General features: G+C 35.4%; 6 protein-coding genes and 2 long non-coding RNA genes across 48 annotated transcripts in view; 5 read left to right on the forward strand and 3 right to left on the reverse strand.

Moving 5' to 3' along the window:
- Nucleotides 1–1,022, forward strand: part of LOC125659843 (uncharacterized) — a 46,700-nt gene extending 45,678 nt beyond the window's left edge. For all 3 annotated transcript variants that reach the window (XM_056150259.1, XM_056150260.1, XM_056150261.1), the window contains one exon: nt 1–1,022. This exon is cut by the window's left edge and continues 211 nt beyond it. The gene's annotated coding sequence lies outside the window, so the exon portion shown is untranslated.
- A 1,637-nt stretch (nt 1,023–2,659) lies between these two features.
- LOC125659352 (mucin-2-like) lies at nt 2,660–16,105 on the forward strand. The gene is made up of 16 exons (XM_048891008.2): nt 2,660–2,807; nt 3,307–3,415; nt 3,787–3,900; nt 3,992–4,015; nt 4,156–4,197; nt 4,561–4,731; nt 4,989–5,098; nt 5,191–5,258; nt 5,678–6,429; nt 7,359–7,468; nt 9,169–9,236; nt 9,551–9,741; nt 9,979–11,397; nt 12,724–12,832; nt 13,370–13,512; nt 13,600–16,105. Exons 1-16 carry the CDS (start codon nt 2,781–2,783, stop codon nt 13,710–13,712), a joined length of 3,570 nt encoding a protein of 1,189 aa, XP_048746965.2. The 5' UTR covers nt 2,660–2,780; the 3' UTR covers nt 13,713–16,105.
- A 2,038-nt stretch (nt 16,106–18,143) lies between these two features.
- Nucleotides 18,144–34,109, forward strand: LOC125658179 (mucin-2-like). Of its 2 annotated transcripts, XR_007363640.2 has the most exons (6): nt 18,144–18,328; nt 18,810–19,161; nt 22,495–22,623; nt 23,152–23,178; nt 31,150–32,494; nt 32,779–34,109. XR_007363640.2 is itself a non-coding variant. In XM_048889344.2 (5 exons), the coding sequence occupies exons 1-5, from the start codon at nt 18,302–18,304 to the stop codon at nt 32,199–32,201; spliced, it is 1,587 nt and encodes a 528-aa protein (XP_048745301.2). In that variant the 5' UTR covers nt 18,144–18,301; the 3' UTR covers nt 32,202–34,109. The 2 variants fall into 2 exon arrangements, 1 of the variants encoding a protein (XP_048745301.2); XM_048889344.2 differs by having other exon boundaries at nt 31,150–34,109.
- LOC125658180 (pantothenate kinase 3-like) lies at nt 34,042–56,440 on the reverse strand. 2 transcript variants are annotated; one of them, XM_048889346.2, is made up of 8 exons: nt 56,379–56,431; nt 56,058–56,193; nt 54,169–54,521; nt 53,735–53,979; nt 53,154–53,330; nt 50,341–50,464; nt 44,608–44,733; nt 34,042–38,596 (listed from the first exon to the last, which is right to left on the reverse strand). In XM_048889346.2, exons 2-8 carry the CDS (start codon nt 56,167–56,169, stop codon nt 38,483–38,485), a joined length of 1,251 nt encoding a protein of 416 aa, XP_048745303.1. In that variant the 5' UTR covers nt 56,170–56,193; nt 56,379–56,431; the 3' UTR covers nt 34,042–38,482. The 2 variants fall into 2 exon arrangements, with proteins under 2 accessions (XP_048745303.1, XP_048745302.1); XM_048889345.2 differs by having other exon boundaries at nt 56,058–56,440.
- Nucleotides 56,441–56,460: 20 nt separating this feature from the next.
- LOC125659372 (spermatogenesis-associated protein 24-like) lies at nt 56,461–74,004 on the forward strand. Its single transcript, XM_048891023.2, has 6 exons — nt 56,461–56,656; nt 56,892–56,969; nt 64,899–64,961; nt 66,730–66,860; nt 67,676–67,746; nt 73,251–74,004. The coding sequence occupies exons 1-6, from the start codon at nt 56,462–56,464 to the stop codon at nt 73,478–73,480; spliced, it is 768 nt and encodes a 255-aa protein (XP_048746980.2). The 5' UTR covers nt 56,461; the 3' UTR covers nt 73,481–74,004.
- A 14,001-nt stretch (nt 74,005–88,005) lies between these two features.
- The window catches only part of LOC125658000 (leucine-rich repeat-containing protein 70-like), a 180,971-nt gene continuing 124,797 nt past the window's right edge, over nt 88,006–144,179 (forward strand). For 8 of the 37 annotated variants that reach the window (XM_056150269.1, XM_056150262.1, XM_056150266.1 and 5 more), the window contains exons 1-3: nt 88,119–88,637; nt 104,027–104,098; nt 121,263–121,334. In XM_056150269.1, the coding sequence (XP_056006244.1) occupies nt 88,465–88,637; nt 104,027–104,098; nt 121,263–121,334 (317 nt within the window). In that variant the 5' untranslated portion in view covers nt 88,119–88,464. Of the gene's footprint in view, nt 88,638–104,026; nt 104,099–121,262; nt 121,335–144,179 lie in introns of all 37 variants that reach the window. The other 29 variants (XM_056150270.1, XM_056150279.1, XM_056150275.1 and 26 more) reach the window with 15 other exon arrangements.
- On the reverse strand, nt 107,453–118,124 carry LOC130050370 (uncharacterized). The gene is made up of 3 exons (XR_008798797.1): nt 117,886–118,124; nt 108,345–108,429; nt 107,453–108,212 (listed from the first exon to the last, which is right to left on the reverse strand). It is a non-coding gene; the product is annotated as an uncharacterized LOC130050370 (long non-coding RNA).
- LOC130050371 (uncharacterized) lies at nt 129,400–141,060 on the reverse strand. The gene is made up of 3 exons (XR_008798798.1): nt 140,939–141,060; nt 129,864–129,948; nt 129,400–129,733 (listed from the first exon to the last, which is right to left on the reverse strand). It is a non-coding gene; the product is annotated as an uncharacterized LOC130050371 (long non-coding RNA).

Here is a 144,179-nt window from a genome sequence, read left to right on the forward strand (position 1 = left end):
TCCAATGTTAATGTACGTTAATACATTATACAATTATTGCTGTTTTTGTAGGTCAATACGATGATTTAGCCACCTGAGTAGTACAATATTCAGCGAGCCCGAAGGACGAGGTGAATACTGTACTTTGAAGGTGGCTAAATCATCGTATTGACCTACAAAAACAGCAATAATTGTTTTATTATATGATTAAATGATTAAAAAACCCTTCAAGATTGTTCTTTGCTTTAATTGTGCTGAAATCTTAGCCGAACCCAGTGAGAAACGCGGAATTTCATTGGACGGCAAAAATAAGTATAGTAGATCGCGTCAAATTGGAAGTTCCCGACCGATTTTTTTTGGTCCTATGTGGAAAAAATAATTCCTTGTGTTCACCTGGAAGGTCACGTGCAGGTAAACATAACGTAGTATGATTTCTACATTGTTGTATCTCAGCCAATTAGAGAGCTAGGAATTATTCAATCATATAATAAAGTGATTTGTTACAAGTCGACCATGACCTTCCTTTTTAGATATTTGCTTTCAAGAACAGTCTCTTTGTTCTAGATGCAAATCATCGCTGTCCAAAATGTTTACAAAACGACATATTTCAATATTTACTACAGTTATTTCAACATAGATGTGCAATATGTGCCAGTATTCTCCACCCCTTATCGAGGATATGGTACATGAGTATGTTCTCGCTTATCTAGGGGCATTAGAATACATGTATTCCGTCATTTTGTTGAAAATGCTGAGCTGTATATATCAGTGTTATTGGTAAACAAAACGAACTATGTGTTTTCCAGTACTGTATTGATACATGTAATGGCATTGTATCGGAGTTAATTTGTACATATATGGACTTTGTAAGGAATGTGGTAATATCATAGACTGTACGGGCGAACTATATCGTTTATTGTTGTTGTTTTTTTTTAATACATAATTATTTAATAATAATTGTGTTCCTGTCGTCTTTGTTAAAAGGGATGTTATATTCTTTTGCTAATTTTACTTTGTTTTTATGAAATTAATAAAAATGATAACGTAAAAGTATCTGATTCATTTATTTTATTACAGTGGAAATAGACTACTTGATTTTGTTATTTGTTATATACTTTTGATTGTACAAACGTAGACGCAATCTCTACTCAGAGTTATCGTTCCTTACATTCACATGTACATGTACGCAGTTTCGATGGTTTTGACGATTCTTGTAAAACGTTAAAATTGCTCAAATAAAATATGGTTTCGACTTCAGTTCCAAAAATATACGTAAATAATCAATGCTAAGCAAACATGAAGTCTTTCGGTGACGCAAAAAGTATTGAATTGTGTAGAAACGCGGGTATTGTTTGACTGCACTATATAGGTAGATAAGCATTGCAATGGGAAATAAAAACTGCAATAAGTTAATTGCCCTACAATTTCTTGATATTTCATAAACTAGTTCTTAGTGTTTTTTATAAACCGTGAAAAGTGGACTATATGAGTATATACGACAGCTTTGGGTAGAGGTTGACGTAGGTCGCTAAAGCGTTTTCGTGTTTGGATTATGCGCATGAAAACAGTCTCTCCCCCTCCTCCCCGGCGGAGGAATATATATTTTCTGAGGTGTAACATATATTAAGCTATTTCATATGCATGTTTATGATTGCAGTTTTTGCTCAATTTTAAGTCAGATTGGCAAGATGTATTTCGGGGAACGATACAAGTGGGGATGGGAGCGAGGAGACATGTTATTGCATTAAACACTAGTCTACATTTACATTTGTTTTTCAGTGGCCATTTTTGAGGTTCATGTAAAGTTTGAAAATATAAATTCAGAAGGGTTTTCATCCCACCTCTGGTGTGTCCAGGGGTCTGTGTTTACCCAACTATCCATTTTGTATTGCTTATATTGTTAAGGAGTTGTAAGACTGTTCGTTATCCTCACCTTTTATTAAGACAAGGTGGTACAAGGTCGGCATAATGTAACCATTTATGAAATTGACATAAGTTTTCATTTCATTTGGTTTACGGTTTCCAGATGTACATTTGATCCCCGGTATCCCTGTATAGGTAACCGATCTTGTTAGAAAGGTAATCCCCACAGAAACAGAATTCCAAATTTCTTTCCAAATTTAAAGGCAGACCGTTCCAAAAAAAACACAAAAAACCTAATGATGAGGCACTGCGTTTTGACATAAAGTTTTTGAGCAATCTACCTTTATAGAAAGTCGCTAATAGAATTGATCAATATGTAAAATGTTGGAAAAATATAAGGAGTGAAAGCAGTCTATTATCAAACTCTTCAAGACAACACCATTATGGAGCGAAGAATTATTTTATCCTTTCTACATGTACATTTGGAAAAAAAATTATAGGAAAAAGAAAACTGTTTCTTGTTAGCTGTTTGAAATATATGATAACTGTTTTATTTGTGTATATGTGTGAGAAAATAATGCTAGATGTCACTCCTTTTAAGGTTACATAATGCCTGATCACAGGAAAATAAAGTTTCATGAAATGGATATGAAATATGATATACACCGTCCTTATGAAGTTCTGAATTTGAAAAAAAAACAGCTGTAAAAGTCTTCAATGAGTAATGGGAACAACATTTTGAGAATAAGTATCAGCTATTATGCATTTGTTCAATGTGCGAGATTTAAAGCCCTTTGGGGTTGGCTGGTTGAGTGATTCTTGTATTACGGTTTACGATCATTCATGCTTGTTCTTGAAGTTTTCGATTCTTAAACCCATATCAAGGAAGGAATCTCACGATATACAGTTCATAGATTTCACGGAATGTGGAACTGAAAATGGCGAGACTAGAACGATATTCGTCGGTAAGTCCTGCACATGTATTGTGTTATAATTCTGTAATTTGCATTCTTACATTGCAAGAATTATCTTTAATTGTTGCAATAGAATTGAATAGATAAAACCAGACAACAATGATATTCAAAGCAATATAGTTTCAATACTATGAACACTCAGATCGATTAAGGCGTGGTAGTAACCCATAGTGCTTACTTGTTTAACGCAAAAGGGTTCTTGTATTCTGTGAAAATAAGATGGAAACATCTAGTTTGCGGATGTATATCATTTAAACCGAAAGGAGATTAGAAAAACTTTAAAATTAGCGTAAAATTTTTTTTCGTTAAGGCAAAGAGCGATTTCATATGTAACAAGATATATATGAGAATGTACACAACTTTTGATATGTTACATATACTGCAGCGGCCATGGCGGCGATATAACATTACTAATTATGCTCCAGTAAGCAAGCCTTTTATTCGTATTACAATAAATGAAAATATTTATTGTCATTTATGCATAATCCAGATCAATGACGCCAACCAAGAGAACGGTGTTGATCACTCCTATACAAATCCTTCCTATGACAGATATTTCGACGACATAGAAGAACTAGAAAGCAAATGGAGAACAGAAGGTACGTTTTTGAGATATAATGGTGTATTAATATCCATTTACGAGGCTGTCTACATCCTGAACATAAAGAGCTTGGCGTAAATCAATTCACAGATTATAGCATTTTTGGTAGAATGACACATACATCGTGTATGTTACTTCATATCACAGATGTTTAATTTATTTTCGAACATTAGATTAAATAAAACAAATGTAGACAAAAATGATTTTAAATTTCAAAACAAGATTTTAATTAGTGTGACTTTCCTTAGCAACTAAAGAACATGTGCTCACGTTATAAATAGATAAAGAGATGAAAACATGTCAATTGCATATCAAGTATTTTAACTTGTAAGGCGATATTGTTATTGCTTCTCATTCATCTTTCTCTAGATGGAGAAGTTTTCACAGCGCGCAAAAGACGATGCACGAAGTTCAACTTTGCAGTAGTCATTTTTATCTTGGCCTCGGCAGGATTAGCGATTTTCTTGATAGTCAAATTTGCAGGTACATCTTCCTGAATTATCGATAAAGTATGATTAATTTTGAAATCACGCTTTCATAACTTAACTTCTCATTGATTTCTCGCTTCTTTCAGATGACAATTACAATGTACAGCCAAGTAAGTCAGTCAATGTTAAACTTAATGTCAAATATCATAATTTGTATTGTTAAAACCCTGAAAATAGAATTAGAAAAACGTAGATTTTGAATCATACAACTTGACTTATTCGGTTTTAAACACTGCATAATTTTATTCAGCGCCGCGACCGAGACCCGTGGAACGCAGCACGCAAATGACGGGTAAGATAACGTACACGTGGTCACTCTATAGATATATGAATGTCTGCCTACAACGCATGGTTAAAAATCAGGTCAATAAGATATTTGAAATGTCTTTTTATTTCCATGCATATTCTAACAAAAATGTACTTTAGACTGACACAAAATGTGTGAATGAAAATAAATGACATCAAAAAATAAGTAAAGTGAAATGGTACCTTTCCGTTGAAATAATCACAAATATAAGACATATTTCGTATAGTTCATAAAATTTCAAAGCACAAATCATACAATAGCAAGAAACAAGAAAAATCATAAACGAAAGCAATATATGATATGAAAAATACATTGTAACAAAAGTGGTGTTTCATCTGATTTATTTAGCACCAACAGTTCCTGCAACAACGACATCTTTAGAATCGCCAGTGTCAACAACTTTATCAATGACCTCCGAACTCTCGTCATCAGCTACAACATCGTCAGTTTCATCGATTTCAAATATTTTAACTACAACGCCCACAGTGGCACCATCAACAACATTTAAAGATGAGCAAGGTAAGAGATACATGGTTTGTTGGTGTCGTTCTGGTTTCGTTTTCACCATTCTTGTCTCGTTTTTACCATTCTGGTCTCGTTTTCACCATTCTGGTATCGTTTTCACCCAATATTTACTATTGTTTGCGTTCTTTAATTTGTATCCAATCATGTAAATTTCAGTTTTCTCTAGCATTGCTATCTATAATTTTGTATTAAATCTTAAACTGTATGTACATGTATGTAATATATATTGAGCTGCTGTTTTCTTTCGAAAGCTTTTGTTTTTGACGTTACGTTCAGACTCTCAAATCAAACATGGACAAATGAATACCTTGACCGGAATAGTGATGTATATAAGAATTTATCAGACAACCTGACAGTACAGGTAAAGATTGTCGTTCATGAAATTATCAGATTATCTATAATGAACACAACGAGAGGAATTATTATGAAAATGAAATATTTGTTTTTTTCCAGATCTTACAAGGTCTAAATGACACGGAGACTGGTCCAAATGTCAAGGACATATCTATAATAAACATAAGGTAAAAGCACATTTCTTTTCTTTCATCTTTGATGACATTGATTAAGAATAGAACATAGAGGATATTCTAATTCTTATAATCCAGCTGTCCATTCGTGATTTGCAACGTACTAATTAGATACAAGTTGTAAATATTAGTTGTAAAGATTGTGTGCAGAACAGGCAGTTTCTTAAGATATGCTGACTGCAACATTAACAAACAAACAAAAATAGATAGAAAGAAATGCACTTAAGTTTCTTTTATTGAAAACTTCAATGGTATGGGAAAGGTAACATAAAATTGTTGAGTAAGTGAAAAATTAAAGAGGATTAACCTGTACTAGATATCTAATTATCTGTAAACGGCATACATTATAGACACTTTTATATCAGTTGATTCTCAAACCAGGATAGATATATAAGATACGCAATTAATTTCAGGAAAGGAAGTGTCGTTGTTGATTTTGCAATTCATCTAAGGAAGCCTTCCCTATCTTCTACAATACAGTCTGATCTAAATACCGCCATTGCAACTGCGAAATCCAATGGACTTCTACCTCTATTGGCGGATGTTGACACCGAAAGCATCCAGATCTCATTATCACAAACATCCCCGACATCAACAGATGTCACCACTCAAAAAGATATAACAACAAAAGCAACAACTCAATCTTCGTCTACAGCTGCACCGGACCCTTCATCAACAACACTGGATCAATATTCAACTTCAAGAACAACAACTCCAATTCCAACATTTACATCAATGACTCAACCTACCACAACATCTTTAAAAACATCTTCCTCTGCAACATCAACAAAGACCAAACCCTCCACATCATTCAGTTCCTTAACGTCAGCTGTATCGACAACTAAAAAAGATACAGCAACACCATCAACAACAATGATATCACTGACAACTACCAAAAGGAATATATCTACGACAACTTACCCCACAAACACAACCGAAACGCCCCCAGTGACTAACACGACGAAATCCCCCACTACGTTTAACGCATCCAAATCAATGTCCACGTCTTCTTGGAGCACGACGGGATCACTAATGACAAGAACACCAACAGCATATCCATCATCGACGACTCTGTGGACAGATAAATTAAGTACTACAACTTCAGCTTTGACTACTTCAACACCAATAACAACTTCAGCAGTTATCAAAAATAACACTGATGACGGTGTGTAGTATGCAAACTTTTGTCATGGTTGTCCTTTTCAACAATAACTAAATATACACTAAAGGGGCAGAACAAGCAGTCACATGACACGGTTTTACAATATCTTATACAAAGTGAAATTTCAATTTGAAAAAAAATTCACTTACAGTTAGAAATGATAGAATTTCAAATGAAGCATTTTACGAGTTCCCGAACATGAACGTGAGGAATTTACATGATCTTTAACTTTTTATCAGCTCGGAGGAAAACTTTCCTAATGCACGTGTACGATGAAATTGAAATGATCCACAACTTTGATGAAATTGATTTAAATGATATTCCGGACATATCGGATATTAACAAAACACAAAATATTCAACTTCAAACAGAAATGTGCCTCCTCGTGTGCTTGAACAAGTTCGGTATTATTAGTCAAAATCCAAGATGTCCGAAAGATCATTGAAATCAACTTCACCAAAAGTTCACTTCAATTTCATCACACATGTGCGTTAACATGAGGTGTTTTATGGATGATAAAAAGTTCATATATTTACAATTCCCCCACGTTAATTCTTGGAAACTTGTTCTCGCATAGCCTCATTGCTAGATTCAGGTGTCGTATGCTAATGTGTACTAACGTGGCCACCTGACAAAAAATAGATTTTTCATTAGGGGCAATAAACGTCGCGCAACGATCACTGGTCACATGATAGAAATTTTTTTTTTTTCTATTTCGTCATGATACAAGTAAGTTAAGGAATATTTGTTTCGATGTATTTATTTGGACGAAGTGTGGAGGCTTATGCTTCGAACTCATCACCGCCCTTCGTTCAGATAAATAAATATACAATCGAACGATTACTTAAGGCAATTTAGAATGTAGACCCATTTTTGAAATGGAAATATCGGATGTTTTACAACAATTCTATACATGAACGTTTTTTCCCCAGGTGTTGCATTCGTCGCTTCGATGACGGTAACTTCCATTACCTGGAGTGAGGATTATCGCAACAGTAACAGTGTGGTTTACATGGAACTTGTCGGGAACTTCACTAACCAGGTTAGCATAGGAAAGATCTGAAATCTTCAGCTTTTGAAATATGTAATGGCTCATAAAGAACATTTTGTTAATTAAGGATGACAAAGATGTATATAGATAGATAGATAGATAGATAATAATTACTTTTCGCAATGATCGGTAAAAGTTAGGTAAAAATAAAAAGATACACGAAGAAATTTCTGAAGATTTGAAATGAAAACGCTAAAGCTTTACTAAACGTCTTCGTGTATCTTTTTTAGTTTTACCTATATATATATATTTATATATATATATATATATATATATATATATATATATATATATATAAATTGATAATAAGGATGTACAGAATGTTGATGTATGTAATAATTAATAAAATATACATGTATATAAGCATATATATATAACGTAGAAAAGCAACTCCTCCGGCGCGTTTACCACTTAAAATGTATGATGGCCTCACTTCTGAATTCTTAATTTTTATTTATTGTTTATAAATCAATTGAAGTAAATTAATTCATTCTTATAATCAATTGGAATCAAACTTGAAAGTTTTGAAATAATTTGATGATACAAAAAATACAGTAGTAGTGGTAAACATTTACCGAAATTTCGGCGATTTGGCTGACCTTGGGTCATGTGTCGTCTTTTGAAACTACAGCTTCATTAACTTTGAAGTGATTTATCTGAAAAAAATACCATATTCAAAATGTTTTGTTGACATGATGTAAAAGGTGTGTTGTCGTCTGCTCGTTCGATGTTACAGAGATATGTACGAAAATGCATTCCATATTTATTTTCTTTTTCTGTAGTAATGTGAAACGATTCTCTGTAAGAGAGAATAAACAAACAATACTATATCAATATAATATGATTACACATCATTAGAATAAAATTTTAAACCAGGTACAATCTTGCGTAAGAATACGGACAACCATTGATACAATCATTGATACTAGTATGAAAGGTGAAGATAACGAACAGTGATCCATCTCACAACTCCATAAGCAATACAATATAGATAGTTGGGCAAACACGGACCCCTGAACACACCAGCGGTGGGATCAGGTGCCCAGGAGGAGCAAGCATCCCCTGTCGACCGGTCACACCCGCCGTGAACCCTATATCCTGATCAGGTAAACGGAGTCATCCGTAGTCAAAATTAGTGTGCTAAGAACGGTCTAACAATCGGTATGAAACACGTCAGACAGCATTTGACCCAATGCGAGGTTGTATTGACAAACGTTATAACGTTAAATTACTGAAATAAAGGTAAGTGCATTATGTATATGTTTAATAATTCTTTGCATTAATTGAATTGTAAACTACCGAATGATAAATGCTTACCAAAATATAGTGTGTCTAAACTTTTTTATTTTACGCCACAATATACATACGCGCGTTCGACGTCGCGTAACTTCGCTAATAAAGACGTCTGACGTCACGTAAACACAAGTAAATATAAAAGAATTTACAAACAAATAATTACAAATATGTATGAATTGAATTAGATTTGTCTTTATAACATATCTAACAAGGTCTTTACTGTTAAATTAATATACGTGATTTAGTTCAGAGAGTTCATTGTTTACTGAAGAACCTCGAGCAGCGAGATAATATTAGGCTACGGGGAGTTGTTCATCTCTGTTACATGTATATATGAAGTCTCTGATATAAGGAATGATTTTGAAGATTATACATTCCTCGTACTTCTATTGTAGGTAGAAGACGGAATACAAAACAGTGTTTTAGGTCCCGCATTCAGCCATATAACGATTCTTTCAATTAGGTAAAAACTAAAAATATATACTCAGGTATGACATATTGTTTAACATCATAAGATATTTATGGTCATTCCTTATACTTATCACGATTAAGTTCTAATCGAGTGGTTTTGCGCAGACTATATGACGTAAATATGTATAACTTTGTTGTCTGTCCTTCTGTTTGTCATTGGTCTCCCTTGGTGGAGTCGCACTTGCATTCAACACTCCTTTTGCTTTACATTTAATGACAAATTATAGAAAACATTTATGCACCGTACGATAACATTTCTTACATCTCTTGAAAGTAATCATTATATCTTCTATTTGTATTCTAAAGACCCGGAAGCGTGGTATTTGACATCAGGATTAATATGAAAAGCTCACAGTATCAATCTAACGGAGCGAATAATACTGTCACGCCCGCTATTGTTCGCGATGTTCTATCAGCAGCCTCCCAGAATGCAAGGAACAGTGGTAAACAACCATTGTTGGCAGGTGTTAATACAACCAGCATCCACGTCGACAGAGGTATATGCGAATTTATATATTGTATTTGATAATAGTATTGTTTATGTTAGATAAATGTAAAGATAGAGGTTAAAATATTCATAAACCAAATTCTAATATACATGTAGTTCAATTAGACCTGTTGACCTCCATTTTTAATTACGACAACTGGAAACTATTATAACGAGTAGTAACCATAACAACATCAAAAGCAAACCAATTATTCCATTACTTACGATGTTATTTGCTTTGCTGCAGAGTCAGTGACCTCTGCCTCACCTCCAACAAATCCATCAAGTATAATTTCCACAACAAAGTCACTGCTAACGACATCGCATCCGTCCAATATGACAGCAAACAAAACTACGACGGCAACACCACCATCAACGACATCGCATCCCTCGAATATGACAGCAAACAAAACTACGACGGCAACACCACCATCAACATCGCATCCGTCCAATATGACAGCAAACAAAACAACGACGGCAACACCACCATCAACATCGCATCCGTCCAATATGACAGAAAACAAAACAACGACGGCAACACCACCATCAGCGACATCGCATCCGTCCAATATGACAGCAAACAAAACAACGACGGCAACACCACCATCAACGACATCGCATCCCTCCAATATGACAGCAAACAAAACTACGACGGCAACACCACCATCAACGACATCGCATCCCTCCAATATGACAGCAAACAAAACAACGACGGCAACACCACCATCAACATCGCATCCGTCCAATACGACAGCAAACAAAACAACGACGGCAACACCACCATCAACGACATCGCATCCGTCCAATATGACAGCAAACAAAACTACGACGGCAACACCACCATCAACAACATCGCATCCGTCCAATATGACAGCAAACAAAACAATGACGGCAACACCACCATCAACGACATCGCATCCGTCCAATACGACAGCAAACAAAACAACGACGGCAATACCACCATCAACGACATCGCATCCGTCCAATATGACAGCAAACAAAACTACGACGGCAACACCACCATCATCGACATCGCATCCGTCCAATATGACAGCAAACAAAACTACGACGGCAACACCACCATCATCGACATCGCATCCGTCCAATGTGACAGCAAACAAAACTACGACGGCAACACCACCATCAACGACATCGCATCCGTCCAATATGACAACAAACAAAACAACGACGGCAACACCACCATCAACGACATCGCATCCCTCCAATATGACAGCAAACAAAACAACGACGGCAACACCACTGTCAACGACATCGCATCCGTCCAATATGACAGCAAACAGAACTACGATGGTAACACCACCATCAACGACATCGCATCCGTCCAATATGACAGCAAACAAAACTTCAACAACTTATCTACCAAATATGACAACCAATAAAAATTTCACAGCATTATCAACCACATCAAATCCGTCAAATATAACAACAAGCAGAATTTTTTCGGCAATATCGCCGTTAACAACAACACATACAGATATGATTGCAAACGAAACTTCCACAGCAAACCCACCAGGTCCATCAACAGTGACCATGTGGGCAGACAAATTCAATACTACAATCTCTGCCGGTAATTCTTCATCGGAATTGACAAGCCCAATGCCTTTGATGAATTCAACAGACAGCGGAAGCAATAATACCAAACAAGGTGGGCAATGTGTATCTGTAGTATTATTAGATTGCAAAATGTAACAGGAAACTAGTTTCACAATTTTTTTGGAAGGTGTGACAGATATTTTCTTTTGTTCTTATCTCAGATGTAAGTATAGTAATCCATTTTGATTTTGAGTAATGAGTCTTCTTATCCAATTAGATTTTAAGACAGATAGAAATTCTATGAAATCAGTCATTTTAATTAAGTTTTAATGTTTGTATCCTATATAAAATATTGCTACATGAATGTTGCATTAAAACCAATTTGAGTTAGAACTTAAGTCTACGAATAAAGTGAAATAAGGACACATTTTTGGGTAAATTTAACAGTCTTTGTTAGATGATGCTTAAAGACATAATCTATAAAATCTAACCAAAATAAAAAACCAATGTTTTATCGTACATAATCTATAAAATCCAACCAAAATAAAAAAAACCCAATGTTTTATCGTACATAATCTATAAAATCTAACCAAAATAAAAAACCAATGTTTTATCGTACATAATCTATAAAATCAAATCAAAATAAAAAACCAATGTTTTATCGTACATAATCTATAAAATCTAACCAAAATAAAACACCAATGTTTTATCGTACATAATCTATAAAATCAAATCAAAATAAAAAACCAATGTTTTATCGTACATAATCTATAAAATCTAACCAAAATAAAAAACCAATGTTTTATCGTACATAATCTATTTTCTAGTATCATGTCTGCAACAGAGATATATACCCCTTTGTAAACATTTCAAAGCATAAAAGGATGATACTCCTCCTAGTGACCTTATTCCACCTCTGGCCTGGAAGTTATAAAACTTTTAAGAGCACGTTTTCATACTCAAACTCCGTGATCTAAATAGTACTCATACCCAAAAGTGAAGATTATAAAACTTTTATAAAATCATTCTCATACTCAGATGGAGTTCATGCTCAAAATTTTCGAGTATGCTTTGGAGCTTCTTCAGAGTCGTACTCAAAGCAAACATGACTGAGTTTGAGTATGAATATCGTAAAAGTTTTATAACCTCCAAACCCGGTGTTTCCAGGGCTCTGTGTTTGTTCTACTTTCTATTTCGCATTCTTTATGATATTTATGAGATGAATCACTATTCGTGATCTTAATTTTTTCGTTTTCAGTTAATATCTGTGTGTCAAACACAGTTACTGGTTTAAAGAATAACGTTGATCAAGGAATTTTAGGATGTTAACCACATCTATCACTGTGCCGAGTACATCCCCTACAGGCTGTAAAATAATCGACCATATCGATCATCCTTAAACATCACAATTTATTCGAAATATCGAATTTCTTTTCAGTATTTCCCTGTACCGATGAAGATTATCTCTCGCAAACTTTGGAAAATTACTGTCTGAATATGAGCAAATTGACGGAGGTAGCACAGGCATCTGATGACGTCAAGTGCAGGTTAGTTTAACTATTCATGATATAGAAGACTTGAAAATGTTAAAATGAACTCTAGAAATACACGTAGATTAGACAACTAGATAATTGATGAAATTGAGACTCAGAGATACCTAAAATATTATGGATAAAATCGATAAAAATATACTTTAAACTGGAAAGAAAACACCTCAAAGTGACGAATTCCATGAAATTTTCTCCATGTAGAGAAAATGCAAATGTCTCGCTAGATCTCTAAACTTTTATTCTTAAACACATGGTCTTGTGACCGTGAATTATTATATCCAATATCATATCAAACCAAAGAATATAACTGCATTAATGTATACACACAGCTGTAAAAATGGATAGATCTATACTACAGCTGTATATAAAACCTCTGGTATATCCAGGGGTCCGTGTTTGCCCAACTATCTATTTTGTATTGCTTTTAGGAGTTACGAGATTGATCACTGTTCGTTGTCTTCACCTTCCATAGAACATGCATGCATGTATCAGTTACTTATATATGATGGATATTCGTCTCCTCTCTTTTCACAGCTTTGTCCTCGCTGCCGCAGATTGTGTATTGGAGCGAATACGTTCGGAGTTTGGTATTGTCTGTAAAGACGATCATATAAAGGCTGCTGTACTTCAGTTTTCTGATGAAGTTCAGCTCTTTCTCGGAATCAATCCGGAGACATGTAAGTAATCCACAGTTCACTTTTATAAAAAAAATTAGAAAAGAAAGAGTTGACTTGGGGCATTTTGATATGGTATCATACTTGTAGGTTTTACAACAACCACAACAGCAACAACAATAGAAAGAACGACAATAACTGAAAGAGCAACATCAACAACACAAACAACAACAACAAGACAAAGAACAGCAACAACAGAATAACAACTATAACAGAAAGAGCAGAAGCAGCAAGAGAAGTAACAGCAACACTAGCAACAACAGCAACACTAGCAACAACAGCAACACTAGCAACAACAGCAGCAGTGGTATGAATGACAAGAAGAAACAGAGGACATGGAAACCAATGTAAAACACTTCATTTGCTGTATAAGAGGCTATCCATGGAAATATCAGACAGGAGAAGTTCCGCATATCGAATTTTCAGCTCAGCATTTTAAATTCATCCATCTAATGTTTAAAAAATTAAACACAACATTGATTTTCAACACCTGTGCCATTGAGACGGGTTCGATCGCCGTTGCCAGATAGCTCCGTTGGTACACACATGTCCAGAGATATGGGGAGGGGTGGTGGGTTCGAATCTCAGTCAGGTACATTGTCCCCTTCTTGTTACACTCCATTAAGGTGTTGGCTTTGATACTTTAAACATGTTATATATTACGGTGGCTTTAATTTTACTATGTTGCTATTTGAAAAATTGGCCCGAACTTGTTGGCTGACAATAAACGTATATACCTACTCCGGTGAGTAGAATAAGTTTTAATCACTGTCTGCATAGGACAAAGAAGTACATGATTTTATCTACGGCCGGGGAATAACTCTGAAATATTTTTGTACATGATAAATCACGAATTATCATTCCTGTGCATTAATCTCTGTTACACAAATAAACGCAATATTGCAACGCAGGTGGAAAACGAAAGTAAATCATGAGGTGAGAAGTAAGTTACAGGGTGTATTTGTTTTAATTGATTTGAACATATTTTATTGTCTGGATGTTATAACAAAAGGATTAAGCACAAGTTCTTAAAACTTAGAACACCCTCTCCTAATTAAATTGTTTTAATTGATCTTCCAGTACTATGTTTATTGATAAATAATTCCATTACCTAATCTACTCTATAAATTAATACATTTTTTTTCTGTTTTCCAACTTTAATCAGTAGAGAAAGGTACACAAAATGAGCAGGGGTGAAACAGTTCATCTCGTGACCTACTATTACCCGATCACGTGACGAATTGTTTCCCAGTCACGTGAGAAACTATTGATTAGGTAATAAAACAAATATTTCATGGCTACTATGGAAACAGTCATTTCTATTGTCCTGAGGTCGGGGCAAGACCCGGGAAACTTGTCACAGGCCCTAGGAAATTAAAAGAGTAAGTAATCCTAATACTGTGATTAGTATTGGACACGTATACAGCACTCCATGAAAGTAATTTTATCAGTAGTGGATTTGGGGGGTGTTATGGGAGTTGCAAACTTCTCCCTTTCATTTGATTTAACACTTTAAGCAAAAATGTCAGTTTTCCCTATTTTTGGGTCTTCAGTCTCTTCTTTTGGGGCATTCATAATTCTTATTGCTAAAATACATAACAATCAAGCTAGGAATGGAATCTTGCATGTCAAAAACCACCTATACTATAGGCAGGGCCGGATTTTCACTGGACATTCTCTCGATATGCTGTGCCTTATATTGAATCTTGAGAACGCACTCTCACTTTTATTTTATTTACCACTTAAATTGTACATATTACTATAATACACATCGAAACAAAAGAAAAAAGCTTTTTGAGACACTATGATCTTAAGTAGCAGCTTGTAACTTTGTCCTCGACATACGTCTCTCAGCCTGACTAAAAAGTTGGCTACAAGAATCACAAAACCGATTGAGTATACTCGACTAGTTTATTCACTTCTTCAGGGATGTAATGAATATTATAGTAGAGTATACTCGACTAGTTTATTCACTTCTTCAGGGGTGTAATGAATATTATAGTAGAGTATACTCGACTAGTTTATTCACTTCTTCAGGGGTGTAATGGATATTCTAGTAGAGAATACTCAATTGGGTTTTTGATATTTTTATTATACTAAGTATTACTTGTGTAGATTTTTCTATACTATATCTGGATTATAGTTATATCATATTGTGCTTTGGAAAAATCTTACACTTTTAATTGAGTAAGTATATGAAAGTATTTTGTTGAATACATTGTATAATTCATGTAATCGTAATCTAGTTTATATGATTTGTTTTTTTAAAAAGAAGAATTTTGTGTTCTTGTTTTACGTTTTGAAATACCGGTGACAGTCTATATCTACCCTATATGTTATTAGTTTTGTCAAACTTTGCATGTATGCATATGTTTATTGTTTTCATATATTTTAAAACTTATAAAATCTAATATATTCGGTTCAATAAGCGTTATTTGAATTGAATTTTATCGTATCTTAATTCACGTATTTTTATTAAAAGTGAAAACAGTCGCATCTTATTCCATGTTTCTTTGTTTATTGGTTTTGTAAGCCTTACCCAAGAAGTGTTATCATGCCATGAATAAAAAGAAATCCAGCCATTTTATATCCGATATCTCCATTGTTTTGATTAATATGACTAAAGCAGGATTTACGAATGCTCAAAATGATCCGATTTAATCTTGCTATAGACCTTAGAGTCTTCGATAGGGTGAATTATGTAATTGTAATGATAGGTGATATAGACAGCACACTCAAAGCATATACCATGGTGATTTCTGTTCCGTGATAGCAGTGGGGTTTTTTGGTAACGTTAGTTATTGAAAAGACATCCCTAAGCCACGGTAGAACTAGTACCATTAAATGGGACATTTCTTAGCATTCTGAGGACTCTCTTCTCACTAGAAAGAGTCCTTTAGAACTGTAAATAATTGGCCATCTTTTTTCCCGAACTAATATTCGGACAGATTTCATTTGATAATAATTTTTTCTTTGTTTAAAAAACCGCACCCAATCAAGAACAATTACAGAATATTATAATTCAAATATGGATTCGTCGAAAGTTGTTTACTGTTCCTCGTATCGAGTCCCTACTATATACAATGTAGAAGTTGAAATTCAAATCGCACGAGGGTTTCTACATTTATAACGTATGTTTTTGAAAGCTTCATATAAAACTAATGAATGTGAGATTACGTGCTCGAAAAGTCTTTCATATATTCAATGCTTTTGCCTTTGATATTTTTACAAATTGTATTGATAGCCATTTCCTCATGAATGCGCTGCGATTGGGAACAATACGTCTGAATCTTGATAAATATAGTTCATGTACGTCTATTTCAACGGTTGGAAATTCCGGCAGAAATGAAAGTAGAACGTAAATGTAAAAAAAAAAAAAACAAACAAAAAAACAACTACATATCATTTTTCAGCATACATGAAGGTATGAACTGCAACGCTTCACGCCAATTTTTGTTTTTAAAGATAATGATTCCACAAGTGTATATTTCTCAAATGATGTAGTCAGTCTCGTCATCCACTGCGTGTTTGAAAATTGTCGCATCTTTCTAGGGGGGTTCGGGACTGGGGAGTGCGTTGGGGTAGTTGATCACTAATTCTGCGCCAAAACCGGCTCTCCTCCCACCTACTACTAAAGCAGGGGGCAGGTATTTCACGTGTACCCTCCAGACGACCATTAAACTAGGTCAAGGGTCAGTGGATATTCATAGAAAATACTAATTTCTCTCATAAGTTGCTAAAGTTTAATTCGTGGGGCTCTCAGCTAGTTCATAGCTGGGTCCCCTCCTACTAAGGGAGGGGATGCTACAGGCTGGTGCATGTTGCGACAACTGTAGGAGGGTCTACAAGCTTGCTCCGCACTTGCTAATTAAACCAGGTAGCACGCAGGAGACCGGTGAGATGCACAGAGATCTCTACCTCCCTTAGAACGTGGGGACTCGTTCTGGTTCGGGCACCTATGTCCACATAAGGCCCCCTGTGTTGCCCCTACTTTGGTAGTCAAACTGGCACACTGGCCGCCTCCCCAGTTCCCCACAAAAAGTTTGTATGCGACCCTTTCCACCATATATGTAAATTTGCATCCTGTTTCTGATCCAATTAATAAATATTAAACTTGTATCACTCTTGTCATTGCAGCTGCTAAGCAGCCTCAGAGGGATTACAGGGCAGCCAGTTAAGCTTCGACACACCTACTGGTCTATTAAGATATTAGGTTAAGGTCACTATTCAATTCGGGCAGTAGGTCAGATGTCTTGCGGCTGGTTGTGCTGTATATTAAGTTTATTTTAGCACAATGGCTTCTCTAGGTAAATTTAACATACCCTAGGTCAGGTCATGGTCATAAAGCCAATTCTTTTATTAATGATTCCACAAGTGTATATTTCTCAAATGATGAAGTCAGTCTCGTCATCCATTGCGTGTTTGAAAGCAAATACTTGGCACATAGGACAGTTTCCGTTGCATTTCATATGTGTGGATATGTTTGTAAAGGAATATATATACCGTGTGAAATATGACCGAGAAAAACAGGCAGATGTTGTGTTTATTCGTTATTTTGTACACGAAGTATGCTAATAAATATGTTGTGCAATTCCCGCTCCATAAAATTTAAATACCTGCTTTGGATCAGTGATCATTTACAATGTTTATTTCTAATTATGCGTTGTAAAATATGTCGCTTTAAAAGTGTAATACACGGGTAGCGATGATTTTTAGTTCCTGGATAACATAGCTTCTTCTTCTTTTGTGGCATGGCATTTTTTGGTAACTCGCATCTGTAAATGATACAAATATGGCGGATCGGAAACGTTTCGAAACAGTAAGCACTTCTATTTCACTTTTTCTTTCAATTTCTGAAAGGTCCATGTCTGCACATTGGTGAAATGGGGCGTTGCCCACCGCGTATTTTATGCAAAATCATCAAGAAATATATGCTTTAATAAGTATATGATATTCATTGTTTAAGTTATGCATTTTTATAGAATTAGTTTTTGAAACAAAATACGTAAAGGTAAGAAAAGCTGAAAATGATAGTCATTGATACGACATCCCCGTTATTATATTTCAATTTTAATTGCATAATATTCGCCACAAAAGAACACTGCATATCTTAGGGTGATTCTCTTTGCTGAATGCATAGATATTTTGTTTGAGATCACAAAATGTGGTCCCGTATGAGGCGGATACCATAATTTAAGTCCAAAGTCTGCATTATATACATGTAAAGCTGAGATCATCTGGATCTGAATGAAATATTTTGGATGGAACATGGATCTCAAATCAACATTAATCACTTTTAGTTCGGCGAAGGCGCCTCAGCTCACGCGTTTACGGACGGCAATGAGTATGTCCGTCACGGCATCCAAGGAGGCAGACCACCTACCATTCACGCTGACGTGGAATATCTTCTACCGAAAGATGAAGAACCGGAACCCGTGGACACTGACGAAATAATAATCATAGATGAGGAAGCGGGACCCGGGGGCCAAACAAATGACAAAATGGCATTCTTCCCAAAGACGAGTGACGCCGCGACCGGTCCGAGTAAAGAACCTGGTCACAGTGACATGTCCTTCTTGAACAGAGCTTACACGGATGGAGATGAGTTTGCTCCTATGAATGACTATCCGGGTGAAAGCTTGTCTCGTAATGGTAGGTATAAAGTATGATATGGGTTATTTCAACACAGTTTACTCGATTATGTCTCTTAAAAATCGATTGTCTCTTAAGGAGTGCTTTAAATGTCCCTTTCATGTCAAGAAAGCGCAATGCCCATTGCATGAAAATGAAACAAATAATGACATACCGGTACAGTGTTTTTCTAATTCATACATTTCACACTTTATTACGAATTGTGAGAACGTACCTTGACATTGTGTTTTATGTAAGAGTACAGCAGAGTTTACCCCTGACTGCAAATGACCCATTTACTGTACACACCGTAATTTATAGGTTCTCTATACATTCACACGCAGAAGTCGTAAGACATACAATAACACAAAGTAGTTGTGAATTTTACATTAATAAACCGGTCACGGTCGCGATTCTAGATCATGGTGTCAAGCCTAAAAAATTCTTTGATAGTGACTCTTCCCTCGCCCTGCATCCGGGATTAAAAGTGGAATTTACAGCTTTCGAATTTTTAAGATTGGAGATTAATTAATTTATTCAAACATAATGGTTGTATGTTATCCATCCACAAACAGTGGTTGTAAATTTTCCATTATAAGTTGAAAATTATCCCTTATAAGTTGTAAATTATCCATTTAATGTTGTAAATTATCCCTTATAAGTTGTAAATTATCCATTTAATGTTGTAAATTATCCATTATAAATTATCCCTTATAAGTTGTAAATTATCCATTTTAAGTTGTAAATTATCCATTATAAGTTGTAAAGTTGTAAATTATCCATTATAAGTTGTAAATTATCCATTCACACAATCAGTTCTAAATTATCCATTTCCACGCAGTAGTTGTGAATAATCCACTCCCATACAGGAGTTGTAAATTATCAATTCACCTTTACGAGGTCAGTTTCACCCACCGCAGCAGTTGTAGAAAATCTAGAGTTTTGTTTTCTCATGAAAGCGGGAATTTGTCAGAAATGAAAAATATTTTTTTATTCCTATGAAGGCGATGTATAGTAAGCGCAGTAAAAGGCAATCATTCCTGTTTAAACTTGCAAGGGATCCCGACTATGCCCTAATTTAAATGACTGGGGATAACGAAGTCATACGGTCACCAATGAAATAAGGAAAAAAGGTAGTTATATCGAATTACAAGATAACACAATTTTTCGTATCTGTAAATAGCATAATTATGCATAGACGGAACCAAAGAAGATGATCTGAACCGCATTAGACACGACGGCGCGTAACAAGACAGAATCTGAACCGCATCAGACACGACGGCGCGTAACAAGACGGAATCTGAACCGCATCAGACACGACGGCGCGTAACAAGACAGAATCTGAACCGCATCAGACACGACGGCGCGTAACAAGACAGAATCTGAACCGCATCAGACACGACGGCGCGTAACAAGACAGAATCTGAACCGCATCAGACACGACGGCGCGTATCAAGAGGGAATATGTGGACTTCCTGTCATCTTTCATACAATATTGCAAACATTATTAAATATAAAATGTATTTCATCTATCCCATCTATCATGATGTGAAGATATGTGAGACATCCTCTTAAAACAAAAACTAAAAAAAAACCCACCTTTTCACTACATTCTTATATCTGCTATTATCGTTTTGATTTATATACATTCACACTAGATCAACACTTTTACATCAATATCATTGCATGTAGCCTATTATTGAATTTCTAAGTTTTTGATATGATCATATTCTTATGTAGAGCTTCCAACACCTATTGAGACCACATCTTGGCCATGGGTGCATGTCAATTAATTCAACTATTTATTCAATCACTAGTTAGTGAACGTTAGTGCATGTCAATTAATTCAACTATTTATTCAATCACTAGTTAGTGAACATTAGTGCAAGAAGAGCAGGCAATACTAAAATATTCGTTAACAAAGTTTGCCATTGATTTTAAGTAATCAAAGACCTCAAGGGTATCAGAGTCAACTCTTCCACGATTTCCAACAAAGGGGGGGGGTGTATTTACAGCACCGTCTTATAAGCTTTAATTCTGAATCTTTAAAATATGGTAAAACAAACTGTACATGTGTAAGTATCATGCTTAAGTAGATATCTATGGAGTTTGAACGTCACAAAGTAAGAACACGACAAATCGGCTTGAGGAATTTACTCATAAAAGCTTCAAAAATTGTATTAACTTAAAAGTTCAAGATCAAAGGTCACTATTCAGGGTTCATCTGCATGAGATGATCACTTATCGGTACTTGTTAAATATCAAAAGCCTACCGCAAAAGAAAAAAGAAAAAAAAACTACCAGCAAAAATAAAAATTATCGGCCAGGCGAACACGGACCCCTGTTCGCACTAGAGGTGGGATATGTGTGTCGCACTTCATACCCTCACGTATTTTCAAAAATGAAATTTATTTGTTAATTGAAAGACACAATTAAAGTACATGTAACACATGATTAATGATGAATAGCAAACTTTAAAAATCATTTTATATCACTATCAAAGGCAGATCACTCTAAGCGGAAAAAGGACATTGAGCATGCCTTTGTGGCAATGATTGAATATATATATATATATATATATATATATATATATATATATATATATATATATATCAATGAAGAAAATACTTATTGGAACTCTTCTACGTGTAATGTAAAGAGGTTCCTTAATCATGCCCCCTTAAAATAAGAGGGACATTGTTTTGCACCTGTCGGTCGGTAGACCACATGTTGCCTGCTCAATATCTTGAGAACCATTCACTTGATTGTAATGGTATTTCATATGTGGGTTGGTTATGAGTAGAAGAGGACCCCTGTTGTTTTTCAGGTCAAAACGTCAAGGGTCAATCTACTATGGACATAGGAAGACACTGTCCGCTCAATATCTTGAGAACCCTTTTGCTTGACAGACATCACACTTGGTACACTGGTATCTTCAGGAGAAGATGACCCCTGTTGATTTTTAGGTCACATGGTCAAAAGTTAAGGGTGAAACTGGGCATAGTAACATATTATCTCCTATATTTTAAGAATTATTTGCTTGATTGACACCAAACTTGGTACACTGGTACAACACAAGGAATAGATGACCTCTATTGATTTTTAAGTCACGTGGTCAATCCACTCTTGACATAGGAAGATATTGTCTGTTCAATATTTTGAATTGGTGATACTACTATAAATTAAATGATGCATGTGTATAAACTTTTTCAATTTTGCACCAGGGGTGGGGGGTGGGGGGGGGGGGGGGGGTGGGGGGTGGGGGGGCATATATGTTTTACAAACATTTCTTGTTGTATGGAACATTGCATTAGTAGGATATAAAAATCATGCAGTTTCGACAACTTTTTACAGGTTATCATTCGTACTCATTTGGATCCCCGAAGAAGATAAACCCCAGACTGTCTTTAAAGCAGTTTCTCGTTATCATTTTGACTACAGTTGTCATCGCCGTGGCTCTTTTTCTCATCATATATTACACAGGTAATAAAAGCATCTTATGTACAGTCAAATCTGTTTCATCCGACATAAAGTTGTAGAGGAGGTTGTCGAACTACGCAGTGTGAAGTTCATGAAAAAAGACAACAGAATAAGAGTAGGATTTTACAGCATTCTAATTAAAATTAGATCATTTGATCCACTTATTTAATATCGCTACCTATGTGTAGCGATAGCAGATGAGCGGATCAAAGGATCTAATTTTAATTAGATTGATTTTACAGTGAAACGAATTATATACATGTCGGATTGGACAGGTTTAACTGTACAATACCCTTGTGTACAACGAAATGACCAACTACACAAAAGGTATCTCTTTAATTCACATTCAAATTTGTAATATCACTCACTGGTACATGCAGTAGAAACGTTACTTTGAACATATTGATTGTGCCGTCTTTGAACAGATGAAGATTTACTTTAATTCGTTTTATTTTTCATCCAATATTGCACGTTTTTTGCTGTTATCTTTGTGACATGTATTTGCTATTAATTATATTGTTCTTTTACCAGAGGGCCAGAAAGGAGAACCAGAACAAGGTGAGGGGTTTATGTTTTTATGCACATCTCTGATCAGTGAGAATAATTCATTTTTTTTAAAGATTACTATCATGAAAGGTAAAGATAACGAACAGCGACCAATCTCATAACTCTTATAAGCAATACAAAATAGATAGCTGGGCAAACACGGACCCCTGGATATACCAGAGGTGGGATCAGTGGCCCTTTTCACAAAAACATCTTACGATTAAGATGAAAATTTTAAAATACTGTCATTCTTATATAATTCTCACTCATACATTTCTAAAAGAGCAAAATTAAGTTTATGAATAGGTGATAAATCTGGCATTCTTACTCAGGGCATCAAGTTGTACTCAGTTGGGTATAAGGCAAATACGAAATTCTTATCTTTGTCGCAAGATTTTTTGTGAAAATGGCCACAGGTGCCTAGGAGGAGTAAGCCTTCCCTGTTGACCGGTCACATTATACACTGTATCTTTTTCACAATATCCTATTCCAAATCTTTACACGTTTTGAGAAATGATAACAACAGAGTCTGAGTTTGGAATATCATCTCCACGTAAACATTAATATATACCTTACAGGTTATTACCTTATCGACCCCTCCACGTAAACATTAATATGTACCTTACAGGTTGTTGTCTTATCGATCCCTCCACGTAAACATTAATATGTACCTTACAGGTTGTGGTCTTATCGATCCCTCCACGTAAACATTAATATGTACCTTACAGGTTGTGGTCTTATCGATCCCTCCACGTAAACATTAATATGTACCTTACAGGTTGTTGTCTTATCGATCCCTCCATGTAAACATTAATATATACCTTACAGGTTGTTGTCTTATCGATCCCTCCACGTAAACATTAATATATACCTTACAGGTTGTTGTCTTATCGACCCCTCCACGTAAACATTAATATATACCTTACAGGTTATTACCTTATCGATCCCTCCACGTAAACATTAATATATACCTTACAGGTTGTTGTCTTATCGATCCCTCCACGTAAACATTAATATGTACCTTACAGGTTGTTGTCTTATCGATCCCTCCACGTAAACATTAATATGTACCTTACAGGTTATTGCTTTATCGACCCCTCCACGTAAACATTAATATGTACCTTACAGGTTATTGCCTTATCGATCCCCCCTTTCTTCTTGAGATATGGAGGCGTGATTAGTTGTAGCTAAAAATCATCATCACCTTTGAAACGTAAGAACTACGAACAGTTGCTAGTGATTCGAAAGGGAAATGATTCTTTATCTAGTTTAAATATATTTTATTGAGAGACTCACTAGGATCTGGCAACAGGCATAGTCTATGTAGGCCCTCTCTTTATCTAATGTAATATCCATACCTTTTGTATTACGTAAAGTTATGATAGATCTGAAAAGATCTTGTACCCATAGGCAATACCAAAATAGATGAACAATTGTTTCTTCAATACCTTTACATTAACAACATGCATCGGTGTCTACTTCTCCTATATTTATATAGGAATAAATTTGTAGTTAAAATGTAGTTATTCTTTATATGTAATTGTTAATCACACCCGCACTTAATAAAGGGAGCATGGTGTTGTCATACTGGTCTATCCGTCCGTCTGTCCGTCACACTTTTTTCTTCCTCAAACTCCTCTTTTATTTTAATCAGTAACCAACTAATATTTTGGAAGATGATAGGTGGTGTCCTGTAGATTTGTAATAAGGTTTCGGAATTTTCAATTTTACCCTGGGGGCAAAATGGGTGTCAAAAATGACCCTCTCATAAACAATCTCCAGGTTCACAGAACTCATCATACATTTTACGTAATAGCCAAATCATCTTGGAATATGATAGGCGGTGTCCTGTGTAATAATGTTTCGGGATTTTCATTTTCACCCTGGGGCCAAATTGAAATAAAAAAAAAAACCCACGTTTTTCTAAAAACAAACCCATGATTCCCGGAACTCCTCTTACAATTTACGCAGTAGTTTAACTAGCTTTTGGAATATGATTGGTGGTGTCCTTTCAATGTGCAGTAAGTTTTCAGAATTTTCATTGTCACCTTGGGGGGCAAATGGGGTTCAATAAACGATATTTTGTCGACATATATATCTATTTGTCCCTCAAGGTGTAAATGAATATTCTGAAACCCTATTGCACCTGTACAGGACACCTCTTATCATATTCCAAGATTAATCGGCTACTGCTTGAAATGAGAGGAGTTATAGGAAGAAGAAAGTGTGACCGACGGACAGACCAGGGTAAGAGCAATATACCCGAACTTTCTCTAGAAAGTGCGGGTATAATAATCCATATCAGAATCCATCACCAGGTTAAAATCTCCGACGATTTCCTAAATCAATCGCTACTTTGGGGAAGCTTGTAATCATTTGGACTATATACAGCAATTAGATATATACATTGGTCCTCAATATCAGTTGAAGATCTAATGCAATGAAATTTCCCGAATCTATGTATTTTGAAATCAAACTTATTATTAAAAATTCTTACACCTGACTGTGTAAAAGAACTAAAGCACCTTACTTATCATCCCATATCCTCCACGCCAGACGGCGCACAACGCCACGACACAGTCTCTCTAAACTGCTCAGTCTATTGCTACCATCTTAATCTCATTCCAGCATCACCATCCTGCATCATTCTTTCTGCTGTCCTTCTCCAGTATATTTTGGTCTCCCACGAGCCTTTTCCCGTTTGATGTTCACCCTAGCGCCGCCTCACAGTCGTTATCGTCTTCCCAACGAAGCAAAAGTCCTACTCAGTTCCATCGCCGTCTCCCCAGCTCGTCGCTTCTTGTATTCGTATCTCCCCTGTCTGCCACTTCCCTGTTCATTACTAACTGCTGCCACCTCTCTCCAGGACCTCCCGCAAGCATTTGAACTGGAATGCACCTACTTGTAGTTTCTTCTCCTCGGTCTTTGTTACCTTCCATGTCTCACTTACATATAGCAGCATTGATCTCATTAACAACTTGAATTACTTTTCCCAGTCTCCAATAAGCTGCCCTTGCCTTGTTTTGTCCTGCTCTTAATGTCTTGTGATCCTCCACCTGATGTTGTCACTATTGCTCTCAAATAAACAAACTCTTATTCATTTTCCACCTTTTCAACCGGTCGCGGTATCGCAGTGGTAGAGCATTCGCTTGGTAACCGGTAGGTCGTGAGTTCGAGTCTCGCTCGTGCAATGGTGCAATGGCCGCGTCAAACCTAATACGTTAACAAAGGTAGTGATTGCTCCTTCGTCAAACGCTCGGCATAAAAAAGGAGATCTCATGTCGCGGCAGGCGTTATCATGTTAAAGAACCTTCACTGATCGACAGGCACTGGCACGTTAAAGACACCCCCCAATGATTGGTAGGCGCTGGCACGTTAAAGACCCCCACACTGATTAGCAGGTATTGTCACGTTAACGAACCCTCACTGATCGGCAGGGGTTGTCACGTTAAAGAACTCCAGCTGATTGTCAGGCGTTGTCACGTTAAAGAACCCCCACTGGTCGCAGGCGTTGTCACGTTAACGAACCCTCACTGATCGGCAGGCGTTGTCATGTTAAAGAACCCTCACTGATCGGCAGGCGTTGTCACGTTAAAGAACCCTCACTGATCGGCAGGCGTTGGGACTGTTAAAGAACCCCCACTGATCAGCAGGCGTTGTCACGTTAAAGAACACTCACTGATCGGCAGGCATTGTCACGTTAAAGAACCCTCACTGGTCGGCAGGCGTTGTCACGTCAAAGAACCCCCACTGATCGGCAGGCGTTGGGATTGTTAACGAACCCTCACTGATTGGCAGGCATTGGGACTGTTAAAGAACCCCACTGATCGGCAGGCGTTGTCACGTTAACGAACCCTCACTGATCGGCAGGCGTTGTCACGTTAAAGAACCCCCATTGATCGACAGGCGTTGTCATGTTAACGAACCCTCACTGATCGGCAGGCGTTGGGACTGTTAACAAACCCTCACTGATCGGCAGGCATTGTCACGTTAACAAACCCTCACTGATCGGTAAGCGTTGTCACGATAAAGAACCCTCACTGATTGGCAAGCGTTTTCACGTTAACGAACCCTCACTGATCGGCAGGTGTTGTCACGTTAACGAAACCTCACTGATCGGCAGGTGTTGGGACTGTTAACGAACCCTCACTGATCGGCAGGCGTTGTCACATTAACGAAACCTCACTGATCGGCAAGCGTTGGGATTGTTAAAGAACCCTCACTGATCGGCAAGCGTTGTCACGATAAAGAACCCTCACTGATCGGCAAGTGTTTTCACGTTAACGAACCCTCACTGATCGGCAGGCGTTGTCACGTTAACGAACCCTCACTGATCGGCAGACTTTGGGACTGTTAAAGAACCCTCACTGATCGGCAGGCGTTGGGACTGTTAAAGAACCCCACTGATCGGCAGGTGTTGTCACGTTAACGAACCCTCACTGATCGGCAGGTGTTGGGACTGTTAACGAACCCTCACTGATCGGCAGGCGTTGTCACATTAACGAAACCTCACTGATCGGCAAGCGTTGGGATTGTTAAAGAACCCTCACTGATCGGCAAGCGTTGTCACGATAAAGAACCCTCACTGATCGGCAAGTGTTTTCACGTTAACGAACCCTCACTGATCGGCAGGCGTTGTCACGTTAACGAACCCTCACTGATCGGCAGGCTTTGGGACTGTTAAAGAACCCCACTGATCAGCAGGCGTTGTCACATTAACGAACCCTCACTGATCGGCAGGCGTTGTCACGTTAACGAACCCTCACTAATCGGCAGGCGTTTTTACGTTAACGAACCCTCACTACTACGACCCTGAGCACTAAGCATAGGTATAAATCTACAGCTGATGACGTCTCAATAGGAGTAAAACTTTTCGACAGGACGTAAAACAATTAACAATCAATCTTCCATCTTGTCGTCCCCTACCTTTACCTTCCTGTCTCCCTTTCCATCCATCCTCATTGTCTTGTACTTTTTACTATTCAGCCTCAACCCTACTCTCTGCTTCCTCCTTCACTCTTGTTGACTTTGTCTGTATGTGTTCGAACGTTGATGACATAAGTGCTAGGTTATCCGAAAAATCCAAGTCTTCTAATACTGTCATGAACATCCACCTGATTCCTGTTCTCTTTTCATCATGTAATCTATTGTCATTAAGAACAGGAAGCCTGACATAACACATTTCTGATTAACTCCAGTTTTGATCAGGAACCTCTCCGACATCTTCCCCTTTTCAATCACGGCACAATCAAACCCATCGTATAACTCTCTAATAATCTTGATCATTTTCTCTGGAACCCTATACTATTCTAATATTTTCCACAAGTTATCCCGGTGAACATAGTCAAACGCTTTCTCAAGTCCATGAAATGCAAATACGATCCGGTGTTCCATTTGTGTACCTGTTCACTGACATTCCTCAGAATGAATATTTGATCGCATGTTCCTCTCGCTGGTCTTAATCCTGCTTTTCAATTGCCTTCCTCTTTCAAGTCTATCATCATTCTCACAAACACTTTACCAATCACTGAAAGCAGTGCCACTTCTCTCCAGTTGTTACAGTCTCTCATGTCTCCTTCTTCAACATCTTCACAATTAGCCCTTTATTCAACTTTTCTGGGACTCTTTCCAAATAATGTTAAACATGTCTGTGAGCCTTCTACTGGTCTTTTCCATATCCACATTCAGCAGGTCTCAATTCACATTGTCTACTTTATAGGCCTTACCCTTCTTCACCCATTTCAGCACTTTCATCACCTCTTGTTGACTAAACTGTCCGCTGTCTACTAAGTGTTTCCCCAATTTCTTTTATTATCTCCACCGTCATCTACTGTCGGGTGCTCTGGCTCTTCCATGTCAGCACTCCCATGAAATGCTCTACCCATTTCACCAATCTTTCTCACTTCTTGTCCTGAGAATTGCATTTGTATCCTTCACTCCTGGCTGTCTTCTCCTCCCTCCTGTCAGTACACTGGTTAAGTCGTACAGCTCCTCCCTCCTGTCAGTACGCTGGTTAAGTCGTACAGCTCCTCCCTCCTGTCAGTACACTGGTTAGGTCATACAGCTCCCCCCTCCTGTCAGTACGCTGGTTAAGTCGTAGAGTTCCTCTCTCCTGTCAGTACGCTGGTTAAGTCGTACAGCTCCTCCCTCCTGTCAGTATGCTGAATAAGTCGTACAGCTCCTCCCTCCTCTCAGTACGCTGGTTAAGTCATACAGCTCCTCCCTCCTGTCAGTATACTGGTTAAGTCGTACAGCTCCTCCCTCCTGTCAGTACAATGGTTAAGTCGTACAGCTCCTCCCTCCTCTCAGTATGCTGGTTAAGTAATACAGCTCCTCTCTCCTGTCAGTTAACTGGTTAAGTCATACAGCTCCTCCCTCCTGTCAGTATGCTGGTTAAGTCATACAGCTCCTCTCTCCTGTCAGTACACTGGTTAAGTCGTACAGCTCCTCCCTCCTGTCAGTATGCTGGTTATGTTGTACAGCTCCTCCCTCCTGTCAGTACGCTGGTTAAGTCATACAGCTCCTCCCTCCTGTCAGTACGCTGGTTAAGTCGAACAGCTCCTCCTTCATGTCAGTATGCTGGTTACGTTGTACAGCTCCTCCCTCCTGTCAGTATGCTGGTTAAGTCGTACAGCTCCTCCCTCCTGTCAGTACGATGGTTAAGTTGTAGAGTTCCTCTCTCCTGTCAGTACGCTGGTTAAGTCGTACAGCTCCTCCCTCCTGTCAGCACGCTGGTTAAGTCGAACAGCTCCTCCTTCATGTCAGTATGCTGGTTACGTTGTACAGCTCCTCCCTCCTGTCAGTACGATGGTTAAGTCGTACAGCTCCTCCCTCCTGTCAGTATGCTGGTTAAGTCGTAGAGTTCCTCTCTCCTGTCAGTACGCTGGTTAAGTCGTAGAGTTCCTCTCTCCTGTCAGTACGCTGGTTAAGTCGTACAGCTCCTCCCTCCTGTCAGTACACTGGTTAACTCGTACAGCTCCTCCCTCCTGTCAATACGCTGGTTAAGTCATACAACTCCTCCCTCCTGTCAGTACGCTGGTTAAGTCATAGAGCTCCTCTTTCCTGTCAGTATACTGGTTGAGTCGTACAGCTCCTCCCTCCTCTCAGTACGCTGGTTAAGTCATACAGCTCCTCCCTCCTGTCAGTACGCTGGTTAAGTCGTACAGCTCCTCCCTCCTGTCAGTACGCTGGTTAAGTCGTACAGCTCCTCCCTCCTGTCAGTACGCTGGTTAAGTCGTACAGCTCCTCTTTCCTGTCAGTATACTGGTTGAGTCGTACAGCTCCTCCCTCCTGTCAGTACGCTGGTTAAGTCATACAGCTCCTCCCTCCTGTCAGTACGCTGGTTAAGTTGTACAGCTCCTCCCTCCTGTCAGTACGCTGGTTAAGTCGTAGAGTTCCTCTCTCCTGTCAGTATACTGGTTAAGGCGTACAGCTCCTCTCTCCTGTCAGTATACTGGTTAAGTCATACAGCCCCTCCCTCCTGTCAGTACGCTGGTTAAGTCGTACAGCTCCTCCCTCCTGTCAGTACACTGGTTAAGTCGTGCAGCTCCTCCCTCCTGTCAATACGCTGGTTAAGTCATACAACTCCTCCCTCCTGTCAGTACGCTGGTTAAGTCGTAGAGCTCCTTTCTCCTGTCAGTACACTGGTTAAGTCGTACAGCTCCTCCCTCCTCTCAGTATGCTGGTTAAGTTGTACAGCTCCTCCCTCCTGTCAGTATACTGGTCAAGTCGTACAGCTCCTCCCTCCTGTCAATACGCTTGTCTCCTCTCTGGATCCGCCCTTGCTTACAGGACATTGCATTATCGATCCCTTTTTGTTGAGATATGGAGACTTGGTTAGTTGTAGAGCAGAATCATCACCATCATCTTTGAAATCCAAATAATGAAATTCAGACATTAAACTACAAAAAAAGGAAAGGAGGCTTCTGAAATCTGTTATACATGACTATGTTTTTTAAAAAGAGTTGAAACTTTGTTTCTCAGATACGACTACAACTACCAGACGTACTATTACTACACGACGCACGCCATCGACAACATTCCCAACGATTAGGACGTCAACATCAATTGTGGAACCGGAAACAACATCAGTGGAACCAGACACAACAGGCATGTCTTCTAGCACAGAGGAGTCATATAAGACATCGGTGCAATCAAATTCAACACCTCAAATGGCTATGACAACCCAAAACCTGAGCATGTCAACTCCAACAACATCAGAAATGTTTAGTACTGAATCGGGAAGTACAACGTCAATATCAAAAGAGACTATAACAAGTCAGCCATCAGATTCACTTAATTCAACCACTGAGTCTCCATCAACGAAGCTTACTACTACACAGTCGACATATGAACGGAATAGTACAACACAAACAATAATTGTAACCTCTGGAATTCCTGTAACAACATCACAATCGAGTGCGTCAACACAAGAGCCTACCACAGAAAAACTTGAAGTAGAAACAACAACAAATGAACCAACAACGCAGTCAAATAAAGAAACATCGGAAGGGCCTAAGTTTACTACAGAATCAACACAGGAAAACAGTACTGAAACTCAGTCAAGTTCAACGACAGCAACATTTAGTACGATCAGTCATAAAACGGAGGATCCAAGTACAGCACAAGTTTCACGTACTATGGCTACTACTCCATCACCTACAATCACAGCAGAATCATCTACCATTACAGTAACTTTGGAATCCGTCAATGGAACATCCCAAACCCCTGAATCCCTCACCACAGAATCTCCAACAGCAGTAGTAACAACAGCAGCATCTCCCTTAATAACAACACCAGGATTTCCAACAACAGCAGCATCTTCCATAACGACAACACCAGGATCTCCAACAACAACAGCATCTTCCATAACCACAACACCAGGATCTCCAACAACAACAGCATCTTCCATAACCACAACACCAGGATCTCCAACAACAACAGCATCTTCCATAACCACAACACCAGGATCTCCAACAACAACATCTTCCATAATGACAACAACAACACAAGAATCGCCCACTACAACATTGTAATCTTTCACAACAACAATAGCAACAACATTAAAATCAACAACAAAAGACTCTTCAATACACACAACAGAATCTTCTGATGAAACGACAACTACACATATTCCCATTACAACAACAGTGGCATCAACAACAGAGTCTCTCAGTATAACAACGAAAGTAGATGTATTGGCAACAACCACTGCTAGCCATGGAATACAAACATCAACAACAGCCCAACCATCCACTTCCACCACCACGCCTACAACAGTTTCTTTGACAATCACAAACCCTATAATATTGAATTAGTAGGATTTTTCGTAAGTAAATACCATAATGCATACGGATATTAATACATATATTGTACAAAACTAAAGAAAGTTCACCATTTTTTTTAATCCAAGTTACCTAGAATAAGGAAAGTGTTGGTGTTTTGGGTAAAGAAAACAGGAAAAAAAACATCGATCAATCGACAACAGTTACACATATTATAGAGTGGATGTCTTTCAGTTTTTCTTTGCCAACTTGAACACTGATCCCGAAGCAATAAGCGATGTGACACATAAGATGCTATTCATTTTGATATGAAAATTGTGTTTGATAGGGTACATGTGCTGGTTCCTATAATCACAGGAGTTCAATGGACAATCCTTAACAGAAACAGAAAACGAGGTTATGTTCGAAGAGTGATCCGTCCACGTCAAACACGACGTCATCAACACCAGTGGTTCTTTCAAGACACATCTATGATATATATTCAGCGGTACAATGTTGATATAATATATATGAATTTCACAGAAGGCACAAGATTCGCAATCTACATGTAGAACGAAGCTTTACCAAGTTCTAGAGGTGGAATTTTCCGACCCAACATGAGTAAATAATGGAGAATTTTTTCTCTCACATTTTACACACTGTTTAGTGCTTTAATTCAGTAGCTTTGAAGTCTTGAAAGTTACATTTACTAACATAGTGACGTTACGCCAAACAGCGGAATGTTAATAAAGTTTTAACTTTAACGTTCTGCTGTTTGTGACATAACGTCGCTATGTTACTAAATGTAAAACTTCTGAAGATTTGAAATGAAAGCACTAAAGCTTTACTAAATGTCTTTTTTTTTTTTTTTTTTTTTATCTTTTCACCTATACTTTTACCTATCATTGGGAAAAGTAATGATACGTCAGATATAAAATCTAATTTGCATTGTTCTTAAATGTGTTACCTCTTGCCAAACGTTGATATATTTAGTACAGTTATGTAGCTTAATTTATAGTTTTAGTATTGATATGCATTCTGCATGTAATCAAGCTTGTTTGAAAATGCTTCATCAATACAGATATCATACATGCAGGCTTATTTTCTCTGCTGTTTAATTTTTACTGTAGGAAAACAATTGTGAAATTAAACGTACAATGAATATAATTTTAAAGCTGTGACTTGAAAACTGTATGAAAACAAATAAAGATATGGAAGGTACTTTAAAAATAAATAGAAGTGAATTTAAACATGTGTGCATTATTTTATGTACATGTAATTGAATATGTCAGCTTGAATCAGATACAATGTAGTTGAATATAGTGTTGACTTACCAACAATCAAACAAGATAATCTGTAATGTATATACAATATAGCATGGGGTACCTGATTTAGATGATCTAAAGTAATTGTGTTGTTTTAAAATTTTCCTCCAATAGATATTTCTGCAGGAAACAGGTTGTTACCTTTTACACACAAAGCTAGTAAACTCAGATGTCAAAGAAGCTTTGCAATTAAAATGTTTACTAACAAGTAAATGTTCGATCTACATTTCATAGTGCAATATAATCAGTTTTATCTCATGTATGTATAAATTATATACAAAGATAGCTAAAATTCAGAAGTTTTATTCAGAGAATTTATGTACATGTATCAATAAATAAATGGAATGAAAGCACATCCAAGATTTGTCCTTATATATACTGCATCGGAACAACGGCTGTTTTACATTGAATGTAACAGGACGTGGAACTATAATAATAACATTCAAAATTATAAAAACATACATGTGAACTTAAATAAATAAAAAGTTTGTAAATACACAATAATAATAATATTCTGATTAATATATATATCTATATATTTATATACATTGTAAGTTTGAATAGAATTGGCCTGTCACAATGTTGTTGCATATATTTATAGGCTATATGAGAATAATTAAGATTAGTCCGATACACACACATTAGCCATTCAACTAACGTACTTATTTTATTCATATTGTACACTGTACATACATTGTAAATTCAGCACTACCTTGATAAAAACAGAGAAAGATACAATGAGCTTTTTACTAGAGTATACATCATCTACTTTGTGTATATCTAAAACCAGTATAACACCACTGCAAATATGAAAACGTGCAAGTTTCTAAAATATGAGCAAATTCAGATGACAATACATATTATATGTAATGTGTGTAGAAAATTTGTTCAAACTAGATGTGTTGGAACGACAAGAATGCCATTTGGGACAAATATGTAGGTAAATATCCACAGAGATGTCCTATACAAGTCTAAAACAAAAAATTAATTTTCTGAATGTTCTATTTTTCAATGCCATAAGAGACAAGTAGGCTAAAACTGCATGGAAATACACTTTGGAAAACTGAGAATTCTAGGAAATTTGCAAAGTCCAATGGCCATCATTCTGCTGACAGTGGGTCAATCAGAACAAAACTAAAACCCGATCTGTAACTCGTCAACATACAACTATAACTAATTATCAGATCAACATCTGCAAGCACAGCACACCAAAACAATAAAAAAAACTTAGTCCATTAAATCTATGAAGAAAAATTCTAAGAAATTTTCCAAGGTAACTCTCCTAAAGGTTTATAGTCAAATGGGACATTTCAAGTTAAGATCGATACACTTAATATGTAACTTATCAATTTACAGATAATACTCAAAAAATCAGTTCAGAATTTACAAGACCCGCAAAACCAAGTCTAGTAAGCTATGAAATCAATAGACATCTGATGGCATAAGATCAATAAAACTATAATACAATAAATGACATTGTAACTACATAGAGACAAGTAACACTATATCCTCTTCCTGTGGCAGGGACATAATCAACACTCAACAGAAGAAAAAAAGTTGGAATATTAAGTTCTTCACACCCTTAAGAAGTATATCATATCTGAAGGAAAACCCATGAACATGATGAGGATCTTGCACACAGAGAACACAGTCTAATGAGGATAAGCACACAGTCTGGTGCAGACAAGCACAGTCTGGTGCAGGCAAGCACAGTCTGGTGCAGGCAAGCATACAGTCTGGTGCAGACAAGCACAGTCTGGTGCAGATAAGCACAGTCTGGTGCAGACAAACATACAGTCTGGTGCAGACAAGCACAGTCTGGTGCAATCTGATCATGCGCTCATCCTTTTCCGTAACCGGTAAGAAGACTCGGACGTGGATCGGCGCAAGAATTACATCAAAATGATGCATTTCTTCACCAGAAGCACGCCAGTGGATGAAGTTAAAAGACCAGAACCAAATCCCTGTATAATGTATTATTTACATTTTCACCGCAGATTCAGTTTTGGTATCATTAACGTCTTATTCACTCTAATACATAAACATATAAGTGGAAATTAGAATACGTTAGATATGTATGATATCTTGGATGCATTTGAAAGCTCGCGCTTCATATTGTAACGTACGACTGTGACGTCATAGTTGCATTTGTGTGCACATGGCAACAGACTCTGATGCAAACTCCCCGTCGAGGCCTCATTACGTCACCTACGAATAGACCTCTCCTATGTGACGCACCACAATATACAGATTTGTATATTGTGAGTCCGCGATTATCACGCAGACAAATTACACTAAAGAAGTAGTTCGCAGTTAAAAGTTTGAAGATATTTTAAAATATTAAGAGCATTGATATAAAAGTATGGATTTTATTTTAAACATAAAATGATCAAAAGATCATTAAAAAGTAGGGAGACTCTGTTCAAATTATTGTGTAAAGTAATGAACTTGATGTTTACGTTCTTGTTTTGAAAGTTGTTTACGTTTGACGTTATGTTTTTTCGTCATTCTACAGTGACGTCACAGTATACGCGGCCTAAGAAATCGCTATCCCATAATGCCTAGGTGGAAGAGTTTGGTTTTGTGAGCAAATGAACTCTGGTGGAAGTTTGACTCTGATGGTCTCGATCCACATACGAGGTTCATTTGCGGTTACGGAAATAGCCGAGTAGTTACGATCGAGTCTGGTGCAGATAAGCACACTGCCTCATGCAGACTAGCATACAGTCTGGTGCACACAAGCATACAGTCTGGTGCAGACAAACACAAAGCCCTGGTGCAGACAAGCACACATCACAGTTTGGTGTAGATAAGCACACAGTATGGTATGGAACCTGGAATGTTATAATAAACAGCAGGTAACAGCATGGTTGAATATTATATTAATCTGGTAATAAAATCATCCATCAAATTAATTCAAACAAGTTCTATACTAAAACTTTGACTCAAAAAAGCTGTACTAAGCAGTTACAAGTTGGATGTTCTAAATTGTTTGAAAGAAATGGACTCATTTAATTTATCACAACCACCATATACAGTATATTGTGCAAGAAAATTGTTTGTGTAAGAGTTCAAATATCATATTTAATCCAAAACAAACAAAAATAAAAATACCCCCCCCCCCAAAAAAAAAAATCCAATAAAAAATTCAATAACTGAAAGCATTAAAAAAAAATTCATTACAACTGAACACAAAATCTTTCAATAATGCCTTGTATTTTCCAATGATCATGTACAAATCTAAAAATGAGGAAAGCTGATGAAAATTCTAATACAGGCGCATAATGGTCCCAAAAGTGATTATATGCACTGAATATGATTAATGTACATAGGCCAAATACACCCTGTAATAATAAATATGCACATCTTCAATTGAATGATAAATTCAAATTTAATACAATATATATATTCTGTAATTTTAATGGAAATAATGGTATGATTTCAAGCACATTTAAAATTTGTGTATTAAAATACTATAGTATTCAATACAATGTCACATTTTGTTCTAAAAATGAAGATAAAATAACCTCTTATGGCTAAAATTACTTGTGATCCCCTGTAAACCTCACCCTTCATAAAGCTAATTACTTATACACAAATATTTTTCAAAATAACTATAAAATCACTTATCATCCATTGCTTGTAGTCATACCCTGAATTCCACTCCAAGAAATGATAAGTCGATCTTCATCAACAAAATAATGTACAATCTCTCTATTCCTTAATCTATTAACACTTAAGTGATTTTACATACAATTAATCAAACAGCATCGTCAACATTCATATCCATCTCTATGGCATAAAATCTACAATTTTCATTTTATGTTTAACTTAAATCCCTAGTAAATCAAAACACCATGGGGAATCATTACCCATGTTTTAGCTGTGGTACATGGTGTTAACCATCCAATACAATTACTTGTATATTATAATACTTTATGTTCTTATGATCTGATACATGTATATACAAATCTTGTGGAGATTGGCACTTTTCTAATATAATGAATTTAGAGTTAATGGTGACTATAGGGCTGAAACGATTCACCGAAATATTGACACTGTTCAATATAAACACTCGATTCAATGTTCGATTCATTGCCTTGATTTTTGGTTCCATACATTTATTAAAAACGGGTTCAGTAAAATACATCAGGCTCATGCAGCCTGTACTTAATATTTTTACCTGCATGAGGGGCAAAATAGCGTCGAATAACTTTCAGACTGTTGTTTAATTGCCTTGAGTCTGATAATAATGAACTTTATCAGTTTAAACTATAGATCCAACAGGCATATCTTACCGTTTGGCAGTTTGGGAACACTGCTTTTGAAATTAAGATTTCGAATATTGGTAATTAAATTTTTCTTCAATGTCATTATTGGTTTCTTCTGTAAATTGTATCGTATTGAAGGTATTGATTTATGGCATAAGTATTGCAATATGTATCGTACTGTGGAGGAGGCATATCGTTTCAGCCCAAATAGTGACATATAAAAACTTTTTGCATATCATTTATACTATTTCATATCATCATATGATTAAACATAATGGTTTTCTAATACAGATTACACTGAATTACAATCTGGAATCATTGAAATAAATTATATAATTATGCATAACTTTGAAGACATATCCAATGACATGCAAACATTATATATATATTGTTTGTAATACTCTTAATGATATAATAACCACGATAGCAGGTGCTTGATAATGTTCAATATTCTGTGTTACACAGGATCCCTTTGGGATGCTTCATTGTCAGTTTGCTGAGGTTTGTCAAAGCTTAGTGAACCACTTGACCCAACATACTCCATTAGGCAACCCATAGCACCAAAGTAGCCCTGCAATGATAATGAAACCATCAGACAATCTTATAGCACCAACATAGCCAGGAGAAACTGAGTCCAGTTCATTGGGCCTAAATCAAAATATTTGATTCCAACCCACTATTTTGACTTATAAATAAAAGAAACTATCTATTTTTGCCAAAAATTTATTTGGCGTTTAGAGAACCTTGTAAATTCAATAATGAACAAGAGGTACTGTGAGCAATGCTCACTAAGAATACCCCCTGCTTACCCCAATCTCCCAAAGGGTGTTGTTAATATAGGTATAAATTACCTCTTTCCAGAATGTAAAAATATGGTATGCCTTTGTAGAAGAAAATGGAAGATATAGTCCGAACACAAATCCATGGCATCAACCTATAATTTTGACCTTGAGATCAAAGGTCAAGGTCATAAAGAGGTCATAAATGTAAATGACACATAGTCTCATGGTGATACACCCATGTCTTATGGTATGACTACATGTATGTCAAAGCCCTATAATCAATTTTGACCTTGAGGTCAAAGTTCAAGGTCATGAAGTTATCCGACACATCGTCTCCTGGTGATACACTCATGTATCAAATATGGTATGCCCATGTCAAAGAACAAAGAAGTCATCGCTCTGACACAAATCCATTGTAAAAACCTTTAATTTTGACCTTGAGGTCAAGGGTCAATCTCATATAGAGGTCATGAAAGTACTCGACACATCGTCTCATGGTGATCCACCTGTGTGCCAAATATGGTATGCCTAAGTCAAAGAACAAAGAAGTTATGGCCCGGACACGAATCTGCAGACAGACGGACGGACAGAGTGATTCATATATACCCCCCCAGAACTTCATTCGGGGGGGGGGGGGGGGGGGGGGGGGGTATAATAACAAGACTCCGTATTCAGATTTGAGGATGTTAATGCTGGTTTCATTATTGAATTCATGAAAAAAAAAGTCCAGGAAAAAATTTTCTTTTAGGAAATAACTGACGTATGTCTTCAGATCTGAGGAAGTTGATTCTGGTTTCATGGTCACACATTTTTACAACACATTAATGAAGTCAGTAAAATGTTAAACCAGTCGTTAATGTTTATGTTTGATATGTTTTACAACACATTAATGGAGTCAGTAAAATGTTAAACCAGTCATTAATGTTTATGTTTGATATGTTTTACAACACATTAATGAAGTCATTGCAATAAAATGTTAAACCAGTCGTTAATGTTTATGTTTGATATGTTTTACAACACATTAATGGAGTCAGTAAAATGTTAAACCAGTCATTAATGTTTATGTTTGATATGTTTTACAACACATTAATGGAGTCAGTAAAATGTTAAACCAGTCGTTAATGTTTATGTTTGATATGTTTTACAGCACATTAATGGAGTCAGTAAAATGTTAAACCAGTCGTTAATGTTTATGTTTGATATGTTTTAGAGTAATATACATGTACAGTGTATCCTACAACAAGAAGTCCATGGGCCACATCACTCACTTTCAGAGTCACTTTGGTCCATATATAAAGATTTTCCCTATATATTTGCATGTAAAACTTTGATCCCTATTGTGTCCCCCCCCCCCCCCCCCCCACACACACACACTCGGGCCATGATGTTAACAAACTTGAATCTGCACTATGTCAGGAAGCTTTATGTAAATTTGTACTTCTCTGACCCAGTGGTTCTTGAGAAGATGTGTAAGGCCACAATTTTTTTAATTTATTGGTTCACGGATTTTAAAAATAAAATTTAGGTTCGGTCAGAAGAAATAAAAATAAAAATAAAATAAACATTTTTAATATCTATCGTTGTTTTATTTTCAATAAATCATTAACATTATTTCGTGAGTACAAATAAACAATATTAACATGTGTTTAAAAAATATTAGATAAAAAATTCTTTAGAGTGACTAGTATGTTAATATGAATTTTGAAAAAAAATGCAATTTAAAATTCAGTGTATAACTATATATATGTATCTATGTTACACTTTGGTAGAACATAAGCGGAGAATGTATAAGGTCATATCTCTTTGATGTTGTAAAGTATCCAGTATTTATATAATGTTGTTCAGTAATTTTACTGTATAAGCTCAATAAAGATTTTACATTTACAAATTGTAAATATAAAGAAAAAAAATTAATATAAGCACTAAATTACAATTGTATGTAGTAATTCCATTTTTAATTTCAGAATGTTTATACCCTATGAAATAATTTTTAACCCCATTTTCCCCACATAGACATGCCCATGGAATTATCTACCATCTTTTTGAAAGAAATGTTTCTTGTTTTTCATTTTTATTTGATACTCAAATTCTTTCCACCACTACACAAGGTATACTAATTTACGAGAAATATGCATATTACCTTTCTGAGTTTTATCTGGTCATATTTTTTTTTTTACAGGCGTTCATTATAATATCAAAAGCACCTAACAATTTCTCACACTGTTAGAACTATTCCCTGTTAGGATTTTTGACGGCAGAGATGCACGTACATGTATTCAAATACATTTATTATGACATGTACTGCTCTGGTATAAAGTCACTAGTTAGAATAATCTAACTGTGTCTTGGTACAGGCCCTCACCACACTCAAACCGGGTCCGTAGAACATTATCAATTTAACGATAGAACATCCAGTTTAGTAAAGTCGCTAACAACCGTACCTTCCTCTCATCTTTAAACACCCAAATAGCACTGCATATTGTGTTATGTTAGCAGCAAGAATACTGCCATATGTATGAGAAATATATATTTCTATCAATTCCTTTTTTCCATGATGAAATGCCATCTGGCATCTGTTTCGTCGACAAGAACGATATAGGTATCGTTACTGTCATACATGTTTACATCTGTTTACAGGGTTTTTAAAAATACGGAATAAAGATATTTCGCAAAACGAATAGTGATTACCAAATACAAATCAATACATTTGCGTTTCACAATTTTTTATTCGTAAAATTGAAAATGCATTTTATTTTTATTTTCGATTTGACATGTTGGGTAGAATCGGCGGAATTTAAAAAAAAAGTAGAAATTTGCATTTTATTTTTTTTCCGATTCCCCAGAAATTAGGGTCGGCTGATCCGTAAACCAAGAAATAAAAAAACTGTGGCCTAAAGATTTTCCCTATATATTCGCATGTAAAACTTTCATCCCCTATTGTGACCCCAACCTACCCCAGGGGTCATGACTTTAACAAATTTGAATCTGCACTATGTAAGGAAGCTTTCATGTAAATTTCAGCTCTTCTGACCCACTGGTTCTTGAGAAGAAGATTTTTAAATGACCCCACCATATATTTGCATTCTATAGTGATTATCTCAATCCCCTTTGAAGGGGGCATGGCCCTTCATTTGAACAAAGTTGAAAGCCCTTCACCCAAGGATGCTTTTCCTAAGTTTGGTTGAAATTGGCCCAGTGGTTGTGGAAAAGAAATTGAAAATGTGAAAAGTTTACAGAAAGACGGACGGCGGACAATTGGTAATCAGAAAAGCTCACTTGAGCTTTCAACTCAGGTGAGCTAAAACGTTTACAGAAAGATGGACAGATGACCAACAACGGGTGATCAAAACAGCTCAAGTGAGCTAATAACAAGAGGCCTACAGGCCTTATCGGTCACCTGAATACTAGTGAAAAAGTATCACTACTCCCACAGGCTATAAAATCTAGCAAAAAATTTCCTGTTCTGAATATGTAAGCTAAATTCTAATGTTCAGCAACAGTATGAAACAAGATGTGTTCTTAAAACTTCACTGTCCTAAAAAGTGCATACACTAATGAAAGGCTTTAAACAATAGGTGCATTAACATTAAAACATCAAAATATATGACTAATTTGGACCCATCCTAAAGTCATAACTCTGGGTTGTGAAATTCACCATTTTTGTACATCTTTTTCTGCTATTCCTAAGTACATGTATGCATTCAGATTTTATAAAGTATCAGCAAACTTACATTATCACATAAATACTATATACTAATTTTGGCCCCACCCTGGGGTCAGAACCCCTACTCTGAAGATCATCAAATTTACAATTTTGGTAAAAGACTACCTGCTCTATATCCATTTAATTTCAATTTAGTATCAATAGCACTATAGAAGATGTTATTTAAGTGTTTTACACATAAACACTATATACCAAGTTTGGCCCCACCCTGGGGTCAGAACTCCTACATGTATCCCGGGGATCATGAAATTTACAATTTTGGTAGAGGCCCTCCTGCTCTACATCACTATGTATTTAGTTTTTCTTACATGTGTGTGGTTCTTGAGAAGAAGATTTTTCAAAATTGGTCTATTTTGGACAGTTCTTGCCCCGCCCCTAAGGCCCCAGAGGTGCAGGAATCCTGAAATTTACAATATATGTTCCCCTTGTTCCAAATATCTTTCATACCAAATTTGAGAAGAATTGGAATGATACCTGTAGTTATCAAGAAGAAGTTAAAAATGTCTGTTGTTCACACATTCAATAACTGAACATTTTGGCCCCAACCTGATACCAAAACCCCTACCCCTGGGATCATCAAATTTACAATTTTGGTAGAGGACTACCTGTTCTTTCTAAATATCTATTTACTTTCAATTTAGTATCAATATAGCTGCAGAACTGTAGCTCTCTGAAAAAATATTGTGACGTCAGAATATTTTTTCAGAGAGCTACCTACTGCAGTTCTGCAGCTACTTGGTATACTTCATGCATTACATTTTGCCTAAGATACGCAGTATTTAATGTCTTAATACATGAGTATATACAATGTATGTGAAGAAAAGATAAGTCTATAGTAGTTATCAATTTAGCAACATCAAGAATTGACAGGTGTACATGACTTCAAAATTTACGAGCACAGTCGTTAAAATTTGGATTACATGCAATTAAAAACATCCCAGAAAGCTACCTAGGAGTCAAGATAGATGCATTAAACAAACAAGAGTACCACAAACGGTACATAATACACTCATGAAAAGCTAATATAGGGTGTTTTTCTTACACCATGATTTGTAGAACTAGACTATCAGCAATCATCAGGGTGTGACACACTTTCTTTGCATAAAAAAAAAGACAAATCATGTACTCTCTATGTAATATTTTCAATTGGCATAAGATAGAGACAAATGATACAAAAATTTCAAATTTGGGGAAAGGACTAAATACATTTATTGACAATGTCTTTCATAAATATATATTATTATAGGTGTAAAATAATCAGAAATCATGAATGTGCATTGAAATGTAGCATCGTTTTTAATTTTTAAATTAAAGGTCTAGGAAAAACTTGAAAATGATAATTCAGAGGGAGTGGGGGTGGGGTGGGGTGTGTGTAATATTTATTAACTGAAACTGCTTCATTTTAATTGTACATGTACCAGTGCTCGTTCTTTGCTACATGTAGGGGCATGTATAAGGGTTGAATTCATAACTGCAGGCTCTTACATTCTTCTCTCATTCAGAAAGTTTACTTTCACTCTTACACACGCGTTCCTTTTTCCTTGCTATGGAGATCGATCCTTTTACTTTGGTGTTCCGAATGACAGTGAACGGTGAACGCACAGTTTGTGAATGCAAAACTGTAAATGGAGAGCGCACAGTGAACGCATGGAGAGCGCAAACTTAGCAAGTGGAAAAATGGTAAAGTAGAATATTTCAGGGACTGTATTTGCATTACATACATGACTTCATTAAGATTTTCATGTAAAATTACCTCCATGTGTATTCCTCCCATAGTTCAATATGTGATTTGTGGATGATACTGACCTTGTGTAATTAAACCCTACGTGTGGTATACGTTTAGCGTATAGGAAATGTGCATAACTAACAACACACCGACATATCCGCATTTACAGTATATGCATGGCCATTAAATTTGACATCTGTCAATGAAAGGGTTCTACGATATCAAGTGGACAACACACACTTAGTCTTGATCTACCAACCGACAGGTACAAATCAGTATGTCTCCTCTCCTTTCATAAACATGAAAATAAATTGATTCATTAATGTTATCATCAATTAATATATTTTTACCTCATGTTCCAAGAACAGGGCTTTCAAAGCGCCATTCGACCAATAGTCCATTGCCGTGGCCAGGAGTTTCATGGAAATTGTGTTCACACGTAGAAAGTTTCCCACAAATACTACCCTCTCTAAACCCTGAAATCCAGACATTAGCTCAATTAAATGGAGACAATACTACTCTCTCTAAACTCTAACAAGTGGATTAAAAAGAGGCAATATTAATACTACCCTCTTTGACACCTGAAATGCAGACATTAATTAGATTAAATGGAGTCAATACTGTAAATCATCTACTGGTAGTGCTTAATAGATGTAACAAGAAAGTTGGAACATAAGACGCAAGATTTCTACAGTAATCTAGGTGCACGAGGAACTTAAAAAAAATTGTGTCATATCCACATCCTTCTCTATACATTCTGATAATAGAGAGCAAACTTGTGATCCAGGATAGAAGAACTGGTCAACAGATTCCCATACAATTATAGTGTACTTCACCTTAAAGCATAATGATTTTAGATGTAGTTTTACCATTTATTTGTTATACGTCTTCGATCCACAAACTCAAAACGTGTAAAATGTCTAATACTCTTCAAGAATTTTGTTGATCTAAATCAAACAAGAGCAATGCTCACGCTACAAAATATACACATCCAAAATACATGACAATCATATTCAATAAAGCAGTAGTAATGAGAGCAAGGATATCATTCTGAAAATGGTCAAACAATGACTCAGACACGGCTCGCTTTTCTAACCTTTTCTCCAATATATGTGATGTCAGTTTTAAGATGGCTTTGTCAAGTATCCATTAATAGAAGAAAGATTTCATTCTACAAAGCATAACTTGAGAAGAACAAATATTTATTAATTAATTACTTTTCAAAATATTATATTTGGCAACAAAACCATGGGGAACATGTACAGCAAGTTTGATGACCCTAGTCTGATTCGAACTGTTTTCCTTCATGATTACCAACGAAAGTATGAGAAACAACAGGCAACTTCCTCTCACCAGAGGGGACATGTACCAGGTTTGATTATCCTAGCCTTATTAGTATCTTATCCTTCAAATCTGATGGATGAACAGACAGACAACAGACACACAGAAACAATGCATTACGATACCATATTAACTCATCTATAGTGGTTGAATCTGTACTGTAAAAGTGCATGGTTATTTACACATTTTCCACATCCAACATTATGTATGGGGGAAAAATATGCAATAACTACATGTAAATACGATATATATTATATCAAATATTTATAACTATACGAGTGTGGGAAATTTACACGCTTTTTAAGCGACCGCGTAATTAGTGTAAATTTCTTTGACCTTTTGACCTCAAAATCGATAGGGAACATCTTCGTCCCCTCTATGATATGGTGACTGTAGATGAAAAGGATAACGCTTAAGAGCCCAAAACCATATTGCTACTTCGATGTCCAGTGCACTTGATCTTTGACCTTTTGACCCCAAAATCGATAGGGAACATCTTCGTCCCATGGGTAGTCCATACGTATGATATGGTGACTGTAGGTGGAAAGGATAATGCTTTAGAGCCCGGAAACCATTGCTTCTACAGACGGACAGATAGACGGACAACCCGATTCCACTAATAATGGGTATACCCCGGCCCTCCTACAACTTTGTTGCGGGGGGTATAATTACTCTATTGTGACTTAAGGTATCACTACAGGCCCTTGGAACATCTCGGTCCCCTTGATATATATAAATAATAGAGATCATAATAATATCAATATACAGTGTTGTATTCATGTTATACCCATTCTATATATCTATTATTCTATATATCTAGCTATAATTCTATATATCTATTATTCTATATATCTATTATTCTATATAATATCTATCATTCTATATATCTATCATTCTATATATCTATTATTCTATATATCTATTATTCTATATAATATCTATCATTCTATATATCTATATTCTATCTATATCTATTATTCTATATATCTATCATTCTATATATCTATTATTCTATATATCTATCATTCTATATATCTATCATTCTATATATCTATTATTCTATATATCTATTATTCTATATAATATCTATCATTCTATATATCTATCATTCTATATATCTATATTCTATATATATCTATTATTCTATATATCTATCATTCTATATATCTATCATTCTATATATCTATCATTCTATATATCTATATTCTATATATATCTATCATTCTATATATCTATTATTCTATATATCTATCATTCTATATATCTATTATTCTATATATCTATTATTCTATATATCTATATTCTATATATCTATCATTCTATATATCTATCATTCTATATATCTATATTCTATATATATCTATTATTCTATATATCTATCATTCTATATATCTATCATTCTATATATCTATCATTCTATATATCTATATTCTATATAATATCTATCATTCTATATATCTATCATTCTATATATCTATCATTCTATATATCTATATTCTATATAATATCTATCATTCTATATATCTATTATTCTATATATCTATATTCTATATATCTATTATTCTATATATCTATCATTCTATATATCTATTATTCTATACATCTATATTCTATATATATCTATCATTCTATATATCTATCATTCTATATATCTATTATTGTATATATCTATTATTCTATATATATCTATTATTCTATATATCTATCATTCTATATATCTATATTCTATATATATCTATTATTCTATATATCTATCATTCTATATATCTATATTCTATATATCTATCATTCTATATATCTATCATTCTATATATCTATTATTCTATATATCTATCATTCTATATATCTATATTCTATCTATATCTATTATTCTATATATCTATCATTCTATATATCTATTATTCTATATATATCTATTATTCTATATATCTATCATTCTATATATCTATATTCTATATATCTATCATTCTATATATCTATCATTCTATATATCAATCATTCTATATATCTATTATTCTATATATATCTATTATTCTATATATCTATTATTCTATATATCTATCATTCTATATATCTATCATTCTATATATATCTATTATTCTATATATATCTATTATTCTATATATCTATCATTCTATATATCTATTATTCTATATATATCTATTATTCTATATATCTATCATTCTATATATCTATATTCTATATATCTATCATTCTATATATATCTATCATTCTATATATCAATCATTCTATATATATCTATTATTCTATATATCTATTATTCTATATATCTATATTCTATATATATCTATCATTCTATATATCTATTATTCTATATATCTATTATTCTATATATCTATCATTCTATATATCTATATTCTATATATATCTATTATTCTATATATCTATCATTCTATATATCTATTATTCTATATATATCTATTATTCTATATATCTATTATTCTATATATCTATTATTCTATATATATCTATTATTCTATATATCTATTATTCTATATATCTATCATTCTATATATCTATTATTCTATATATCTATCATTCTATATATCTATTATTCTATATATATCTATCATTCTATATATCAATCATTCTATATATCTATTATTCTATATATATCTATTATTCTATATATCTATTATTCTATATATCTATCATTCTATATATCTATATTCTATATATATCTATCATTCTATATATCTATTATTCTATATATCTATTATTCTATATATCTATTATTCTATATATCTATCATTCTATATATCTATATTCTATATATATCTATCATTCTATATATCTATATTCTATATATATCTATCATTCTATATATCTATCATTCTATATATCTATTATTCTATATATCTATCATTCTATATATCTATATTCTATATATCTATCATTCTATATATCTATCATTCTATATATCTATATTCTATATATATCTATTATTCTATATATCTATCATTCTATATATCTATATTCTATATATATCTATCATTCTATATATCTATTATTCTATATATCTATCATTCTATATATCTATCATTCTATATATCTATTATTCTATATATCTATCATTCTATATATCTATATTCTATATATATCTATCATTCTATATATCTATTATTCTATATATCTATCATTCTATATATCTATCATTCTATATATCTATTATTCTATATATCTATTATTCTATATATCTAGCTATCATTCTATATATCTATTATTCTATATATCTATTATTCTATATATCTATATTCTATATATATCTATTATTCTATATATCTATCATTCTATATATCTATCATTCTATATATCTATCATTCTATATATCTATTATTATGACTAAGTTTCATTCACTGTAGCAGATTTAATTTCACCGTCTTTTTATCGAAATCAATTTTCATGCAGTGTGTGTTAAATTCATGCCATTGGTCATGCAATCTATTTAATTGTCATGGTTAGGTTATATTTAATGCTATTTTAAATTCAAGGTTTTGAATTGCAGTGATAACATGGGTGTACACAGCATTATTTCATGGGTTTATTTTTTGTGCTCAACAGATATTTCTCTTCTTTGTGGTTAAAAAATTCAAGGATTTGTTTTCAGCACATTTTCATATTGTTTAAGTACTGTATATATATATAGCCTGGACTCAAGACCATAAACTGAGAATAGTCTAAATTTCAAATCCAGCTAGCTTTCGAAACATTTTTCATAAACAAATAAAATTTTCCAGACATGTTTGCATTTGAATTTTTTTTTTATAAACCTGCAGTTTTTTTTTTAAACATCTGTGCTAGATAAATCTTAAGATATAACTTATCAAAATTTTGACTTAAGTCTATTCTCAGTTTATGGTCTTGGGGCCTGATCATTTTCACTTTTCTGAATGAAAATCTCTTCATTCTATATGAACACCCATTCTCTGTAACCATACCTCGGTTACGCTATGGAGTCGAGTCAACAAGTTTGAAAATAATGTGAATTTTCTCATTTTATTTCAAGAAAGCTATGAAGACCAATATCTGTATACCTGAACTTCAGTTATCATAGCAATGGTACTTATTGTATACAAATTATATATGCAAAACATTTTTTTTTTCAATTCTGGCATTGAAGACCCTCTAAATATCATTAACTGTTCAATGGTATCACAGATACAAGTTTGGTCATAACCAAATATGATCACAATTGCACCCTTGAATTCATTTCTAATAAAATTTGCTTTCAATAAAAGTATTTAATATGTGTGCATTATAAATTGAAAAAGCGAGCCTTTATGTCAGTTTGAAATTTGTGTCTGTTTGTTTTTTATATGGTAATGCTTGTGAGCAGCAAAAAGTCACAAAGGCTAAAAGTAGCTCATAAACACTAGTTTCCAAAGTTTTTGATTCATTGTCATGGCAACCATAGGAGAGAATGGTTGTTTAATATTCACAAATTTTATTTCCATATTTAATTCATGTTAAAATGATTTTCCTTTCACAGTCATTTCAGTTTCATAGATTTATCCCTCAGTGATAATCAAACTGCAGTGACAAAACAAAAGGCTGCATAAAGAAACACTAGACAATGGGCTGGAAAACCATTGCTTATTGACTTAGAACAACTGCATTTGGGGACAAATTCTTATTAAACCTACCCGAGTCTGAGCATACATCCGAGCAATGGAGCCTAAGTTATTGGTCAGTGTAATCAGCATTGTTCTTATTAAACATACCTGAGTCTGAGCACACATCCGAGCAATGGAGCCTATGTTATTGGTCAGTGTAATCAGCGTTGTTCGAGCTAGATCCTCTTTACTAGCTTTCTCCCTTTTCTCAGCTTGATTCATGTGTCCAAAGCTGAAAATAAGTTACATGTACATTGTATAAAGATATTATATGCATTTCAAAGTATTTCATAATACTCGTTTAAAGATTTCAATGATAGCTAAACTTGAAGGTAATTCTTATCCATGTTCAATAAGATTTGAGCATTAAGGACTGACACAACTTTCCTCAAGAATATATGATTTTCATGACATTTCAGACACAATTCAGTCTTATTCTACCTCGATCCTTTCTACAAAAAATATTGGGGTATATTACCATGTCTGTTTTAGAGTTAGCATATTTTGATAGTTCCTGATTGTTGCAAGTAAAAATGTGAAGCAAGATCGTACGCATCACAATAAGTGTATAAAGAGACTAAATACTGTAGCAAAGAAGGAGTGATTTTGTTTTTGAATAATTGGGTATCGAACCCAAGATCTTTATAATACTAAATAGGTGATATATCCACTGAGCTGCCCAGGCCGACATACATAGTAGGGTAAAATTACTACATGTATAAGTAATAAAAAAAACTTAAATTCTTTTTTGGAAATCATACAAGAACTCTTCATATCAAGGAGATGAAAAAATAATTTTAAAGAAATTGTTAGAAATGTCAAATCCTTAAATGTAGTGTTCACAGCTAAGTATTCTAAGTCACTGGTCCAGAGGATGACAGCTTAGTATTCTAAGTCACTGGTCCAGAGGATGACAGCTTAGTATTCTAAGTCACTGGTCCAGAGGATGACAGCTTAGTATTCTAAGTCACTGGTCCAGAGGATGACAGCTTAGTATTCTAAGTCACTGGTCCAGAGGATGACAGCTTAGTATTCTAAGTCACTGGTCCAGAGGATGACAGCTTAGTATTCTAAGTCACTGGTCCAGAGGATGACAGCTTAGTATTCTAAGTCACTGGTCCAGAGGATGACAGCTTAGTATTCTAAGTCACTGGTCCAGAGGATGACAGCTTAGTATTCTAAGTCACTGGTCCAGAGGATGAGTACCCAAGCAACGTTACTGGTCCTCTACCAGATTTCTCTGTCTCTCTTGTGACTAAAGATTGTAATCTATATGTAATTTTATTATCAAACTAGATGTGTCAGCACGACACGAATGCCCCTGCTTGCAGTAAAGTCAAATGTAGGAAAGGACTTATATAGGGCAGTGGCTGCTGTCCAACCCTATTATGAATTACCAAAATAAAATATTGTTTAAAATAAATGTAGGAAATCCTTCGAATTATACACGTAGCATTGAATGTGGCATTCACATCAACGAACAGGAACAAAACTCATACTTGATCTGTAACTCATCAATATACACCTGCATACCAAAAATCAGTTCAATATCTCAAGGCGTTTAGAAAATAAGTTCTGAAAACTGGGTGTCTTGGAAGGACAGAAGGATGGACAAGGGTAAAACTAAATGCCCCGATCACTTTGTGTCAGGGGCATAAAAAATATTAAAATGAAGTTCAGATGAATGATTTAGATTTATTCAGAAATATTAGACAGTGATAAATCAGAGTCATAATGAGGAAAATCGGTCATCCTCCTCACCTGCTTTCTATAAATTTCTACAACACCAGTATGAGTGTAAGCCTCCTCAGTCATTCATAATTCATAATAATTCATAATTCTCTAAGGAATTTTCCAAATGTCATTTCTATTTCATGATTTCAAATTTTACCTTTTTAACCTGGTCTAGGTGAAGGTATGGGTTTATAAATACCACACATGATTTTCTACTAGCATAACAAATTGCCCATGTTTCAAATTTATCCATCCTACAAATTATTTGTCAGATTTGGGCCGACAAACAGGTATTACAGTCACACACACTGATCAAAACAGACATTACAGTCACACACACTGATCAAAACAGGCATTACAGTCACACACACTGATCAAAACAGGCATTACAGTCACACACACTGATCAAAACAGGCATTACAGTCACACACACTGATCAAAACAGGCATTACAGTCACACATACTGATCAAAACGGACATTACAGTCACACACACTGATCAAAACAGACATTACAGTCACACACACTGATCAAAACAGACATTACAGTCACACACACTGATCAAAACAGGCATTACAGTCACACACACTGATCAAAACAGACATTACAGTCACACACACTGATCAAAACAGGCATTACAGTCACACACACTGATCAAAACAGACATTACAGTCACACACACTGATCAAAACAGACATTACAGTCACACACACTGATCAAAACAGGCATTACAGTCACACACACTGATCAAAACGGACATTACAGTCACACACACTGATCAAAACAGGCATTACAGTCACACACACTGATCAAAACAGGCATTACAGTCACACACACTGATCAAAACAGACATTACAGTCACACACACTGATCAAAACAGACATTACAGTCACACACACTGATCAAAACAGACATTACAGTCACACACACTGATCAAAACAGGCATTACAGTCACACACACTGATCAAAACGGACATTACAGTCACACACACTGATCAAAACAGACATTACAGTCACACACACTGATCAAAACAGACATTACAGTCACACACACTGATCAAAACAGGCATTACAGTCACACACACTGATCAAAACAGACATTACAGTCACACACACTGATCAAAACAGACATTACAGTCACACACTGAACACCTCAAAATAAAGGCAAGACAAATAACATAAGTGTACCTGCTGGCCACGGTGTCGCCGCTCAGTTTGAACTTCTCGTAATCGCCCCCATAGATATCCCTCACAAGTTTATCCACTTTCTTGTTGTCACCTCGAGATGCCAGGTCGATTGCCTCCTCAAATGTTTGACATCCGGTCAATAAACAGCACAACCCCAGGAAGGTGCCTCCTCCTAAACTGTAAAAATCATCATCTCAACTTAATTACTGGAAATATCCGGATATACATGTCAGTACATCGTGTAAATTAATTCTATGTGACTAAATGTTTATTCTATTTCTACAAATTCGGTCATATTAATGTATTACAGTAAATCATTGTCATAAACGAACATCCAGAAGCAGTTTGCTACATTACCAAACTTCATTTATCAAATACAATTTTTGTTATTTTCCTCTCATTAGGGAATATATATATATATAATTTCGTGATAAGCATGAATTCGCTATATCAATGATGTAGCCCCCCCCCCCCCCCCCCCCCCCCCCCCACCCCCCCCGAAAAAAAGGGAGAGGGCTATATTATTGCAGCTAGTTATAAGCATGTTTTACTGTAGTCTCAAACATTCTCCAAATACTAACCTTGTTCCGCTGACTCTCTGGTAATTATTTGGTCCATGGACAGTCAAGATGCTAACTCCTGATCCTATATTCACGATCAAATAAGGGTAAGGGTCTCTAAAGTCAAATGGGACTTTTTGGCATTTATCAGGGTCCTCTGGGTACTTCCAATAGTAACACTCTTTTTCATTGTGTCTGTCTATGTAGTGTACTCCTTTCAAAAGACACTCTAGTTCATCAAACTTATGAAGACGAAGGCCTACTGCCTGAAAAGGATAAATTTGTTATGTACATTAAATATGAGTTGCCTGATTCATACACATACATGTAAACCAATACTACAGTCAATCCTATTGACATAATATCTTTTATACACGATGTCAACCTGCAGAGGTATCAGGGGTATACAGATGTGTTGGAAACTCTATGTATAGCAGTTATAATTCTTATGTAACCTTTATAAAGTCTTCTTCAAATTTGTATGCTCCTCCTCCTGTTGCACAAATCTCTGTCACTAAAGTGTTAAAGTGTTTAGCTTTGCACAAGTCTATGAACCCCTCCATGCTACTGGTTGGAAACCGAATAAAATGCAAACTTCCCCTGCGTCCCCCAATCAATTGGTCCTTCATTACTAGATGAACATCTCGTATCCCTGAGGTCCCATATGCCGTGTTTCCTACCAAATACTTTCGTATAGTTTTGGCCGTCTCTTTCTCCTGTTCCTCCTCCAGCTCTGTAAAGTCTTTTGGCTCAAAGTAGATCAACTTGGTAAGTGTGCCACCAATGTCTAGACCAAACCAAGGCATGCCTAAAAATTCAACAAGGATTAAATGTTACTATTATACCTCAGTATGAGAATTCTATACAACGCGTAATCTGATTGGTTTAGACAGTCATGTACCAGGGATGACAAAACTTCACATCTCCCTCTCAAACATCATATCTCCCCATCATATTTCATCCCTTGAGCAGCCTCGTGTATTTTCCATAAATTTAGCGTCAAGGTAGACAAAGTTTATTGTGATGTCACAATTTAAATCCGAGTCATTGTACTTTCATAGTTCGTAAGGCACAAAATATGTGGGTCTCTGATGCACAGTTAAATTGCCTGGTTTTGATTGATACAAAAACAAACAAGTAAATCAGCATTCAAGGAGCTAGAACGGAAATACAAAAAGTGGTTATCATATGACTGTATTTCGTTGTTTGTACCTTCTAGTACGTTGACGGTGTGGTGTTACCGTTAGGGCGATCTCAGCTACATACATGTATAGATGAGTGGACTCTAATTTCAAATGCACTTATGTAGTCTTGCTTTGTTTCGGAATAATAAACAATTTATTGCATGAATGTTCGGGAGATATGATGATTTATTCACCCAAGCGTTGCCCTCGGGGAATATGATTTTTCTTGGGTGAATAAATCTTCATATCTAACTCCCTATCAGGCAATAAATATATAATATCAAAGTGAAGATCAAACAAGCGATACCTGAGCCAGCAAGCTCATATACAGAAAATAATGACTTTACAATGATCCAAGACCAACAATTGCACCCCAAACAGGGGAGGGGCCAAGGTCTGGATCAATCTGAATCTACATTATGTGAGGATGACTGCATGTTATTTAGTGACGTCACAATGTATTGTTTACGCCATAAAACATATTATCTAAAGCTTATAAATGGTTCTAAAGTTTTAATAGATTGTTCATAATATGTTTTACGGCATGACCGTGTTTGAGGGCGAAGCAAAAAAGTTTTGGCATTAGTATCTATATCCAAAACAGGACAAAAACAACCTGAAGTTAGCACGCGGACGGAGCTGTATCAAAGCATCCTAATTTTGGACATTTGATCCGTCTATATATTGAACGCGGGAAATATAACGCAATTGATGTAAACAGTACATTGTGACGTCATATTCAGCCTCGTAATTTAGCAAATTTACAAACATAGCGTTTGAACCACAACAACAAACATGGCGTTAATGGTGGAGTGATTATATATGATTAAGAAAATAAGATTTACATGATTTTACGAATTTTATGTAACATCTCAGAATGACGTGAACTAGGGTAGACGAGATTCAAAATGGAGAAATACATGTCCACGCGATAGTATTCGAATCGACGCCATTAGTACCAAAATTTTCAAGTTCCAAAGGTATGGTTTAATTTTTCATTGTTTTCCTATATTTTCCCTTTAAACATGTATAAATGTGTTACCTATAGGGAGAGCTCCGCTCTCACGGCCCTTTGGGCCGTGAGAGGGCTTTGCCCTGTATTAACACTGCATTGTGAACATATCTTTTAATTAACTTTTACAGGCTGTACATGTACTTACATGGTTTTTGTCTGTCCTTGGGACTGAGGAGGTCATAATCAATGTCTCCGTTCTCTACACATTCAACAGTTAATGGGCCATGTTTTGATGGGCCATTATTTTCGTACTCCATCCTTCTGACAGCAATCAATCCATGCTATAATGAGTACAGCTTAAAAACCTTTTGTTTGTCCACTAGAGTTTCAACTTTCTCAAAGGTCATTCATTTACATCCGTCCAGAACAACAATTAAATTAAACGTTAAATTAAGTCGATAGTTTATGTCACATACTGAATTCCTTAGGATTATTATTATCATAAAAAAATTGCATTAAGCCCTACTATTTTTTTGCTGACAGCGACATAATAATGCTTTTTAGAACGCAGGAAGTGCATTACGCACTGAAATAGTCAAAATATCTCGAATGTTAACTAAAATATTCCGGAATACTCTATGCCTAACCATGGCTTTCTCATCACCTACAGAAACTGTGACGATTCAGGAGGGAAACTCAGCCATCGATTGTAACGATTCAATTCCTTCAGATGTTTTAGTACAAAAACAGCTTCAAGATATTATTCTTACCCAGAAGTCTGTCATTGAAAAGCTGAGCGACGATGTGAGTGCGAATTGTTTACCGTTCGAATTTTCTCAGGTTTTCATACAGTGTATTGATAAATGTGATCAAAGACTTTGTTTCCATCGCTAGTAAAACACTGAGATATCAAGTATAGCTAAAATGACTACTAACCATCAAACACATATCACACCTAATTTTCATTGTATTAGCATTAATCCATAACGCAAAACAGATTCAGCACCATGAGCATGATTATAGGTTTTGTTTTGTTTAGATATCGCTTCAGGAGACATCACTGAGGGATAGCTTTCTGTCCAGAGATACGTATGAAGAGGACTTACGTAAGCTTGAGGTGAAGAAACAACAGAGTTCAAGTCTAGTTTGTCACTTAAAGATCACGTTGAATTGTAATCTGAGCTTCCTCTGACTCTTACCCCTGTTTTTATATTGTGACATGTGCGGGGGAGAGTCAGAGCGGAGCCCATATTGAAAAGTGGGAATTCAGCGACACCAGCTGGTGTTGCTGCTTTACCTACCTCTTACAACTTTATTTTGCGGATCTAATCTTCCATTTTGCGAGGATTCAGTTAGATTGGAAGATTATTCTACAAATAGATCATGATTAATACGATGCTATCGCCGTTTAAATAGCCCTAACACCGACAAATGAAGCATCACTTGAATTAGGTCACCGCCTCGCCATTTGATTTCTTTGCGCATGTCACAGGGATTTTTTAGGATCTGTAGGGAGTTGAAATAAGACCCCATTCCCAATGCTTAAAAACCAGGTATTTTTCCAAATTTTTGCTTTTAAATTCCCAAACAATGAAAACAAATCAAAGCATGGTAGCCTTTTTGTTCAAAAATCTTCACAGGCCCACATATTACAATTTTGCTTCAAAATTGTTACATACCCTGAAGTGTACTACTACACCACTTGCACGGAATGGTATGAAATGATTTTTGCACAGAACGGTGAATGGTTTGCACGAAACGCTGAACGATCTGCACGGAACGGTGAATGGTTTGCACGAAATGCTGAACGGTCTGCACGGAACGGTAAACGGTTTGTATGAAACGCTTTTCACGAAACGCTGACTACTTAGTAGGAGTGGCTTGCACGCTTTGTGAATGGTCTGAACGAAACGGTAGGCATGGCCTGCATGCTGTGATTTTTTCGGTAATATTTGGTTCAAATATTTTCAATATAATTGCAGTATTCTAGATATTAAAAAAAAGTTTGAGAAAGAAATGATAATGATTCATTTAAAATCATTGCTCATGTACGATGTGGTAAATTTCATTTTTGCTTATTAATGATCAATGATTTATGAACACGTTGGAATGGAAACAAATGAATTTTTTTTATTTCGGAAAGAAAGAACAATATGCAAAAATCATAACGTCATGGAATATTGATTAATCAAATTTTATTGATTCATTGCTCTATTAAATTCATTGAAACTGAATATGAGATGGTCGCATCTGTTTCGCTATTTTTGTACATTCATTCTGAGTGTCGTTAAAATACATTTGCAACTTGTATATTCCAGGTCTCTTGCCAAAGACAGATGTTGAATAAACCTATACATTTTATATACATGTATGAAAACAGATAAAATGATTTTAAGAAACTTCTCGTCGGGGAAGATTGAAATATTTTTGGGCGGGGAGAGGGTTGTGAATGGTCTGCCAAAATGCTAGGCATGACCTGCACGCTTTGATTTTTTCCCTGGCATTATTTGTTTTATCCTGGGGTTAGTTTAAACAAGGAATAGTTTAATGACGTACGAACACGTTGGAATAAAAGGAAATGAATATTTTTGAACATCGGAAATAAAGGAAAAACATGCATAAATTGTTTTGTCATGGAATATTTATTATTTAACTTTATTATTCATTGCTCTATTAAATTCATTGAAAAAGTGTGTCTGTATCGCTATTTTTGTACATTCGATTTGTCAGTGTGCAATTTGTATATTCCAGGCCTCTTCTCAAAGACAGATCGCGAATAAACCTATACATTTTTACATACGTGTATGACAACAGATAAATTGATTTTAAAAATTCTCGTAAGACTTGGAACATATTCTCGGGCGAGAGGGGGGTGCATCTATAGACATAGAATTAGCCAGTCGATAAGAACCTGTCATCTTGGATAAGAAAGGAAGATACAAAACCAAAAGAAACAATCAAAATATGATTGAGATAAATTGAGAAATAAATCATATAAATGAAGATAAAATAAATAATGCGATATGCGAGCAGATCTAACATCCAATTTTAATTAGATTGTTGCATTTGCCTTAATTTTAAACCTATGGAAAACTGCATTCAGTTTTGAGAGACAAAAGATATAAACACCTCTTTTGTCATATTTCAATTGCCCCCACCGGTTTTCACACCTTTTGTACGATTGTTAATTTCAAATCCCCGGATTAGCTGACCTCTATTAATTGTGGTAAAAAAAAAAGGGGGGGGGGGGGGAGAGGGGACCTTGGAATTTGCGTAGAATATACAAGTTGTACACAGTTCAGTCTTTGCATTAGGTAGAGAGTTCCAATAAACGATATTGATGAAAGTATTTTTTATTTAAAAAGAGAAACTTGATCATACAAATATAACAAGACAAAAAATTATTCCTATATACAAAAAAATAATAAAAATGAAGAAATAACGAGGGCAGAGATATCACCTGTCTCTGCACTTGCTAGAAACTACCAAGGGTGAGAAAGTGGTATCGGATTATTTTATAGACATTTTGAAATAATTGGTCAAATTCCCAACAATGTTTACCTGTCCTACATCCCATGCGGAAATGACTTGCACGGTCTGTACATTTTTAAGGGCGTGGTTTCAACAATCTGCACGTTTCTATGGGTGTGGCTTGATCATGCACGGAACGATTCTTGCACGAAATGATTTGCACAGAATGCTGAACAGTTTGCATGGAACGGTGAAAGGTTTGCATGAAACGCTGAACGGTCTGCATGGAACAGTGAACGGTTTGCACGGAACGAAACGAAATGCTTTCGAGGTCTAGTAGCACGCTTCAGGGTCTGTAAGTAAACCTAATTTTTTGGCCTCTGATTATTTGAATAAGGTCATGCAGCTTTGACCAAATTGCAAGTCAGGAGTCCAATCATACTTTAATGCTTTGGTTTGGTTTTCTCCCTACATCTTTGTATGGAATTTTTTTTCCCAATTTCAAGCAAATGTCGCTATTTTTCCCAATTGGGATGGCCCAGACCCTTGAAATCAAGACCTTAAAAAAAACCTGTGACATCAGCACATAAACACACAAAATTCTATCGTTTAAACGGCGATAGCTGGTGTCGTTGAATTCCCACTTTTCAATATGGAGCCCACTCTGACCCTCCCCCGCACTTGTCACAATATAAAAGCGGGGGAAAGAGTCAGAAATCTTGGATTTATTTTAGTTGAATGTAACGTATAGTGTTTACAACTTAGCTGGTTTGAGTGTAAAATGCTGACAATTAGAATCTGGAGTTATTGGAGAGACAGAGTTACTGTCAAAATTTAGTCACAGACACCAGTTACTGTACGATTTAGGGATGGAATGTGTATAAAATTTTGAAATTATTATAATTAAAGTTAATGACTGAAACCTGACCTAGAACATTGAGGCAACTACTGTATACACATGTAATTACACTTTTGTAGGATTAAAGGGAATTTAATTTAAGAACCAACTTTCATTTTTGAAAATACATGAGGGTATGAACTGTGACACTTCACCCCGGCTTACTTCATGAAAACTTGGTGTGTTAGCACTTCACGAAAGTATGCAGGTGTAAAGTGTTGCAGTTCATACTTGCAGTGTATGCTCATTCACTCCTCTCGAAGCATAGGCTATCGACAACAGTCTACCAAAGTCCTCGGTCCTGGGCTGCCCTATATAGCTGAATCCAGGTGTGCCCCTTCTTGATATCTGTCTCAAGGTCGCGTCGCCAGGTGTTTCTTGGCCGTCCTCTCTTCCGTTTTCCCTGGGGATTCCATGAGAGTGTCTGTCTGGTGATGTTATTGACTGGTTTCCTCGGGGTGTGCCCAATCTATCCCCATCTTCTACGCCGGATCTCGTCTTTGGTTAACAGTTGATTGGTACACTTTTTAATACGCAACTATTTATGAATGTCTGCACTTTTCTGGTGGTGGTCTTTGTTGTCCTCCATGTCTCCGCTCCATACAGAAGCACTGACTTGACATTGGAGTTGAACAGCCTGACCTTTGTGCAAGTCGACACCACCTTGCCGATTCCTGCTCTGACGTCTGCCTCTGTGCCCCTTGTTTGTTAAAGATGCTGCCCAGGTATGTGTCGACTTCTTCCAGCTCAGTTTCATGTAGTATGACTAGGTCTTCACTATCGTGTGGATCTTGGGGATCTTGGTCTTGCCTTCATGGATCTTGAGACCATTTTGTGAAGAAGTAGCTTTCAGATATGTTGTCTTGTCCTGCATCTGTGAGAAAGCAAGGCTAGGTCATCAGCGAAGCTCAAGTCATCAAGCGGATCCCATAGTGTCCATTGTATTCCATTTCTTATGTGTGCTGTTGACATCCAGTCGATCACCAGGAGGAAGAGGAAAGGTGACAGAAGGCAACCTTGACTGACTCCAGTTCTCACCCCAAAATTGTCTGTGAGCTGTCTACCATAGACCACTCAGCAGGTCTTTCCTTTGTAGGAGTTCTTGATCAAGGTGACCAGTTTAGTTGGTGTAGCATCTTCCTGAGCGTTTCGCAGTCAACGCTGTCAAACGCTTTCTCATAATTGACGAAGTTGATGTACAATGATGAGTTCCACTCTAAAGACTGCTCAACGATGATACACAAGGTGGCAATCTCATCGATGCATGATCTCTTCTGGCGGAAGCCGGCCTGCTGGTCTCGGAGGAGGGGGTCAACTGTGCATTTCATTCTCTTGAGAAGGATCCTATTAAATGCCTTTCCTGGCACTGACAGAATCGTTATATGACAGGGGATGTTTACTCCTCCTAGGCACCTGATCCCATCTCTCTGGAGTGTCCAGGGCTCCATGTTTGCCCAACTATCGGTCTTGTATTACTTATAGGAGTTATGAGATTAATCACTGTTCATTATCTTCACCTTTCATTCCTCTGTAGTTTGTACAGTTGCTTAGGTGGCCTTTCGTGGGTAGCTTGATGAGGTAACCTTCCTTCCCTTCTGCTGGTATCTCTACTTCTTCTCATATCTTCATGAAAAGAGGGTAGAACATCTCTACAGATGTTTCCAGGTTTGCTTTGAGAGCTTCTGCAGGGATGTTGTCTGGTCCTGCAGTCTTACTGTTCCTCAGTAGATTGGTGGCTTTCCTAATCTCCTCTCGCGTTAGTTGCCCACAATTTATGTGTAGTTCTCAGTTTGCTGGATCGATGTCAGGGGGTTTTCTGCCCATCTGTTCAGTTGTTGCTCTGTTCCTTGGACTGTGTTTCCTTCTTTGTCCTTGATTGGTCGCTCTGTTCTGCTGCACTTTCCTGACAGTTTTTTGGTAATGTCGTACACCTGCATTATGTTGTTACTGGCTTCCTCTGCTTCTTCTGTCAGGCTGTCTACATACTTCCGCTTGTCTGTTCTTGCACTATTCTTCACTTCGCTGTTGGCTTTTGTGAAGTGTTTTTGTGTTTTGGCCTTTGATGTCCTTGTTCGGCTGTTTACCGCTGCATTATTTTGTTTCTGCCTTGTACTGTAAATGTATTACATTTGGATGTGTATTCTATTTAGCGTCTTTGGCGGAACGCAGCTTCCGCTAAATCAAGTACATCGCTAAATGCCATCTGTAAATCTAGATGTTTAAAGTAATTCAGGAATGTGCTAAATCAAATCTACGCTAACTTGTTGAAAAAACGATTTCCGCCAAATATCGTACACGCCAAATATAATACGTTTACAGTATCTTGCACAATGTGTCTGCTAATAGCCATTCCATCTTTTTGTGTATCTTGAGGCCCACTACTTCATGACAGGTTGATGTAAATGTCTCTCTCACCTTTTTGCCAGTGGTGTTCTAGCTCAGCTTCTTCCTCAAGCAGTTCTTGCAGCACTTGGTATTTGTTGATGAGGGACAGTTTGAAATCTTATCTGGTCGCTGGGTTTTTCAGTAGGCAGAGGTTGTACTTCTGCCTCTTTGTGGTTGGTTCAATCCAGTTCTTCTTCAGCTTCAGTTTCAGCTTGGTGACTTGTAGGTGGTGGTCATATGCACAATGTCTGCTCCTCTTCTCACCCTTACAGGAATTCCCAGTAGTTAGAATAGACATACTATATTTATCAAGGTTTATGATGTCCACAATTGCAGCGCATTCATGAGGAAATGGTTATCATTAGGTCACCTGAGTCACTCAAGTGACCTATTGCAATTGTTCTGCATCCGTCTTTGTCCGTCATGCGTTAACAATTTAACATTTGTAACTTCTTGATAACAACCATTCCAATTTTTTTCAAATTTGGTATGAAGCATCTTTAGGACATATGGGACATAAGTTGTTAATTTCAGGTCTCCTGTACCCCTGAGGACTAAGGGGCAGGGCAAAAACTGCCAAAACGTGACCAATTTTCAAAAATCTTCTTCTCTAGAACCACACATTTGTAAGAAAAAGTAGATACATCATGATGTGGAGCAGGAAGGCCTCTACCAAAATTATAAATTTCATGATCCCCGGGACAGAGGTTCTGACCTTAGGGCAGGGCCAAACTTGGTATACAGCTGTATAGTGTTTCTGTGTAAAATACTTAAATACATGTAACATTTTAATCTAAGTGCTATTGCATCTTTGCTAGCCAAGGGTTTACGATCCGCTCCGCTTCTTTACAAACGTTTGTAGAGAACCGGAGCGGATCGTAAACCCTTTGCTAGCGAAGATGGTGCTATTGATACTAAGTAGATATTTAGACAGAACAGTTAGTCCTTCACCAAGATTGTAAATTTCATGATCCCAGGGGTAGAGGTTCTGACCCCAGGATGGGACTAAACTTATTATTAGTGTTTATGTGTAAAATATTTAAATAACACCTTTTTCATGGTTATTGATACTAAATTAAAACTATATAGATATTTAGAAAGAGCAGGTAGTCCTTTACCAAAATTTTTAATTTGATGATCCTAGGGGTATAGGGGTTTTGGTATCAGGGTGGGGCCAAAATGGTCAGTTAATAAATGTGTGAATAATATAAATTTGTTTAATTTCTTTATAACTACTATTCCAATTCCTTTCAAATTTGGGGACAAGGAGGATATAAATTGTAAATTTCAGGAGTCCTGGGGGCCTTAAGGGCAGGAAAAAACTGCCAAAAATTTACAATTTTTTAAAAGTCTTCTCTACAACTGCATATCTTTAAGAAAAACTAAATGCATAATGATATAAAGCAGAATGGCCTCTACCAAAATTGTAAATTTCAAGATCTCAGGGGTAGAGGTTCTGACTTCAGGGCGAGGTCAAACTTGGTATAGTGTATAAGTGCAAAACACGTAAATGATATTTGCTTTAATACTATTGATACTAATTTGAAACTAAATGGATATTTAAAAGGAGTAGGTATAGTCCTGTACCAAATTTGTAAATTTCATGATCCTAAGGGCAAGGATTTTGTTTTAGGGTGGAGCCAAAATCCTTATACTGATTATTGTCTTTATCATTTAGAGGACTTCTTTAAGTTTATTGATACAGCAACCCCAGGATTTTGACTTTAGGGTGGGTCCAAATTAGTGATATCGTTTAATAATAACACGTATATCTATTATGTGAAGCCTTTCATCAGGGATATGTGATTAAGGTAGACTGTGACTCCATAGCTAGCATTAAGTCATGTTAGTTCAATAGTAAAACATCCTCATCAGGTAGTAAAGATACATGTACACCATGAGGTAGAGGTGCAATTCATTGATAATTCATAGTTTATTTGTGACATTTTCCTGGAAATGCAAGATAAACACGTTTTGCTTTTGAATATAGAATGTTGATAACAGTGACTGTTTTTGCTTGAAGAACCTTCATACTCTCTATATTTGTGATAGAATATATGAAACTAGTTTCATTTAGTTTTCTTGAAGAACTTTCGGACAAATATAGCCCTTAAAGCCCCTTAATTCATTACATGCAAAGAAAATGAAGAGTTGATGAAAACTGGTCCATAAGGAGAACTGGTCACAAGCCAGTAAGAAGAAGTAGACTTGTTGTAAAGATGTATACATATAATTATACATTCATATAATCATATGTATTATTTCTCTGAAAAACTTATGTTTGTTTTTTAGCGATCTGTTCAGGAAGATTATGTACACAAAGAAGACTATAGGGTGCTGGAATCTCAACTAGAGGTAAATGGTTAACAATATGCACTGTAAAATCTTCAAGTTTTGTGAGGGTTTAAGTTTTGTTGTATCTGTAGTATGGACTAAATTCTCCTCAAGCAAGAGAAAACTAAACACGATCAAGAAAGATAACTCTGCAACCACAACGTTAAATCTGCAGGATTATTTTAAACGAAAATTTCACTGCTATGTTTATATGAATATGATAAAACTATCACACAAACTTTAAGGCAAACAGCTGATTGAGTAACTGTATACTCGACTAGTTTCTTTACTTGTTCAGGAGTGTAAATATTTATAAAGTTTAAAACATTTTTGTTATACAATCCTTTGTCTTTTTAGGCTTTTACATGTACAATGTATATAGCAGAAAGTCTGCTTGTTGTTAAAAGGTTACCTGTAGGTGTCCAATAAGTTGATAATTGATGTCCATTATTTCTAAGAAAGGACAGATACCGTCCATTCTTGATAATAATGGACAGTAATTGTCAACTTATTGGGCAGCGCCAGGTAAACGCAATAACTTATTAGACGTTTACAGGTAGCCTGAAAATAAGAGAAAGACAATACATTTGTCAAAGAGATACAAATTTAATTTCAAATTTCCTTCAAGTAAGAATCAACAAAGATATCGGAAAAATCATTGAAACACTTAAAACGATATTTCCCCTAGTAGAATTCTCTGCTCCATCTTTAAGATCCACAGTTCTTTTTAATTCCATTGGCCATTAATTATCATATCGCATTAGAACTTAAATTTGAAAGACACATTTCCATGCTGTATTTGAATTTTGCTGGATCATGAGACACATTCCGAAAATTCTTCACAACGCTTTTTTATGTTTTCTTTATTAGCATATCCTAATTCTGAATTATTATTTTGTCTTTCATGAATAATTTCATTTCATTTCACGAGATGGACGTATTGGGTTCTTTTGGCTGGTGTTAATTATTTCCTCATCCAATATATTCAAAAACACAATGTTTTTCAGATAAAAATTTGGCTCCATAAATTTTTTCACCCTCCATATCCAGAATATAACACTCATTAAGATACCGGGGTAGCATTCACAATTTTTTCATTAAAATCCTCTTATTTTGATTGTGCAATAAAAATTCTCTCCCCATCAGAGGACGACATGTTGATATGGATCAGTACTACAGGGTGAGTGACTATAAAACCTTCAGTACAAGACATCCGTGATTACTTTGCTGACACTGTCCAACAAAAGAAACAGACTTCTGCACAACACTGGTTATATTGTCAGACTATTCAAAAATAGCATTATTCATAATTATCATTATCAATGGCTTTACCTGAGCCTGTCCATTCTTAGAACAAAAGATGTAATGTTTTAAGTAGGATATAAGCCTCAAATTGTCCTTTCTGTGAGATAAAGAACTGATCTCGGCCCCACGGGCCTCTATCAGTTCTTTCTCTTACAGATTAATACAGAATGGACAGTTTTTGGCTTATATCCTTTACTTATACTCCTGAACAAGTAAATAAACTATTGGAGTATACTCCATCGTCTTTGTGATATTTTTTTTATACTACTACTCGTGTAGATCTTTCTATATACTTATTTCTGGATTATGTACATACAATTATTTTTATAGAGAAATTCAACAATGGGTGATTATGATGTCATATATGCAGAGGACTTGGTGTTTGTTGAAGATGTCAATGATCATTTTTAGCTTTTGCTACTTAAGGCAAGAGGTATGTGAGCAGACACAAGATATCTCCCTATATTTATTATTCTTTTTTAAGGAAGAGAGAAAAGAACATGCTAAGACACGAACAGAACTCAGTGAAGTCACAGATCGACTGGAATTCGCTTTGGGAGAAGTGGAAATTTTAACCAAACAGTTAGCCAGAGAGAAGGAAGCATTTCAAAGAGCGTAAGTCTAGCCACTGTCAGATTTCAATACCTGGAACTTGGAATTTTTGTCTCCTGCCGCAATGCGGAAGGGAACATAGAAATATCAGTGTCCGTGCGTCCGTCCATTTCACTTGACTTTGTGGATGCAGCTCCTCCAAAACCGCTCTATAGATGTTTTTCAAATTTTGTAGGACTGTTAGTCACCATATGTAGTTGATCATGATATGCCACTATTTTGATTCGACAAATTTTACAGGAGTTATGGGACTTTGTTGAAATTGTACATCCCACACTATAGGAATACTTTGTAGATGAAACTCCTCCAAAACCGCTCACCAGATTTTGTTCAAATTTTGTAGGATTGTTACTCACCATATGTAGTTGATCATATATTGCCACCATTTCAATTTAACACATTTTACAGGAGATATGGGACTTTTGTGCTTCAACTTTTTTTGGCGACAGGGGACATATGGCTGCACATAGCAATGTTTACAGCTTGTATCTTGTAAAGAAAAAAATGTGCTTTAATTATAACATTTTGCTGATTCAATGACATGGTTATAATGTTTGACACGGCACATTGATTATATAAGGCCTGAAAGTTGTAAATCTGTAACACTTAATATATACATGTATACATTCAGCCAGCAACTGAACTTTATGGCATTTTCTCATTATGAGAGCTTTAGTGTATTCATTTTTCAAGTAAATGTTTCTGGGGAATTCAGTAGGACATCTTCAAAATTAAACATGATTGTTTTAATGCATTCTTGTTGATGCCAGATATTTTGTACCATTTATATAAATCATATGATGCATTTTATGTTACAGATTTGGTGACATAAGATCTAAAGCGATGGAAGAAACGTCTAAGAACATCAAGTTAGAATCAAAGTGTTCAGGTATAAAGTAATAGATGGTCCATTGTACCATTAATGTATTTAGCTCACATGAGCCAAGGGCACAGGTGAGCATATCATAAGGCCCTCTCTCATAGATTGACATATGCAAACTCTATGGAATGTGGACCATAGCTCGGAGACTTTATGAATAATTTTATTTACCCCAAAAGTATTAGCTTGGATCATAGGTTTTCACATACACATTATTGAAGGGTTATCCCTTTAATTCCATTACATGTTAATAGAATTAAAGGGATAACCCTTGAATAAAGGGAGATAATTTTAAACGTGTTGTAAAAGGTATTAATGACTAAAAATCTTTTTACTATTAGCATGAAAAATTGGACTAAAATTACAATTTCATTAAATAATTATCATAATTTACCTTGTGACTTTTCACCTAATACTGACCACATACAAAGTTTGGTGGATTTCAGGCATCATCTTATCTATTGTTTTTTACGACAGTATCCATCCAATCGGATTGAAATCAGATCTTTGATCCGCTCCATTATTGTTATGTCGCTTTGTGTAGTGACATAACAAGAGTGGATCAAAGATGTGATTGTAATCAGATTGGTATTCATCTGAATATTTCTATTTGTCTCTCTGTCCACTTTCAGTTTAGACCATAATATGTCATTAGAAGATATGCAATTGCACACTGGCACAAATAATATATAACAGTGATGGGATGTCATGACACTGAGTCAGGTCATTTGGCGAAGGTCCCTTGTAAACAGGATTAGAAAGTTATTACGAAATATCAAAAGCTCATACACATCACATGACTATATGTCTTATTCTTGAAGCTAAGGACCAGGTCATTGGTAAGAACTACCAAGGCTGTTCAATATGTAATGTGTATTGCACAATATCTCAATAGCATTCGACTCAAATAGTGAAATGAATATTATATATCTTCAAAGTATTCTCCGCGGTTTGAAATACATAATTTCAATCTCTGAATCCATTTCTGAAATGTGTCATGGTACGCTGATTTAGGTAGACCTCTGAGGCATGTACTGTACTGACTGATGGCTGAGCCAAGGGCTTGTCGGGACTTGAAACGGTGACCAGATAAGAAATTTTTAAGTTTTGGAAAAAGGAAAAAGTCGCATGGGGCTAGATCTGGAGAGTATGGTACGTAGGTGTGGCAACATGGTAACCTTCTCCGACTTCAAAAATTGCTTCACAAGCTCAGATGTATGTGATGTAGCATTATTATGAAGTAGACGAACATGCCTAAATGCTGACACAGGGCGTCGTTTATGATTATATTTCTTAAACTTTTTTAGTATAACATCTCGGTAATACCGACCTGTAACACTTTTGCCTTTCGTCACTGGAATTTGTACAGCTATTCCATGACATGAGAAGAATATGCAATAAAGAACCTTCTTTGTGCTTATGGTTCTTTTGGCAACTACAGGCCTTCTACTGTGTATAGTTAGCCATATTTTGTTTCCAATAGTTCTTACTGGTTTGAAATAGTGAACCCATGTTTCATCACCAGTAACGATGTTTGCAAATTGTCTTTGATTGAATTTGGGAAACATTTTGAGCAGTTGCTTAGCATTTTGTACTCGTACCCGTTTTTGGTCATCTGTCAATATATGCAGTATCCATTTAGTAGAAATCTTTCGTACTTTAAAATATGCTTCAAAATGAAATGCACCCATGATAGCAATATGCCAACAGCTTTGTAAATACATTGTATCACGAATCGTGTATCTGCCATCACTTTCAATTATTTCTCTGACTTTTGTGACATTTGCTGTGCCTGTTACAGTCACAGATCGGCCAGATTTTGCTGCGTCTTTGATAGACTCTGTACCAGTCAGAGATTTCTTTCTCCACCTACGAACTGTCTCATAAGACACCATATCAGACCCATAAACTTCCCCAATTCAGCAAAAATCTGCATTACCGAATGACTGAGTTTTGTGTAAACTTTTATATAAGATCTAAATTTTTCAATATGCTCAACCCGTTTCCCAACCAGTTTTACAACAGTGGTCAACGACTGGCTCTATTGAAATGACTATAAGTATTAAACTATGTGAAGCTGAAGGCTAGTGTTTATACCGTTGGAAAGGTATTGAATAGAGCTATTCAAGAGTACCATCATCCACAAAATGGCAAAGCGTTATTGCGCTGTGGTACAATAAACATTACATATCAAACAGCCCTCGTATCTTCAATGTGCCTCATTTGGGAATTAGTCCCACCTCTAGATTTAGCAATTCTTTGAATATGCATAATTTTATTTTAAGTTTCTTCTGTCTATATTTTTATTCTTATATGAATTACACAAATTACAAATGTCACCTTGTCTGTTCAGCTGCCATCTTCTTGTTGAATTATGCTCATAGCCATGCAACAAAGAATTATCTTTTCAAGATGATTTAATCCCAATTAAATCATTACACATAACATATTGAATCAGTTTGAATATGGCATAATTTAGAACTCCTTTTTAGCTCACCTGAGATGAAAGCTCAAGTGAGCTTTTCTGATCACCTGTTGTCTGTCTGTCCATCTGTAAACATTTTACATTTTTGACTTCTTCTCCAGAACCACTGGGCCAATTTCAACCAAACTTGGCAAAAAGCATCCTTGGGTGACGGGCTTGCAAGATTATTTAAATGAAGGACCCAGGGTTAGGGTGGGGCCACAATAGGGGATCAAAGTTTTACATACAAAGATGTAGGGAAAATCCTTGAAACTCTTCTTCTCAAGAACTAATGGGCCAGAAAAGTATAAATTTACATGAAAGCTTTCTGACATAAAGCAGATTCAAGTATGTTAAAATCATGGCCCCCGGGACAGGATGGGTCCACAATAGGGGATCAAAGTTTTACATACAATTATATACATGTAGGTAAAATCTTTTTAAATCTTCTTCTCAAGAACCACTGGGCCAGAAAAGTACAAATTTACATGAAAGCTTCTTGATATAGTGCAGATTCAAGTTTGTTAAAATGAGGGTCCCCGATGGAAGGATGGGGCCAAAATAGGGGATCAAAGTTTTACATACAAATACATGTATATAGGAAAAGTCTTTAAAAAACTTCCTCTCAAGAACCATTAGGCTAGAGAAGTTTACATTTACATGAAAGCTTTCTGACATAGTGCAGATTCCAGTTTGTAAAAATCATGATCCCCGGGAGTAGGTTGGGGCCACAATAGGGATCAATGTTTTACATTCCAATATATAGGGATAATCTTTAAATATGAGCCAAGGTGACTTAGGTGAGCGATGTGGCCTATGGTCCTCTTGTTTATGATACAAACATAAGAGTATTGTCATGTCCCTTTGCTTGTTGTAGTAAATCATGTCTCTCCTTCTGTAACCTTGTTACGACCTCTGAAGAAAAAAACCCATCTTTACCGTTTGTATAATTCTTGTCTTTATAAACTGTGTCAATTATCTGGTGAGTGTTTCTAGGTCTTTGGACCTTTTGTTTAAAGCAACATAATCGGCTACTGTAAACAAGCAAATTTTCACCCCTGTTGTATTTTCACCCAATTCACTCACACATCCATAGTGGGCAAATTTAAAACTGGGCTAATACTTTATTTGTTGTTCTTATATAAACAAAATGGCTTTGGGCGAATTTATGATGATAAAAAGAAATTTTATGGGCCTTTTGAGCAAAAATATCCTTATATACATTATTTTTAATTTCTGAGTTTATCATCAACACTATCTACATTTTTATGACAGTATCAGCAAAATTTGCAGCTCTAAGTACATGTGTTATAATTTGCCAGACTCACGATTAAAGTTGTATGAATTAGATAAGTATATTTTGTAATATATTAGTAGACTTGAAAGTTCGGAGACAGACACAGACTTCGTAATGACTCTTTAGACACCCTCCTACTCTCAGAAGTGAAATAATGTTTCAGCGTATTAGTTCGATGTGGTGGGTTCGATAGGACAAACAAACTACATTTTGATTTAGCCCAAGAATAGGATTGTCATAACTTTTGAACAGCAAGAAGCTTAGCATAAAATTGCCATTAACAGGTTAACTAGAAGTTGTGCGATTTCACACACCTGGTCAGTCATGTCACTGTAGATTTAAATCTTGAATCTTGAATTCAAAGTGTAATACATATATATGTGTTTTGCATGTCTAGTTAATTGACTTGTATTGCTACAGTCGTTTTATAATGCATTACTTCCCCTTCCCATCCTACCAGTTTTGACCAATGGGTAAGGTACCCAGAACATGTACATGTGGATAGGAAGATGTTTAATTGAAATCAACAAGGTAAAATATATATGTTGTTGCCAATGTAAAACAAAATATATACATGTACATACAATCAGCAGATCTTTTTCTCCATGTTTATAGTAAAAGTTAAAAAACTTAGGGTAAAGCAACTTAGGCTTCCTGCATAGAAATTAATGGGGGGAAAAGAGGGGGAAAGCTTTCATCGGACCACTGCATCGGTTGAAAAAGGAAAACAGAATTCTGACTATTAGGCTTATAGTACACTACACAAAGTCAAGAATGTTTGTACTAACACACATATGGCATGTAATAACACACATGTGTCATGTAATAACACACATGTGACATGTAATAACACACATGTGGCATGTAATAACACACATGTGGCATGTAATAACACACATGTGGCATATAATAACACACATGTGGCATGTAATAGCACACATGTTGCATGTAATAACACATGTGGCATGTACTAACACACATGTGGCATGTAATAACACACATGTGGCATGTAATAACACACATGTGGCATGTAATAACACACACCTGGCATGTAATAACACACATGTGACATGTAATAACACCACATGTGGCATGTAATAACACACATGTGGCATGTAATAGAACACATGTGGCATGTAATAGCACACATGTTGCATGTAATAACACATGTGGCATGTACTAACACACATGTGACATGTAATAACACACATGTGGCATGTAATAACACACATGTGGCATGTAATAACACACACCTGGCATGTAATAACACACATGTGACATGTAATAACACCACATGTGGCATGTAATAACACACATGTGGCATGTAATAGAACACATGTGGCATGTAATAACACCACATGTGGCATGTAATAACACACATGTGGCATGTAATAGCACACATGTGGCATGTAATAACACATGTGGCATGTAATAACACACATGTGACATGTAATAACACACATGTGGCATGTAATAACACACATGCGGCATGTAATAACACACATGCGGCATGTAATAACACACACCTGGCATGTAATAACACACATGTGACATGTAATAACACCACATGTGGCATGTAATAACACACATGTGGCATGTAATAGAACACATGTGGCATGTAATAACACACATGTGGCATGTAATAACACACATGTGGCATGTAATAACACACATGTGGTATAATCGATAACTGTACTGTGTAGTATATGTATTCATGATGTTTACTTAGATACATAAATATGTTTTTTATAGAAATAAGTAAACAAGTGGAACATCAAGAACAAATCTTAAACAGTAAAAAACAGGCGATACAGAAACTGGAGAAAAAGTTAAAAGTGAAGGAAATCGAGCACAAGAAACATCTAACGGAGGTCGAGATCGAGAAAAAACAGCAACAATACATTAGTCGTTTAATGCAGGAACAGGACCAGAAAAAGAAGACTCGGGATCGGTTTTTGGCGGTCCCCAAAATGAATAGGTGATAACGTCATGTTTGGCCTTGAGGGCTGAAAAATCAAATCCTCCTCATATATTCCGTCCATCTATGCTCATCTGCTTTAGAGAAAGGGTACAGTATTTCAATCATGTAGTATGTGATATACTTGTAGATGGATAGAGAATGTAGTATTTGTGTCTATTTATCTATCTTTGACAGGTGTGACAGTTTTGTAATATGATATTAAGTGCCTAGTTTACTGTGTTGTGAAATAATGGATTTTAAATGACCAGCACAATTTAATATGTATACATGTGAAATTATTTTTAATATTTTCCCATTAGTGCATTTGTCTGGATAATTTTAATTCAGTTTTTTATTCTGAGATCATTCTGAGATCATAATGTCAAGTTACAGCATTTCACAAATATTGTTGGAATATATGCAGCAAGAAATAATTATCTGTTAATAACTACCCTTGTTGAATGACTTTAATATTGAGCATGTAGCCGATTTTGTGATATTAACATAAAAGGTCATGACCTTGTAATAAATTGACTGAATGAATCACTATTACTCATATTTACTATAGATACCATATACGAGTGTATCTTTATTGTATATTATTATTTGCAAAGTATAACAACCAGCTTTACAGTGCATAAAAGAGATTCAACAAAAATGGAAAAAAGGAAATATTCATATCTAGTGATCAGACATTCAAAAATTACTTTGCTAAACACTACTCTAATTCTACGCACAAGTACTCTGAAGTTGATAAAAGATGCTGGAGTTCCTCATTGAGAATATTTTCGTAGTCTTTGGTGACCAGGTCCAGAGGAGCGCAGATTGAACATTTACTGCAATGTATCTTTCTAAAGGTTTTGTGAAGTTTAGGAATCCAGTATAGGTACAGTAACTCATATCCGGTCGTCCCGTTGACTGGGATATATATGCAAAACGGAAACATGATTTTGATGAATTTCATCTTTTGAAAGGACAGTTGGAGAATAAGTACGATTAACAAATGTGGGCTTAATGCCAAGTTCCTTTAAATTTAGTTGTAATAATGACCCTGTTGTTACAAGCTTTGTCGGCTGGAACCAAAACGTATTCCTCATGTAACCTATCTATTTCTTTCATCGCCTCTGGTTTACAAAATACAGGATAGATAGAACGCACTTTTGTTTTGATGCGTCTAATATGGGATTTTGATATTCCTCTTATACTTTTTTTCCATTCTGACAAGAAGGTATCAAGTTCTTCGTGTACATATTTAGCCCCCCCCCCCCTCACCCCCCCCCCCACCCCCTAACCTGTATTCAATTATTCCTAAGGGTTGTTTTAAATTGTTTTATATGTTATTAGGGTAATTAATTATTATATCATTACATTAGGCGCTATATATCTATAATAATTATGCATTTTAATTTTGACCTATGAATATTTTATTCACATATATGTGCACATCGATTTTATATTATCTTTTCGATCACGTATGTAAAGCGCTTTAGAGAACTAATGTTTATAGGACAATATATAAGTCTTTTAATTACAATTACGATCACAATCGTCTGGCATAATCTTCGACATAATTCATAATAGAGATGACATTCTATCACAAATTGAAAGACCGAAGTTCTTTGAATTCAGCACTTATTTAGATAAGTGATATCAGGTCCTTATTTTCAAGTTTATCATCATCCCCAATAATGACATTTCCAGCTGGACAATAGTGGAAAGAAGACGAATGACACGTTGGTGGATTATGTATAAGATGGTCTATATCTAGTGGATTATGTATAAGATGGTCTATATCTAGGCACTGTAAAGTTTGTTTATCATTATAAAGTTGGATGCAATAGTATATAGTTCTAAGTATATTTGTAGCAATACACATATACGAGGGCTGTTCGATATGTATGATAATGCCATTTTGTTCCTTTCACTAGTGACCAATACGTCTGCCACTTTGTTCCTTTCACTGGTGACCAGTACGTCTGCCACTTTGTTCCTTTCACTGGTGACCAGTACGTCTGCCACTTGTTCCTTTCACTAGTGACTAATATGTCTGCCACTTTGTTCCTGTCACTATTGACCTATTCGTCTCGCTGCCACTTTCTACATATTTGAGCTGTCAGTTTATAAAAATTATAAAAGGCCATGGGCAATATATAAAGAATATAATCTGGTCACTAAGACATTACCCAAATATAAAAAGGTCACCAAGACCCTATCTCAAATGTAACCGGGAGGTCGTGAGGTCGAGTCCCACTTATGTCATGGCCGCGTCAAACCTTACCTTACACTTAAACATGCGTAGTGATTGCTCCTTTGCCAAACACTCGATATTCACGGGTCTTTTGGATACAACCTGATAAACGGAGATCTCATGTTTTTTTATATCAGCATTTGATTGATAACTTTTGTTTACAGTTTTACGTTATTAAACCCATTGACCCTGCGCACAAATCTTTTATTACTCGCTTTAAAACTTCATCGCATAAACTGAATGTTGAAGTTGGAAGACATAATAATATAGTCGGAACACGACTGTTATGTACTGTTTGTGAGCTAAATGATGTAGAGGATGAGTTCCACTTTATTTTTTAATGTCCTCTATATGATGATTTGAGAAAAAAAAATGTTAAGAAATTATATTATACAAAACTCAGTGTTTACAAACTGATTAAACTACTCAGTGTTAAAAATACTAAAGAACTGATTAATGTTGGAAATTGTTTACAGTATGCTACAAAGCTACGAAACTCTCATAGGGTGTGATATCATTTGTTTAATCTAAATTGTACATCGTTGTAACTTTGTTGTCTACTCACTCTCCGTAATGCCATGTTTGTTTGTTTGTTTGTTTGTATAATTATGTATATGATATTCAATGAGCCTGGGGCTCACGGAAATAAAGAACCCACGTTAAAGAACCCTCACTGCTACGACCATGAGTGCTAAGCATGGGTCACACTTCACCTACAGCTGGTGACGTCTCAATATAAATTTCTCGATGGGAGGTGAAGTAATCGAACAACTAACCAGCTAATCTAAAATTAACCAGGTCACCAAACTCCAATGAAAATAAACCAGGTTACACAGTCCCAATTAAAATCAACCAAGGCATTATCCAGATAAGACAAAAGTTACAAAACAGTACCCATACAAAATCAACAAGGTCATCAGACTTCAAGAATAAACTAGGTCACCAAGACATTATCCATCAAAACCCAATAAACATCAACAAAACACTGGTAACTACAGTAGTTAAAACCATACCCAAAACTACCAGTCACAAGACACTGCGCATACTCAGCAGTCACCAAGGCAACATCTAGATAATAAATTCCATTACGTGATACGAAGAACAGAACGGTATGCATACAACAAACACTATACATTCATGTTTGCTTTTCTGTTACTACATTGAAAAATGTTTTAAAAAAATGTCCTTCATGAGTCGTATCTGAAAATGATGGCCATTTCTCCCTGATCAGAAATGCAGGAGGAACCTTTTCGGTGATACATGCATAAAACAAAATTGTTTGCAAGACCAGAATTAAAGTTCAATCGTACCAACATAATTCTTCTAATGGCGGATTTTCTACTACTAGTTCGGTATGACATTGTCTCCATTATGTTTCTTCCCGTGGGGATCCGGGTTAGATTAGGTCCTCAGCAGCCCTTGCTTGTTGTAAAAGGCGACTAAATGGGGCGCTCCTTCGGGTGAAACCTTATAGTCTTCTAAATCCCTTACGAAAATCTATATTATACAATATGGGATTGTGAATATGTCGATACATAACTGAGGGGATCGGAAAAACCGAGGTCCCGTGTCACAGTAGGTGTGACACGATAAAGATCCCTCCCTGCTCAAAGATCGTAGGCTCCAAACATGGGCCTAAATTTTACAGCCCTTCGTCGGCAATGGTGACGTCTCCATATGAGTGATAAAGTCTTGATAGAGACGTTAAACCATATACAATCAATCCAATACGTTTCGCTGTAAGCAGGATTTTGGATTTCAGAGTCGATTAAACTGTGTCTACCCGGTGCGTCATAATATTTAACAGGTTTTGTATCTGAATGTCTACCAAAAGCAAATTGGGGTTTCAATGGAAATTGTGCTCTCCTAAATAGCAATGTCGAAATGTGTATCTAATCATGTTAGTATACAAATTTCCATTTCTTACATTTAATCTTTTTCTATACAAGTGCATTACGTTTAATCTAAAGGTTGCTTTGCTAGCGATTGACCATCTTCGCTAGCCAAGGGTTTACAATCCGTTCCGCTTCTACACAATCGGAGCAGATCGTAAATCCTTGGCTAACGAGGATGGCGATTGGCATGTTATGTAAGTCTGAGACATTATATTAGTATAGATCCACATTCTGCATTGATGCCAAATGAAAACACGTACTCACGGAACTCCAGATATATGTTGTTATTTTCATTTTAAAACATAAATGGTACTTTTAGATTGAATATACTTCAAATGCTACAAACACGAATGGTCAATTGAATTATAACAAACTCAGCTTTTGTTCAGCAACACCGAAAAATGCCACTTTTCTTCTCATTAAAATCGTTTTAAAAATTCTATGGCATCAACAACTCGCAAGACAGCTTTCATTTTTCGGCAAGAAATCCCGGACGTTGAATTCAAAGTTTAATTACTAACCAATAACCTCTTTCCATTGTCGGACAAGTATCCGTGCCAGATACATCGCCATTCATTACATGTTTGGGATATATTTTCATCTGCTCAATGGCTGTAAGCGCCTAGCATATGCCTCAATTTTGCAGCCCTTCACCGGGAATGGTGACGTCTCCATGTGAGTGAAATATCCTCGAGAGGGACGCTAAACAATATACAATGAATCCATCGTCTAATCACGAAAAGAAACACGGTATAAAATCTGGAAACATAGATGTGACATAATGTCTCGTTACAACTTTCCATACTTGTGTAGCCATACACAGTGATCACCTGTATCTGAAGTTCATGTATCTGAACTGATTCGATAGGCAGATGCGTATGATCAGTTTGTAAATGCAGGTATAGGGTACTGACAAATAAATTTATGTTACAGGGGTTCAACAGTTCCGTTCGAAGTCGGTAATGTGAAAATACTATGGTCCTTATAACGATTTGATATACAAATACACGTCATTAGGCCGAGTGCTGTTTGATGGGTTCATATCAGTTGTTGGGCCATTCTTTAATGCCGATTTTGACTAAGGATTAATAAGTACTACTTTTATCTGATCAAGATATAGGGCTCACGGCGGGTGTTACCGGTCAATAGGGGATGCTTACTTCTCCTACACATCCGATCCCACCTTTGGTGTGTCCACGGGTCCGTGTTTTCCTACTCTTTTGTATTCTTTATCGGAATTGTGAAATTGCTCACTGTTTGTTAATCTACAGAATCTGACTTTATACGAGACTGTTGAAACTCTTGTAACATAAACGTAATTGTTCGTAGTCTCCCGATTTAGAAATTCATAATATGCCGAACAAGCATTTGGGTATCTGACGTATATAAAGGTGATAATAGAAAATTGCTACAAGAATATGCTAAACTCATGTACACGTATGTGGAGTCGTCGACGGAGAAGCTGAAATCATCTCGTTTGTCATATAGTTGTGTTGTTAGTTTGTCGGTGACATCTATGTTCAATATTTATAGGTTATAGACTTTGTATGGGAAAATATGACGACCGAGTTTTTGGCGCGTAGACGGACCGAGCTTGCGAGGTCTGTCCGCGACAAAAAAAACGAGGTCGTCATATTTTCCCATACAAAGTCTATAACCTTTTTATTATATACTTTCAATTTCATTTAGAAACTAACAATAGTTTTATTTTAACAATTTATTTATTGGTTTAACTGAGTAAAAGATGAAAAACACGAAAAATTTGAAAATTAACGGCGTAGAAATTTGATTGTGACGTAACGTTTGCGGGCCGGAATGTTTCCGGGCATATATCGTGTGATATATGCCCGCAAACTTTTAAAGAAAAAAAGAAGAGATGAAATTGAGAGTATATAATAATGTATTGTATCTTGTTTAAAGCCCCTCTTGAGAATTTTTCACTCATGGAGACGTCACCAATACCGGTGAAGGGCTTCAAATTTTATGTAGGCCTATATGCTCGGCGCTTATGGCCATTGAGCAGTGAGGGTTCTTTAGTGTGCCACATTGTGACACGGGACATCCGTTTTTAAGGTCATCTCCGAGGACCCGTGACATTCACATCTGATGCCGAGCGTTTGGCTATGAAAGTGTTACTACCTGTTTTAACGACCGGGATTCGAACCCCGACCTTCCGCATGCAGGGCAAACGCTTGACGTCACCGCTGCTGTTTAATAAAACATTCATAATGAAATAGATATGAATGTTCATTGGGATATATCAAATTAACATATGAATCAAAATAGGTATTATTAATCGATAAAACTTTGGCGATATATCTGAATGTCGAATCGAAGGCCATCGCAAGAGATTTTGTCTTTCATGTTTTAAATTTTGCCACAAAAATACAAACACAGATCAGCTAATAATGGAAAACAATTTTTGCATATAAGAATCCCAGACTGTTGCAAATTGGAAGATCTGATCACCAAATACTACGTAAATATTGTCAATGAGGAACCCGGGCATCTTTTTGACACCAACTTCAGCTTACTAGTTCTTAGAATCAAAGTGTTGATTAACAAAGTAAATTTTTAGAACAGAAAATTTAAATGTTTCCATGATCCAGTTGTGTATGATTTCAAGAAGCCTAGGGTTTGATTTAGCGTGTGGAATGGTCGTGTAAAGTGTTGGAGAGTTGTACGTTTTGATGCTGTTGATACTCTTTTATTACATGTATAGGACTGTCTGATATCTCCGTGGACGGCCTCTTAATTTGGGAAAGTTTTATGATATGAAATTTACTTTATATTCTTTGGAATCACTTGATTTACACCACGTCTTGCATATGTTGTGGCACAATAAGTCTCATATTTCTCCTTCACAGCAGTGAATATTTATTAAATGTTGCAACGTTTGATATGCCACAAAATAAATGATATGAGGTTTTATTCGCGACATGAAGGTGTAATTGTCCGTGCTTACAAATTAAAGACGCCACTCCATGTTTACTGTTGCATACTTATAATCAAAATAAAAAAGATCAGTAGAATTGTTAAATAATTTATAAGGTACGTGTGTAATGTATATAATTCCAGTTATTCCCCTTTAATCATATTGTACATAATTTGATCCATTCTCAACCTTTGGCAAATGTTGAAGGAGCTTTTAGTGATCTCCATCAATTACAATAAACTATCATGTAAAAAAAAAAATGAAGATTTATTCTCGAGATGAAGGCGCGACAGGCTAACAAATGAACATTTAAATCCATATTTTCTGTAGGATCACATATTAATACAACAGCGGAATATCAATGCCCAATGAAAAGCTTTTCTGTATCATTGTTTAATTTATAACCCATGATCTTCTGTTGACAAAACAGGGGTGGGAGTAAGGAACAAATGCTAAAAATGTATGCTTGGTTTCCTTTAAAGATTATCCTGACAGTTGTGTCATTTATATATATATAGATAGATAGATATATATATATATATATATATATATATATATATATATATATCCAGATAGAAAGAGTTGATATCACACAGTCAAAATAATTTAATAAAAAAATGCAAGAAAATATACAGTTCCAAAATATATTTAAATCACTAGCGCTTTCTGGATTTTAACTTTTAACATCCATCCTCAGGTGAATATAAATTAATATTATTAATATTAATATTATTAATTTGTATTCACTTGAGGATGGATGTTAAAATCCAGAAAGCGCTAGTGATTTAAATATATTTTGGAACTGTATATTTTCCTGCATTTTTTATTGAATTATATATATATATATATATATATATATAGAGAGAGAGAGAGAGAGAGAGAGAGAGAGAGAGAGAGAGAGAGAGATGACAGAAAATATAGGAGACATATTTCAAGCCTTATAAAATCTGTAAAATCCAGGACCTTCCTTCGCCCACTGGACCCATGGGGGCCTCAAAGCGCCCCCAAACCCCCTGCTTCATAAAGTCACGCCCCACTCTAACCACAATTCCGGGACCCGCCCCTGACAGTTATTGTTTCATGAGTGTTTATATGATCATGCGGAAGTTACCACTTGGACCGGTGTTGTAGCATAGACTTTCCCCCTGGAAAACGGACCCGGGATAGATATTCCCCCATAGGGGGGAAAAGCGCCTCAGCATATAATTTCCCCCTATGTACAAAGTCAGTATAGAATTTCCCCTGGGCGGAAAAACCGCCCTGGTATAGAAATTCCCCCTCCTGTTTCCGGATTTCATCGACCAGAATCTTTTTCTTTTCATGTAGAAGCTTTTGAATAAATAAAAACTAAAATTACAAAAAGAAACAAATAAGGTGCTTATATATTACGATATTCATAAAATAAAGGAATTTTTGAGATGTTGAAGTTGGGTTTACACGCTGAAAACTTTGAATTGCGTATAGTAAACACAATTTGCTTCCCAAAAGTCGACTAAAAGATATACAATTAAAATATCTAAAAAGTAAATTAGATACACGATATAAGTAAAAGTAATTTAATTTTCCCGTTTATTCAAATTAGAAACTTTAAATTAAGAAGACATTAACTTCTTCCCAACTTCACTACAGTAAAACTCTGATATAGCGAATTTCTGAGGACCCTCTATAAAAATTCGGTATAAGCATAATTCGCTATACGTTTATAGCGAATTCATAATTCAAATACAACGAATTCGTTATAAAACTGATTTGTTTTACATGTATACCAGTTATATAAGAAAGCAGCAATCGATATATTTGCGTTTCTATCGTCTTTAAGAGAAATGAAGCCTATATATTTTCGAGAAGACATATTTTTATACAAGAAATATACACATTGATTTATATATGATTTTATCTTGATGGATTATTAAGTCATGCAAGAACATGTCGAGAGAGAAATGTCAACAAAATTTTGCGCAATACATACAAGTACAGTCTATTGCAATTGTCATTTACTTGCTGCTTTACACAAATAAAGGAGTGTACGATAAAATAAATGCAATCAAACTTCAAATTTAATTAACGAGAATAGTAAATAATACCGACAATATATTTCCTAAATGTATGTGTAAGTATTGTTTTGCGTTAACGACCTTTTTTGAAAATGTACAAACAGAAATTTTGTAATAAGTGTGGATCCTTTATGTCAATGGAAAACGATTGTTAAAAATCACAAAGTGTTTAAAATGAAAAAAATAAATTCGTTATAAAAGGTGATTTTTACGTTCATTCTTAATTCAAGGGGAATAGGAATTTACTTCGTTATATCCGTAAATTCGCTATATCCATGTTCGTTATAGACGCGAATTTTTATAAAGAATATATAAAGAATTTGCCAGGGAAATCGTTTTCACTTCGCGATAGCCGTAATTTCGCTATATCCATGTTCGCTATATTCGAGTTTTACTGTATTTCAAATGTTAGATACTGGTAGATAACAGCAAAGCCATGAGATGTATGAATGAATTTTGATATACCATTACACGATTTGAATAATTTCCTTTTTCTAAAAATACAACAACATAAGATGATGATTGTGATACACAAGACCCTGCTCAAAATAAAAAAAAAAATAAGAAGAAGAATTCCTGGGTCTAGATAAACAAGATGATTCTAGTAATAGAACTGGAAACGGATACATAGCTAAAATAAATGTAAGAACGGGGGTAGCGCGGTCATTTAGGGGGAAATTCTATACTGGGGAGGTTTTTCTTAGGGAGAAAATTGGGTTCGGGTTAATTCTTCGTACGGGGAAATTCTATGCCAGGCCTCTCTTTCCGGGGAAGATGTCTATCCCGGGCCCGATTTTTCGGGGGGAAAGTCTATGCGGGGGGAAATTCTCTGCTACAACACCAGGACACGTAGCGCCGCTACACTAGGAAGGATAACTCACTTTTATCCCTCACTCCCTCCTCTCTCTCTGCCACCAACAATGTTCATTAACCATGGTAGACTGTGTTAGAATAAAATAACGAGGAAGGTCTTCTATGTCTATAATTATCTTTAACACGGGAAGATCCTAGCGAATGCGCAAACAAAATCCGGAGAGCAGTATTTACCCATCGTTAAATTTTCTTACGACTTTCATCAATCATAAATACACCAGTTATATCTACATGTATTATTATATAGACGGGGGGGGGGGGGGGGGGGGATGTTGTGAGGGGTTTTAATTTATCGTGATTAATATTTTTACTAGACTTCAACGTCATATTGGGTTTTGTTTTTTGTTGTTGTTTTTTTTTTGTTTTTTTTGTTTTTTTGTTTTGTTTTTTTTAATTTACTGGGTAGGTGTACAAAATGACACATTTGAAGATTCAGTTGAATATTAGAATATGAAATTATATAAATATTGGTGTATATAGAAGTCACGATAGGTATGTGTTTTAGTATTAAGGAAGCTTTCCATTTTTTCTACCATTCATTTGCTGAGTATCCACTAGGCTTACACGGGTCCATACATGTAGCTGTACATAGCATCTTTCAAAACATGCAAAAATTTGTAAAGGATGATAAAGTTGGACTTGCATATATTTCGAAAAGGGCAATAAAAGCAAAATTTCAAAACTATCAACTGAATTCTGAGAGAGAGAGAGAGAGAGAGAGAGAGAGAGAGAGAGAGAGAGTATCTAAACCAGCAATGTAGAATGTACACTCCATGGAAGTGTTTGTACCGAAATAGAGCACATTTCCGGACAATTCACTTATCTAATTTTCGTGGATAGCGGGGACCGGGCGATAGACACTTCTAGCAAGGATTGAAAGGATATTTCCGTCCCTGTCAATGGAATATAGGACATGTGTTTCAGAAGATACCAATGTTCAAAACAAAGGCGTTAGTCATTCAATTTGACCAACATAGTCTTAGTATCTACCAATATCAGGTATGATATACAGGAAGAGTTACCTACAGCTGAACCGTCATAGTGTCCTCAAGCTCCGACAAATTCCTCGGAAATACCATCCACTGAGGAAGAAAATGGGGAAGGTGTCTTCCGTGTGTTTCGGAATCCTTTCATGATTGAGGCATAACAAAGGAACCCCAAACCATTCTGCTCTCTTTAATATGTCATATGTTAAATAACTGCGCACATCTAAATGTTCTACCTCATCAACAATAATCTTTCTTAATACATTTTATCTCGTAGAAATCTTTATTTCTGAAATGCATAGGAAACAGTGAGAAATAGAGGCATGGGCACATTTTATTAAAAGTTCAAATAAGAACAAACTATTTAAATCTCAGGGGGATATTTCAGATGCTGGACTACGGATGACTGACTCAGACTGTTTTATAATCGAAAGCAATTTCATAATTCATTTTTATCAAAGTTACAGGAAGAAAATTTATTTGGAATATTTTCAAATGATCAGGAGTTTGCTTTGCATCTTGATTTAAACATTAAAAAACGCAAATCGCGGGGACTTGTGACAAATAAATAAATGTTTATTTGGTATATACATACACACATATACAAATATACATACATAAAAACCAAGGGTAACCCTTGAAAGCTTATTTCCATTAGGGTCCTTTTATGCACGGATGTTGGCGCTAGGGGGCACGATTGTCCCTGTGGATTTCCAGCTAAATGGATGAAATGGGGTATTTGTCATATTTTCTCAACTTTATTTTCAGCGTAGAATACAAAATTTGATTTCACTGCAAATGGAGGACAGTCATTTATCAGAATTATTCAGAGCTTTAACCACCTTTAAAACAGCTGATTTTTGATTGACTCGTAGCATACGTAGATCAGCCAATCAACCACTGAGAAACAGAGAAGAGGGAAAGTAAGATCTTTACAGAAATCAATTGGCCTTTTGTTCTCTCAATTTGTTACATGTAACAGTATATATGTGGCAGAACATCATCGGATAAAATAAAATTACAGGAATGGAAAGAAATGAATGGGAAAGAGTGTCTAAATTGTATATATGTTTGACATTCAAAGTTTTCATTTATTCTATTTGTGCATTGTCTTACAACATGGTGAGCATTTTATCAAACTCATGCTTGTAATACAAAAGCCGATTATAATCAAGGACATTTTTCTTTTTCTAAGTTATTTCGAGACATGATCACGTGAGTATAAAAGTGGCTTGATGCTAATCAGCGTTCGGAGAAACTCATTTTAAATTGTATCGGGTAGTTTTCTTTTTCTCTCGTATTCACTAGATGCTTATCGAGTTACTCTGAAGTACACACTTGTAAATAAGAAAAACAAGTCCTTAATCCAAAATCGGCTTACACATCGTACTTTTTCTATTATGAATGAACATGTTTGTCACTCCATGATGTTAGTGACCAAGATCTGCAATGACACAGTTACAGGGGTATGTGTTGATGTGATATTCTACCGACTGCTCGTGTGGAGGGGGGGGGGGGGGGGGGGGGGGTCTGGGTTGTGGTCTATACTAGTCTATCTGCACTATACGAGTTATGTCCTTATTTTGTTTTATAACGAACATATTTTTCCTGGGTTTTTTTCCAATACGATTGATCAAAACAATGTCATTGGAAATAGTCTCCAGACTAACCCTTGACCCTCATATAACTATCATAATGAAAAGTATTCGTTTTACAACCATTAGAAGCATTCTTACAAGATACTGGTGTTTCCTAGATCCACGGAGGGATGTTTGGGGCCAGAAGAGAGAGTATATTGGATACAGATGGGCTTGTTCTGTCATTGTGGGAAAACGGTCTATTCTATGGGTATCTTCGACCCAAGCGGGGTTAACATGAAACAAAATATTTAATCAGGTGGAACTTTATTCATGTGTCACTAACACGCATGGTCTTTTAATTACAATGTGACACAGAATTGGTCGACGGGGTCCCTCGTTAGGGGGTCCGTCGTTAAGGGATCCATCGTCAGGGGACCCATTGTTAGTGGTTTATTTGGATTTCATATAGCACCCTAACCTCACACCTGCTATAAATAACCGTTACCTGGTGTACAATGCATGTATTGTCTGATAAGTGGGTGCCAGGATCGGATCTAGGAATTGAAGCTAGGGGGCGCAAATGCATGAGGCAGGGGGTCTGGGGTCGCGTTAATGTCTCCAGTGGGTCAAGGGTGAAGCTCTGATATAGGTCAAGGACGAAGCCCTGGGAAGCTCCTAGACTTTATGAGGGTTGAAATACATCTTCTATGTAGTAATACTTACTATTTACTATTTTCTGTATTTTTTTAAGAAGTGAAATTAAGGGGTGTCAAAACTAATTGAACACTGACAAAACATGATTGTATCAGTAGGTCATCATAAGGAAGAAGATACTGGCTCAGGAAAAACCAGAGAGACGAGTCATGATCGTGTGTTCAGTTTCTATGCAAATCATGTTCTGCTGAAAGGAGATAAATCATGTTCTTCCTTGTTTTCATCAAATGGAAATAGAAAATTCCAGAGTGTCCTCTTGACTTATGTTTGACACAGATTGTGTATACACTGTAATAGAATGACGTTCTAACCGAGAGTATAGTGTGCAAGAATAATTTGTTTAAATACATATATTATCTATCTAACATGACAGGACGTTTTCCTTTCAATTTACATGTATAAGATATCTTCTATCGTTATAGGATATCTGATAGATTTTATAAGAAATGTCGTTTAATATAAAAGATACCTTATAAAATTTATATAATTCATAAGATATCTTATACAGTTGATAAGATAGTCGATATAGTTTACAAGATATAGTTTATAAACTATAGTTTATGAGATATCTTATATACAGTATCTTAAGATTAGTATCAGAGATATCTTTTAATTTTTTTAATTTTGATATCATAAATCATATAAGATATCTTGAAAGAGAAAGACATGTAGATACGGTGTGTTATATAGATGTATCCACACGAAGATTAACACACTATATTTGTATATAATAAACGACTATACCATAAAAATGTATTGGGAATATCGATATAATTGCATTTAGGATATATAGTTTTCAGTAGTACTGATTATATTAACCATTTCTCTACCGGTACTTTTTAGAGGTTTTTAAATCAATATGTGCCCTGATTTCAGGTAGGCATATGACATATAATTTTGTTCACAATTGGACGGAGAACAATTTTTTAAAAATGTTGTCAGGATATTCCATGACCTTAAATAGATATACGGGGTCAAAGGTCAAATAAGTGCAGATTTTTCAAACATTTTTTCTCAGAAATATATATATCACGACCCCTCTCACTAGATTAGAAATTCTAAATGTATCAGCTGATGTGCCTTTTAAAATACTACGTGTACATTGTGGCGTGTGTCAGTGGCGGATTTAAAGGGGGGGGGGGGGGGGGGCAGCCGGCGCGCGCCCCCGTAAAATTTTCAAATTTAAGGTAAATCGTGGTATCTTGTTTAGAAAAATGTACTAAACGATAAAAGAAGCAATGATTTCTTCCACTCCCGGAGAAAAAAATGACAAAGTCTTTTGATTTCTTGAATTACTTTATTGGGAGAACTTATTTTTTTTCCAAAAATCCTTAAAATTGGCGTCATTTTATTAATTTCACCATATAAAAATGATGGAAAATGGTACAAATCACTAAATAGGAGACATATTTCAAGCCCTATAAAATATGTAAAATCAAGACCCCCTGCCTCATAAAGTGGCGCCCCCCGTAACCGCAATTCCTGGATCCGCCCCTGTGTCTTGTTAAGTAATTTACATCAGATCAGTTGAACTTAGTATTAACCTATATGACAGAGTAGGATTGGTGGATTTTTAAGATTCAGTGATAATGTAGTGCACAAATGTCTACTTAAGTTGAAATGATGTACACCAGTTCACAGTGTTAATGACGGAGAAGATGTCAGCTCTTGATATAACCAGGAAATAACTACACTTGACTAGAAGCTCATATCAGACGACAATGGCGTGGTTGGGAGTATTTATACTCTGTGTGATGTATAGCCGGGGGACGGAGGCCTGTCCTGACAATTGTTACTGTGAACCTTCGTCTTCCTGTACTGGGACTTATGTAAACTGTATCAACAGAGGACTGACCAGAGTACCGACCAACATCCCCAATGACACCTGTAGGCTGTAAGTAACTCGTTTATTGTATCCTGTCCGAATTTGTGGACTAGCTGTCAAAGGACTGCAAATCGAGGGAAACATGTCATGTCAGTAATATGTTTAAATAAAAGAGATCATCATAACCGTTAATAATAAATCTCTAATGAAGAATAGTTTTCATCAGACGACGAATCCTTCATTAATGACAAAAACTGGGAGTAGAAAATATATGCACAGTGATGTCCACTAATTAATTAATTAAATCTCGAGATTATCGGTATCAATGTAATGAATTAATGTGCAATCTGATTTATTTAAGGAATGCATTTCATGAGGGTATGAACTGCGCTTTTCGCTCGCATACTTTATGAAATGCGTTAGCTAAGATTCATATTTGAATTGTTCATAGTGAGAAAATTGCTATTATTACAATTTGTAAAAATATGAAAGACAAAATAATTGGAAAGATCTATATCAAGTGATATCAATAACTCACCTAAATATAACGATATCTGAATTATAATATCAAATCTTCATTTCAAATTCTATCTACATGCATAGTGTGAAAAGGTTAAATGGATTTAGCTCAGAAACAATGCATGTCCATGAATGTATCAATCTCATTTTGATTCTTAATTTCAAAGAAAATATATTGTTAAGATATTCAGGTGTTAACATGTGGAAAACAGAGTGCGATCCAATATGTTGTTCTTCTATTAGGGATCGTTGGCATGCACTGATCCAAATAGGGGTGAAGGGGGTCCGAACCCCTTCCCCTGGAATTCGCAAAGTATATACCATTGTGATTTATGGATAAGATAAGTAAATGAGTTATTACATGTGTGCTCTAAGTAATAAGGTCAGAACCACATCACAAAACTACCGGTGATGGATGTAACAATTTTATTCACACTTGATGTCATGGAAAGGTCAGAATTCGCCGTATAGATATCTCTGTCTTTCACTACTTCACTAATACCAAACGTCTAGACAATGTACGGATATATAGGCAGACGGGGAAGTTGACTTCAAAATTGTCCAATCAATTGACAAACAAAAAGGGGAAAACACATTTCTATTTCACTCACTATTCAAAATTCTAAAATCGTAGGAGAGTGTGAAAATCAAGAAATATAAAAGATGTTCCTTTGGCGAAGCTTCAACATCTTTTTAAAAAGTCACGTTGAAAAGGGGGTACTTTGTCTTCCACCTCATGGGTTCGATTCATCAGATCAAACTTACATTCTTACTATTCATTTTTAATGCTTACTTCTCCTAGGCACCTTATCCCACTTCTGGTGTGTCCAGGGGCCCTTGTTTACCCTTTTCTTAATGTTGCATTCTTTTGAGGAGTTATAATATCGATCACTGCTCGTTATCATCATTACTTCAGAAAAAAAAAATGGAGGAGGGGTAATCAGCCAATATATCTTACCTGCATTTTGCATGTAAAATTGACTATTATCTTTGCATGTGAAAATAACTGAACATCAACCTTGTCAAAAAGTGAGGGGGGGGGGGGGGTTGCCACCCCTTTGGGAATAGTTTGGAGAGCTGTCACTACTTAGTTCATCATTAGATATTTCTTGAGTGAAAAAAAAATATCCAGGCGGATGGAAGCTGAGGATTATTTCTATCACGTAGCTTTGGCTAAATCGGGATCTTTGCAATCTTTATTTTAAATACATTTTTGGTTAATTTTGATATTATGCAAAGGCCGTTTGCAATTAGTAAAAGGTAGTGAAAATGAAAGTTTGAACCGATGGATAGAATGCATGCACTTTTTCTGTTCTTCTCTTAAGAATTTTTTACTTGCCAGAAGTTTGAACCCCTCCATTTATTTAGAAATAGAATTTATCATACTGTATCATTTGGAATACATTTTAGCTCACACATGCGCGGATGCAGAGGGAGGGGTTCAAACTTCTTGCAAGAAAAAAAAGTCTTTTATATATATATATACAGAGAGAGAGAGAGAGAGAGAGAGAGAGAGAGAGAGAGAGAGAGAGAGAGAGTTCACAATTGTAATTTGTATTCTCATTGAAAACATGCTCAAGGGTAGGATATCTGTATTTTCGAGTACAATTTAGAGAGTACATGTACAATATGCATGCTTTAATTTGTTGATATTTCTAATGTTATATCCATGTTTGAACACATCTGATGAAAAGCACATAAAATTATTAGAATTCGAGATCATGAATGGGCAAAGTTTACGGGCCTCCACGAGGCGGTCGGTATGGATACGCAAGTTTTAAGTAGATGTGCGTTTCAAATGCGCTATTTTAACACATCCTTTGTGAAGTAGAAGTGTTTCTTAGCAAAGAATTTGCTCATGTATTAAGAAAAACGTATAAGTAAGAACAAAAATAAAGAAAGAAAAAAACGTTTCCTGATAACCATGGTAACGCAATGTCTGAACTGCGGAACAATTAAAAGGCATTATGTAAAAAGAACGATTGTATGTACCATTATTTTACATACCTTTTATATTCTCATGAGGATTTATTTTCAATGTTTTGAAATAATGAATGTACAATGCATTATTATTATTGTTTAAAACATGTTTACTTCGAATTTTTAGATCAAACAAATGGTTTGAGGCCGTTCTTTTGACACTTTGGTCATTTTGTTGTTTCGTTTGTATATGCTGATCATTAGAGCACCTGCAAAACCACGAAACGAAATCGAAACAAGCCTAGGCCTAAGTAGGAACGAAACGAAACCAACCTAAGCCAGGGGTGGATCCAGGCAATATATCCAGGGGTCCAAATATTTTAGTTATAGACCCAATTTTTCCGGGGGAGAGGGTCCAACAGGTTTTGGGGTGCAAATATTTAGTAAAAACTTAAATTTCATGGGGGGGGGGGGGGGGTACTGTGCAAAAGATTTTAATACAAAATGGACGAAATATTACCCCGAATCTTTGTTTTCATTTTTTAAAACAATCTAGGATTTTTTAAGATAGCAGATGTATGTAATATACATATATGAACATGTACATGCAATAAATTGAGATAATGAATAGTAGTTAAGCTTTCAGCTCAGGTGAGCTAAAATGTTTTAGGAGTGCATGTTAAAAATTAAAACTTTTCGAGAATATTCTTCGTATGGGAATAACGTTAACGTATGTTGACTTTGCCCATCTGTCAGATTAAAGATAAATTCATGTTTGGAGAAATTTTGTAAACGAATATGTATCAAAGTACTGACAGAACAACTGGGAGTTACACCGCCTGGAATAGTTACGATTATATATCGATAACATGTTCACATCTATTAATCCACCAATGACTCGAGAACAGTGGGGCCCCTCTCAAAAACCTCTAATTCAATTGAAAAATCCCACTTCCCCCTAATGAGGTATAAAGAACCATGTCTAACGAGAGAGCGAGTTGATTCCTTAGTAGCGGCAATTTTGAATCAGGGGTAGACAATCAAGAGAGTTGTAGAATTTAAGTTTTAGTCCACTATCTGTATGAAAAGTTTTTGTGTTAGTCAAATGGAGAGAGACAATTTTGATTTCTCGTACGATAGATACTTATTTATTAAACTAACAAATTCTGAGTTGCCTAAATAGGTACTGTTTTACAAGCACGAAATATTCTGATTTTAAATTCTAAATATATGATTGTTTTACATAACATTTGACTGAATGAAATGTTTGTTGAATAATAAATATTTACAAAAATTCCAATCAAGGGAATTCGGAAATTAACTGTCCATTTAGGATATAAAAGAAATTAATAGCCAGAAACGGATTGATTTCAGAGTGGAAAGAATATGTATGGGAATGGTCCGCTGTAAACGTAACCGGAATGAAAAGAAGGGGGAATCTACTATGCAGTAGGTTTTCCTGGGGGTCATCTGGCTATAAAAGGGGGGACATCCTACTATATAGCCACATTTCCGTGGGGGAAGATCTACTATATAGCCATTTTTTTCGGGGGGAAAACTGCTATATAACCTTTTTCCAGGGGAAAGGGCTACTATATAACACCGGTACACAGCGCATGAATACGTATTTCCATTAGATTAGAAACTACAGAAAGTGATGTTGAAAATGCATGGGAATTTCAAGTGTGAATTTAAAATTCATTTTAATTCCTTACTTTACAGCCGTCACAGTGGAAAATTACAGCATAAATTTGATATACATGTGTAGATATTTTATATATTTATATTTACAATTGATTTCCAATGGGTTTGTCTTTGCTTTCCGTATAGAGATTGTAATGGTGGCCATTTCCTGCGTTACAGTTGTAAACAATGCGTGTAATAAATATAGTACTCTATTTCAATGGCTAAGACTTCCGACAGAAATGAATTAGGATGTAATATAAGAAATAAATAAACTTCGGGGTTTTAAATACATTAGGGTATGAACTGCAACACGTCATATACTTTCCATAACACTCCCCTTGAAGTATATGTATGCTGGAGTAACATTCAATAGTGACCCCATTAAAACGACCCCAGGGGTCATTTCTTAACGTTAGAAGTTTACCCACATCAAACTTTAACGTTAAATGATCAAAAACGGTAGTTGAAAAGTGATCAAAGTTAAATTTTGATCATTAATGGGGTCATTTTTAACGGCTACTTAAATGTTACATACATAATGTAAATGTTTAAAATGGATTGGAGAGAGAGAGAGAGAGAGAGAGAGAGAGAGAGAGAGAGAGAGAGAGAGAGAGATCATTTTCCTGGCACACGACACATAATCCATAGAAAGAATTCACTGTATTTTTCTTCCTCTCTCTTTCTTTGGAGTTGAATCTGGACTGTAAATTCATCAAGATAAGAATAAGGACATTACACTGTCGAAATTTTAAAAAATCAACTAAAATTCATATGTGCAGGTCATCTTCGCTAGCCAAGGTGTTTCGGTCCACTATTTATTATGGGGAGCGCAGTGGACCATAAACCCTTGGCTAGCGAAGATGTGTTCATGTATGAAATTGTAAAAACCCTTTGCTCGAAGGAGAAACAGGGATATTCAAAAGAGGTGGAGAGGTTGCGATTTGTGCAAATATAATTGCTCCCAAACGTGGTAATAATCGAAATTAATTTTGACAATCATTATACCAAGGAGTAATATTCAACCCATAAATCACTCATGCATGATGTACAAATAGAATGATGAAATACAGAACATTTTATTTTTTCATGAATTTTAGCGTTTAAATCTATTTATTAGCCAAAACATTGAATATCAGCATCCCCTCTCTGTTCCAACACCCATGATCTTCCTTGAAAAGGTTGTCCCGCGTAAGCAAAGATTTTGTTAATTTCCCCAATTTTCGATTGATATGGTTTTAAATGTTCAGTATCAAAAGAGCATTAAAAATCGATAACACAAGTTTATGTATATCATTTATTTTTGGGAAAAAAACGTGAATGGAAGGGTAAAAACTATTTAGGAAACCGAACAAACTCTCTGACAGCCGCTAAGTCTGAGTGAAGTGAAGTTTAACATGCTAAGTCCTTTGAATGCAAGTGTATACATTCAATAATACAATACGAATAGTGATCATGATTTAATCAGGAAAAAAATTCCCAGAACGAATATCCGGATTTTTACGGATGTTGGATTTTAATTTTGTGTTGTTATTAATTCACAATTTTCTCAAAAAGTAACTGCCCTCGGACGTAAAACAAATATTTCTAATCTACTATGGCCTTATTGTGTCGCTCCTGTTTTCTATGATGACGCGAAAAGAACTTTCGTTAAGGCGGTATTCTTTTACTGAAAAGGGCGCCAAAATAGCTTCATTTTCCGTTTCGGGTCAGACTGCAAGCAACATGGAAGGGATAAAACAGTACATAAGCACTAGAAAACATCCAAGTCGAATAAGCAAAATGTTTAAGAAATATTGTAAAGAACATCAGGACCAGGGTGACTCGGGTGAGTCTTGTGACCCATGGGCCTCTTTTTAAATTTTTATTGATTCTTACAAAATAGTTTTTCTGTAATGCATAGTATTTTCCGACGAAGATATGACGTCACAAGAGTATGTAGAGGTACTTACAACATGTTGTAGAATGTGGAGACGATAGGGGATGTTCTTCTCATGCCCCCCCCCCCCCCTCTCGTTTTGTAACTGACGTGTGAAAATTAAGTACTGCTTTCCTGACCGTCCCTTTAAAATAGTAATATTACTATACTTCGTACATGGCCTGATTAGATCAGTGGTTAGATCGCCTAACTAGTAATGCAAAGCTTTCGGGGTGCGATATATTATATATATATCCAATTATTTTATTCCCTTATTTTCTATATAGACTCCAGTTTTAGATCCCGAAATAAAACAAAATGCTGAAATAGATCAAAAGTCTTTTCATCAACTACTTATTTTCGGTCGCCGAATGAAAGGACATGGAACTCATGATCATCGCTGACAGTGAGAATACTTGATGGGCCTTAATTGGGGATATATGTTGTACATGGTAATGCATGGTGCATGGTAATGTTCTTATAGTAAAACTCGTCTTCCTTAAGAACAGCAGGATCATGGATAGTCGTATTAATACCTACGCATCCTCAAGTAGTGTAAATTCCAGGATCCGGGCGGTGGCGGTTAGCATGGGACTTTAATACGGGATCAAGTTCAACCTAAGACAATATACATGTAACAGCAAAATTATATTCGCAAGAGCAGCGGAGCAGACATTGGTCATAGTCATAATGATGTTAGCATACCTAGGTAGCGCAGATTCAAGTTTGTTCACATCAATTCCCCAAGGTAGATTTAAAGTCTTACATGGACATGTAAAGGAGAAATTAAAATTTAAAGGACAGCAGACCCATAATTACTATGCAATCATCCCCAGGTAGTATAAACGAGGTCCATGGGGATGCCTTATCCCAAAAAGTGATCAATAGGATGACAAAATTTTATATGGAGATATGCATTAAAATCTGTAAAATCTTCCCCTCAAGATTCATCAAATTAATATGCAAGATTTCCGATGCCGTGTAAATTCATATTTGATCAAAACATGGCCCCAATGGGCTAATTAGGGATTTAAAGTCTTAGATGAGAATGTGTTTGGATATTTTAATTTAAGAAAAATCAGTAGTAGCAATGTCACACCATCTTCGCTTGCCAAAGGTTTACGATCAGAGCGGATCGTAAAGCCTTGGCTAGCGAAGATGTGTCGCACTAAATCACTCCATGCAAACAATCCCAAGGTGCGTTGATTCCGGTTCAAACAATCCCAAGGTGTGTTGATTCCGGTTCAAACAATCCCAAGGTGTGCTCATTCCAGATTTATTTATTCTAGACTTAGGGTGGGCTAAATAGGGAAACAGATTTTACATAATACATGAATATTGTGAACAATTCTAAAGCAACACCTTCTCCAGAACAGGAAGTATATATAATATGTAGTTATGTATCTTACTCTTCACGTGTGTGCCCTCAAAGACTCCAGATCGGTTTCAATAAATCTGATCTTATCTCATCATATTGATAATGAAGTATGATATCGATATGTTGTGTGAATTCAAGTTATAGGCCCAATTGGTCCAGGACGGGGTGGGGTCATGACATGTGGTAAAAAAAAATAGGAATATAGGATATATGATCTTTTAGATAAAGAAATCACAAGTGTGCGTTGTAGCCAATGGGCCTCTTGTTATATCTCGCCATACTATGGATGACTTGTGGACACTGAGGTTTTGTACGTTGGGAATACTTTGGATGTCGGGGAAAGTTTCAGGGTTTTAAATGTGGGAATAGTAGTAGTTTTCTAGACTGAGGGATTCTAAAGCTTTTCATAGGAGTGAAGACAGTGAAGAGCTGGGGAACTTAGAAACTTAAAGAGGGATACATAGGGGTAAACTATGAAGGACTGGAAAATTATGGGGTTTTGTACCGGGATGTCATTTGGGCGGGGTAATATGTATATGACCATTAAATGGTGCCATTAGATATGGTTACATATTCTGCAAAAATGGGGAATTCATGGATTTCATACAAAGGATATTTGAAATAGCTGAACCAGCTGAGGGTATGCGAGAAATAGTATGGAGGACAGGGGGATTCTATTTTACACAAGTGCAATATGTGGAGGAATGGAACTGTCTGGAGAATTCGAAATTTCCAAGAGGGGACATGTGGTGGATTACTAGGGAATTCGGAAGTTCCAAGTACTGTGATTGACGTGGACACATGGAATTCGATCGGGGGTGTTCTGTGTGTGACTCGAACATTCCGATACTTTATCCGCGGGCATGTTGTAGATGGTTGGAAAATCCCGTAGTTGTACACGTATAGATTCTGTGAATTCTGTTATGCTTTGGTATACAGGAAATACTGGAGTACTATTGGGTTAAATCGGGGCTTACTGTAATTGACTTTGTATGCTGGTGTTTTATAAGTGGTATTCTATGATTTACTGGGGCATTCTGTTAAAGTTAATAGTGTAGATAATCAGGAATTATTGTGCTTTACACGGGGTTATGTTGTGAATAATTAGGGATTCTGTTGATGTTTACACGGGGTTATACAGTGTAGTGTGAATAATTAGGGATTCTGTTGATGTTTACACGGGGTTATACAGTGTAGTGTTGATAATTAGGGATTCTGTGGATGTTTACACGGGGTTATAGTGTTGATAATTAGGGATTCTGTGGATGTTTACACGGGGTTATAGTGTTGATAATATGGGAATTCTGGTGACATTCACACGGGGTTGTAAGGTGGATAATTAGGGAATTCTGGTGCAGTTTATACGAGGATCTAATGGGTAACAGGTCGTTCCGGCCCCAAAACTAATCCGTCCCCTAGTCGTTCCGTCCTCAAGTCGTTCCGTCCCTAGTTGATCCGACCCCAGTCAATCCGGCCCCAAGGTTTATAAAGCTTTTACTGTCTTCTTATTTACAGTTAATGCTATAATTTTCATCCAAACATCAATATACATGTAATTATATTGTTTGTAGTGATTATAACCATGATTTAGATTAAAGATTTGTTTGTAACATGTACATGTGCGTGACGTGTACGTTATCTATTTGGAACACAACGGATGCAGACACTTAAGAGTTCTAGAATTTGTATTTCTTTATATCTTTTTTTTCAGTTTGTAAGTGATAATTGTTATATGTTAAAGCAATACAAGCTGTAACTAACTGGCGGTACTTTCAACTATCACAGTAGTCTGCACCAATATTAACACCTATCGGCATGACTAATATAATCCTCATACCTACACATTTCATTTGTTTCAAAATACATGTATTACATCATGTAAATTTTGAGTATTAAAAGTATGAGGAAATAATAAATAGCAAACGTGCCACTCAAATGAAATTTTGATAATGAATTAATTGTCAATAAAATTGTCTATGTTATTCTATTTGATCTTTTATTTTGAATTAAGTTAACTTGTATTGCTTTAACTGAAATTTGATGAATTGATACATTTTTTATTTATCATATTAAACAATGTTTCATCATTTATAAAACATAAATGTATTTCCCACCCCATTACATAAATTATAAACAGAAAATATCTATAAAACGTATATGGGGACGGGTTGACTACGGTAATTGTGGCCGGAATGACTTGGGGCCGGATCGACAGGGGCCGGGTCGACTAGGGCCGGATTGACCTTAGGGCCGGATTGACCGACATTCGATATAATGTTGGTTAAGGTTATACGCTGATGAAATTTATACGGGGATATAGCGTGGATAATGAGGGGATTCTGATGAAGTTTATACGGGGCTATATTGTGGATAATGAGGGAATTCTGATGATGTTTATACGGGGATATAGTGCAGATAATTAGGGAATTCTTATGATGTTTATACGGGGATACAGTGTGGATAATTCAGTAATTCTGATGATGTTTATACGGGGATATAGTGTGGATAATTAGGAAATCTGTTGCAGTTTATACGGGGTTTTCGTGTGGATAATTAGGGTACCCTGATTAAGTTTATACGTTTTTTTTGTGTGGATAATTAGGGTATTCTGATTAAGTTTATTATTCGGAGTTATAGGGTGGATAATCACGGATTTCTGGTGACATTCATACGGGTCATAGTATGGATCATTAGGGGTTCTGTTGAATTTTATACGAGGTTAAATTGCGGATAATCAGGGATCCGGATATTGGTGTCATGGCGGACTAGGGAGTTATATGGTGCTACATGTATTGGAAAGGTGGAGATAAAGAACAGTGATCAATCTCATAACTCATAGAAGCAATACAAAAATTAGAGAGTTGGTTGGGCAAACACGAACTTCTGGACACACCAGAGGTGTGATCATGTGCCGAGGAGGAGTAAACATCCCCTGTCGACCGGTCACACCCATCGTGAACCCTATATCTTGATCAGGGATCGAGTCATGCGTACTCAAAACCAGGGTGTCAAGACATTATTGTACGACAGGTAGATGATCGTGCAATGCTTAATCAATACTTAGTCAAAATGATTAAGAACTCGTCGAGGATTTCAAATTCAAAGACAATTCAAATACTTTATGTCATTGAGTATACCTATATTAGTAGGCATCCATTGACACTTTATACGTTGCTACATTGTACGAAACCAATGCCTTAAACTTAGATTATATGTTCTCTGAATCCTTTTATCAATACGGTCACTTGTTTTGTTATTAATACCTCTAAATATATGTAACTGTTTTGTGTTTGATAATATTTATAATAGCCTATGTTGTCTTTAGAATTGATAAGAAGATGTTTTCTTCTGTTATTGATGCCAATAAATATATGTTATATGTAACCTTCTTAATAATAAACACAAAGTGTTGATTCAGGTTCTTTAAGTTGTCATCTTGAGGATGATCTAAAAAACATATAAAATCCGGAAGTACTCTCTTACTCTATCATTAAAACCTTTAGGTATATCAAAAACATGATTTCAAAATATCTATAATTCAATACACAAACCATAATGATCTTTCATACCTCTCTCTCTCTCTCTCTCTCTCTCTCTCTCTCTCTCAATCAGCTTTCAACCTGATGAATATGAAAGAGGTGAAACGACTTACGATGAAAGAATGAATAATGTTATGAAATTATATTAGTATATTAAACATTGAATATTTCATCCTGTGTCCACCACGGTGGCCTAGAGGTTAGAGCGTCCGCTCCGCATGTGGAAGGCCGGCGTTCGAACCCCGGCCGTGACAGACCTAAGTCGTTAAAATATATAGTGGCAGTTCCATCGCCAAACGCTCGGCATTAGGTGTGAATGTCACGGGTCCTCGGAGATTACCTTAAAAGCGGATGTCCCGTGCTGCAGTAGGTGTGGCACGCTAAAGAACCCTCACTACTCAAAGGCCGTAAGCACCGAGAATGTGAAGCCCTTCACCGGTCTTGGTGACGTCTCCATTCGAGATCGAGATCGAGAGAGAAGAGAGAGAGAGAGAGAGAGAGAGAGAGAGAGACAGACGTTAAGCAAGATACGATCATGTGACATTTAGTCCATTTCTTATGTCCATCATTAATGAATAGCAACATTATATTTCAATGTTTAATTGAAATTGATATAATTAATCACATCTTCTCTATCTGATACTACTCTGTTACCTTATATAACATTATGCTGTCAATACAAACTATCATTGGGTCAAATGGTGTCTGCTTTGTTTCGTACAGTTTATTAGGCTGTTCTTGGCACACTAATTTTGACTACGGGTAACTCTAGACCTGTTTCCCTGATCAAGGGCTCACGGCGGATGTGTCCGGTCGACAGGGGCTGTTTATTCCTCCTAGGCAACTGATCCCACCTCTGGTATATCCAGGGGTCCGTGTTTGCCCAACTCTTTAATTTGTTTTGCTTATACGTGTTATGAGATTGATCATTGTTCGTTATCTTCACCTTTCATTGTATCTGATCTTCTTCAATCCTGACAGGTGAAGGTTTAAACCGACGGTTCTCTTAAGCAAATTACGTCACTGTCAAATGAAATCTAAGGTTTTATTCTGGGACATGTAGAGGAAAAGTATGGAATTCTGGTGTTTAAGGAAGAATGATACGTCATCACATGGACTTACTTCTTTTTAATAATATTGATGTCCGCAACAAATGTATATTCCGTTTCATTCGAATTGCTTGCATGTACATGTAGCTTGGTAGTTCAGAGGGTTACCGTGTCGACTGCTTATTTGTAGTTTGTAGTTCTTGTATTTGAACCTATCTGGCGTCTGTGGGTTTTTTTCTGTGCTTTATTTCCACTAAAACATCAGTTTAACTAAATAAGTGAAATTCGTTGATTTCAAAATAGTATTGTGCACATCCTCCACTTTCCATCACTATTACATTTCTCTGATGTGATAATCCTCCTTAATTCCGGGATATTCCTCTTGAGCAGACCGTAAATGACTGCACATTCGTGGGTTTTATGCTGGGTTATACTGTAAATGATAGGTACATTTTAGGGGATTGTAGGTATTTTTTCTAGGACATTGCGTGAATGAACTTGAAATTATATGGTTTTATTCGGGGAATAACAGGGACTGACTCTGGAAGTCTGGGATGTCTACTGTATAAGCAATACAAAATAAAGAGTTGGGCAAACACGTTCTCCCTGGATATACCAGAGATAAGATCAAGTGCCTAGGAGGAGTAAGCATCCCCTAGATATAAGTATACTGTGGGTAGATGGGGTCGGGGTTCAGGTGTTTTAACCCCTATTCTCCTCCGTTCTGGATCAGCTGCATGTTTTCATTATTAATCACAGAGATCAACATTTAGCTCGCCTGAGCCGAAGTGATTTTAGTGATTTTGTAAGGCAAGAATGAAGTCTTTTAAATAGCCATTTTGACCATTTTTTTTTTGGTCTTGCGTGATTAATGGTGGGCATGATCAAGTTTATCTTAAATATGACGTTTTAGAGAGTCGCATGCTGGGTGCGTTCCCCTATAACTCCACAAGTGTACTCCACATGATTTGTTTCTAAATCCTCACCGCATAAACAATGAATATATGGATGTACAAAAGTAGAATTTATTCCGTTTCCAATTCCGTTTTTTCTAATTCTGGATAATTTTTGGAGATATTGATTAAGTTAATTATCGCTAATAACGTATATACTTCTGTTTGAAAACTTCATTTAAACGTATTGTGTATGCTATTGAAGCAAAGAGACATTTCTCAATTAACCGGCGTCATTCATTTAACAGTATCAACGCATAATTGTTATATACAGACACATATTCTACACTCAACCGTTCAATGGTTGAAGGGCATGTACTGTCGGTAATGCGTCTAGCCATCATAATTCAAGCAATCAGGTTTTGATTATTAAATTACAAATTCATAATTATGTGTTCTTTCGTCTTTAATTATTCATAATTGCATTTCATGGGTGAGAAATTCTTTCCTTAACATCAATATATTTATTTTTCTTATTGACACTTTTTTAATAATTCAAAACAAATCCTTTTCTTCTCAATTGAAAAAAAGACATGTATATAGGGAACAGTAAATGTCAAGGTCATAATAATAATTTTGAAAACAAAATTGTCAACAATGAACAAATAAAAATCACAATTAGACTCCATTTTTTGATTCAAAGTATCATTATGCGTTGCTATTGCGACGCTTAGTGATATAACTTGTATCATTAGAGGTTCAGACTGCCAAGTTGTGATTGTATCAGTAAACGTCACAACATTTCAAGTGGAACTCTTAATGATACAAGTGTTTCATACGGGAGCATTGTGCCGTTAATGGTTTATACTGTAGATTGTTAATGCGCTAATTTATATCATTAAACATTGCAACTGTACCCCTTCATGTAGTTTTTATCATTAAACATTGTAACTGTACCCCTTCATGTAGTTTGTATCATTAAACATTGTAACTGTACCCCTTCATGTAGTGTGTATCATTAAACATTGTAACTGTACCCCTTCATGTAGTTTGTATCATTAAACGTTGTAACTGTACCTCTTCATGTAGTTTGTATCATTATCATTAAGCGTAATTGTATAATTAGAGCTTTCTACAAGGAGACTGGATGATTAAATAACTGGGGGTTGTAAGGATTTATTCTGGGGCACTGCGTGAATGAGCTGGAAATTATATGGTTTAAATGGGGACACACAGGGACTGATTTTTAAAGTTTTCACTAGGGTATACTGTGAATAACTCTGAACATGGTAAAGTTTTGTAACGGGACATATCGGGATTAACTCGATAACTATGGTATTTTATGCATGATGGGGAGACTGTGGAAGACGAGCGTATTCCGGGTATGCTTGACCATACTGTCATACATACTAAAAGAACCTGATATTCAATTAATGAATGAAAGTTATTGGAAATTCGAAATTGAGTGGACAACAGTAACACGTTTAGTTAACATGACTAAAAAATTTCTTTTAATATAGGCCTAATTTTCATCAAAGAGTCACGGCACTCTTGCTACTAATGATTTTGTTTATTGTATAATACTACATTTGAAATAAATGCATTTGATATGATATGAACACTCACTACAATAGACCACTCATGGTAATCAGGTGGCACGAGAAGAACTCTTAGATCACAATCTCTGTTCTTGATCCCGGATATGTGTAACCTTCACTGATCAACATGCGTAGTAAGGGTGCAGCGAGTAACTATAAAACGATAATTCACGGTAATATTACGCTACTGTTTGATTCACGATACTTTATACTCTTCAACGGTTCGGTATTCAGGTCTGGATTAATTTGAAACGCCAGATTTGGCTTTAAAGTTAAGTTGTAAAAATAACTTACGATAATGAAAAATGTGGTGCCGTCTGTGCCGCTAAATTATATCGTGAGGCAAGCGTATCGTTGCACCCCTAATACGTAGTTAATCTTATTTCGTCAAACTCCCGGAATCAGGAATGAGTGTCACATTATCGAAAGTATACACACATGAAATGTTACAGTTCATACCTTCATGTATTCTAAAGAATGAATTTACAAAAGGTTATTATGAAGATTAAATTCATTTCTCATACATATACGTTGTGCTTCTCTTTCAACATATTCGTTCCTTGGAATACACGTACCATACACATGTATCAAGATTCATACGCGCCCTGTTTACAACTACAGCGCATTCATTACAATGTCTAAAAATATCAAAGGCAAAACATTGGGCATGTAAAGATTCTGTACTGGAAATAGAAAGGAGGTATGGATCATGAAAATAGCAATGCAAAGGAAACAAAAATTATTATTGAGAAAAAACATTTACACATCAAACAATTTTAAGTATCATCAGTGTTGGGCAATGTATTAGAAATATGTGTACACTGTATGTAATAAGACATCTGTATTTTCTTTCTTATAAAATTTCCATTCCTGAAAATATGAAAAAATCCTGTCTCCCTCGTGTAATAAATTCTATATTCAACATTTAACAATAAATGTCTTCCATGTATTTTCTTTTTAGAGACTTGCAGTCTAATGATATAACAATGGTAGAAAAGGGAAGTTTTGAGGGACTGGTGAAGTTACAAACACTGTAAATATATGTGTGGAATTAAACTGGTTATTTAACATCATGATATAAGTTATATATGACGAGAGAACACACGAAAACAGCATAAATATCTGCAATGTATATACAAGGTAGCAAGTTGTTCAGAGTTTATCAAAGTAAACTCTTACAATATGCAGGTACATGTTTAACCGTAATATATCACAATAAGACTTTTTCGAACCCACTGGTTAATCGTTTTTTTTAAATGAATTACGCTAAGTATTGTAATGAACGTACAAGTTTTATTATCACTTTCTGGCTCATCATCAATAAATCGTGGAGGTGTTCAGTATTTGTATGACAACATTAAATATGTTATGCTTCACGTCAACAGCTTCGAGGCATGTATATTTGCATTGCTGCGAACGAATTTAATTATATATGTACATAAAATGGTCATAAAAAATTGTGGCGTTTGCATATTGGTTGTAACATACCCAATATACGAGATTCACAGGTTTGTCGACACATTAATTTAAATTCCGACATTCTTCGTGTTGGGGGTCGGGATTTTATTATTATTTATATTTTTGGTTTATTTGTTTGAAAAATTGTTTGTATGTTTCATTACAGAACTATTTGGATTAGTTTAAAATATATGTTATATCGATAGCATTCAATTAGTATATTTAGGAAAAGACGCAAAACTTCTTTTTGAATAATACCAATGCCAGCAGCAAATGTATCTTGCTTTTGATTCGAATTGCCGACATGTTTGGTAGCTCAGTAGGTTAAATGTCGACTTCTGATCTGTAGTTCTTAAGTCTTAGCCTATCAGGGGTCTATGTTCCATTTTCGTGGGTTTTTTAATACTAAAACTGCATTTTAAATAATGAGGGTGAATTTCAAAACTTTTAGATTTCAAAATATCTCCAAATTCCGTATATATTTCGGATTTCTCTGGCATGTTTTTCCTCCTTAAAACGGGTGTACATGAGTTAGGAATATTAGGGTTTTATAATTAGGTATATTTTGAATTACTGCAGATATATTGGGTTTTAATTATGGGGAGGCACATTGTGGATAAATGGGAGAGATAGAGGTTTTATACGGACGAATACTGTGAAAGATTGGTATAATGTAGTGCGTTGTATGGGACTTACGACTTTGAAAGATTGAAGAAAACCAGTGTTTCATAAAGAAGACTAGATGAGTGAAAGAATGGAAAATTGTGGGAGTTTTCACTTGAGCAGACCTTAAATGACTGGACATTCGTGGGTTTGATTCTGGGTCATACTGTGACTGACACGTGTACATGTATTATAGGATTTATCCTATCGCATACTATAAATGATTCCGGGTAGTAGGAATTGATTCTGGGGCATTGCATGAATGAGCTGGTAACTATGTGGTTTTATGCGGGGAGAAAAAACGAATAACTCTGGATTTTTGTTAATGAGATACATTGTGAATAACTCTGAACACGGTAGGGTTTTATACAGGGACATATTGTAAATAACTGGAGAACTATGGTAGTTTATGTATAGCGGAGAATTTAGAAGTCGAGGGTATCCCGCGTATTCTGGATCATATCCTCGTTGATTTAGGAGACTGGAGATTTAATTAATGAATGAAGGTTATTTGGAATTCGAAACATGAATGAAGGTCATTGGAAATTTGAAAGAGAGTAGACCACAATAACATCTTTAGTAAACATGACTAAGAGTTTTCTTTTTATATAGGCTTACTTTACATCTAAGAGTTACTGTACTGTTGCAACTAACAGCTGTGTTTATTGTAAATCATATTTGAAATATATGTATTTGATACAACATGGACACTTACAGGAATAGACCGCTCATGGTAGTCACGTAGTAAGAACACAACTCCTAGGTCCCGGCCTCTTTTCTTGATCCCGGAAACGTCAACACTTCTACAATTTACATACCTAGTTACTCTTATTTTGTCAAACTCCCGGGATCAGGAATGAGTGTCAAGGGTCAGAGAAAGAATACACACATGTGAAGTGTTACAGTTCATAACCCCATATCTTATAACAAAAAATATTCTGTATAGCATGATTATTATCAAAATTAAATGTATTTAAATTCCCATCAGTATTAAGCGTTGTATTAGATATATGTGTACACTGTATGTAATAAAGCATGTATCTTTTTAAATGCTTGAATAATAATAAGATAACAATGGTAGAAAAGAGAAGTTTTGGGGACTGGCGATCTTACAAACATTGTAATTATGTGTATGAAATGAGATTGGTTATGTAACACCTTGATATAATTTATAGAAATGGATATATAACGTAGCAAGTTGTTTAAAGTTTATCAAAGTAAACCCTTTTCCCATCTCTCTATATTGTGCTGCTTATAGGAGTTGTGAGGTTGATCACTGCTCCTTATCTTCACCTTCTATCTACTGGTTAATAATTTTAATGAAATTACGCTAAGTATTGTAATGAACGTAGGCGTTTATTTTCACTTCCTGGTCCTTCATCAAGAATACGTGGAGATGTTCACAATTTGTATTACAACATTAAATATGTCATGTATCGCGTCAGCAGCTTTTGAAGATCTATAACAGTTTTATTGTAAAAAGGATCATAACTTGTCACATATGGTTTCAAACAACCTTTCATATAATTCATTATTACACATCAATTTCAAGTTCAGCAATCATTATTAGCATGCAACAACATTACTTTGACAAAGCTGCACTGGCTTAAAATAGTACACAGTATTTGTACACAGTGTCATACCTTTGCTTTAGCTGCCAACAAAAAAATAATAGGGTAGAAAGAATGGCCAGGAAGGAACATTGGCATTATTGCACTTTGTCTATTGAGAAGATAGATTCAGCCAGCACAGATAAACTACTGACCTTTTATAACTTAAAAAAATGTTTAAGTATTCTCAAATTACATCTTTGAGAATTGAACATAACTATAATAGAAGACTTCTATATCAGCTATTTATGTTTGTGCTCTAACTGCTCTTAGTTGAAATTGTTGCACTCAAGATGATTGCATTAATATTTAGTTATTTTTATACAATCTTTTATAATAACCAAACACAATTACCTATTATATATATATATTTCTGAAAGAAGTTGATATCATTATACAGTATAGTACACCAAATATATTTAAATAAAAACTTTATATCCAATACCAATGGTGAGAATCCGGGTTAGGAAAGGTCCTCAGTACCCCTTGCGTGTTGTAAGACGCGTCTAAATGGGGCGGTCATTTGGATGAGACCGTGAAAACAGAGTCCCCATGCCACAGCAGGAGTGACACGATAAAGACCCCCCCCCCCCCTGTTCAAAGATCGAAAGGCCGTGTATAGGCATGGATTTTGCAGCCCTTCACCGCAATTATGACGTCTCAATATGAGTGAAAATTCTCAAGAGGGATGTTAAACTGTATCAAACCAAACCAAACCAGATGGTTCGAAAGACTTCAACTCAAGCGACGCATGGATCTCAACGCTCATCTGAGCTATCTTGCTCTCGCAGATATATATGTCTTTCATAAGTTTAATAGTCCTACTTGTCGTCTCACATTGAACCAATAACTCGCTAGTGGATAACTCAGAATGCATGTATATTGCGTATGTGTATGCGTGTGTTTGTGTCGGGGGTTTAACTAGTCCCATGAAGACATTTTTTTCTTTCTGTATTGTATGACTGTACATTTATGTGAATAAAGCATTGATTGATTGATGTAAAAGTTAGTATCTATGGAAACATTTATTAATAATAAAATGTAAAGTTCATAGTCATCCATGATGTAATATGTTCAATTAAACTTTAATTTGCAAGAGAAATTCACACATTGATTAAAGTTATAAGATAGGCATTTTCATTTTGAAATATTTACTGATTTTGATTTATCGAAGAATCAGAATAATCAACAATGACATGTCCTCTATATTTAGGCAGGATACTTAACTTTAAAACGGCACGTGATACACGAGTATATTTATTTGTTTTTCATTAAATTCATACTTTTGTATGTTACACAATATTCATTGATCACATATACTTTAATGATTCTTTCCAAGTCCCACATTTTGCAGAAATTCTTGAATTTTCTTGGTAAGCTAAGAAGTTGTAGGGTCCAGGAGATATGACGTCATCACTGTAAATAAAGTACCTTTTGAAAACATATATATTCAAATATTGAAAAAAGAATATCTAATATACTAAAAACTGTCTTTACAAATGTTGTCTGATGTTAAAATGAAAAAGTATATATCAGATTATATTGTACCTTTCTTGACAATTTCCAAGGCAAATTGCTGTTGAACTTATTGGCTCGAAGCCCATTTCAACCTGCATTGGTCCTTAGGATAATGCTTAAATTTAAACATCACCATGGTTAATATTTGCACAGTTATTAATCATTAATGATACTGCGTAAAACAATGTAAATTTTAAAATCCGGTCTCAATTCATATTCAGTGAACTTTAAAATACTGATATAGTAAAAATTACATACAATGTATATTGCAATTACTGTATGTATTTCATTGTGTTGAATTAACGTTTATCTGAAATCAGTATAACAATATGTTAAATGTGTGTAGTAGAGCAGTGTGCACTCAGTCTGTGACAGTAGTAGTACATCTGCATGATTGTTATTCATATTGTTATAACTAATTACTATTTAAGCTGTACATTACCCCAGGGCCCTTTATGTGACGAATATTAAAAGATCATTATCATATTGCAATATGAGATGACAGATATCTTTTCCTAAATTGCCAGCTTATTCTAATGCAGGGTGAAGATAACGAACAGTGATCAATCTCATAACTCCTACAATATTCTGAAAAATCAACTCTAGACTTATGAGACTTGTTTTTTGTTTACCAAGTGCGGGTGAAGAGCACATTCATATGTTATTTACTTACAATACATACATTTGCCTATGAGGGGGATATGATTTTACATAATTTTGAATACAGTGTTGTAGACCTACATGCATGTGACATGTTCCCAGTTTCCTTTTAATATATCTCTTAGGTCAGTGAAATTTCAAGATTTTATCAGTACATTTGTAATATCAATTATACCAAATAGAATTTTATTACAACATATGACCTCCAACAACCTGTGAGACCCCGCGTTTTCAATTGTGGTATCCATGACATCCATTTACAATGTCTGTACATGTGCATGTAGGAGTTATATTTGGGTCACATATGGAATACACAACTGAACAGAAAATGAAACATCTTCTCCAAGGTGTGTGTTTATAAAGTAACAGATATGTTATCATCAAAATCTTTTTATGAAATAGGAGAGGAAATGTGGGTTGAATAGAAATCTAATTTGCCATTTTTTCACTTCCCAAACGAAATTATGATTTTGTTGTCCATGTTGAATGAGTCCATCGAATTCCTCTCATCAGAAGAAACTTTGTTTAGACTCTCAATGACTACATAAGCAGTATTGAAATTGAAACTCGCAGCACTCGGCCATCACGCTGCATCAACAACTTTGTTTAGGTAGTGCAATTATGCATGGTGGTGCATTTCGCTTCTCAAAGAGTACCATACTGCACGGACGAAACATTTGATCTACGATTATTGCAGTGACGTATTCCTAATCTAAATTATGGCCAATTTATTTAGCTTCCATTGAAACGCCCCCTCAATCTTCGAGTCAGTCACAGCAACAAGACACTTTTGGAACTCCCTTTTGTTTTTCAACAACTCTATGACGGTGTACGGAATTCCGAAAAATAGATTCAAGTGAAATTACACGATTTCTACTGATCACGTGGTTGCAATCCCTTTCTACCTTAGTTTGTTTCAAGGATTCACTTCATGTACCAATACACTCCGTACAAATTCTTCCCAAATGCAAATATATAACACTTGAAATATCAATTATTGAATTTTTTATCATATAAAAGTTTTTAATACGGCCTTTCCACACTTACTCACATTCACCGTCTCAAATACTAGTAAACATTCCCATTTGTACCGTTTAGATAAATGATGATAACCGGTCACGGCAGCTCAATGGTAAAGCGTTCGTTTCGTATCTGGGGGGTAGTGGGTTCAAGTTCCGCTCGCCAGATAGAAGTAAAAATCACGATTCTTTCGGTTTGACCTTAAAGATGAAGGTCCCGTGTCAGGGCAAGCTTTGGCACAACGAAGAACCCACACTGCTATGGCTCTGAATGCTAAGCATTGGTCTATATTTGTGCTATTTCAATTTGTGCTGTGACGTCTCAATTTGAGTGAACAATTCTCGACGGGACAAGCAAATCAATCAATCAATCTATGAGTAATAAATGATGATAAAGACACCCGATCCCACCTCTGGTATATCCAGGGATCCGTACTTGACATTCTCTTAATTTTGAATTCTTTATAGGATTCAATAATTACTATTATAATAATTCAAATGCACTTTCTGTATCAGCGCGGTAGGGGTGGGGAGTGTGATCGTGCAAGACCTAATCAATTCTTAGTCAAATTCATTGAGAACTCATCGAATATATCAAATTCAAAGACAATTCAAAGTCTTAAAATCATTGAAAATACCTATATTAGTAGGCATCCATTCACACTATTTAATTAGCTACGATCCACAAAAGTAATGCTCTAACATTAGATTAGATGTAATTATGAATCTTTGTATCAACAGTTACTTTCTTCGTTATAGATACCTTTAAATGTAGTTCATTCCGTATGTCAATCAATATTGAACAGTAACAATTTATTTCAATTTTTAATCAAAATTGATTTAAATAATTACATCTTTTGCATCTGATATTTCTCAGTTATGTCATATCTGATTTCCTTCAATCCTGACAAGTGAAGGTTCAAACCGACAGTTCTCTAAATCAAATTGTCACTGTCTAATGAAATCACAGGTTTGATACTGGTAATACAACCTATCATTGGATGAAATGCTATCTGACGTATTTCATACCAATTGTTTAGCCGTTCTTAGCACACTCCTTTTGACTACGGATAACTATGTTCGTCTGATCAAGATATAGGGCTTACGGCAGGTGTCAACGGTCAACAGGGGATGTTTAATTCCTGCTAGGCATCTGATCACACTTCTGGTATATCCTGGGGTCCGTGTTTACCCAACTCTCTATCTTGTATTGCTTATAGGACTTATTAGATTGATCACTGTCATCTTCGCCTTTCATTGGAGCATGTCGTAGAATACCATAGAAGGCCAGGGTTTAAGGGAAAATATGCATCATCACATGGACTGATTTCTTGTTGGTTAAAATCAAGATTAGGAACAAATGTATAATTATTTCGACTTCCCTACAGCAAGTGTGTATTCCTTTTGATTCCAATTGCCTACTTGGGTTGCTCAGGAGGTTAAGGTGTTGACTGCTGATCTGTAGTTATGTCACATAATTTCAAATATTATACGAAAAAATATAGATAAAGGACAGTTCAAAACGCGGCAAGGAATTTGGTTTCAAGAAGCAGTTTTATGCAAGGATAAAACTGTTCGAATTTCCTCGACGAGTGGTACCGGGCATTTAGCGGAAGCGGACTGTCCAGGGGTCCGTATTTGCCCAACTATCTATTTTGTACTGCTTATGGGAGTTATGAGATTGATCACTGTTCGTTATCTTCTTTCATAAGATACATTATTCGACGGGGTCATCTGTTCAACAGAAAGCCTCCACGCTATTATTATTATTCTTTTTTTTTTGGAAAAGTGACATGGATAACCTACATTCATGATGTAGGCTATATCTAGTTGTATAATTCAAAGTGGTATTTTTCAACCTTCAGTCGTTCAGGGTCGGGGTTCGAATCCCGGTAGTGATAGTTCCATGGCCTTGTATATGACCTTAAAAAGAGATGCCCTGCGTCACGGTAGGTGTGGCACGCTAAAAAACCCTCACTGATCAATGGTCGTAAGCGCCGATAATACGCCTAACTTTGAAGCCCTTCACCGGCGTTGGTGACGTCTCCATATGAGTGAAAAATTCTCTAGAGGAACGTTAAACAAGATACAATAAATCAATTCAATGGTTCGGGATATACAGAAAAACATCGCCGTAAGCCTAAACTCAACCCTCGCATATTGAATGTGCTCTTTTGTCGTCGAGATCAATCCTGCTTTTCACCAAACTCTGCTTACATAAAGTATTTTCGTGGAGTTATCTATTTAATTTTCCATCTACCTTATATTATTTGTTTTGAATTAAAGTTGATGTGAAATGCATAATAAACGTAGTAAATCTATTTTGCAATCAATGATAAATTGTGAATGCATTTCCAATTTCCGGATATAGGATTAGAAAAAATGGATGTTTTGTAACTACTTAAGGATACCATTTCATAGTAGAATTTTTATTTGTTAATCTGAATATACCATTGAATTATGCACATCCTAAGCTTTGAACCCAGTTTAATTTTATGGTGTTTAGTAACGCAACATATCTCAGCCAATAGCTAGCGTACTTTGTTCTTTTAGGTTTTCATAAGAAGGTGTACTGTGGCTGCCTGGGGAGTTGTAACGGTTCTTAAAGTGACATTGTGGATAATGGGATGATTCTTAGTATCTATATTTTTATTCAAGGACACATGACACATTAATGATGAAAATCGCCGTTTATGATGCGTATTCTGGACAGCAGGATTATTTTTGCGTTTTATAGGGGAACAGATTTTGAATGAGTAGGAAATAATTTGGGTTTTCACGCAAATCGCTATTGGATGGATATTCTGACGTTTTATACGCACGACACTGGGTATAACTGAAAATAGTCTGGGGTACTCAGTATTACTAGTAACTTGCAGGGTGGGTATTCATAGGGATAAGTAATTTTATGGTTTTATACGAAAGCATATTGTAAGTGACTGGGAAACTCTAGGATTTGATACGGGAGATACTAAGTGTTACTGTGGAATTCCGGATTTCTTACATATACATGATTTGATTTGAATAACTAAGGAATCCTGACTCTCACGGGGATATCCCATGTATGACTTAGGAATTACAGGATTCTATAGGGGAACATACTCTTGATCTCTGTTAAATTATGTGGTAATATAGGAGCATGGTGAGGTTGTACACATCAGGATACTGTGAATGGCAGGGGAATTCCAAAATCATACATGGGGACTTGTTTAGGATGCCTAGAATAAATTTCTGGAATTGAATAGAGGGACATCATTTAGTTGACTGGATATTTTTCGGATTTATTTAGGCTATACTGCGGTGTTGTTGTTGTTTTCTTGGCAATTTTGAATTAATAAAGAATTGCGTGATCTTATACACTGTAATACTGTGAATGACACTAGAATCCCTAATTCTATTACGAAATATTTGTGGATAATGGAGGAATGACGTGATTTTGTACTGGGGAATACTATAGAAAACCTCAATATGGTCTTTTATTATATGTGGTGCATTGTACATCATTTTATTACCGTTGGTATTCTTTTAAGCCTTTTGTTTTTCTATCTATGACTAATTGTCTCCCATTTTAGCATTCTCCATTGCATTGTGTTCTTCAACCTTTAGAGTGTTAAAGATTACTGATAGGAGAAAATATCTCTTCCTGTTTTGTTGCGTGATCGGTTTATTGTATAACCCTGCTATCAAATGAAATATTACAGACAAGTGTGTCTATTTGAGCTGATGCAAAAGTTAGCCATTCCAATTATTGATTGACATCTTTATAAGCAAGAGGAATCTATATTTCAGTACTTTCCTGTCATTTAACTGGTTTTTTAATCTTCAAAACCCCTGAATTACACTTTACTATAATGCTATCGTTTTCAACGTTATCATTAGGTGTAATGTTAACTTCATAAGTATTCCCCTGAACGAAACGAAGTCATAGACTTCATACAACTCCCACAGACTACACCTCAATCCCTACCCTAACCTACTTCATGTCATCATTGTCCTTTTTCTGAACCCTGTATGTCCCTCTATTTATATAATAAAGCCCGTATAGATTCATTTTCATATTCACAGTAAACTGCAAACGTTAGCTAATTCTACATACAGGTTTCCTTTTTTCCGACTGATATCATATGTACATTTATTTACATGTTTTAATATTTCCTTACATCTATTTACATGTTGATATATTACCGTACATCTATTTATATGTTGATATATTACCGTACAGTGTACGTCTATTTACATGTTAGTATATTACCGTACATCTATTTACATGATGATATATTACCGTACATCTATTTACATGTTGATATATAACCGTACATGTATTTACATGTTGATATATTACCGTACATCTATTTACATGTTAGTATATTACCGTACATCTATTTACATGTTGTTATATTACCGTACATCTATTTACATGATGATACATTACCGTACATCTATTTACATGATGATATATTACCGTACATCTATTTACATGTTGATATATAACCGTACATCTATTTACATGTTGATATACTACCGTACATCTATTTACATGTTGTTATATTACCATACATCTATTTACATGTTAGTATATTACCGTACATCTATTTACATGTTGTTATATTACCGTACATCTATTTACATCATGATATATTACCGTACATCTATTTACATGTTGATATATAACCGTACATGTATTTACATGTTGATATATTACCGTACATCTATTTACATGTTGTTATATTACAATACATCTATTTACATGTTAGTATATTACCGTACATCTATTTACATGATGATATATTACCGTACATCTATTTACATGTTGTTATATTACCGTACATCTATTTATATATTGATATACTACCGTACACCTATTTACATGTTGTCATCTTACCATACATCTATTTACATGTTAGTATATTACCGTACATCTATTTACATGATGATATATTACCGTACATGTATTTACAGGTTGTTATATTACCGTACATCTATTTACATGTTGATATATTACCGTACATCTATTTACATGTTGATATATTAACGTACATCTATTTATATATTGATATACTACCGTACACCTATTTACATGTTGTCATATTACCATACATCTATTTACATGTTAGTATATTACCGTACATCTATTTACATGATGATATATTACCGTACATGTATTTACAGGTTGTTATATTACCGTACATCTATTAACATGTTGATATATTAACGTACATGTAGCTATACGAGATGAAACTGATTGCATATTCTCCTCAAGGTGAACCATACCTTAATAAGCTATATGAGTATTATTTCTCCATCTGGATGCTTCCAAAATATCATTTCGTTGAATGGACTAATTATTTTGAATCATTTCATAGTAAATAAAATTGTTCAGGGAACATGATAAATTTAATCATGTTGTGTCGATCTTTTTATCATCGAAGTTTTGTTGGAACTAGTATATTCAAGGAACTGTATTAGCCCTTGTCTCAGCTTTGAACTATTTATAAGATTCATGTGAATAATGACTACTACTTATTATCATTTAAATATGCTTGATCTTTTGTATGACAAGGATATGTTTCTGCAATGTTTATTCAATATATAGTGAAAATGATTGATAACTCGTCAAGAATATCTTTATTAGTAGATATCCATTCACAATATATAGTTAGATACCTTGTATAAAATCAATGCTCTAACATTAGATTAGATGTATCCCTGAATCTTTGTATCAACACAGTTTATTTGTTTCGTTATAGATACTTCTAAATATAGTCCATTTGTTATGTCCACCTTTCATGAAAAATTACGTTTTATTTTCATGTTTATCAAAATGGATTTAATTAATAACATCTTATGTATCTGATAAATATATATTATTACTACCGTAACTTGATCCGAAAAGTCGGATCACATCGAGTTGACAGGCGCGGATCATCAGATCACACGAGACGCGATCTGATGATCTGAGCGTGTAAACGAGACGTGATCCAACTCTTAAGATCAAGTTACTGTAGTAATGATAAATTTATCATATACTCCCTTCTGCATTTTAAATCCACATTTATAAGATGATAAATGTAATCCAAATATCAAAAACACAGATATACCATGAACTTATGCTTTGTGTGCGTAGTTTTGTTTTGTGACGCGGTCAATATTTTCCACAAATAACGTTGCGTTGATGCATTGTGACGTCATTGTGACGGCATCAGTTTCAGAGGATACTGATTCGGAATCAAAAAACCACAGTGTGGTGATCCGGAAAACCGGATCACACGCTGTGAAATCCACAGTATCAAAGAACGATATATTGATGGGTATATAATAATTCTCTATCACACTATCTTATCTTATTAAATCCTGACAGATGAAGGTCCAAACCGACGCTTCTCTAAATCAAATTGCGTCACTGTTCAATGAATTCTAAGGTTTTATACTGGGGCATGTAGTAGAATTCCAATGTTTGAGAAAGAATGATACATCGTCACATGAACAGACTTATGTTTTGATAATATCGATCTTAGCAAAAATGTATATTCCTTTCAGTTAAAATTGCCTAGCTTAGTTTCTCAGGAGGTTAACGTGTCGACTGCTGATCTGTAGTTCTTGTGTGTTTGTTTTCTGTTTGCGATTTATTTCAATTAAAACGAAATCTTAACTAAATAAGTGAAATTTGGAAACCCTACGATTTGAAAATATATTGCATTTTCCATAACTTAATCAAATTTCTCTGGTGAGTTATTCCTCCTTAATACGAGTGTAAATTAGTAGTGAATCCTAGGATTTCATAACGAGGTTTATTTTGAATTATTGGGGAGAATATGTAGCAGGCACATTGTGGACGGATGAGGTGAAGATAACGAACAGTCATCAATTTCATAACATCTATAAGCTATATGAAATAGATAGTTGAGCAAACATGGATCCCTGGATATATACCAGAGGTGGGATCAGGTGCCTAGTAGAAGTACGCATTCCCTGTCGACCGGTCATACCCACCGTGAGCCCTATATCTTGATCAGGTAAACAGAGTTATCCGTAGTCAAAATCAGTGTGCCAAGAACGGCCAAACATTCCGTATGAAACTCGTCAGGCAGCATTTCATCCAATGATAGACTGTATTGTAACGATACAACCTTAGATGTCATGAGACAATGACAATGAGCATCCAATAGATATTTTATGAGGAGTAATAATGTGAAAGACTGGGATATTCTAGTGCCTTATATGGGAGGGCGGGCTGTGAAAGAGTGAAAAAATACAGAGTTTTATAAAGAAGACTGGATGACTGAATGACAGAAAAATTCTGGGATTTTCCACTTGAGTAGACCAGATATGATTGGACAATTCATAGGCTTTATGCTGGGTCACACTGTGATTGACACGTACAATCTAGGGATTTGTACATGTACTTCCCCATGCTATAAATGACCCGGGATTTGTAGGGATTTACTTTGGGGCACTGGATGGATCAACTTGGAACTCTATGGTTTTATGCGGGTACAAGCAAGGAATGTATCTGGATGTCTGGGGTTTCTACTGCAGTACACTGTGAATAACTCTGAACATGGTAGGGTTTTATACAGACATATTGTGAATAACTCGAAAACTGTGGTATTTTATGTAGGGAAGACTGTGGAAGACGAGGGTACAATTCGTACCGGGTATGCTTGGTTATACTACCAATGATTAAGGGACGGAATATTCAATTAATGAATGATGGTTATTGGGAATTTGAAGTAGAGTGGACTACAAAGACACCTTTAATAAACATGACGATCTTTATTTTCATAAGGCTTATTTTTCATCACGGAGTCAATGCACTCTTGCTACTAATAATTTTTTTTATCGTATAATGCCATATTTAAAATGAATGCATTTGATATAACATGAACACTCACTCGAATGGACCGCTCACTGTAGTCACATGGTAAAGACATAACTCTTAGGTCCCGGTCTCTGTTCTTGATCCCGGAGACGTCAAACCTTCACTGATTAGCTTACGTAGTGACTCTTATTTCGTCAAACTCCCGGTATCAGAAATGAGGGTCACGAGTTACAGGAAGTATACACGCGTGTGAAGTGTAACAGTTCATACCCTCATGTGTAATAAAAATATTGAACATTAAAAGATCGTTATCAAAACGAAATGCATTTCTTATTTCTACATTGTGTTTTCTTCTTTGTCGACATTTTCTTTACTTAATGTACATGTACCATATATCAAGATTCATACGCGCACTGTTTACAACTGAAGGGCATTCATAAGAAAATGGTTATCATTAATATTTGTAAAGATATCAAAGGCAAACATTGGAAATGTAAATATTGAAATATTCCTTACTATAAATAAAATCAAGATATGGATCTCGAAATTAGCTATGCAAAGCCGAAAACTTATTCAAGAAAAACATTACACATCAAACAATTTTAAGTGTCATCAGTGTTAGGCGTTGTATAAAAAATAAGTATGTACTGTATGTAATAAAATACCTGTATTGAGTTACTTGCACAATAATAAGATAACAAAGGTAGAAAATGGAAGTTTTCAGGGACTGGCGAACTCGTTATACATCATCTAAATATAATTTATGTATGACGAAGGATCACACGGAAACAACATACATATCCAAAGGGTGAATACAACGTAACAAGTTGTTCAGGGTTTATCAAGATAAACTCTTACAATATGCACATGTGTGTGTAATCATAATAAATACACAAGACCTTCCAATCAACTGGTCAATTACTTAAATGAAATTAAGCATGGTATTGTTATGAACATATACAATTTTATTTTCACTCTCTGGTCCATCATGAATAATTCTTGGTGCCATTCACAATCTGTATAAAACATTCAATATGTATACTTGTATTGCTGATAATGAAATGAATTACATGTACATCAATTAGTCATAGAAAGTTGTGGCATTTACGTCACAAAGAGTTTTTGTTGTAAGATACACAATATACGAAATTAACCAATTTATCAACGCTTTGATTTGCACTCCGATATTCTTCGAGAGGGGAGGGTTTCTTTTTATTATTATTTATATTTTCGCTTTATTGGGGGGGGGGGGGGTATTTTGAATGTTTCATTACAGAACTACTTCGACTAGTACATTATAGGGTACATCAATAGCATACAATTTGCATTTTTAGGAAAAGTCGCGAAAAGCAGTGAACTTTTCTATTCATAAGATTTCATTGTGGATTATGTCACATTAATTTGTTTCAGTAATTGACTAATTAACAATGAACTTCGTATCAATTCTTCCCAAATGCAAATATTCAATACCTCATGCATCAATTATTGTATTTTTTTCATGTAAAACTCACCGTCTTAATACTAGTCAACATTACCATATATGTAAAACTTATACGGTACCAATTTTGATGCAAATAATGTCTCTTCAATGATGCTCAACCGTAATGTTTGAAATCCGAAATAACAATGAACTTTTAGAGCTATTGTAGGGGAAAACTGTGCCAAAAAAGTGAAGTCAAATTCGTCTAAGGATAAGAGCTATGCGTGAGGGAGATAATCCTTAATTTTGAAATGAATTTCTAAATTTTATAACAGCAATTAAATATACATCCGTGTTTTCAAGCTAGTAACGAAGTACTTAGCTACTGGGCTGTAGAGACCCTCGAGGACTAACAGTCCACCAGCAGAGGCCTCGACCCAGGGGTCATTTTGATGCACCAGATGCACATTGCGACAAAGAATTGTCGCTTCAGTGATGCTCAAACGAAATGTTTGAAATCCGAAATAACAATGAAGTTTTAGAGCTATTATAGGGAAATTGAATGAATGATGATAAAGGCACCTGATCCCACCTCTGGTATATCCAGGGGTCCGTGTTTGTAATTCTCTTAACTTTGAATTCTTTATAGGATTCATGTGAATAATGACTAATCGTTATAATGATTTAGATATGCTAGATCATTTTGTATGATGCGGATATGGTCGCGTAATACTTAAAGTAATACATAGTAAAATGAGTGAATAAACGTTGAAGATTCTAAATTCAAAGACAATTCAAAGTGTGAATGTAATTGAAAAATACCTATATTAGTAGGCATCCATTCACAATTTATAGTTAACTACATTGTCAAATGCTGTCTGAGTTGTTTCATACCGATTGTTAAGCCGTTCTTGGCACACTGATTTTGACTGCTGATAACTCCGTTTACCTGAACAGGATATAGGGCTCACGCCGGGTGTGACCGTTCGACAAGGGATGCTTACTCCTCCTAGGCACATGATCCCACATCTGGTGTGTCCAGGGGTCCGTGTTTGCCCAACTATCTATTTTGTATTGCTTGTAGGAGTTATGAGATTGATCACTGTTCGTTATCTAGGGTTCCTCAAAACGGGTGTAAATGAGTGAGGAATCTTAGGGTTTTATAACGAGCCTTATTTTGAATTACTACAGATATGTTGGGTTTTAAATACGGGGGAGGCACATTGTGGATAAATGGGAAATATAGAGGTTTTATACGGACAAATACTATGAAAATGTGGGATAATCTAGTGTTTTGTATGGGACTACCGCCTGTGAAAGATTCAAAAATTCCATAGATTTATAAAGGAGATTGGATGACTGAATGACTAGAAAATTCAGGAATTTTTGGTAGGTCAGACTGTGAGTGACACGTATATTCTATGGAGTTATACTTCCAAATACTATAAATGACTCGGGAATTGTAGGGATTTATTCTTGGACTCTGCATGAATGAACTGGGAATTTTAAGATTTTACTTGGGGAGAAACAAGAAATGAGAATGGAATTCTGGGAGCGTACTGGGGTATTCTGTGCAAGCACTGAAATAGAATGATCACGATAGTCACAGTGTAAGGAGACAGTCGTAGATTCCGATCACTGTTCTTGATACCGAAGACGTCAAATCCTTTATAGATTAACATACGTAGTGATTCTTATCACTACGTGATTTTCTTTCCACGGAAAACACGTACCATATTTCAAGGTTCAGACACGTACTGTTTACATCTGCATCACTTTTACAAGAAACAGGATATCTTACAATTTTTAAAGGTATCAAAGGCAAAACACTGGAAATGTAAATATTCAAAGATTATGTACTGTAAATAGAAAGCAGGTATGGATTATGAAATTAGATATGCAAAGGTAAAAAAAAATGTTCAGAAAAAAGGTTTACACGTAAAACAATTTTAAGTGTCATCAGTGTTAGGGGTTGTATGAGAAATATGTGCATACTGTATATAATAAATCACCTGTATTTTCTTTTTTAGATCGTTGCACAGTAATAAGATAACAAAGGTAGAAAATGGAACTTTTCAGGGACTGGCGAACTTACAAGAACTGTAAGTATGTGTATGGAATTAAACTGGTTATACATCATCTAAATATAATTCATATAAGGCGAGGGATCACACGGAAACAACATCCATGTCCAAAATGTAGATACACCGTAACAAGTTGTTCAGGGTTATATCAAAGTAAACAGTTACAACATGCACGTGTGTGTAATCATAATAAATAGACAAGAAGACTTTCCAATCAACTGGTTAATCAATTAAGTGAAATTAATTAAGCAATGTCACAATCTGTACGACAACATGCAATATGTTGTGCCTTCAATGCATACATATTTACATTGCTGACAATGAGATTAATTACAGGTACATCGATTAGTCATACAAAGTTGTGGTGTTTACGTCGTAAAGAGTTTTGGTTGTAATATACAAACTGATTTTGACTACGGATAACTCCGTTTACCTGATCAGGATATAGGGCTCACAGTGGGTGTGACCGGTCGACAGGGGATGCTTACTCCTCTTAGGCATCTGATCGCACCCCTGGTGTGTCCAGGTGTCGGTGTTTTTTTGTATTGCTTACAGGAGTTATGAGATTGATCACTGTTCGTTATTTTTGCCTTTCACACAATATACGAAATTAGCTAATTTGTCAGCACCTTAATATGCATTCCGATATTCTTCGAGAGAGTAGGGGTCCGGATTTTTTTATATTTTGACTCTATTTTCTTTTCGAAAATATTTTATATGTTTCATTACAGAACTACATGGATTACAATTTTTATTTTTAGGAAAAGTCACGAAAAGCAGTGAATTTTTCTCTTCATAATATATCATTGTGGATTATGTCACATTAATTTTTTTCAGTAATTGACTGATTGGCAATGAACTTCGTATTAATCTTCCCAAATGCAAATATTCAATACCTAATTCATCAATTATTGTAATTTTTATCATGTAAAACTGCTTTATACGTCTTTCTCACACTTGCAAACATTCACCGTCTCAAATACTGGTCAACATTACCATGTATACCGTTAAGATAAATGATGATAAAATCACCTGATCCCACAACTGTTATATCCAGGTGTCCGTGTTTGTAATTCTCTTCACTTTGAATTCTTTATAGGATTCATGTGAATAATGACTACCTGCTATAATAATTTAGATATGCTAGATCTCTTGTATGACAGGTGTATGATCGTGTAATACTTAATCAATAGTTAGTCAAAGAGATTGAGAACTCGTCAAGGATTTCAAATTCAAAAACAATTCAAAGACTTTATGTCATTGAGTATACCTATATTAGTAGGCATCCATTCACACTTTATACGTTGCTACATTGTACGAAACCAATGCTTTAAACTTAGATTAGATGTTACTCTCAATCCTTTTATCAACACAGTTGCTTGTTTTGTTATTAATACTTCTAAATATATGGAACTGTTTTGTGTTTGACAATGTTTATAATAGCCTATGTTGTCTTTAGAATTGATAAGATGGTTTCTTCCGTTATTGTTTGTTTGATATTCGTAGGATTGGTTAACTATATATCGGTAACCGATTGGTGACTGTTATAACTTCTGCCATAATACTATCCATCTCATTGCGATCCAGCCTCACCCTCCAACACCTCCCAAATGCACCAACATAGTGAAGTTGAAATGTGTTGTAGTAACATGCATATGCTCTGTATGGGATGTATGGGTTGTCCCATGGTTTAAAAATAAATATAAATAAATAAGGATCATCGTGTACCAACAGGTCTGATGACAGCGGTACTGTCTTTTAATGGCCGGACACATACATGTGGTCGTATGTCATAAATCATAATGAAATAAAGAAGTCAAATGAATTATATTTTTTATTTATATAATAATTTTAATAATAAATTTTTGATTTATTCAATAAATTAAAATTTAAAAAAAATATAATAAGTAAATTAGAATTAAATAATCATAAAAACATATAATCTCCAGAAGTACTATCTTACTCTATCATTAAAACTTTTAGGTACATGTACATGTATATCAAAATAGTGATTTCAAAATATCTATAATTCGATACACAAACCATACAGACATTTCACACACCTCCTTCTCTCTCAATCAGCGTTCATTCTGATGAACATGAATAAGGTGAAACGATCGAGATCGAGAGATCGAGAGATCGAGAGAGAGAGAGAGAGAGAGAGACCTTAAGCAAGATATGATCCTGTGATATTTAGTCCATTTCTTATGTCCATCATTAATGAATAGTAACATTATATTTCAATGCGTAATAGAAATTGATATAATAAATCACATCTTCTGTATCTGATAATGCTCTATTACCTTATATAGGCCTAACATTATTTTGTCAATACGAACTGTCATTGAGTCAAATGTTGTCTGCTTTGTTTCGTACAGATTGTTAGGCCGTTCTTGGCACACTAATTTTGACTACGGATAACTCCGTTTCCCTGATCAAGGGTTCACGGCGAATGTGTCCGGTTGACAGGAGATGTTTACTCCTCCTAGGCATCTGATCCCACTTCTGGTACATCAATGGGTCCGTGTTTGACCAACTCTCTATTTTGTATTGCTTATACGTGTTATGAGATTGATCATTGTTCGTTATCTTCACCTTTCATTGTATCTTATCTTCTTCAATCCTGACAGGTGAAGGTTTAAACCGACGGTACTCTAAATCAAATTATGGCACTGTGAAATGAAATCTAAGGTTTTATACTGGGGCATGTAAAGGAAAAGTATGGAATTCCGGTGTTTAAGGAAGAATGATACGTCATCACATGGACCTACTTCTTTTTTAACAATATTGATGTCAGCAGCAAATGTATATTCCTTTTAATTCGAATTGCCTACATGTAGCTTGGTAGTTCAGAGGGTTAACGTGTCGACTGCTTATTTGTAGTTTGTAGTTCTTGTATTTGAGCCTATCTGGCGTCTGTGTTTTCTTTCTGTGCTTTATTTCCACTAAAACATCAGTTTAACTAAATAAGTGAAATTTTGAAACTCATTGATTTCAAATTATTATTGTGCACATCCTCCACTTTCCATCACTATTACATTTCTCTGGTGTGATAATCCTCCTTAATTCCGGGATATTCCTCTTGAGCAGACCGTAAATGACTGCACATTCTTGGGTTTTATGTTGGGTTATACTGTGAATGATACGTACATTCTAGGGGATTGTAGGTATTTTTCTAGGACATTGCGTGAATGAACTTGAAAATATATGGTTTTATTCGGGGAATAACAGGGACTGACTCTGGAAGTCTGGGATGTCTACTGTATAAGCAATACAAAATAAAGAGTTGGGCAAACACGTTCTCCCTGGATATACCAGAGATAGGATCAAGTGCCTAGGAGGAGTAAGCATCCCCTAGATATAAGTATACTGTGGGTGGATGGTGTCGGGGTTCAGGTGTTTTAACCCCTATTCTCCTTCGTTCTGGATCAGCTGCATGTTTTCATTATTAATCACAGAGATCAACATTTAGCTCGCCTGAGCCGAAGTGATTTTAGTGATTTTGTAAGGCAAGAATGAAGTTTTTTAAATAGCCATTTTGACCATTTTTTTAAGTCTTGCGTGATTAATGGTGGGCATGATCAAGTTTATCTTAGATATGACATTTTAGAGGGTCGCATGCTGGGTGCGTTCCTCTATAATTCCACAAGTGTACTCCACATGATTTGTTTCTAAATCCTCACTGCATAAACAATGAATATATGGATGTACAAAAGTAGAATTTATTCCGTTTCCAATTCCGTTTTTTTTTTATTCTGGATAATTTTTGAAGATATTGATTAAGTTAATTATCGCTAATAAAGTATATACTTCTGTTTGAAAACTTCATTTAAACGTATTGTGTATGATATTGAAGCAAAGAGACATTTCTCAATTAACCGGCGTCATTCATTTACCAGTATTAACGCATAATTGTTATATACAGACACATATTCTAAATTCAACCGTTCAATGGTTGAAGGGCATGTACTGTCGGTAATGCGTCTAGCCATTATAATTCAAGCAATCAGGTTTTGATTATTAAATTACAAATTCATAATTATGTGTACTTTCGTCTTTAATTATTCATAATTACATTTCATTGGTGAGAAATTATTTTCTTATCATCAATATATTAATTTTCTTATTGACACCTTTTTAATAATTCAAAACAAATCATTTTCTTCTCAATTGAAAAAAAGACATGTATATAGGGAACAGTAAATGTCAAGGTCATAATAATGATTTTGAAAACAAAATTGTCAACAATGAACAAATAAAAATCACAATTAGATTCCATTTTTTTATTCAAAGTATCATTAAGCGTTGCTATTACGACGCTTAGTGATACAACTTGTATCATTAGAGGTTCAGACTGCCAAGTTGTGATTGTATCAGTAAACGTCACAACATTTCAAGTGGAACTCTTAATGATACAAGTGTTTCATAAGGGAGGATTGTACCGTTAACGGTTTATACTGTAGATTGTTAATGCGCTAATTTATATCATTAAACATTGCAGCTGTACCCCTTCATGTAGTTTGTATCATTAAACGTTGTAACTGTACCCCTTCATGTAGTTTGTATCAATAAGAGTAATTGTATCATTAGAGCTTTCTAAAAGGAGACTGGATGATTGAATGACTGGGGGTTGTAAGGATTTACTCTGGGGCACTGCGTGAATGAGCTGGAAATTATATGGTTTATATGGGGACACACAGGGACTGATTTTTGAAGTTTTCACTAGGGTATACTGTGAATAACTCTGAACATGGTAAGGTTTTGTAACGGGACATATCGGGATTAACTCGATAACTATGGTATTTTATACATGATGGGGAGACTGTGGAAGACGAGCGTATTCCGGGTATGCTTGGTCATACTGTCATGCATACTTACAGAACGGATATTTAATTAATGAATGAAAGTTATTGGAAATTCGAAACTGAGTGGACAACAGTAACACGTTTAGTTAACACGACTAAAATTTTCTTTTAATATAGGCCTAATTTTCACCAGAGTCACTGCACTCTTGCTACTAATGATTTTGTTTATTGTATAATACTACATTTGAAATAAATGCATTTGATATGATATGAACACTCACTACAATAGACCACTCATGGTAATCAGGTGGCAAGAGAACAACTCTTAGATCCCAATCTCTGTTCTTGATCCCGGATATGTGTAACCTTCACTGATTAACATGCGTGGTAAGGGTGCAGCGATTAACTATAAAACGATAATTCACGGTAATATTACGCTACAGGTCTATTCACGATACTTTATACTCTTCAACGGTTCGGTATTCCGGTCCGGATTAATTTGAAGCGTCAGATTTGGCTTTAAAATTATGTTGTAAAAATAACTTACGATAAAAAAAAATGTGGTGCCGACTGTGCCGCTAAATCATATCGTGAGGCAAGCGTATTGTTGCACCCTTAATACGTAGTTAATCTTATTTCGTCAAACTCCCGGAATCAGGAATGAGTGTCACATTATCGAAAGTATACACACATGAAAGGTTACAGTTCATACCTTCATGTATTCTAAAGAATGAATTTACAAAAGGTTATTATGAAGATTAAATTCATTTCTAATACATATACGTTGTGCTTCTCTTTCAACATATTCGTTCCTTGGAATACATATACCATATACATATAGCAAGATTCATACGCGCCCTCTTTACAACGCTAGCGCATTCATTAGAATGTCTAAAAATATCAAAGGCAATACAGGGACATATTGTAAATAACTGGAGAACTATTTTATGTATAGCGGAGAATTTAGAAGTCGAGGGTATCCCGCGTATTCTGGATCTTATCCTCGTTGACTTAGGAGACTGGAGATTTAATTAATGAATGAAGGTTATTTGGAATTCGAAACATGAATGAAGGTCATTGGAAATTTGAAGGAGGGTAGACCACAATAACATCTTTAGTAAACATGACTAAGAGTTTTCTTTTTATATAGGCTTACTTTACATCTAAGAGTTACTGTACTGTTGCAACTAACAGCTGTGTTTATTGTAAATCATATTTGAAATATATTTATTTGATACAACATGGACACTTACAGGAATAGACCGCTCATGGTAGTCACGTGGTAAGAGCACAACTCCTAGGTCTCGGCCTCTTTTCTTGATCCCGGAAACGTCAACACTTCTACAATTTTCATACGTAATTACTCTTATTTTGTAAAACCTCCACGTTCAGGAATGAGTGTTACGGGCCAGAGAAAGAATACACACATGTGAAGTGTTACAGTTCATACCCCCATATCTTATTTAAAAAATATTCTGTATAGAATGATTATCATCAAAATTAAATGTATTTAAATTCTCATCAGTATTAAGCGTTGTATTAGATATATGTGTACACTGTATGTAATAAAGCATGTATCTTTTTAAATGGTTGAATAATAATAAGATAACAATGGTAGAAAAGAGAAGGTTTGGGGACTGGCGATCTTACAAACATTGCAATTATGTGTATGGAATGAGACTGGTTATGTAACACCTTGATATAATTTATAAATGGTGGGGGATCACACAAAAACAACATACATATCCAAAATGGATATATAACATAGCAAATTGTTTAAAGTTTATCAAAGTAAACCCTTTTCCCATCTCTCTATATTGTATTGCTTATAGGAGTTGTGAGGTTGATCACTGCTCCTTATCTTCACCTTCCATCTACTGGTTAATGATTTTAATGAAATTACGCTAAGTATTGTAATGAACGTAGGCGTTTATTTTCACTTCCTGGTCCGTCATCAAGAATACGTGGAGATGTTCACAATTTGCATTACAACATTAAATATGTCATGTATCGCGTCAGCAGCTTTTGAAAATCTATCACAGTTTTATTGTAAAAAGGATCATAACTTGTCACATATGGTTTCAAACAACCTTTCATATAATTCGTTAATACACATCAATTTCAAGTTCAGCAATCCTTATTAGCATGCAACAACATTATTTTGACAAAGCTGCACTGGCTTAAAATAGTACACAATATTTGTACACAGTGTCATACTTTTGCTTTAGCTGCCAGCAAAAAAAATTAATAGGGTAGAAAGAATGGCCAGGGAGGAACATTGGCATTATTGCACTTTGTCTATTGAGAAGATAGATTCAGCCAACACAGATAAACTACTGACCTTTTATAACTTAAAAAAATGTTTAAGTATTCTCAAATTACATCTTTGAGAATTGAATATAACTATAATAGAAGACTTCTATATAAGCTATTTATGTTTGTGCTCTAACTGATCTTAATTGAAATTGTTGCACTCAAGATGATTGCATTAATATTAAGTTATTTTTCATTCAATCTTTTATAATAACCAAACACAATTACCTATTATATATACACATTTTTGAAAGAAGTTGATATGATTATACAGTATAGTACACCAACTATATTTAAATAACAACTTTATATCCAATACCAATGGTGAGAATCCGGGTTAGGATAGGTCCTCAGTACACCTTGCTTGTTGTAAGACGCGCCTAAATGGGGCGGTCGTTTGGATGAGACCGTGAAAACAGAGCCCCCGTGCCACAGCAGGAGTGACACGATAAAGACCCCCCCCCCCCACCCCCTGTTCAAAGATCGAAAGGCCGTGTATAGGCATGGATTTTGCAGCCCTTCACCGCAATTATGACGTCTCAATATGAGTGAAAAATTCTCAAGAGGGACGTTAAACTGTATCAAACCAAACCAACAAACCAGAGGGTTCGAAAGACTTCAACTCAAGCGACGCATGTATCTCAACGCTCATCTGAGCTATCTTGCTCTCGCAGATATATATGTCTTTCATAAGTTTAATAGTCCTACTTGTAGTCTCACATTGAACCAATAACTCGCGATTGGATAACTCAGAATGCATGTATATTGCGTGTGTGTATGCGTGTATTTGTGTGGGGGGTTTAACTAGTCCCATGAAGACATTTTTTTCTTTCTGTATTGTATGACTGTACATTTATGTGAATAAAGCATTGATTGATTGATGTAAAAGTTAGTATCTATGAAAACATTTATTAATAATAAAATGTAAAGTTCATAGTCATCCATGATGTAGTATGTTCAATTAACCTTTAATTTGCAAGAGAAATTCACACATTGATTAAAGTTATAAGATAGACATTTTCATTTTGAAATATTTACTGATTTTGATTTATCGAAGAATCACAATAATCAACAATGACATGTCCTCTATATTTAGTCAGTATAATTTACTTGAAAAGGGCGGGTGATGCATGAGGATATTTACTTGTTTTTCATTAAATTCACACTTTCGTATGTTACACAATATTCATTGATCACATATATTTTAACGATTCTTTCCAAGTCCCATATTTTGCACAAATTCTTGAATTTTCTCCGTAAGCTGTGAAGTTGTGGGGTCCAGGAGATATGACGTCATCACTGTAAATAAAGTACCTTTTGAAAACATATATTCAAATATTGAAAAAAGAATATCTAATATACTAAAAACTGTCTTTACAAATGTTGTCTGGTGTTAAAATGAAAAAGTATATCTCAGAAAATATTGTACCTTTCTTGACAATTTCCAAGGCAAATTGCTGTTGAACTTGTTGGATCGAAGCCCATTTCAACCTGTATTGGTCCTTAGGATGATGCTTAAATTAAAAAACCATCATGGTTAATATTTGCAGTTATTAACCATTAACGATACTGTGTAAAACAATGTAAATTTTAAAATCCGGTCTCAATTCATATTCAGTGAACTTTAAGATACTGATATAGTAAAAATTACATACAATGTATATTGCAATTACTGTATGTATTTCATTGTTTTTCTGAAATCAGTATAACAATATGTTAAATGTGTGTAGTAGAGCAGTGTGAACTCAGTCTGTGACAGTAGTAGTATATCTGCATGATTGTTATTTATTTTGTTATAACTAATTACTATTTAAATTGTACATACCCCCAGGGCCCTTCATGTGGCGAATAATAAAACATCATTATCATATTGCAATATGAGATGACAGATATCTTTTCCTAAATTGCCAGCTTATTCTAATAATATTCTGAAAAAATCAAATCTAGACATCAGACTTGTTTTTTGTTTACCAAGTGCGGGTGAAGAGCACATTCATATGTTATTTACTTACAATACATACATTTGCCTATGAGGGGGATATGATTTTACATAATTTTGAATACAGTGTTGTAGACCTACATGCATGTGACATGTCCCCAGTTTCCTTTTAATATATCTCTTAGGTCAATGAACTTTCAAGATTTTATAAGTGTTATCAATTATACCAAATAGAATTTTATTCCAGTTTTGACACAACAAATGACCTCCAACAACCCGTGAGACCCCGCGTTTTCAATTGTGGTATCCATGACATCCATTTACAATGTCTGTACATGTGCATGTAGGAGTTATATTTGGGGCACATATGGAATACACAACTGCACAGAAAATGAAACATCTTCTCCAAGTTGTGGGTTTAGAAAGTTACAGATATGTTATCATAAAATCTCTTTATGAAATAGGAGAGGAAATGTGCGTTGAATACAAATCTAATTTGCCATTTTTTCACTTCCCAAACGAAATTATGATTTTGTTGTCCATGTTGAATGCGTCCATCGAATTCCTCTCATCAGAAGAAACTTTGTTTAGACTCTCAATGACTACATAAGCAGTATTGAAATTGAAACTCGCAGCACTCGGCCATCACGCTGCATCAACAACTTCGTTTACGTAGCGCAATTTTAAGGGCTTTTGGAAAAAATTAAGTTCTCCCAATAAAGTAATTCAAGAAATCAATAGATTTTGTCATTTATTTCTCCGGGAGTTGTCCCTCTGTCATTATTCGACATAGAATAATGACCCCTTTTGCCCGTAGAAAAAAATGTCTTTTTCAAAAAATCAGTCCATTTCATGTTTAGAAAAATGACCCCCGTAGAATAATGACCCCCTTGTAAATTTTATTAAGGATTATTTCTCTGGTAATGCCTAAGGGAAGCAGTCCAACATTGTCATATTATAAGTAAATCTTTCATTCATATGAAACGTAACCAGATTAAAACATATTAGGAATTGTAATATTGTTTCAAAAATAAGAATTTACTTGTTTTAACAAAAGAGTGACTCGTAATTTTTTTCTGTCGATAAGCCCAACCTCTGCAGACCTGGATGGACATGCCGGGGGTTACTATGTCTTGGAAATCTTCTAATTCTGATCAGCGGCGGGAATTGTGTACTCATACGGATATCCAAGGAATTTTAAAAGGGGGGAGACAATTTGAGCCCCCCCCCCATCAGCCATATTTATAGGATGCTAAACCTGGAATTAATCTTAATTAATCACATCTTTTTGTAAATTTGCTTCCTCTACATTTTTCACACGCATACACAGAGATTGAGAGAGAGAGAGAGAGAGAGAGAGAGAGAGAGAGAGAGAAGGTGATACACTTTACTCTAGTGCGTTTCTACACGGTGATAGCAGGTGTAGTGCATTTACTGTGATATGACAGTGCGGCGTTTTATTTAGGGTGTTTTGATAATTTAACACAATAGGTTGTGGTGTAGCTGGACTAAAAATAATGAGGGGCACCAAAGAAATCCACCTTAAACACATTTTGACTTGACAAGCAAATAAAATAATAATTTTTTTTTGCACTTTAGATACTTTGCTTGTATGCCATTTCCTACTGACTTCATTAATCAAGTTTCATGTATTTTCGTGTCTCCCGAAGAAAAATTTGAAGAATTCAAGATTCATGGCCTCTGGGGGGTCTTCCGACTGTAATGACTCAAAATTGTTTTATTTGTGAGTACTAACTAACAATCCCAATCTGATAAAAATTAGATCCTCCATCTGCTCCTTTGTATTTATGTTGTAGAGACAATATGAAAACAAAGGAGCGGATCGGGGATCTTATTCTAGTCAGATTGTAAAAAAGCCTTACTTAAGGGGTGGGGCACAACCATACTTCTTACCCCTTTGAAAAGTGTGGGGACATGTGCCGCGGCTGTATCTTCCCCTACTCCCCTGTACTGTGTACGACATACATAAATGAAATAAGCTATTAACTTCAGTTGCAAAAAATGTATGTCAATTCGTCAGTTTTAAGAAGATTTCACGCCTCTCTGTGACACAAGAAGTATTGTATTTAGACGTAGCTCTTTTTTATGAGTGTGTTTGATTACACAAGATCTATACATGTAAATAGAACACATTTTGAGGATGGAACTCCCCTTTTGAGAACTAAAACTTATGGTAGAACCCTTTTTTGAAAATTCCCTGGATCCGTCCCCGAAATATGCGGGGTTTTTTCAGTTGTAATTGGTCATGGAACCTACCGTGGGTTTTCCTCAAATTTAATGAACTAGTTCTTACTTTTATTTTATTAATCGGGAAAAAAAAAATTACACATGGAATAAATTTATTAAGAGGAGCAGCAGGAACGATAATTCTGGGTAAATAATGACTTGAAAACCCGCATCAACTCCTTTAAAATCAATCAATCTCCTAAGAAAGGGAGGGGGTCATTTTTCTACGGGGGTCATTATTTTGCAGGTATGTCACGCAAAATAATGACCCCTGGGTCTTCTTTCTACAAAATTATCCAATTTTTCTACGGCTAGGGGGTCACTTTTCGATGTTGAAAAATAACCCCCGGTCATTATTCTATGGGGGTCAACATTTGCCTTTACACCAGCTGCGCCCCCTTAAATCCACCACTGTCAATGATAAAGCATTCGCTTCGTATCCGGGGGGGGGGGGGGGTCGTGGGTTCGAGCTCCGCCCGTACCGTGCCCACGACAAACCAAAGACGTTGAAATAGGTAATGATTGTTCCTTCCCCAAACGCTCGCCAGTTAGAAGTGAAAATCACGATTCTTTCGGATTTGACCTTAAAGATGAAGGTCCCCTGTCGCGGCAAGCTTTGATACAATAAAGAACCCACACTGCTATGGCTCTGAATACTAAGCATTGGTCTATATTTGTGCTATTTCACCTTGAGCTGTGACGTCTCAATATGAGTTAACAATTCACGACGGGACAAGCGAGCAAATATTCAATCAATCAATTAGTAATAAATGATAATAAAGACACTCGATCCCACCTCTGGTATATCCAGGGATCCGTACTTGACATTCTCTTAATTTTGAATTCTTTAAAGGATTCAATAATACTATTATAATAATTGAAATGCACTTTCTGTATCACCGTGGTAGGGGTGGGGAGTGTGATCGTGCAAGACTTAACCAATACTTAGTCAAATTCCTTGAGAACTCATCGAATAAACCAAATTCAAAGACAATTCAAAGTCTTAAAATCATTGAAAATATTTATATTAGTAGGCATCCATCCACACTATTTAATTAGTTACAATGCACAAAAGTAATGCTCTAACATTAGATTAGATGTAATTATGAATCTTTGTATCAACACAGTTACTTTCTTCGTTATAGATACCTTTAAATGTAGTCCATTCCGTATGTCAATCAATATTGAACAGTAACAATTTATTTCAATTTTTAATCAAAATTGATCTAATTAATTAAATCTTTTGCATCTGATAATTCTCAGTTATATTATATCTGATTTCCTTCAATCCTGACAGGTGAAGGTTCAAACCGACGCTTCTCTAAATCAAATTGTGTCACTGTCTAATGAAATCTCAGGTTTGATAATGGTAATACAACCTATCATTGGATGAAATGCTGTCTGACGTGTTTCATACCAACTGTTAGGCCGTTCTTAGCACACTCGTTTTGACTATGGATAACTATGTTCGTCTGATCAAGATATAGGGCTCACGGCAGGTGTCAACGGTCGACAGGGGATGTTTGATTTCTGCTAGGCATCTGATCACACTTCTTGTATATCCTGGGGTCCGTGTTTACCAACTCTCTATTTTGTATTGCTCATAGGAGTTATTAGATTGATCACTGTCATTTTCGCCTTTCATTGGAGCATGTTGTAGAATACTATAGAAGGCCTGGGTTTAAGGGGAAATATGCATCATCACATGGACTGATTTCTTGTTGGTTAAAATCAAGGTTAGAAACAAATGTATAATTATTTCGACTTCCCTATAGCAAATGTGTATTCCTTTTCATTCCAATTGCCTACTTGGGTTGCTCAGGAGGGTAAGGTGTTGACTGCTGATCTGTAGTTATGTCACATAATTTCAAATATTATACGAAAAACTATAGATAAAGGACAGCTCAAAACACGGCAAAGAATTTGGTTTCAAGAAGCAGTTTTATGCAAGGATGAAACTGTTCGAATTTCCTCGACGAGTGGTACCGGACATTTACCGGAAGCGGACTGTCCAGGGGCCCGTGTTTGCCCAACTAATAGTATCCATTTTGTACTGCTTATGGGAGTTATGAGATTGATCACTGTTCGTTATCTTCTTTCATTAGATACATTATTCGACGGGGTCATCTGTTCAACAGAAAGCCTCCACGCTATTATTATTATTCTTTTTTTGGAAAAGTGACATGGATAACCTACATTCATGGTGTAGGCTATCAATAGTTGTATAATTGAAAGTGGTATTTTTCAACCTTCAGTCGTTCAGGGTCGGGGTTCGAATCCCGGTAGTGATAGTTCCATGGCCAAGCGCTCGGCATCAGGTGTGAATGTCATGTGTCCTCATATATGACCTTAAAAAGAGATGCCCTGCGTCACGGTAGGTGTGGCACGCTAAAAAACCCTCACTGATTAATGGTCGTAAGCGCCGAAACAACGTCTAACTTTGAAGCCCTTCACCGGCGTTGGTGACGTCTCCATATGAGTGAAAAATTCTCTAGAGGAACGTTAAAAAAGATACAATAAATCCATTCAATGGTTCAGGATATACAGAAAAACGTCGCTGTAAGCCTAAACTCAACCCTCGCATATTGAATGTGCTCTTTTGTCGTCGAGATAAATCCTGCTTTTCACCAAACTCTGCTTACATAAAGTATTTTCGTGGAGTTATCTATTTAATTTTCCATCTACCTTATATTTTTTGTTTTGAATTAAAGTCGATGGGAAATGCATAATAAACGTAGTAAATCTATTTTGCAATCAATGATAAATTGTGAATGCATTTCCAATTTCCGGATATAGGATTAGAAAAAATTGATGTTTTGTAACTACTTAAGGATACCATTTCATAGTAGAATTTTTATTTGTTAATCTGAATATACCATTGAATTATGCACATACTAGGCTTTGAACCCAGTTTAATTTTATGATATTTAGTAACGCAACATATCTCAGCCAATAGCTAGCGTACTTTGTTCTTTTAGGTTTTCATAAGAAGGTGTACTGTAGCTGCCTGGGGAGTTGTAACGGTTCTTAAAGTGACATTGTGGATAATGGGATGATTCTTAGTATCTATATTTTTATTCAAGGACACACGACACATTAATGATGAATATCGCCGTTTATGATGCGTATTCTGGACAGCAGGATTATTTTTGTGTTTTATAGGGGAACAGATTTTGAATGAGTAAGAAAAAATCTGGGTTTTCACGAATATCGCGATTGGATGGATATTCTTACGTTTTATACGCACGACACTGGGTATAACTGAAAATAGTCTGGGGTACTCAGTATAACTAGTAACTTTCAGGGTGGGTATTCATAGGGATAAGTAATTTTATGGTTTTATACGAAAGCATATTGTAAGTGACTGGGAAACTCTTGAATTTGATACGGGAAATACTAAGTGTTATTGTGGAATTCCGGACTTCTTACATATACATGATTTGATTTGAATAACTAAGGAATCCTGACTCTCACGGGGATATCCCATGTATGACTTAGGAATTACGGGATTCTATAGGGGAACATACTATTGATCTCTGTAAAGGTATGTGGCAATATAGGAGCATCATGAGGTTGTACACATTAGGATACTGTGAATGGCAGGGGAATTCCAAAATCATACATGGGGACTTGTTGAGGATGCCTAGAATAAATTTCTGGAATTTAATAGAGGGACATCATTTAGTTGACTGGATATTTTTCGGATTTATTTAGGCTATACTGCGACGTTGTTGTTGTTTTTTTCTTGGCATTTTTGAATTAATAAAGAATTGCGTGATCTTATACACTGTAATACTGTAAATGACACTAGAATCCCTAATTCTATTACGAAATATTTGTGGATAATGGAGGAATGACGTGATTTTGTACTGGGGTATACTATAGAAAATCTCAATACGGTCTTTTATTATATGTGGTGCAGTGTACATCATTGTATTACCGTTGGTATTCTTTTAAGCCTTTTGTTTTTCTATCTATGATTAATTGTCTCCCATTTTAGCATTCTCCATTGCATTGTGTTCTTCAACCTTTAGAGTGTTAAAGATTACTGATAGGAGAAAATATCTCTTCCTGTTTTGTTGCGTGATCGGTTTATTGTATAACCCTGCTATCAAATGAAATATTACAGACAAGTGTGTCTATTTGAGCTGATGCAAAAGTTAGCCATTCCAATTATTGATTGACATCTTTATAAGCAAGAGGAATCTATATTTCAGTACTTTCCTGTCATTTAACTGGTTTTTTAATCTTCAAAACCCCTGAATTACACTTTACTATAATGCTATCGTTTTCAACGTTATCATTAGGTGTAATGTTAACTTCATAAGTATTCCCCTGAACGAAACGAAGTCATAGACTTCATACAACTCCCACAGACTACACCTCAATCCCTACCCTAACCTACTTCATGTCATCATTGTCCTTTTTCTGAACCCTGTATGTCCCTCTATTTATATAATAAAGCCCGTATAGATTCATTTTCATATTCACAGTAAACTGTAAACGTTAGCTAATTCTACATACAGGTTTCCTTTTTTCCGACTGATATCATATGTACATTTATTTACATGTTTTAATATTTCCTTACATCTATTTACATGTTGATATATTACCGTACATCTATTTATATGTTGATATATTACCGTACAGTGTACGTCTATTTACATGTTAGTATATTACCGTACATCTATTTACATGATGATATATTACCGTACATCTATTTACATGTTGATATATAACCGTACATGTATTTACATGTTGATATATTACCGCACATCTATTTACATGTTAGTATATTACCGTACATCTATTTACATGTTGTTATATTACCGTACATCTATTTACATGATGATACATTACCGTACATCTATTTACATGATGATATATTACCGTACATCTATTTACATGTTGATATATAACCGTACATCTATTTACATGTTGATATACTACCGTACATTTATTTACATGTTGTTATATTACCATACATCTATTTACATGTTAGTATATTACCGTACATCTATTTACATGTTGTTATATTACCGTACATCTATTTACATGATCATATATTACCGTACATCTATTTACATGTTGATATATAACCGTACATGTTTTTACATGTTGATATATTACCGTACATCTATTTACATGTTGTTATATTACAATACAGCTATTTACATGTTAGTATATTACCGTACATCTATTTACATGATGATATATTACCGTACATCTATTTACATGTTGTTATATTACCGTACATCTATTTATATATTGATATACTACCGTACACCTATTTACATGTTGTCATCTTACCATACATCTATTTACATGTTAGTATATTACCGTACATCTATTTACATGATGATATATTACCGTACATGTATTTACAGGTTGTTATATTACCGTACATCTATTTACATGTTGATATATTACCGTACATCTATTTACATGTTGATATATTAACGTACATCTATTTATATATTGATATACTACCGTACACCTATTTACATGTTGTCATATTACCATACATCTATTTACATGTTAGTATATTACCGTACATCTATTTACATGATGATATATTACCGTACATGTATTTACAGGTTGTTATATTACCGTACATCTATTAACATGTTGATATATTAACGTACATGTAGCTATACGAGATGAAACTGATTGCATATTCTCCTCAAGGTGAACCATACCTTAATAAGCTATATGAGTATTATTTCTCCATCTGGATGCTTCCAAAATATCATTTCGTTGAATGGACTAATTATTTTGAATCATTTCATAGTAAATAAAATTGTTCAGGGAACATGATAAATTTAATCATGTTGTGTCGATCTTTTTATCATCGAAGTTTTGTTGGAACTAGTATATTCAAGGAACTGTATTAGCCCTTGTCTCAGCTTTGAACTATTTATAAGATTCATGTGAATAATGACTACTACTTATTATCATTTAAATATGCTTGATCTTTTGTATGACAAGGATATGTTTCTGCAATGTTTAGTCAATATATAGTGAAAATGATTGATAACTCGTCAAGAATATCTTTATTAGTAGATATCCATTCACAATATATAGTTAGATACCTTGTATAAAATCAATGCTCTAACATTAGATTAGATGTATCCCTGAATCTTTGTATCAACACAGTTTATTTGTTTCGTTATAGATACTTCTAAATATAGTCCATTTGTTATGTTCACCTTTCATGAAAAATTACGTTTTATTTTCATGTTTATCAAAATGGATTTAATTAATAACATCTTATGTATCTGATAAATATATATTATTACTACCGTAACTTGATCCGAAAAGTCGGATCACATCGAGTTGACAGGCGCGGATCATCAGATCACACGAGACGCGATCTGATGATCTGAGCGTGTAAACGAGACGTGATCCAACTCTTAAGATCAAGTTACTGTAGTAATGATAAATTTATCATATACTCCCTTCTGCATTTTAAATCCACATTTATAAGATGATAAATGTAATCCAAATATCAAAAACACAGATATACCATGAACTTATGCTTTGTGTGCGTAGTTTTGTTTTGTGACGCGGTCAATATTTTCCACAAATAACGTTGCGTTGATGCATTGTGACGTCATTGTGACGGCATCAGTTTCAGAGGATACTGATTCGGAATCAAAAAACCACAGTGTGGTGATCCGGAAAACCGGATCACACGCTGTGAAATCCACAGTATCAAAGAACGATATATTGATGGGTATATAATAATTCTCTATCACACTATCTTATCTTATTAAATCCTGACAGATGAAGGTCCAAACCGACGCTTCTCTAAATCAAATTGCGTCACTGTTCAATGAATTCTAAGGTTTTATACTGGGGCATGTAGTAGAATTCCAATGTTTGAGAAAGAATGATACATCGTCACATGAACAGACTTATGTTTTGATAATATCGATCTTAGCAAAAATGTATATTCCTTTCAGTTAAAATTGCCTAGCTTAGTTTCTCAGGAGGTTAACGTGTCGACTGCTGATCTGTAGTTCTTGTGTGTTTGTTTTCTGTTTGCGTTTTATTTTAATTAAAACGAAATCTTAACTAAATAAGTGAAATTTGGAAACCCTACGATTTGAAAATATATTGCATTTTCCATAACTTAATCAAATTTCTCTGGTGAGTTATTCCTCCTTAATACGAGTGTAAATTAGTAGTGAATCCTAGGATTTCATAACGAGGTTTATTTTGAATTATTGGGGAGAATATGTAGCAGGCACATTGTGGACGGATGAGGTGAAGATAACGAACAGTCATCAATTTCATAACATCTATAAGCTATATGAAATAGATAGTTGAGCAAACATGGATCCCTGGATATATACCAGAGGTGGGATCAGGTGCCTAGTAGAAGTACGCATTCCCTGTCGACCGGTCATACCCACCGTGAGCCCTATATCTTGATCAGGTAAACAGAGTTATCCGTAGTCAAAATCAGTGTGCCAAGAACGGCCAAACATTCCGTATGAAACTCGTCAGGCAGCATTTCATCCAATGATAGACTGTATTGTAACGATACAACCTTAGATGTCATGAGACAGTGACAGTGAGCATCCAATAGATATTTTATGAGTAATAATGTGAAAGACTGGGATATTCTAGTGCCTTATATGGGAGGGCGGGCTGTGAAAGAGTGAAAAAATACAGAGTTTTATAAAGAAGACTGGATGACTGAATGACAGAAAAATTCTGGGATTTTCCACTTGAGTAGACCAGATATGATTGGACAATTCATAGGCTTTATGCTGGGTCACACTGTGATTGACACGTACAATCTAGGGATTTGTACATGTACTTCCCCATGCTATAAATGACCCGGGATTTGTAGGGATTTACTTTGGGGCACTGGATGGATCAACTTGGAACTCTATGGTTTTATGCGGGTACAAGCAAGGAATGTATCTGGATGTCTGGGGTTTCTACTGCAGTACACTGTGAATAACTCTGAACATGGTAGGGTTTTATACAGACATATTGTGAATAACTCGAAAACTGTGGTATTTTATGTAGGGAAGACTGTGGAAGACGAGGGTACAATTCGTACCGGGTATGCTTGGTTATACTACCAATGATTAAGGGACGGAATATTCAATTAATGAATGATGGTTATTGGGAATTTGAAGTAGAGTGGACTACAAAGACACCTTTAATAAACATGACGATCTTTATTTTCATAAGGCTTATTTTTCATCACGGAGTCAATGCACTCTTGCTACTAATAATTTTTTTTTATCGTATAATGCCATATTTAAAATGAATGCATTTGATATAACATGAACACTCACTCGAATGGACCGCTCACTGTAGTCACATGGTAAAGACATAACTCTTAGGTCCCGGTCTCTGTTCTTGATCCCGGAGACGTCAAACCTTCACTGATTACCTTACGTAGTGACTCTTATTTCGTCAAACTCCCGGTATCAGAAATGAGGGTCACGAGTTACAGGAAGTATACACGCGTGTGAAGTGTAACAGTTCATACCCTCATGTGTAATAAAAATATTGAACATTAAAAGATCGTTATCAAAACGAAATGCATTTCTTATTTCTACATTGTGTTTTCTTCTTTGTCGACATTTTCTTTACTTAATGTACATGTACCATATATCAAGATTCATACGCGCACTGTTTACAACTGAAGGGCATTCATAAGAAAATGGTTATCATTAATATTTGTAAAGATATCAAAGGCAAACATTGGAAATGTAAATATTGAAATATTCCTTACTATAAATAAAATCAAGATATGGATCTCGAAATTAGCTATGCAAAGCCGAAAACTTATTCAGGAAAAACATTACACATCAAACAATTTTAAGTGTCATCAGTGTTAGGCGTTGTATAAAAAATAAGTATGTACTGTATGTAATAAAATACCTGTATTGAGTTACTTGCACAATAATAAGATAACAAAGGTTGAAAATGGAAGTTTTCAGGGACTGGCGAACTCGTTATACATCATCTAAATATAATTTATGTATGACGAAGGATCACACGGAAACAACATACATATCCAAAGGGTGAATACAACGTAACAAGTTGTTCAGGGTTTATCAAGATAAACTCTTACAATATGCACATGTCTGTGTAATCATAATAAATACACAAGACCTTCCAATCAACTGGTCAATTACTTAAATGAAATTAAGCATGGTATTGTTATGAACATATACAATTTTATTTTCACTCTCTGGTCCATCATGAATAATTCTTGGTGCCATTCACAATCTGTATAAAACATTCAATATGTATACTTGTATTGCTGATAATGAAATGAATTACATGTACATCAATTAGTCATACAAAGTTGTGGCATTTACGTCACAAAGAGTTTTTGTTGTAAGATACACAATATACGAAATTAACCAATTTATCAACGCTTTGATTTGCACTCCGATATTCTTCGAGAGGGGAGGGTTTCTTTTTATTATTATTTATATTTTCGCTTTATTGGGGGGGGGGGGGGTATTTTGAATGTTTCATTACAGAACTACTTCGACTAGTACATTATAGGGTACATCAATAGCATACAATTTGCATTTTTAGGAAAAGTCGCGAAAAGCAGTGAACTTTTCTATTCATAAGATTTCATTGTGGATTATGTCACATTAATTTGTTTCAGTAATTGACTAATTAACAATGAACTTCGTATCAATTCTTCCCAAATGCAAATATTCAATACCTCATGCATCAATTATTGTATTTTTTTCATGTAAAACTCACCGTCTTAATACTAGTCAACATTACCATATATGTAAAACTTATACGGTACCAATTTTGATGCAAATAATGTCTCTTCAATGATGCTCAACCGTAATGTTTGAAATCCGAAATAACAATGAACTTTTAGAGCTATTGTAGGGGAAAACTGTGCCAAAAAAGTGAAGTCAAATTCGTCTAAGGATAAGAGCTATGCGTGAGGGAGATAATCCTTAATTTTGAAATGAATTTCTAAATTTTATAACAGCAATTAAATATACATCCGTGTTTTCAAGCTAGTAACGAAGTACTTAGCTACTGGGCTGTAGAGACCCTCGAGGACTAACAGTCCACCAGCAGAGGCCTCGACCCAGGGGTCATTTTGATGCACCAGATGCACATTGCGACAAAGAATTGTCGCTTCAGTGATGCTCAAACGAAATGTTTGAAATCCGAAATAACAATGAAGTTTTAGAGCTATTATAGGGAAATTGAATGAATGATGATAAAGGCACCTGATCCCACCTCTGGTATATCCAGGGGTCCGTGTTTGTAATTCTCTTAACTTTGAATTCTTTATAGGATTCATGTGAATAATGACTAATCGTTATAATGATTTAGATATGCTAGATCATTTTGTATGATGCGGATATGGTCGCGTAATACTTAAAGTAATACATAGTAAAATGAGTGAATAAACGTTGAAGATTCTAAATTCAAAGACAATTCAAAGTGTGAATGTAATTGAAAAATACCTATATTAGTAGGCATCCATTCACAATTTATAGTTAACTACATTGTCAAATGCTGTCTGAGTTGTTTCATACCGATTGTTAAGCCGTTCTTGGCACACTGATTTTGACTGCTGATAACTCCGTTTACCTGAACAGGATATAGGGCTCACGCCGGGTGTGACCGTTCGACAAGGGATGCTTACTCCTCCTAGGCACATGATCCCACATCTGGTGTGTCCAGGGGTCCGTGTTTGCCCAACTATCTATTTTGTATTGCTTGTAGGAGCTATGAGATTGATCACTGTTCGTTATCTAGGGTTCCTCAAAACGGGTGTAAATGAGTGAGGAATCTTAGGGTTTTATAACGAGCCTTATTTTGAATTACTACAGATATGTTGGGTTTTAAATACGGGGGAGGCACATTGTGGATAAATGGGAAATATAGAGGTTTTATACGGACAAATACTATGAAAATGTGGGATAATCTAGTGTTTTGTATGGGACTACCGCCTGTGAAAGATTCAAAAATTCCATAGATTTATAAAGGAGATTGGATGACTGAATGACTAGAAAATTCAGGAATTTTTGGTAGGTCAGACTGCGAGTGACACGTATATTCTATGGAGTTATACTTCCAAATACTATAAATGACTCGGGAATTGTAGGGATTTATTCTTGGACTCTGCATGAATGAACTGGGAATTTTAAGATTTTACTCGGGGAGAAACAAGAAATGAGAATGGAATTCTGGGAGCGTACTGGGGTATTCTGTGCAAGCACTGAAATAGAATGATCACGATAGTCACAGTGTAAGGAGACAGTCGTAGATTCCGATCACTGTTCTTGATACCGAAGACGTCAAATCCTTTATAGATTAACATACGTAGTGATTCTTATCACTACGTGATTTTCTTTCCACGGAAAACACGTACCATATTTCAAGGTTCAGACACGTACTGTTTACATCTGCATCACTTTTACAAGAAACAGGATATCTTACAATTTTTAAAGGTATCAAAGGCAAAACACTGGAAATGTAAATATTCAAAGATTATGTACTGTAAATAGAAAGCAGGTATGGATTATGAAATTA

Source organism: Ostrea edulis, chromosome 9, assembly GCF_947568905.1.
Source record: "Ostrea edulis chromosome 9, xbOstEdul1.1, whole genome shotgun sequence".
In the NCBI taxonomy this organism is placed as follows: domain Eukaryota; kingdom Metazoa; phylum Mollusca; class Bivalvia; order Ostreida; family Ostreidae; genus Ostrea; species Ostrea edulis.

Bases quoted from the DNA above. Each gene is read 5' to 3' on its own strand.
- LOC125658179 (XM_048889344.2), top strand. From the start codon at position 18,302: ATGGCGGATCGGAAACGTTTCGAAACA. The intron at 18,329-18,809 runs GTAAGCACTTCT...AATCACTTTTAG, and splicing joins ATCGGAAACGTTTCGAAACA to TTCGGCGAAGGCGCCTCAGC. The intron at 22,624-23,151 runs GTAATAAAAGCA...TTCTTTTACCAG, and splicing joins TCTCATCATATATTACACAG to AGGGCCAGAAAGGAGAACCA.
- LOC125658180 (XM_048889345.2), bottom strand. From the start codon at position 56,169: ATGGAGTACGAAAATAATGGCCCATCAAAACATGGCCCATTAACTGTT. The intron at 53,331-53,734 runs GTTAGTATTTGG...TGATTTTTACAG, and splicing joins CAGAGAGTCAGCGGAACAAG to TTTAGGAGGAGGCACCTTCC. The intron at 44,734-50,340 runs GTATGTTTAATA...TCTGGATTTCAG, and splicing joins GGATGTGTGCTCAGACTCAG to GGTTTAGAGAGGGTAGTATT.
- LOC125659372 (XM_048891023.2), top strand. From the start codon at position 56,462: ATGTTAACTAAAATATTCCGGAATACTCTATGCCTAACCATGGCTTTC. The intron at 56,970-64,898 runs GTGAAGAAACAA...TTTGTTTTTTAG, and splicing joins AGGACTTACGTAAGCTTGAG to CGATCTGTTCAGGAAGATTA. The intron at 66,861-67,675 runs GTAAGTCTAGCC...TTTATGTTACAG, and splicing joins AAGGAAGCATTTCAAAGAGC to ATTTGGTGACATAAGATCTA.
- LOC125659352 (XM_048891008.2), top strand. From the start codon at position 2,781: ATGGCGAGACTAGAACGATATTCGTCG. The intron at 7,469-9,168 runs GTTAGCATAGGA...CTTCTATTGTAG, and splicing joins TCGGGAACTTCACTAACCAG to GTAGAAGACGGAATACAAAA. The intron at 9,237-9,550 runs GTAAAAACTAAA...TGTATTCTAAAG, and splicing joins ATAACGATTCTTTCAATTAG to ACCCGGAAGCGTGGTATTTG.